This window comes from Staurois parvus, unplaced genomic scaffold (assembly GCF_062004578.1).
Source record: "Staurois parvus isolate SC_StPar_1 unplaced genomic scaffold, SC_StPar_1.0 ptg000009l, whole genome shotgun sequence".
Lineage (NCBI taxonomy): Eukaryota > Metazoa > Chordata > Amphibia > Anura > Ranidae > Staurois > Staurois parvus.
The window spans coordinates 3,052,354-3,196,532 of NW_028317805.1; the positions used below are offsets into that span (position 1 = coordinate 3,052,354).

Here is a 144,179-nt window from a genome sequence, read left to right on the forward strand (position 1 = left end):
GAAATTATATCTTTGTTACCTAAGCAGTCACTGTGAACAATTCTATTCTGTGCTCAGATCCTGTCTTCCTCCTTTATCAGAGCCTACATGTTCCTTTCTCAGAGCTGCCTACACACAGTGATTATTGCTGTCTAATTTTAGTTTTATGAGTAACTCCTACTGAAATGCCTGCTTTTTATAGAATTTAGAAAAATCAGCTACTTTAGTGTGCTGTCAAGGCTGTCACTTTTTCTGCAAGGTTTTTCACAACTGTTTTTTTTTTTTGCTCTTATTTTTCCCTTTTTTAAGATCTATCTCTAAAGCCTCATGCACACTTGAACTCAAAACACTGCTTTTACTGGCGTTTGAGCTCTTTTTTCTCTGCTTCTAAACTCCCCTCTATGTTAACCTATGTATCCATGCACACTATAGGAGTTTACTGGAGTTTAGAGGCAGAAAAAAACATCACTTGTGCCAAAGAAATACCAGACGCACATGAGGCTCAGTTCACACTAGCTTTGAAAGCAGGCATTTGAGGGGCGTTATTAACGCTCCTCAAACACTTATGAAAATGATACACATGGCAGCACAGAGTGCTGTTCACATTGAAGCGTTAGGGATGATGCCTGATGTCAAGTCAGGAGGATTTGAAGCCTTTAAACACCTCCCATTCAAGTCTATGATGACGCTCCTCAAACGCCTGGCAGGCTCCTGGATTAAGTTCATTATGGGCATTTGTGGTTCAGTTTTAACGCTTGTAAAACGGTTAAAAAATGACTCAAAACCACGTATAAGGCGTTTGGGGAGCATTTTTAACACTTGTAAAATGCCTGTCTAACGCTATAAGGGTGTTTGGGAGAAGCCAAGTGTGAACTAGTCCCTAGCTTCCCTGGCGGTATTCCCGGGTGTAGCTCGGGGTAAAGTTTCAGTGCCACAAGCGCTAACCCCGAGCTACACTCGGGCTTACCATGCAGCGCTGCTCCGGGATCTCTTCTTCTATTACTTTGTCCTTTGCTCCCGCGATGTCCCTCCTGCAGTGTCCCCTGTAATGTCCTCTGGCCAATGCTGGCATCTGTCTTCTGGGTTCCGTCCCCTGCGACGTTGGGACGTAAGGCGACGGAACTGCAGGAAATTTAAAATTGACAAAAAGTGACATTCACTAAATTCACTAAAATCACATAGTAAAACATTATCAAACCATTTCACATACATTTTGTCCCGAGTGCTTTGTCCTGTCCCTTGTCTGCATTTTTACTGTTCTTTCTGCCTGGAAACTGAGAAATGTCCATGGTGTCCAAAAAGCGTCCCTTTAGGTCAAAAGCGGTTTTAGACCAGCTAGAGAACAGCGATAGTAAATCAGAACCACTTGCAGAATTGAGTGATAATGATTCGTGGGGAAATTCGTCATCAGACACTGAAAAAGATTTTGCGACTTTGCTCAGTGATGTGCGAACTTGGCGCTATATTTCAAATTTCAATATTTTTGGTTTGATTATATTATTGAATTAAATTTATTATTATTATATTATTATTTTTTATTATTATTTTTTATGATTATTTATTAAATTATAATTTATGATTTCGTGTTTCAAATTTTATCATACCCGGGATGTTTACTAGACTCTTGTTCGGACAGATTTCAGTGAGTTATTCCTAAAAATTACAGGCCTACAATAAAAAAATACATATTTCCATGCAAAAAAATGTACCGCTTTGAGCACAGAAATATGGACATAATCAGACCGCTGTGGGTAAACTCATGTAAACGTATCTAAATGTGCGTTCACACTAGGCGCTTTCAGTGCTTGAGTATTTTTTATTTCAGTGGGCAGAATAATTCTGGCCAGTGAAATGAATAAACTCCCATGCTCTTGACACACCTAAACGCTCTTAGGGCTTGTTCACACTTGACTTCTTCCCAAACAGGGTTTGACAAGTGTTAGGTGTTTTACCAAAGTTAAAAACGCTCCCCAAACACCTATGAAAATGTAGATCTCTGGCCAAATTTTTTCATGTAGTTTTGTATAGGGGAACCTATTTTAAATGTGAGTAGCTATTTGTGGATATTTACAACATGCAAATAAAATATAAATAGATAGGTGCTACATTTGCCCAAACAATAAACTTCATATAGTGCAATAAATAAAGATTAGTACCACCTGAGGACTAACTGAATTTTGGTCCATGCAAAAATTTTTAGCCTACAACACCTGATGGTCCCAGAAGGTCTCACATCCAGGTGCTAACCAGGTCTGACCCTGCTTTGTTTCTGAGATCAGACAAGATCAGGGTGATGTGGCCATGAGTGGCTAAATGTGCTTATACCCAAAAGATATTGTAACCCCTCCGTATAGCAATTCAACCAATAGTGAACATGTGAAGTGAATAATAAAAAACATGAATATAATGACAACTCTTGTAATTGTCCCAAAATAGAGTAATAGAAGATTCCAAAAAGGGTAAAAAAAAAAAAAAAAATTGAAAAAAATAAAAAAAATATATATAAAAAATAAATGTGACTGTGATAATCACCGCATGTTCATAACCATGAAGTGTAGATGACTCACTCATCAGATCCTTTGACCCCAGTTATGGTGGTCAAATGCGCCTTTTTTTATATAGGGAAGCACTCGTTCTTGTTGGATTTTCCATTTTTCTCCCTCTAAATATCCATGGATTATAGCCAGATATAAGGGATTCCAATAGGTTTTCCAGTAATATACTTTAGGTTGCTTTTAGATATTCTTGTACAGGTGCTTGTAAACCAGTACCAGTGTTTAAGGCATATATGTTTTTATAGATGGCCGCTTTGCACTTCAAGCCTCGCTTTCACTTAGCTATTCCCGGACCTGGAAGTGACGTATGACGCTGTGGATATTGTTTATAATAAAGTTTGTGACATATTACACTATGGGGGTCTTCTTGCTCGCATTTTCTATGTGAGGGTCTGGAGGTGATAGAGGTCTGCGACCATTTCTGGAGCATGCCTATGAGTGTTTGTCAGTGCCATTAGATTTGACTTTTCACTCTTTGATTGCTATCGAGGACCAATTTCTTGGAATCATCTTTTGAGGTTCTTTATGCTTTGTGACTCCTTGCGGGTTGCATTTTGAAGGTGAGCGCGCACACTAGCAGGTGGAGGATATTTTGTATATTTTTGCTGTACTGGATGTTTCACGGTGTGCACTGAAGATTGATTGTGTTTTTTCCTGTGTCTTGGGACTGTCATTTTTTTGGGACTGAGTCACTTTATTTAATCAGTTTTTGGAACTGAAGCATGTTTATCAACATGATACACATCATCACTAGAGATGAGCGAATTATTCAAAAATTCGATTCGGCTGATTCGCTGAATTTGCGGGATAAATTCGATTCGATGCAAATTTATTCGCTGCGAATTTAACTTATTAAAAGGGTTTCTAGGCTTCAGAGAGCCTTTATATTAGTGCAGAACACTGTACCTTTAATTTAAATGCCCTTGGAGTCTGCTGGGGAAGAGAAATAATACTGTCAGTCAGTATGACATGCAGATGAGTGCCGTCGATCTTAGAATCACTGCACACTTCACTCATTTGGGCAGTCACGGGGCCAAAACCAGAGTGTGGAGCCACAGTGTGGCGGTGGAGGCAGCAGCAATGGGAGGCCATACAGCACCCTATGACAAAATGGAACCCACCAGCAGTGTGAGGAGACCTGAAAGTGGCACATGGCAGAGTGTGGCGATGGAGACAGCAGCAATGGGAGGCCGTACAGGGACCCATGACACACTCTGGACCTGGCAGCAGCATGAGGAGGCGGTACAGGGGCCCATGGCAGATTACAGGCCTGGCAGCAGCAATGGGAGGCCCGTAATCTGCCAGCACCCTATGACAAAATGGAACACACCAGCAGTGTGAGGAGACCTGAAAGTGGCACATGGCAGAGTGTGGCGATGGAGACAGCAGCAATGGGAGGCCGTACAGGGACCCATGACACACTCTGGACCTGGCAGCAGCATGAGGAGGCGGTACAGGGGCCCATGACAGATTACGGGCCTGGCAGCAGCATGAGGAGGCGGTACAGGGGCCCATGACAGAGTGGCGAAGCGTAAGCAGCTTAAATTGAAGGCCATACAGAGGCCTATGTTAAAAAGTCCCCCCAGCAGCAGTGTGGGGAGACGACTATCAAGAGTCCAATGGCAGAGTGACGGAGCAGAAGCAGCTTCAATTGAAGAAGAAGAGGATGAGGATGAAGAAGAAGAAGAAGAGGATGAGGATGAAGAAGAAGAAGAAGATGAGGATGAAGAAGAAGAAGAAGAGGATGAGGATGAAGAAGAAGAGGATGAAGAAGAAGAAGAAGAGGATGAGGAAGAAGAAGAAGAAGAAGAGGATGAGGATGAAGAAGAAGAAGAAGAAGAGGATGAAGAAGAAGAAGAAGAGGATGAGGATGAAGGAGAAGAAGAAGAAGAAGAGGATGAGGATGAGGAAGAAGAAGAAGAAGAAGAAGAAGAAGAAGAGGATGAGGATGAAGAAGAAGAAGAAGAAGAGGATGAGGAAGAAGAAGAAGAAGAAGAGGATGAGGATGATGAAGAAGAAGAAGAAGAAGAAGAGGATGAGGATGAAGAAGAAGAAGAAGAAGAAGATGAGGATGAAGAAGAAGAAGAAGAAGAAGAGGATGAGGATGAAGAAGAAGAGGATGAGGATGAGGAAGAAAAAGAAGAAGAGGATGAGGATGAAGAAGAAGAAGAAGAAGAGGATGAGGATGAGGAAGCAGAAGAAGATGAGGATGAAGAAGAAGAAGAAGAGGATGAGGATGAAGAAGAAGAAGAAGAAGAAGAAGAAGAGGATGAGGATGAAGAAGAAGATGAGGATGAAGAAGAAGAAGAAGAAGAAGAGGATGAGGATGAGGATGAAGAAGAAGAAGAAGAAGAAGAAGAAGAGGATGAGGAAGAAGAGGATGAGGATGAGGAAGAAGAAGAAGAGGATGAGGATGAAGAAGAAGAAGAAGATGAGGATGAAGAAGTGAAGAAGAAGAAGAGGAAGAAGAGGATGAGGACGAAGAAGAAGAAGAAGAGGATGAGGATGAAGAAGAAGAAGAAGAAGAGGATGAGGATGAAGAAGAAGAAGAAGAGGATGAGGATGAAGAAGAAGAAGAAGAAGAAGAAGAGGATGAGGATGAAGAAGAAGAAGAAGAAGAAGAGGATGAAGAAGAAGAAGAAGAAGAGGATGAGGTTGAGGATGAAGAAGAAGAAGAAGAAGAAGAAGAAGAGGATGAGGAAGAAGAAGAAGAAGAGGATGAGGATGAGGAAGAAGAAGAAGAAGAAGAAGAGGATGAGGATGAAGAAGAAGAAGAAGAAGAGGATGAAGATGAGGATGAAGAAGAAGAAGAAGAAGAAGAGGATGAGGAAGAAGAAGAAGAAGAAGAGGATGAGGATGAAGAAGAAGAAGAAGAGGATGAGGATGAAGAAGAAGAAGAAGAGGATGAGGATGAAGAAGAGGATGAGGATGAAGAAGAAGAAGAAGATGATGGTGAGGAAGAAGAAGAAGAAGAGGATAAGGATGATGAAGAAGAAGAAGAAGAAGAAGAGGATGAGGATGATGAAGAAGAAGCGGATGAAGAAGAAGAGGATGAGGATGAAGAAGAAGAGAATGAGGATGAAGAAGAGGATGAGGATGAAGAAGAAGAAGAGGATGAGGAAGAAGAAGAAGAAGAAGAAGAAGATGAGGATGAAGAAGAAGAAGAAGAAGAGGATGAGGATGAAGAAGAAGAAGTAGGATGAAAATAAGAAGAATTCCATTCCAGCAAAAAGTGTATCTGCAGAGAGCTCCGCTATTTCTGACAGTTCTCTGACAGTTCCTTCACATTTACAGCGGTTGAAACATTGTATCTATTTGTTTCCGAATAAAAACATCTGTATCCTAAATGGAAACAAATAGATACAATGTTTCAGCCGCTGTAAATGTGAAGGAACTGTCAGAGAACTGTCAGAAATAGCGGAGCTCTCTGCAGGGACACTTTTTGCCGGCTGTAGAAGGGATGAAAATCGGCCGATCGGGGAAAATTCGATTCGCGCATCCGAAGTTTGCTAATTTTTTGGATTCGGTGCGAATCGAATTTTTCCTAATATTCGAAACAAATTCCACTTCGCCAAGTTCGATTCGCTCATCTCTAATCATCACTATTACTATGTTCACTTTTGTCACCAGCACATTATAGCATTTTGTGCTGCTGTTATTGTTCTTTCTTCGCACCCATTCACATGTCCTTTGCATATGTTATGTTTACAGTTGGATGAGGGGCATATGCTTATTTATTTTATATTCAATTTTTGTTTTCATGGTTTATTGTTTATACACTAAGTAGTAGTGCAGCACCCTTTCCTTTTTCATTTGTTTTCACTATTTTGTAATATAGTTAGGTGTTTGAGGCCTTTTTTTGGGTTATTGCAGTCAGGGAGGTAGCACAGGAGGACCACCTTTACACTACCCCTGTTATAAGTCTTATCTTGGGGGGGGGAGCACAAATAGCTAGGAAAATAGACATGATCAATAGACCTTTTTACAAAAAGTAGATCTCTGGCCAAATTTTTTAAAGTAGTTTTTATTGGGGAAGGGTCACAACCTCTCTTAGATTTTGCTGGTGTTACATTTTAAGAGCTGTAGTCTTGGGGGGTGGGGTGCTTATGTTTGTAGGAGTGTTAAAGAGCCCATAGTGATCATCTATTGACCCTGTCAAATTCAGTATCTGTTTTGCAGACCTTAAAATCCACCCAATATGGATTTCTTAGACCTCATGCACACAGCAGAACAGGGGCCTTATATTTTGTAGATTATAAATACAAACTCCTGCACAACAGAATGACCCCCAAACAAAGGTATGAACTGCTGCTGTGCACTAGTGTAAAACACCAAATAATATAAACCACAATAAACAGCACAAAACAATACCCAAAACAAATTAATTACATAATAATAAAAATAAAAAATATATATAAAAATATTAAATTATAAGTGTCCAAAAAAATTAATATTTGAATAAAATTAAAAGTCCTTTTTCCCACATTCCAGAGTGTTTCAACAGACAAATGTTTTCCTCCTATGATATGTGCTTCCACCATCCACAAGTGCTGTAACCAACATAAATCGCACTCACCAGATATTGGTGAATAGTAGGACTTTTAGGGATCCTACACCCCCTCTACAGTCTCCAGACCTCCATTCTACCATACAGGGCTTAGATGATCCTTCCACTCACTTCCTGATATAGCCTTCCAAACCAGCTCCACAGTTGTGCAAAAGGAAAAAAGTATATATAGTGTAATATTGCTAATGACCATATATCATTAATTAATAATACCAGGCCACTCACATTTCACAAGTTCCATAAAAGCATTATTTATTAGCCTCCACCGGCCAAACAGAATAAGCATGACATCCAGGGACAGCTTCAGAAACCTCACAGCTTGAATTGCAGAGGATGACAGCACGTGTAACAACCAGATCAAAACATGGCCGCTTGGAACGCACAGCTCGCCATGCGTTCCACTCACCGGAAGTTGCACAAGATGTTCAGACGGCAGACCGGAAGTGCGTTGACGTGTTTCGCCCCTCCTACTGGCCGTTCTCAAGACACACACCTCCAGACTCCACCCTCTTAAATAGCAGTACAAAGACCATCCCCTCTTCTCCCATAGGTCAATTTCTTCTGTTAAATGTGATACCACGCTGTCATCCTATGCTTTCGTACCGTTGGATTCCTTTACACAAGTTATATCAAACATATAATATATAACACCTGCTCATTCCCCATCCTCCACTGTGAGCCAGAAACACCCCACAATATATACTTATATGCTCCTGAAGCTACTACCAATATATTTAGACCGATGAATCTTTATTATAATCAACTCCTAATAAAAAAGGTAAAAACTCAAAAAAATATATAGGAAAAAATAGGAAAATAAAAATAAAATAGAGAATAGATACAAAATAATAAACAAAAATAAAAATAAAAAATAACAAATAAAAAAATAATAAATATAAATAAACATAAAAATAAAAAAAGAAAATGAAAATGAAAATAAAATAAAAAAATATAAAAAAGAAAATAAAAAAATATAGGACCTATGTATAATAATCCAATCTAACTTAATCAATTGAGTTCGCATTCCGACTAGTTACCAATTAGACAGAAAACAATTATTGTCAATCTCTGCATTTAACCCTTTAGGCATCAATGTCCTCATTTGGTATATCCATTTGGTCTCATTTTGCGAAATATTTTTGACCATGTCTCCCCCCTCCATGGAACATCAATTCTGTCTATCCCACAGAATTTTAGACATTATTATGGCATAATCTGAAATGATGTGACAGGCTATGATACTTATATACTTTCTTTATATTCCTGATGTTATATTGTGTAGAGCCTGTGTAATCATATTCCTGGGACCTGCTGCTGCTTTAGAAGATGTGGCTCTATGCAGTTATGTTCCAGGGGGTGCATAAAGCATGAATATATGCTCCAAACTCAACACTATCAGCGCTCAGAACATACGTCGATCTGGGTGCTTTACACAACCTTTGGCGCACATCTGCAGCCATATCTTCTAAGTCATCCCAATGGGTGGCTGTACATGGCAGCTGTGTATCCCGGGAAATTGTTTATGTAGGCTCTGCAAGCTGTATGGCTATCTGCATGAAGCTTTAATCCTGGTTAACACGGTTTCTTTTATTTATTTTCTATAGCATATTTAAATGGATCATTTTTTTACCCTTTAAAGTACCGATCCAAAACATATTTCTTTTAAAGTGTTGGATAGTATGGAGAGAACTAGAACCGTAGTTGGGTTTTTACTGCTCCGTAGAGAGATTTCTCCTCACTTACTGCCGTGTTTCACATAACAGAACTCTAGAGCTAAAGTGATGAATTCCAAGTATGAAGGTCATAGAGAACTTTGTTATGCTTATAATCTTTGCATTGGATGTTAGCCACTTGACTTTTATGAGATGAGAAATTCCTAGATCACCTAATTGTGGAAGTGTATGTCATACTACACCAACTTTTACAAGCATGAAAAATAAATGTCTTTATACTGCTGAAAGTTAAACACCCCCTTTCAGTTTTCTCCAGTGAGAGACTTAGCTGTTTAATCATATCCATGACCTGAATGCAATTCAGTGTTGTAGGGCCAGCAAGGTTTTGCTATGTATTTTATGGACTGAATGTTTTAAGTAGTGTTTGCAAATAAAGTTTCTTAAAGAGGAGCTCCAATCTCCTACAAATATTGCAGCTGCTGACTTTTAATAAAAGGACACTTACCTGTCCAGGAATCCAGTGCTGTCCTCAACCGAGCCAATTCTTCAATCGGCATTGGGTCCAGGCACTGGCATCTTAACTAAGGGGAACCGGCAGTGAAGCCCTGTGGCTTCAGAGTTGGTTACCCCACTGTGTATGCTGTGTTGTTTACACACAGGTCTCTCCTCTGTCAGCTTTCCCCAACGATCGCCGAGTGCTGCCCGGTGATTTACATCTCTAGCTGCCAATAGCGCCCCCTACCTGGAAATGCAAATCACACACACATATATATATATATATATATATATATATGCATATATATATATATTGCTGCAGGGCTGCAGAAATACTGCTGCAGGGCTGCAGAAAGTCATATATATATATATATATATATATATGACTTACCTTGAAAGCCCTGCAGCAGTATTTCTGGTTTAACTACTTGCCCTCCGGAAGATATGCCTCCCCCCCCCTTCATGACCAGGCCATTTTTTGCTGTTCGGCACTGCGCTATTTCAACTGGTAATTGCATGGTCTTGCAATGCTGTACCCAAATTAAATTGATGTCCTTTTTTCACACAAATAGAGCTTTCTTTTGGTGGTATTTCATCACTTCTGTGGTTTTTACTTTTTGCGCTATAAACAAAAAAAGACCAAACATTTTGAAGTAAAAACAATATTTTTCACTTTTGATTATAAAAAATATCCAATAAACTCAATGTTAGTCGTACATTTAGGTCAAAATGTATTCTGCTACATATCTTTGGTAAAAAAAATCCCAATACATGTATATTAATTGGTTTGTGTGAAAGTTATAGCGTCTACAAACTATGGTATATCAATATGTGAATTTACACAGCTTTAACTTTCTGACTGCCTATCACTTTTCTTGAGGTGCTAAAATGCCAAGGCAGTACAGCCCCCCCCCCCCCCTCAAATGACCCCATTTTGGAAAGTAGATACCCCAAAGATTTTGCAGAGATGTATGTTGAGTCCCTGGAGCATTTTATTTTTTGCTGCATATTTTTTGAAAATTAAAATTTTTTTTTACACAAAGTTTTCACTCAAAATATATATATTGCTCATGCATACCATGGGTATATATGGAATGACACCCCAAAACACATTCTAATGCTTCTCCTGAGTATGGGGATACCCATGTGAGAGACTGTTTGGCAGCCTAGCTGCATACAGGCCCCCAAAATCCAATGTCTCCAGGCTTTCAAAGGGCATATTTTCTTATATCACTTTCTCACTACCTATCACAGTTTCGGAGGCTCTAAAATGCCAGGATGGTACAAGCCCCCCCAAATGACCCCTTTTTGGAAAGTAGACACTCCAAGAAATTTGATAAGAGGCATGCTGAGTATTTTACAGATATAATTTTTGTCACAGGGTTTTGAAAAAGAAAAAAAGAAAAGAAAAAAATACATTTTTGTTTTCTTTCTTCGTTTTCCAAAAACATGTGGCAACAAATTAGATCAGCAAAATACTCACCATGCCCCTTAGGAAATACCTTGGAGTGTCTACTTTCCAAAAAGGGGTCATTTGGAGGGGGGGAGGGGCGTCTTCTACTATCCTGGCATTTTAGGGCCAGCATTAGAAGCTTATGCCACATACCACCCACTCTTGAAGACCAAGACTTTTCTGACACTTTTTGTTCACATGAAAAAACATTTTTTTTGCTAGAAAATTACTATGAAACATTATATATATTTTTTTTAAAGCAGAGGCACTAGAGAATAAAACGGTGGGTGTTGAACTTAACTCATTCATGAACTGTCATGAATGAGTTAGGTTTTTGACAGCTCAAGATAGTGATCTGTGATTGGCTGGAGCTGGTCACATGGTATAAGGTGCTGTGATTTGCCCCTGTATCATGTGACAGCTGTGGGCCAATCACAGCTCACTAGGAAGAGAAGCAGAGCTGTTATGAATCAGTTTGATTCATAACAGCTTTGCTAACATTGTGATCATGTTATTGTATAGTGATCACATGATCAGCTGGTCCCGTTCACCGGGATTTTCATTTCGCTGTGCCTGCTGGACACAGCAGTCAAGGATGGGGAGCGCTGTGCGCCCACTTGGGAGCGCAGCGCCCCCCCCCCCCCCATGTTAGTATAGCCAGAGCGATGTACCCGTACGTCGCTTTGCCTGTAGCTGCCACCAATCTGCAGTACATTGTGGGTGGGCGGGCAGGAAGCGGTTAAAGAAGATGATTCTGATGTTTTTGGGAGGAAAGTTCCAGAGTTTCGGGGCATAATAGGAGAAGGCCCTGTCCCCAGTACAGTGTAGGTGGGTTTAAGGAAAACAGGGAAGACCAGTATTAGAGGAGCAAAGGTTACGAAGAGGGGAGTAGGGTGATAAAAGCTCAGACAGATAATGGGGTGCCAAGCTGAGCAGAGCTTTATAGGTGAACATGAGGATTTTGAATTCAAAGCAAAACCGAGCAGATAGCCAGTGCAAGGACTCAAGGACAGAAGTAATATGATCACTTGTACCTAGACTGCCAAATTATGGACACATTGTAATCTGTTTGTTGTGGATTTGGGTACCCCAGCAAGTAGAGCATTACAGAAATCAAATTGGGAGAACACAAATACATACTTTAATGTAACCTCTATAAAAACCAGATTAAGTACATAGTCACCAGAGTTGGGTTGGCAATCCATGATTTTCACTGGGGTCATCCAAGGCCATTTGTCACAGATCCTAAAACAAAATATGACTTCAGTTTTCAAATGTATGCCAAATTTAGATGGTGATTATGTTAAAAATAACTTATAACTTGTACAAAACTTTATAGTTACTTTGTCCAGTGTGGTTGTATACAAATCTGCAGACAGCATCTGGATATACAATGTGATAAATAGGGAATCTAGAGGCAGGCTGAAAGCAAATATTTGTAAAGGTTATCTGAGTGCATGACATTAAAGTGTTTATAACAACCAGGGAGAGTTAATATTTTACCAAGTTCAGCCAGGATATATTTCTGAAGTAAACACAATAAAAGTCACTCTGTTATGGTAAAAATATGTTTGTTGTACAAGCATCTTTTAAAGTAAAAGAAAATATTTAATCAATTATTTTTCCTTTTCTCATACAAATAGTCTGGGCTGCAAACCATGAATGCTGAAGACTTATCAGCAAATAATCAGATTTGAAAATGGAGCTTCAGTTAAATATAAGAGACACAAATGCAGCTAGACATTTATTCATAAATCATTACGTGTTTCTTTTTTAATGCAACTAGTTTAAAGTGTATTTCCACTTTTGTGGCGAAATTAAAATAACACACTTTATATTTGTTACATGCCACATTCACATAAATATTTAAAATTGTAGCTTACCTTGTTTAGATGCTCAATTCTGGAGCTTTTAGCAAGGAAAAATCCTAGGTTGTTTTCTTTGTTTGTGAGGGGGCTGGGCAGCTGTGCTTGCCATTACTAACCCTGTCTATGTTGTGCAGGTAAATCTTCATTATTAACTGTAACTGGATTTGAACACTGTCTGTCCTAACAAAGGGTTAAAGGTGTAGAGGCTGAGCTTCTTGCTTTGTACAGTGCCTTGAAAAAGCATTAATACCCATTGAAATTTTCTACATTTTATCATGTTACAACCAAAAACGTAAATGTATTTTATTGGGATTTTATGTGATAGACCAACACAAAGTGGTACATAATTGCGAAGTGGAAGGAAAATGATAAATGGTTTTCAAAATTTTTTACAAATAAATATCTGAAAAGTGTGGCGTGCATTTGTATTCAGACCCCCGGAGTCAATACTTTGTAGAACCACCTTCCGCTGCAATTATAGCTGCAAGTCTTTTTGGGGATGTCTCTACCAGCTTTGCAAAATAGCTCAAGCTCTGTCAGATTGGATGGAGAACGTCTGTGAACAACAATTTTCACGTCTTGCCACAGATTCTCAATTGGATTTAGGTCTGGACTTTGACTGGGCCATTCTAACACATGAATAAGCTTTGATCTAAACCATTCCATTGTAGCTCTGGCTGTATGTTTAGGGTCGTTGTACTGCTGGAAAGTGGACCTCCGCCCCAGTCTCAAGTCTTTTTCAGTCTCTAACAGGTTTTCTTCTAAGATTGCCCTGTATTTCGCTCCATCCATCTTCCCACCAACTCTGACCAGCTTCCCTGTCCCTGTTGAAGAAAAGCATCCCCACATGATGCTGCCACCACCATGTTTCATGGTGGGGATGATGTGTTCAGGGTGATGTGCAGTGTTAGTTTTCCATCACACATAGCATTTTGCTTTTAAGCTAAAAAGGTAAATTTTGGTCTCATCTGACCAGAGCAGGGGCGGACTGACAACTCATGGGGCCCCCGGGGCAATAGGGGATCATGGGGCCCCTGTGTCCTTGCCCACACTCAAAAAAAGCCTATAAAAAAGGTACCAGGGGCATTTCATGGGGCCCCCTACTGACCCCAGGCCCTCGGGCAGTGCCCGAGTGCTCGAATGGTCAGTCCGCCCCTGGACCAGAGCAACTTCTTCCACATGTTTTCTGTGTCCTCCACATGGCTTCTTGCAAACTGCAAATGGGACATCTTATGGCTTTCTTTCAACAATGGCTTTCTTCTTGCCACTCTTCCATAAAGGCCAGATTTGTGGACTGCACAACTAATAGTTGTCCTGTGGACAGATTCTCCCACCTGAGCTGTGGATCTCTGCAGCTCCTCCAGAGTTACCATGGGCCTCTTAGGTTCTTCTCTTATTAATGCTCTCCTTGCCCGGCCTGTCAGTTTAAGTGAACGGCCATGTCTTGGTAGGTTTGCAGTTGTGCCATACTCTTTCCATTTTCGGATGATGGATTGAACAGTGAGATGTTTAAATCTTGGGATATTTTTTTTATAACCTAACCTACTTTAAACTTCTCCACAATTTTATCCCTGACCTGTCTGGTGTGTTGGCCTTCATGATGCTGTTTGTTCACTAATGTTCTCTAACAAACCTCTTAGGGCTTCACAGAACAGCTGTATTTATACTGAGATTAAATCACATACAGGTGGACTCTATTTACTAATTAGGTGACTTCTGAAGGCAATTGGTTCCACTAGATTTTAGTTAGGGGTATCAGATTAAAGGGGGCTGAATACAAATGCACACCACACTTTTCAGATATTTATTTGAAAAAAATTTTGAAAACCATTTATCATTTTCCTTCCACTTTACAAGTCTGTCTATCACATAAAACCCCAATAAAATACATTTATGTTTTTAGTTGTAACATGACAAAATGTAGAAAATTTCAAGGGGTATGAATACTTTTTCAAGGCATTGTATGTGGTTTTAAATTAAATAAAAATGTGTTGCGCTGCTATTAACAAACAATATGAGTAAAAACAAATCTAAAGGCAAACTCAAACGTGACTAATATCCACACAAAAAAAAGATGAAAACGAATTCTTCAGAATTTCAAAAAGAGTGGAACATCTTCCTACTGGTGACTGCACCCAGAATCCCAGTGCTGCAAGTCCTCAATGTATGTGAATCCCCACAGTGAACATAAAAGTCCAGATGGACCCTCACCTTCTCACCTGGACCTGTATGTGTACACAGGTCAGATAAGCATCTCTCCTATAAGTGGGGGTAACACATAACTTGCTCCTCTGTGGGCAATCTTCCCCTTATGAATCACCGCTGAACCTTCCAATGATTTCAATACAGCTGGTTCTGTGGGTAAAGCTCGACAACCACAAAGAAGACCATAGTGCAGTATGCTTCTTTAAAATGGCATACAATTTATTAAAACATATACACTCACATGGTAACCAGTGTAAAAACGCAATAAAAACAATGACAGAAGCAATCAGTGAAGAGCAATATCCTGCATGTCAGATCGGCGTTAGAGTGCTGATGTCACCCAACTTCTCCCCATGCGTATCGTCATGCACCATGTGACTTCATCAGGGGTACTCATATTGTTCGTTGATAGCAGCGTGATACATATTTATTTCATTTATTTGTTCTTTTTATGAGAACCCACATAACACGTGTCTGCAGAAGCTCATTATTCAGCACTTTATTCAGCACATTGGCAGCACACAATTCCTTTTTGATTTACCATTGTATGTGGTTTTCCCTGTAATCCCAGTGCTAGAGATGACTGCTTTTGACTGTCACTTTCCTTTCAGACCCACCCTTACATTTGTGAGAAGGGTCAGTCGCTTGCTTTTGTCTACGTTTCATGTAATCCACTACTACCAGATTCTTTAAAATTGCCATATGAACTTCTGCTGTGGGTTCCAACCTTCTGTCAATTAACTGTACAGCCTCTTTCTTTCTCTAATAGACAAAAATAAACTTATGATCAGTAAAGCCTGAGATATCCATCCTGCACACTGAAATGGTTCAGGAACTGATGGAGCCGTGGGCAAGTATTTATCAGGTTTTATATTTCAGTTTTTGCTAAGGTGTACCTTAAATGCTAAGGATCGATTTATTTAAAAAAATAGAGCTTAGGCAGGGGCGGACTGACAACTCATGGGGCCCCCGGGCAATAGGGGATCATGGGGCCCCCGGGCAATAGGGGATCATGGGGCCCCTGTGTCCTTTCACAAACTCAAAAAAAACTATGAAAAAGGTACCAGTGGCATCTCATGGGGCCCCCTACTGACCCAGGCCCTCGGGCAGTGCCTGAGTTTCCAAATGGTCAGTCTGCCCCTGAGCTCAGGGTACTGTGGTGTTGAGGTGGTGGGATGTTTGATCCGTGGGAGGATTTTATGTTTTTTTGTTTTTGTCTTTGCCCAGATTTCTAAGGGCGGTCAGATCAGGTCCACTTGTCAGTTTTTCAGGCAGACCCGATTGAATGGTCCATTCACCCATATGGACAGACGGGTGTAAACGGACTTGTTTCTATTTACACCTGTGTACCTCCAGCCACCTATACAGCAGAGCAGACTTTGTCTCTGTCAGCTCTGTGGAAACTGAATGGACACTGATGTGTCATCTGTCTGCTCTGTGAGTGGATCCCCTGCTGATCAGGACATAGTCTGCCCCCTGTGAAAGGGGCCTAAGGGTCTATCCATAAAAGAAAAAATACAGCTCAGGGTTTCTAGTGGTGTGATGTTGAGGTGGCGGGACATTTGATCCATGGAAGGCTTTTTATGTGTTTTGCCCAGGTTCCCATAGGTTGGCATAAATACCTATAGGTGTTGGTGGAATGCTTCATCCATGAGCGGATTCCTCTAGCCCAGGCCATTAGAGCCTAACCACCAAAAAAAAAAAAATTTTTTGATGAGATCCCCTAGAAAGTGCTCAGACACGTAAAAACCTGAAGGCATGGGTGAAAAATGCCTATATATAAATTTCTAAGATCTGTCATCAAATGTGTACCCTGTTTGTAAAAAGAAGTACCTGCACAAAATGCTGGAATGTTTATGTCCTGAAGAAGTGGATTGGGTTGTCCCAACATGTAGACTGTGGGATATCCCAAATCACTGTGTCAGATAAATGTTTAGATTATTTTAGGTGGACAAAAGAGAAATACGAGACCCTCCCGTCCTTGTGGATGTTTTATGTGATGAGTTTTATGTTTTAGCAATACTAAAGTATGTATTTTATTGCTAATATGTTATGGTTTTATGTGTGTTGTCCAAACCTCCATTTTCAATTGATATTGAATATTTATGTTTTTAAAAAATTTACTGTTCAAATGTAATAAGCATTTGCAAAGCCATCACGCATAATCCCTGTATTTTGCTTAATATGTTTATTTCCTATGATCATCAGCTCTGTCTAGTGGTCATTATGCGGTATTTTCCTGAAATATCTCAATCAAGAAAATAACATGTTATGAACACTAGATGGAGCTGACAATCTTGGGAAAAAACATAATAGGCAAAACATGGGAATTATTTGTGATGGCTGTGCAAATGTGTAAACATTTGCATACTTCTTTGAGTGCTAACATACATAATATCAATGCTTTACAGTTAATACAAATGAGATCTATTTAAAGTTTGCTCTTATACTGTATATCTAAAACAGAAAGTCTCTAAGACCTAAACCTATGCATTCCTAAAAAGTAAAATTTACAAACACACTTTAAATGATACCTTTGCCCTTGACCTTGGTGTTCTACTGGCATACTACAGGGTTTCCAAGCAAATGAAAAGATACCAAGGAGGAAATTGCTCATAGAATAGCAGATCTGTAATCAAACATAGAAATAAACATCCTTCCTACTTCCACTTAAGTTGTTTGATTACATGCCAGTGAGAAGGCTGAACAAAGCAGACATGAAAGGCAACTGTCTGCTGAACGGAAGGAAATCAGTTTTTATTTCTGTCAGTTCTATATTCATGCTGTTGTCTGATACAGACTGAGGCTGTACAATACTGTCATTGAATTTCTTATACTACTGGTACATAAAGCCATGCCAGCTTGTAAAATGTTTTTATCATTTCTTGGGGGAGATAAATTGCTACAAACTGGAGCCTTACCTGTGCCTATGTTTTTTCACCCTAGCAAAGGTACATATGGGCAGTTTCACCATTAATATACTGTTTTCTGGTATGTTGATAAAAATACCCATCATTATGTTCACCTTTTGTACCATACTATATTTTGCTACTTTAATACCATAAAAATAATAATAGTTTTAATCCCAAATACTGATACCATAATAATAATTTACAGCATTAGTTTGTCTTTACCAAAAAACTGCCTTTGCAGGTAAGGGACACTTGTAGATAAAAACTGTGCATGGTGCAAACTTCCAGAGATGGTATCATCCCACTCTGCCGTGTTGCTAGGACATTGCTAAGACACCTCTAGCCGAATCAAATTCCCTTGCATGCGCTCTCTCTTCCCTGTCGCAGTAGCTCTGAGCTTAGCTGCTGTTTTGGAGGAGACAGTGGATCACGTATGTGTGAGCAATAATGGCTGGGAGAGTCTTAGCAACATCTTAGTAACAAGGCAGGGTGGGCTGATGCTATCTCTGGGAGTTTTTCAACCAGGCTTTGGGAGGTATACAAATGGCCTACCCCTATAGCAATGGGATTATGTAACTTTACTCAAAGCTGCACAGATTTTACAGACGCCCCTTACCTGCATAGGCAGTTTTTTGGTAAACGTGAACTAACCATACCATAAAAGTAATAGTAAGACCTTTTGCTACTTTAATACCTAACTACTTTGTTAATGCTGAACTCCAGGTAAACAAGTAAATGCATAGATGAAATACAGTATATACATATAACAGCTATTTTACCTTCCAAACAAATGTTTATTTCTGTCAATCCAGTTCTTCTGTCTGGAATGGCAGAGGACCTGATTTTTCTTTGCTGCAGTTGTGGCTGTAAAGTGGTTGTAAAGTTTAAAATGTTTATTTTTTTTTTTTATGAAAAATGTTATAGGTTTTGTAGGCTCCTCCTCTTCTGTGTGTGCCACCATTGGTGGCACATGTGCGGACATTGACACACACAATGCAGATCAGCCCTGCCTCCAGTCTCTCCACACTGGGTTTGTCTGACAGTGGCAGTAGACAGTGGTTCCCGCTGCTCTCAGCCAAGAGAGGAGAGAAGAACTGAAGCCTGGCAAAGCACTGGACCCATACAAACATGTGACTTTAGAACTACTTTAAGTTACATATAGAGCTATCCCAACCCTAACTTGTCACTGGACAGTAGAAGGGAAGCGGCAGACCCATAAGTTCATTGCTCAGTCACTCTTCTTCAGTCTGGCACCTTGTACTGATTTTTCCTTTGCTGTATAGGGGATTACAAGTAACCTATGCCAGGACAAATTTAGGTACTTAACTAATGCTTTAATATATTGAATTTTTTTTATAAAGGTTCAGATTTTTCTTTGTTAAAATAACAAACATGTCATACTTGTCTGCTCTGTGAGATGGTTTTGCACAGAGTAGGTCCATTCCTCCCCTTCTCAGGTCCCCTGTCAGTGCTCCTGGCTCCTCTCACCTCCTCCTGCCTGCTGAGTGCTCCCAGAGCAAGCTGCTTGCTCTCGAGCCACCTCTGTGTGTCTATAAAATACACAGACCGCAGCTTGGCTCTGCCTCCAACTCCCTCCTCACTGGCTGTGATTGACAGCAGCGGAAGCCATTGGCCAATGTCTCAGTCAATGAGGATTGAGAGACCCAGGAGAGCTTCTGCTCTTGTGTACATCACTGGATTGAGATCACGATCCCCCCTCCATGTTCAGGGCCTCCTCTGCCATTCCCTAAGTTCAGGGCTTCCTCTGCACCCCCCATAAATCCAGATCTTCCTCTGCAGCCCCCCGCTTCCTAATCCAGGTCCTTTGCCCCCTCCTCGGCACTCTCCCAGCAAGTCCAGGGCCTCCTCTGCAGCTCCTCCAAGTTCAAGGCTTCCTCTGCACCCCCCCTTCCTAATCTAGGTCCTTTGCCATGCCAACCCCATTTTTAAAGTCCAGGGCCTCCTCTGAACCCCCCCCCCCCCAGTTCAGGGCCTCCACTGCACTCCCCTTCTAGTCCATGGTGTTCTCTGCACTCCCCTATTAATCCAGGCCCTCCTCTGCACCCCAACACCTAATCCAGGGTCTTTGCCACACCAACCCTCCTTTTATAGTCCATGGCCACTTCTTCACCCCCCTCCAGCAGTCCAGAGCCTCCTTTGCAACCCCCCAGACAGTACCTTCTCTGCACACCCTCACCTTCCTAGTCCAGGGCCTTCTACACACAAACCCCCTTTCCTAAAAAATGCCTTTCAATTCAAGGCAGGTTCTCCCATGAAACTTTTTACTGCAGTCTGCAGCTGTGCGGTCTTACTTCGAAAAGGTATGGGCTGTGTAGGCACTGAGCAGGACTAGGAAGGAAGCTCGCAGTGCTGAAAAACTCCGCTCCTCCTGCTACCAGGGGTGCCACCAGGTACCGCTGCTCTAAGTGCCACGGCCATCCAATCAAGTATAAAGGACAAGTGGCGCACGCTGCAAATACCAGAGAAACAGGTAGGAGGGAAACCACACAGCGCACCATCACTGAATCACTCCACCCACCCGCCCCACAGAAAAGCATTCCTGAGGGACGCTTCAGCTATTGTTGCTATGTCTCTAAGCAATGGTAAGTGCTCCCCCAGCTTCCCCCTCAGTTTTAACCCTGAAGTGTACTTGCATAGGAACTTTGCAGAGCATCACTAGAGTGACTACCCTGCAGATGCTGTGCCAGCTGCCATCACAGACAAACAGCAGAGGCGTGCAATGCTGTATACAATTTTTATCATGACAGTATCACCTTGGGCTCATTCACATGGGAGGCAGCCCTTTTTGCCCCTCTGAAAAATGATCTGTGGTAGATTGGTTTTCAGAAGAGGGTGGTGGAGCAGCAGCTGCCAAGCATTCAGGAGGTGATGGTGCCATCTCCTGAAAGCCCCTCTTTTGACAGCCAAATTTGGATTTTGTATGTACTGTAAATATCGTACTGCAAGTGCAGGCTAATCCTTTGGCTTACAGTTGAAGTGTGGCCCCATTTGAACAGACTATTTCCTTTACATAAATATGTGGCCATTGTGTACATTGTAAACTCTGCAGTAGAATTAGCTGCATATAGTATGCGGGTGCTGTGTTCTGGTAGCAGTACGGGTGACTTCCTGCCTGCTTCCAGAACTAAATAGTGCAGTCCGAATGTATCGCTGCCATTTAGGAGAAGCTTTGTATTCTTATTAATGAATACAAGGCTTCCTCTGAATAGTTGAGGTGGAAATCTTGACATCATTACAGGGCTGCTTACTGTATATATCTAATGCTACTACAATATGTTACAGGGCACACAGTACATCAATATGTAAAGGAAATAGTTCATTTGGGCCAACTTGGCCCATACTAACTATTTAGGCCTCATTCATATGGGTGTACTTATCCATACACCTGTGCAAAGGGTATAGGTCATCAGTTTAGCATTACGGAGGAGGTCTTGTGCCAGAATGATTGCTCTCACTCTAGCGTGCATGGCGATATGTAACATGTATCGCAATCGATGTGTGTGTTTATGTTTGTACGTGCGTAAATGTGGGGGTAGGGGGGCTTCAAAATATATGGGGAAGATGTTACGTGCTTGGGTGTAACTTTATTTTTTTGCAATTCCTTTTTTTTTTACTTAGCTTTTTTGTTTTCATCACATAGGGGATACAAAGTCCCCTGTGTGATGATTTTTAGGTGACAGGTTCTCTTTTTTGAGACATGCAGGGTCTAAAAAACCCTGCATGTCTCCTCTGGTCTCCACTGGATGTTTTGCAATGCAGTGACAGCCGTGACCCAGAAGTGACATTATACACGCCGCCTTATGGGTCACAGAAAGAAGGGGAAGAGAGCGGACCTCCACTCACCGGGACCCGCCATAGGGCTCCCTGGGCCTTGGAAGCAGTTGGACTGCAGTGTTCATCAGCTTAGCATTTGTGCCATCCCATATGGAAGAAAAATATATTTGAAATATATTTTAAAAATGTTCTTCCCAAATATATTGCCATATATTTGAAATACTACAATTTTGCCCATATTCAATATATATATATATATACATATATATATATATATATATACATACATATATATATATATATACACACACACACACACATATATACATATACATACACACTGCATGTTGAAATGCGTTTTTATTACAAAATATATGAGAAATATTTTTAAAAATACATTTCAAATATACTGTATGCCTTTAAAAATACAAATCTGCATTCTTGGAATGCATTTACACATATATGTAAAAATATATGTTAAAAGGACTTTTTATATGTTAAAAAAATCTGAAGAATATATTTAAAAAAATATTTATTTTTAAAAATATCTATATTTTTTAAATATATTCTTTACATTTTTTTTTAACATATAAAAGTCATTTTAACATATATTTTTACATACATTTGTAAATGCATTCCGAAAATGTAGATTTGTATTTTTAAACACATACAGTAAATTTGAAATGTAATTTTAAAAATATTTATCATATATTTTGTAATAAAAACGCATTTCAACATCCAGTGTGTGTGTGTATATATATATATATATATATATATATATATATATATATATATGTATGTATGTATGTATGTATGTGTATGTATATGTGTGTGTGTATGTATATGTATATGTATATATATATATATATATTGAATATGACCAAAATTGTAGTAATTTCAAATATATGGCAATATATTTGGGAAGAATATTTTTAAAATATATTTCAAATATATTTTTCTTCTGTGTGGGATATCTTTGCAGATCAATGGATATGGTGTGAGCAAGCCCTAACAAGGTAGTGACTATGCCCAATCATGTCAATTTTCTGTATTCTGTGATAAAGTTGAATCTGCTTATCATTGGGTTGCTGTACTTTGTACACATTAACTGTACTTTCCCATTAAACAGTCCTGTAAGTATCTTTTTGCTGGAATTCATTCCAGTCTCTGACTAATGTGTACATAAAACAAATCTCATTAATGGCCAAAGATAACCTAGTCATTGTCCTTCACAGACAAAAAGATGGTGTTTTTTTTTCCCTTCTTTGTACAACTTTTCTCAGAAACCAGTAAAGGGAGTAACTGAGGATAACTGACATTACCCAGACTTTTCATAAACCAAAATATCCGCCTAATAACTGCTGTATGGTATTTGTCATGACTGAACATAAAACAGCCATATGCTAATATTAGCTACTTGTATATTTGATCTACGCTTGATCTGCATAATATAGTTTATCATCATTTAATCTGACCCTGCCAACAAATTCTGTTGGATTTAAAGCGAAATTGCTTTCCATAAATGACAGTCAATCATGTCTACCACTTTTGTAAGTGAAAAAAGTCACAAGCTGTCATTTTCCCTAATATATTGTATACTTAAAAACGGTCAGTGCCACAAAACTTCTGAATGTTGGCAGGCAATGCGTGTTTGTTCAACCAAACGCTGACATTGTGAGTGCACTAAGGGTTAAATGCACATGCAGTTTAGACAGCTCTGCAAGACACACTGGGAATATTTCCAGCACTGGAGACACTCAGCAGACAGCTATGTGTATCTAAAATTTCAAAACACAGCGATGACAGATTCTGCATTTTAGCACACTGTACTCGACTTTAAACACAGATCTGGACACAAACATATTCTTTTTACATGCCACAACATTCACTTTCAGATAATAGCTTTTTAGCTGCAAATAGATTTTTCTCTAAAGTGTAACTCCAGGCAAAACATGTTATTTCTGCATGTGTTGGGGCTGGAGATCTTCCATTACTCACTTCATGTTGGTGCAGGTCTAGACCCTGTGATAGGAAGTCTAGGGAAATCTCTCTAAGGGCTCTTTCACACTGGAAGTTGGGGGGCAGTAAAAAAGGGGGTTGAGCTGCAGTGTTATAGTCCCTTTGCTTGCTCACAGGAATTTTAATATTTCAGCCTGACAGGGCTGTACAAATGCCGTGGATGGGACAATTTTAACTCAGGCTGCAGAGTTTGACAGGTTAACAGCCTGTCCGACTAGCATATTGAATTCAGTGGGGCCGCACCACAACCATGAGGCAAATGTTTGGCTCGCAGTTGTGGAGTGGTCTTGCAAACTAATATTTAAAAAACAAAAAGTTAAAAAAGACAAAAAACAGGCATCAGGAGTCACAGGTAGTGCCTCCTGAATGCCTGCCAGCCACTACTGTACTGCCCTGTAAAAAGTGTTCCACCGCAGATTGCTTTCCAGAGGATAATAAGCATTATCACGCATCTGAAGGAGCCCTAATGGAGTCTCAGATAGCATACAAAACCAACAGGGGTTCTAATCCATCCCCACTCTAGCCAAAGCATCATGTAGCACATACACCCAAAGGAGCAGCTTGGTATGACCGATTCTCTGTTCTACTTTGACTCTGAACTGCGCCGTCCTCTCTGACACACCTCATTAGGTAGTAGGATGCTTCAGACACCTGTATAAGCTTAAGCATTAGTATCCTACCACCACTGTAATAACATATAGAAATAAACACCTGACTGCTTGTAAATACAGTAAGTAAAATTGTGCAATGCAAAATCAATGGCAGTGCACAAAAGCAATAAACATTATTTGAAACCATTTGAATGTAATGAACTAACAAAAAATATCAGGCTATAACATGGCAGATAATACAGATCACAGTGGTACTAAGCAAAATCTAATATCAGCAGCACTGGTAAATGCAGTGTAAACAGTGACCTGTATAAATACATGAACAGCAAAAACAGCAACAAACTTACAGCATCTTTTTGCAACAATTGATCAGACAGTGTCCCAAAGTTCACTCTGTTTATATCTTGCCAAGTATAGGTATGTGTTTATTGTGCCAGAAAGAAGTTCCCCTGAGAGGAGGTTACACAGTGCCTGGCATATGTCTTGTACACTTCAGTCTGCTAATGGTGGGGCTCAGTCTGTATGGTGGTGCACGGATTACCCCCTCTTTAAGGCTGCATGCAGTGATTTGCTTTGGGGCTGCTGGGGAAGAAAGGGGCAGTCTCCTGTTGTACTTAATTGTTAACAGTAAAGTAAACACAGCTGAATCCACTCACCAATCCTGGTGCACAGCAAACCTTGTAATGGACGATTCTCAGTCTGCAGTCCTCAGGAACACAATCCTTGTTGGCTCCTTGTAAAAAATCAGAATAATACAGAGGCAGTGTCTGTATACTGAGCTCAGCCATGCCAGCGTCTCTGTACCTGGCAACAATAAAAAAAGTTTTGACAATGCAGACAATTTAATACTCCTGTATATTGATTGCTTGAGGATGATTGCTGAAGAACAGAGCCTGTTCACTTCACACAGTTAATATATACAGTAAAGCTGTGGTTTTCTCAGTCAACCCATTACCCAAACAAAAAAAATCAGTTTTATTAAAATTTCCTTTGTACATGACACGTGACTTGCCTTATTTACTAAGCTCAGTGTCCATTTACTTTGCAAAGTGAGTGTTCACTTTGCTGAGTGAACAATTTCTAATCCTTAAAGTGGTCTGTTGAGTCAACCTCCCTGGTTTTCACACTCTGCGGAATTCTGAAAAGCCCCCCCCAACCTTTCTGCCCTCCCCCCACACACACACACTATTTCAATGTATCAGTGAATACAAAGCTTTCTGTAATTGGCTGAGTCAGAGGTTGTGACACCATCAACCCACCTCTCTTATTCAGCCAATCAAAGGAAGTTTTGTATTCATTTATAGAATACATTGCTTTCTATGAGTGGCTGAGCCCTGCTCAGACAGACTCTATTATGTTGTGGGTCTGAGACAGGAAGGTCTCGGCTCGCACCCATAACACAGCGCTGTATGTAACCTCAGCTACAAAGTTTATACAGCACATCCAGCAGCCTCAAATGTTAATGAGGGACATAGTTCATTTGGGCCAGCTTAGCCTAAACAAACTATGTAAAGTATACCAAAAGATGGATTTCACTTTAAGATTATATATGTTTTTCTTTATTTGTTATAGTTACACTAAAAAAAAAATACTATAAAGCTGAAACGGCTCACACACAAAGCTAGTCAGAAAACATTCATTCATTGTTCAACATAGCAAATTCCATATTTACTGCATTGGCAGTATACCAGTGGGTACCTACTGGATATACAGTATGATACTTGTCTACAGCAGTAGACCCTGCTATCCATTCAGTAACATCTATCCAAGAATATGAATCAAATGTGAAAGCGCCAACCCATAACGTGTGCTAAAATAAATGTGACAGTGTAACCACACTTGAAAGGAATGTGTATGAAGCTAGCTGCCCCTTTTAAGTGTACCCAACACTTATACACTATAAAATAATTTTATGTAAAAAAAGAAGGCACTATCCCTTTAAATCTATGTGTAACAAATGTATGTGCCCAAAAAAATATTTTTGTGTTGTATATAAAACCTTACAGTAAGTATCACATACTGTTAATTATATTAATAATAAGTGCCATATAAAATTATATCCCAACATATAAAATGTCCACATCTAAATTAGAGAAAAAGTCCAAAATCACCAAAATCTTGTGAAAGAAAAATGGTTGAAGGTGGCCAGTTCTTCTTCAGAAAATAACCCAACTGTGCTCCACCAAGTGATAAGCTGAAATGTCAACTCACCAAATTTATTATTATTATAATAGAGGATTTATATAGCGACAACAGTTTGCTCAGCGCTTTACAATATAAATCACCACAAAACCAGCCAGCGATCAGTATGGAAAAAATCCTGTCTGAAGAATTATCTTTTCTTCATAGGATACCAAAGCACTCCACACATGAATATTATGAATGGAAGATCCTCATCAGCTCAAGGATAAATAAGGAAAAAGTCCAAAAACAATGTAACATAGTGCAGTATTTTATTAAAAATGAGGAGAATAAAAAGTAAAGCTCACTATGCACTCACACGTAAAAAAAGAGGGGGCACCAACACAAACAGCACCCTAGGGGGATCCAGTCCCACACACCGACACTCGTATGTTCAGAGCCAGCGTGCGTTTCATAGACCAGATATGACGTAGGGGTGGAGACTGGAAATGACGTTAGCGACTCAAGCCTTAATGCATTTTGCGCATCATCAGGAAGTTACCATACTGGATATACAGTATATGATACTTGTCTACAGCAGTAAACCTTGCTATCCATTTAGTTACATCTATCCAAGAAACAGAACATGGGTTTGTTATACTAATGTGAAAAACCATCGAAGAATTCTGTACATCAATGTTTGTCTAGCATATTTCGCAATACCCCGGGAAAATCTGATACTTCAAGGCTTCTTCTAACACCTCTACATCAAGACCAAGGCTACCAAGGCCATCAACACTTCATTCAGTCTTCACAACAAGCAGAAAAATCCAAATGACTTTGAAAAGAAGGCAGACAGAAAAAGGCTTTGAACTCTAAGATGACAGATGAAAGCCTTTGTCCGGAGCCTCCAGGATGCTTGTAATTATTTTTTGTTCGCAAAAGCCTTTGTAGCAAAGAAGAGCATTCTGAAAGAAGATGTAGCTAAACTATAACATTTTTTTTTTACAGCAAAGCCTGGAAAAAGGCACAGAGAGGCAGAATTCTAAATAATTACTATTTATGGATATGCCTCTCTGAGAAATCTCTGTAATTACAAAATGCCAAAATAACATTTCAGCATCTTAAAATGAGCCTTTTAATTGTTCTGCTACCACATAAATGAACACATAGACATGCAATGCTTCATTTTTTAGGAGAGGTCTACCAGTCTGCAATGTGACAGAGCCACATGGCCTTGTTGTGTCACAAAAGAGGTTGGAGCTCTGAAGATAATTGTCACTTGGGCCAGATGAAGTCAGAGATGGGTGTGAAGAGATGGAAATGGGAAAAAAAATTACCACACGCAATGTAGTACATACTGTGCTTCACGCCTCCAAATGATATTCATAGTGATAAAATTAGTTTGCACAGAGAATGCCAGTCAGTTGCTGCTCTGAGAGGCTTAAATCGGTATAAAAGCCAAAACCAAAAAATTGTATATTGACACTTACCAATATGGTGGCTGCAATAGTTCTCATTTAGGATGATCTCTTTTCATTTTCATCTGGCCTGGTGATCTGGCCAGCAATACTGTCACTGTCTTAGAGTGTCTCCACTCTGGATGGAAGAGCAATGGAGGGACCCTGGTGTAGCAGTATTGTCAACCTGGGAAGAAGGTAATGTTAAACCGGAGTTCCACTCACCTAGTCAAAAAATAAAAGTCAGCAGCTACAAAAACTGTAGCTGGAATTTTAAAAAACAGCCACTCACCTGTCCCTTGGTCCCATGAGTGCCCTCCCCATAGCCCGTTTCTCAAGCTGTCTGGTGTTCCAGGTGTCGGCATCTTCAGTGTGGGCACCCGGCTGTGACAGATTGTGGCTTTACAGCCGGGTGCTCACTGCGCATATGCGAGTAGTGCTGCGCTTCCTGAATGGCCCCATAGTCTTCTGGGACCTGTCACGTGTCCCACAAGACTACGGGGAGGGAGGGAGTACAACTTCCGCTTCCAATCGCCAAGGTGATCGCAGCGGAAGTGGGAGTGGGTACCTGTCAAATTCGAGTACCTACTCCCCAAAGGTGCCAATCCTTAATGGGGAGTGGGGGACCAGTCTTTAAAGTGGAACTTCCCCTTTTGGGTGGAGCTCCGTTTTAAGCTACCAAGAAAGCTGTGCAGCCCTGGGTCTGAACATGCTTTTAAGTCCAGTATGGAATCTTTGGCTTCAGTGCTGCCTCCTTCCCCCCACCCCCTATGCCTCCTTGCAAAAAATTCACAAACCTGTTTCCAACAGGCACACTGACAGTTGTTGTGCGTCACATTTTCAAAGTGTGTCTACAACCCTATTTATGAATTCCAGTGTGTATTTATTGATATACAAGGTTGTGCAGTATTTTGGATAGTATAAGGCCTCATGCACACTTGAGCTCAAAAAAGCTGTAAAAGAAGCGTTTAAACTCTTTTTTTCTGCCTCTAAACTCCCCTCCGTGTTAGCCTATGAGTTCATGCACACGCCAAAATGCACCTCTATACATGGGTTGAGGGAAGCAGCAACTCATAAATAGTTGTTCTTTTATGCCCCCTCCCTTACACAATGTTACAGCTGTTTATGTCCCACACTTATTGGTTGCCTGTAAAAATTAAAAATAAAGAATTAAAAAAAAGAAAAGATTTCCCTTAACTTTCTGTCCCAGAGGCACAAAAGGAAGTAAGGGGAAAACTCCCCAATGCGAGAGGAAGCTCCCCTCCTAGACAGCATTAAAATATTTAAAGCCCAATTGAAGCCCCACAATTTTTTATTTCTTTATAGTTCTTTTCCCCAATTTGAGCGATTTTGTTTGCTTGGAAAAGCCATAGCTGAGTAACACCCATACCCCTGTTTATATTCTTTCTCACACAGACCTGTATTATGAAAAGGAAGAGGTCGGTGCTGATCATGAGTGCACTGTGTCTAACTCTGGTGCCTATTAGGCTGAATTCACACTGTGCAGTGACCAGCAATTTACGGGCTTGTAAAGTGTCAGTCACCACAAGGACACACAGAAAACAATTGTTCCATTCACACTGCAATGCAACCTGGAGCTGTGCTGTAGCGAGCTGCGATAAAATGCAGACATACAGCACTTTATCGCAGCACACCTTACAAGATTTCATGTCACTGTACAGCAGCGCAGTATGCTACTGTACAGTTACGTGAATCACGTGTTCAAATAAAGTTCATTGAAAAGAGGGAGCTTTATTATTTGCTGAATCATGCACCGCCCCTCCTACTGCAGCCAGAAAGGACAGCTACCAGAGAGGAAATTGTTGTGGTTTACTTCTCTGGCAGCTGTCTGTTCTGAATTAGTCCTTAGACTGCGCAGTCATATTTAGAACACCCATAAAGTATATATTGTTAGTAAAATATTTATTGTATTGCATATTAATTTTATGACTGCAATTCAAGTTCGAAAAAAAATGTATTTGCAGATTAGAGGTTCCTGTAGTTGGCTTGCTCAGCAGTGTAATTCCCAACTCTCTATAAAGTAGCACATTTCTCAGATACACACTGAGAAGCACAGTTCATTTTTTACCTTAAAGAGGCACAAACTAAAAGCTGCTGTAACCACAATCTAAATGATCAAATACTGTACTCGAAAAAATATTATAGTCAAAGCCAAGATTTTATTAAAGCCCAACTCCAAGCAAGTAAATAATTATCTCTTGGGGGGGGGGGGGGCACACTACAAGGGTTAATTGCTTGTTTATGCCTAGGAGAACAATAAAAGGAGATTTACTTAACTTTCTCCCGCCTCCCTGCAGCTTCTACATCCCCATGCTCCATCTGTCTAGGGTTCTGACAACATCAAAACCAGATCAGGGTCCATAGCCTTGTTCTAGATGTGAGGGACAGTTCAACGCTAGAGCATGGGGAAGCAATTATTGCCAGGGAAGCAGAGTAAAACTGCATTTTACTGCGTTCCAGTACAGTCCAGTGCAGGAAAAATGCAGCATGTTCTACTTTGTTTTCTGGAACTGACCGAACTGGTGTGAACTATGCCACTGGAAACCATGTAACCTAATTTACATGCGTAATTGATGCAGAAAAAAAATCGCACTGGACTGCAGGTGGTGTGAACTGGCCCTTCGTAAAACTCTCCCCTATACAAAGTGAGCAATAAATCCTTGCAGCCCTACTGCAAGGGATCTTTTTCTATCTGCCCAGAGTTGGACTTTAAAGGTAGACTCCATGAATAATTGGGATTGCATGCTTACATTGGTCCATCTTGACACAATGTAAGTATGTATACATATCATATCTGGTGGACCACAGAGGGAGAAGGAAATCCCTATAGTAGTTTTCATTACCACAGTAAAAGACACAATCTTTCTGTTCCTGTATGAGCAGTTTCCCCTCTGAACACTGATTACAGGGAGTTGCTCGTTTGGCACCATCACCATTCATGAAATGCCTTGTATATTTTTCAATGAACAAAGTAATTTTCTGATTGGATGAGATGGAGATTGTGACATCACCACTCTTCCTCTCCTGCTCATCTAATCAGAGAATGCCTTGCATTCATTGTAAAAATTAGAAGGCATTCTACGAATGGCACAGATGATTACTATATATCTGGGGGCTTGCTGGGGAAGTGGACAATCCCTTTAGTAGTTGTTGCTACTGCAGTAATATCTGCGATCTCCCGGGTACGGTGTCAAGCAGCTTTCCCTCTGCATAGTGATAACAGGGGCCACTTATTTGGCACTGACTTTTTTCAGTGACTATAAGGTGTTTTCTGATTGGATGAGGTGGAGATTGTGACATCACCACTTTTTTCTCCCTACCTCATCCACTCAGAGAATGCCTTGTATTCACTGTGAAAAATACAGCTCATTCTATAAATGGTGGCAGTGCTGAGCTAGCAACCCCATGCGGTCTGTGTTGAGTGGGGAAGCCACAGGACCTAGAAGATCACGGCTATCACTGTAGTAGCGATGACTACCACAGGGATTTCAAGCTTCCCCTGCGGTCCATCATTTATGAGATAAGCATGCAACATTGTGCCAATTATGGCAATTATGCATTCCAAATGATTCTTGGAGTTCAGCTTTAATTGTGCAATATTATAAAAATTGTGAAATCATCTGCTCATTATTTTTTATTAGAGTTTTCCCTGTGTAAACAAGATAAAGGCTATTCCATAGCAAAGGTTTCCTGTGCTGTTGCGGAAAGACGTTGCACATAATCATGCAATCATTGCATCTATCAGTTATAACATATGCTTTAGCACAAACTGCTTCCTTCTCAGACACAATGAAGAGTCTGGTGAATCAAAACATAGGTCACATTTCTCTGAAGTCCTCCAGCACACAGCACTGGTGCCAGAACTTAAACCACATCTGTCTGTGTGTGAAATATAAATGTCTCTTGTTAATGCCGGATTAGGGAAGGTGAAGTCTGCCTTTTTTCATGTAAGACAGTCCTCTTGTAGGAACATGTCCTTTAAAGGAAGTTACTTTCTATCTGTTATATTTGGACGTTCAGATGAAGTTATGATTATGGTTAGACTTTGCCAGGAAAGCATTTTCATTTGTAAGTGTTTCTCAGAAGACAGCCTATCACAATTTACAGTTAACAACCTATACTTAAAACTGATCTTTCTTTCCCACTACACCTAAACTATATTTTTATTTTTCTAAATCTATAAGGCTAGCCATACAGCAGATTCCTCCACCCATACTATACAGCACACATGGATAAATCGCCACTATTGTATTCTTACAGCCAGCTGTCAAAATACCTGAACACTGACTCAATCTAATTCTAGGCAGCCACTGTTCAGCCGACAATTTTCTGCCTGGCTTCTTTGATTTTTCAATCAAAGGATATTGGGTGAAAGGGTGTCGACAGGGCCACCCATGAAGCGAAATTCAGCTAGTTCATCAGGAACTGTATGAAATTTAAAAGCTTCAAATACCTAAAACTCACGTCACGTGGCTGGCTGGATCCCAATGCTTCTCTAATTTTGGTCTTAACTGTGGAAGGATCCAGAATATAGTGCCCTCTGCGCTTTCTGGTGACATGGGCACTGCCCATTGGCTGTCGGTGCAGTCCATCACAAGGTTTCCATGACTTCAGGAGTGACATCACATGAGGGGCAGACCTAAGACTGGTTGGCTGATTAATTGAAATTAACAATGAACATCACTAATGCAGGAGGCCCTCTGGATTAATATGTGGAAGGGTCCACATAATAATTCATTATTTTTTATTGTAGGAGGGTGCAGAATGCAGTGCCCGCTTTGCTTTTTGGTGGCATGGGCACTGCCCATTGACTGCCAGAGTCCATCACAGGGTCTCCAAGCCTTCAGGAGTGACGTCACATGAGGGGCAGACCTAAGACTGGTTGGCTGATTAATTGAAATTAACAATGAACATCACTAATGGAGGAAGCCCTCTGGATTACTATGTGGAAGGGTCCACATAATAATTCATTATTTTTTATTGTAGAAGGGTGCAGAATGCAGTGCCCGCTTTGATTTTTGGTGGCATGGGCACTGCCCATTGGCTGCCAGAGTCCATCACAGGATCTCCAAGCCTTCGGGAGTGATGTCCCATGAGGGGCAGGCACAAAATGAGTTGGTTGATTCATTGAAAGTGACAACAGACATCACTCATGGAGGAGGCCCTGTGGATTATTATGTGAAATGGATTCAGGTAAGGTTCTATAGGTTTTAGAGACTTGGACTGAGGCAGGCACAGTAGGAACTGTTTTTGCTTTCCAGAGTTATGCTTTAAAGTGGATACTCCAAGCAAACAGCCAAAAATGAAATTGAAATACATATGCATTTACTCTTTTACCTGCCAAACAATTCGTAATTCTTTACAGTTTTGTGGTTCTCATCTGCCACATTGCACAGTCAGAAAGATAATTTTACTTTACTGCTTTTTAACACTTCCCCACTTATTGAACAAAGGTACTGATGCTACATCTTTGTCAAATAAGCAGACTGGGGACATATAATGATAGTGAACCAGGTAATTAGGGTCTCAGTGCCTGGCTGTACAGTGTGGCAGGTATAAGTAGACCACAAGACTAGCTATACAAAATTACAAATTCTTGGCAAGTAAGCAACACACATAAGTATTTAAAGTTGGTGTTTTGCTGTTTGCATGAAGTCTTGCTTTGCACAGCCACAGAATATATATGAAGAGACTGTGTATGGCAGCTGCATCTTACATTTCTGACTATAAATACTGAAAGCAGTCAACTGTCTCAAGCAATAATCATTACGTTTCTTAGAAACCTCCTGCCACTGGAAAAAAAACTCCCATCCATACAATGCAGACAAGTGAATGGTTCTAATACACGTTTATTTGAACCTTCTACAAAATCAATCAAAAAGTCAATTTGCTTATGAAAAAAAAACCCTTTAGAAGGATATCTTTGAAGAGCCACAAAACACATCTGATTCCCCCTCAGCATACTGTATAGCACTCTATAAGGTAAAATGTAGCAGTTTCCAGATTTCCCTTTACATTTTAGTTATCTACACTACACCCTGAAGGAACTGATTTTCAATATTTCATTAATGAATGGTTATTAAACCAATTAACCATAGTCTCATTATATTGAACAAGCTGTCTTTTTTAAATTACTTGGTTGACCTAATTAAATCTGGCTTTCTACTAACAGATACAGTTAAGTGATTATAATTATTCTGCCTAATTATGTTACTTATCCTAATGATCAATGCCCTTCAGAAAAGGGTGCATAAAGAGATGTTAATTATCGATTTGTCCAAACATGAAACAAAGTTCTGCAAATCACCATATGACCCTTAAAATACGCATTCTTGAATCAAACCCTTACCCTCTCCGGCCACCTTTCATGATTTCATCTCATCACCCCTTCTTCAAAATTGCTAAACATTTATTTTTGTTTATTTATATTACCTTTTTTTTGGTGATTCTCTCCCTACTTCCTGAATCTCATCTAGGAGAGAATGAGGTTTCTCTTGTCCACAGCCCTCTGGGATACTGCATCATACATCCCAGGAGGCCTTAGTTTATTCTACTGTGCATGAGCCATCCCACGTTGTAAGAGAGGCTGGATTTCTTTACCTGGTACTTGCAGCCGGACCCCTGTTGACTGGCCAGAAGTCCATTTCCCATTATCCAGAGACTAGCTGCAGGAACCTGGAAGAGACATCCACCCCCCCATTGACGCAAAAGAAGAAGATGGCGGCACAGAAACAGGTGTGCTGCAGCAGTGAAGCAGAACCCTGAAGAACACTGCTGGATCACTGGGTGAGTGAATATGTTTTCGGTGGATTATTCAGCAAAAAAGATAAGGGGAAAATAGGGTGGATGGGGAGAGCGAGTTCCTTTTTAAGCCAACTATGCATGGATATTTTCAGGAAGCTCAAAAGATGGATTCCCATATCTTTGCATTTTCTCATTTTACAAGGTTTTGGATCTGCAATTTTTCTTGCTAAAGTGAAACTTCAGTTAGAAATGGAGAAGTTCTGCTGTTCCTACTCCTCCCCCTCTCCCCACTACTAATGCAAACTTTTATTTTTTTGGGGGGGTGGGGATTGGGGTACCTGTCAAAACTAGGTGCCCGCTCCCCAACCCCCACCCCCCCAAAAAAAGAAAAGTTTGCATTAGTAGTGGGGAGAGGGGGACGTAGCATATTATGTCTTTACCTTGCAGGGGACTTTTTTTTTTTTTTTTTAATGGACTCGGTTTACTACCACTTTAAATGCCTCAACAGCTCATCAGTTTAGAACCACATATAAATGAGGGATCTAGAGTTCTCTCTCATATGCTGCAATGTGTGTTGTGCAATCGTTTATTTATACACACAAGTTTGTGTTTGTATATATGCGCACGCAGGCCAATCATGCTTTTAATTCTTATTTATTGTATTTTTACATTACAAGCCCCTTATGTCAAAGCATTGTGCAGGTGATATGTTTTCTTTATTGAAACATCATGAATCTATTGGACCCCTAATATCTCCCCCCCTGCTCTCTGCTTCAGCTGATAAAGCACATGCTGTCCCTTGGTAAATTTTTTTTTAACTTGGCTGAAGCAGGAGAGACTGGCAATCACAGAGAATGGAGTCTGGCGGTGGGGGGGTTGGGTTGAGAGGGCGGCACACTGTCATTCCTATAAAGTTAAGCCTCTACACTGTCAATCCTTTACAGCCACCTAGATCACTTGTACTAAATCTCCTTCAGTCTGCTGCTAAATATAGAAACAATTTAAACAACTTAATGCTGGGTGTGCAGGACACGCCCAAAGAGCTAAAGTGGTTAATCACCCTTGGTTAAGGAGATCCATGGAATGTAAAGAATCGTATATGCAGAGAAACGTTGTCATGTTAGATTTGGTTCCCATGACAGACATTCATCTTCAAAAGACATAAGTACAAAGAACACTCTCATTTTCTGATGTTCTATTATTTCTGTTGTATGATGTTGTATAATGCTCTCTCTAAGTAAGGTAAAGTACATCTAAAAGCTTCTCTGGCAGTCTAAACAATCTCAAATCCAGTTAATATATGATGCATGAGTCTCATAAATTTAGAAAGAATATATTTCACCTTCGTTGAGTCAACCAAATCCACCTTCATTTGTGTCTCACACGTCTTCCCTTCCAGACGCTGCAGCTCACAGTGGGAGGGTTTCAATGGCAGGGTCTGTTCTGCTAATCCAGAAAGCTGTAGGAAGGGTAAGGTGGAGCCAGCTGCTGCTTGACAAACTACAGGCTTATAAATACGCATTGACAATGCTGATAACCACACCCCCTGACGCATCTTCCCATCCAATTGTATTACAAGCAGGCAAAACCTATATACCTGCAGGACAACGCTGTTCTAAATGTAGTAGAAGTGCAACAATATCATCCCTTATCACTGGAAGCAACATTAACCACTTTGCGCCAGCCGTACACATATATGCAGCCCTGTATATACAACTTACCGTGATGAGAGCATGCTCCAAGCATGCTCCCAGTATAGTAGCTGTCATAGTATAGTAGCTTGCCATCTTGTGTTTATTAACCAGAACAGCAGCCATGCAGCATAGGATCCGGAAGTTATCAGTGATTACTGTGGTAGTGATGCCTATTACAATGATTTCCAGCCTCCACGAAGATTGGCTACATATGGCTACTTATTCAACCTTGCCAACTTTGTAACTATGACAACAACTCCAAACATACCGCCAAAGTTGTTAAAAACTTAAAATACTTCAGTGTAAAGAAGAATAAGGAGTCCTGGAAGTGATGGTTTGGTCCCCGCAGAGCCCTGCTCTCACCATTATGGAGTCTGTCTGGGATTACATGAAGAGACAGAAGGATTTAAGGAAGCCTATATCCACAGAAGATCTGAGGTTAGTTCTCTAAGATGTTTGGAACACCCTACCTGCCGAGTTCCTTCAAAATCTGTGCAAGGGTGGTCACACCAAATATTGATTAGCTTTGGACTTCTATTCATTTACTTTCCATTTTGTTAATTGATAAAAACAAACTATGAACACTTCTGTTTTTGAAAGCATTCTTCATTTACAGCATTTTTTCACACCTGCCTAAGATGTTTGCAAAGTACTGTATGATACTGGATGAGGCCATAGTGACACTAGTTATTTGCAACATGGTACAAAAGTACAATACATGAAATTGGAAAATATGAAACGAGTACAAGGAAGTAAAAGTAAAAAAAGTTTATAATTTCCAATTTAATTCATGATATTAACCGCTTTCCCCCTGCCATATAGGAGACATACTGCTACAGGGCGGCAGGGGTGCACAAAATCACGTGTATATACATGATTTAGCATTTCCGGTTAGGGAGCTCGTGCATGCCGGTGATTCCCCGCTGGCACACGGCACTCACTGTGTATCACGGATGTGGGAGAGACGTGTATGTCAGCTCCAGCACACTGCTTTGTGAGACTCTGCATAGCAGAGCCATACAAAGTAGTGTACTTACAGTGCAAAGCACACACACAGCACACAGTTAATCCTTTGATCGCCCCAGATGTTAACACCTTCCTGCCCAGTGTGATTAGTACAGTGTCAGTGCTTTTTATTAGCACTGATCACTGTATTGGTGTCACTGGGGATGTCAGTGAAACCAAGTCAGTTCCCCCCCCAGTGTCAGAATGCCCACCGCAGTTCCGCTATAAGTCACTGATCACTGCCACTACTAGTAAAAAAAAAAATTCCACTATATATATCACCATCTGTAGACATTATAACGTTCACGTAAACCAATTAATTTACACATATTGGGATTTTGTTTAGCAAAGGCATACAGCAGAATACATTTTAGCCAAAATTTATGATGAAATTTGATTTTTTAAAATTTTTTACTGGACATGTTTAATAGCAAAAAGTCAAAAATATTGTTTTTTTTCTTCAAAATTGTTGGCCTTTTTTTTTTATAGAGTAAAAAATAAAAACTGCAGAGGTGATCAAATACCACCAAAAGAAAGCTCTATTTGTGGGGAATAAAGGGCAAAAATTTCATTTGAGTGCAGCGTTGCATGACCGCACATTTGTCAGTTAAAATAAAGCAGTGCCGTATTGCAAAAAATGGCCTGGTCAGGAAGGGGGGTAAATCCTCTGGAGGGCAAGTGGTTAAAGTAGAACTATAGGCAAAACTTTTTTTCATTTTGGATAGAGTAAGGGAGGGTTACAACCCCTGTAAGGTTTATCGCTTTGGGGAGATTTACTGTCACCTCCTGTATCACAGCCAAACAGGAAGTGAGGAAATTCCTACAAATTAAGGGAATCTTTTGGGGACCCCCAAGTCACCAGAACTAGTGTCTCCATTAGAAAATTTACCCTCTGTTTATTTTTTGGGAACAGCCCAAAATTTGGGATTTTCTTTTACTTTCATTTTGAATGATAACTGTAAACAGGAAAAACAGGAAAAATTCCTAATGGGAACACAGACAGGAGTAAAAAATGACAGGTGTTCTAATCCATCTCTACTCTATCCAAAACTAAAAAAAAAAAGTTTTGCTTGTAGTTATACTTTAATGGCTGGTTGAATTATAGTTTACAAAAATTGGGTGGGAGGCCTTCCATTGATAATACTATGGCACCATCCCCCAAAAAGATAGATGATAGAATAATTTCCATATTATCCCCCCCACCAAACAGAAGCGGGGAGACAATGGAAAATTGTGATTTTTAAGGAACTTTCCAACACGACAAAACAGGAATATAAATACTATTTTTATTATTCAGATTAATTTTTTGCATTTTTTTTTGTAATTCAGTATGTAAGAACATTCAATACCAGCTACAGTACAAACAAAGGATACTTGTGCTTCAACAGGACAAAACAGGAATATAAATACTATTTTTATTATTCAGATTAATTTTTTGCATTTTTTTTTGTAATTCAGTATGTAAGAACATTCAATACCAGCTACAGTACAAACAAAGGATACTTATGCTTCAAGTTGAGAAAAACGAAGAGCAGATGGATCGACGCCCTGAGAGAGCTTCCTCGGGATCTCTTCATTTTGCATGCTTTATAATATTGTAGCTGATATACAATACAATACATTAATACATACACAAAACTCAATGACATAAATGGGTGCAGACACTTAGAAGAAAAAACAAATTACAGTAACTCATAATATGCTTACCCATAATGAGAGAATGTAAAGAGTATCAAAGATATGCAGCCAGCCAGCAAATGATATTCACACAATGCAGATAGCATCAAAGATATCAAGGTTAGAAGAATGACATTGACTAGGCCAGTGCCCAGTTCACCTACAAGGCCTAGCAAACAAAGGCCTAGCAAACAAAAACTTAAAATTCACATACATAGCCTATATCTCCAAAATAAATATATGTGGTATGTGCAAAATAAATATACATTCAGAACACTCACTCTCATAAAAGAGCCAGCCAGTCAGCCAGCACATAAAGACAGAAGGATAGATGGATATGTGAGCAAAACCTACAGAAGAGAGCCTCTTTTGACTGTAAACAGTATGGTGTGCTGTAGAAAAGGACCATTCAACTGTGAACCAGTAAACAAACAAACCTATAATCAAGAAAAGATGCAAAAGATTGCAACCAAATGTTGATCAAGAAAAGATAAATTATATAGCATATTACCTGCAAAAAGAGAGATCTCCCCAAGCAGCCTGTCCACATACTTAGTATAAAGAACCAAAATGGCGGCTCTGCATGTCAAAGGTGTGCATCCACCCATTTAAAGTCCTAGGAGTGGCTCCGCCTCCGTCTGCCATCCTGTACATATAGCCTAAGCTGCAAAAGCCACAGTCTACTCGTGTAGGGACGTTTCCACACAAGTATGGCACGCTTCCGACATCAACCAGAAGTGATGTAAATACGCACCTCCAACATTAACTGAAAATGATGTCAATACCCCCATCACACCTCCAACCTAAAACAGCCCTGTCCTTAATTTGTATACAGTAGGTATAGCGTAAATGCCAGCACCCCTTTTGTTTTGTCGTCAGACCCCCCTCCCCCCCCCAAGCGGGTGACACTAGCTTTCCTTCTGGGATCAGTTTAGCCAATTTATTTATTTTTTTTCGTTTCTTTTTTCCCCCATCCATCTGGTTATCTCATAGTGATCTAGTACATGGAAATTATTGTTGTTATGAAATAACGGAAATTTGTTTTCAATACTTACTGTAATTTTCCTTTCCTGGCCTGTCCTCACGTCAGCACACTGTGGGTTAACTCCTCCTCTTGACCTCCCAGGACCACCTTCCCCTAGTTTATAAAAGAGGCCCAACCTTCCTCTCTATTCTATATTATAGCGGCAACAGGCCACTTAGGGAGGAAGAAAGTTGTGCTGATGTGAGGACAGGAAAGGAAAATTACGGTAAGTATTAAAAACAATTTTCCATTTTCCTGGCAGCCAGAACAATTTTCCGTTTTCAGTACACTGTGGCATATACTCTAGACAATTTAAGGTGAGAAAAGACAAAGCATAGATGCGACTCGAATTGCTGCTTCATTAAACTTTTAATTAGTTTGAAAAGGTGCTGAAACCACTGCTGCCCCAAATCTCGCTGAGCTGGTGGAGACTACGTCCAACTTATAGTGCCAGATGAAGGTCTCATATGCAGGAACTAGCTAGCTGTCCTGCGTATGTCCTTCATTTACACCTTCGTGACCGATACCCATGAGGCTGGTCGAATGAGGTCATACAATCTGCAGAGGAGCAAGGCCCTGTTTGTATGCAAGGCTGATCCCTTTGGTGATCCAGGTCGCTATGACTCTTGCTGACACAGTTTCCCTTCTCGGGGGGTTGAGAATCTTGTTCCCAGCCTATGGCCTCCTTTACAGCTATAATATAAGGGCCATTGAGTTGAAACTCAAATAAATGTTTTGGGAAATCTTCTGACTCCAATGATGACCCTGTAGATGAATCCAGTATCAAGGATGGACTGAGCCATTGCTCAGGTGGGCTGTTAGGTTTGGGTTCGCTTTTGGAGCCACTTGCCCACTAACTGTATACTCTCAGCTACTGCTTTGTGGATGTAGTCTTTGACTCTAAGTGCCTCCACATCCTGATCTGTGACTGCATCTTTAATGCATTTGGTACATAAAAGTGGAAGGGGCTGCACAGGCCCAGCATAGACCCTCTGAGGGTCGACCTGTCTTTACATGTTCCATCGCTGGACATTTACTGTAGTGGGAGAGTGGCTTCTCTGGTTGGAGTGGGGCTTGGAGTGCAGAGATATTGAACAATAGTGGGACTTCGACTATGTTTTCTTAGAGATTCTGCTCCTAAAAATACCAGGCAACACGTCAAATCTGTGTGCAGCACTCTTTTACACTCTAGTCCCCCATAGCCCCCTCCTACCTTTCTGCAGATCTTCGTGCCTCCTGTGGCTGTGGCGAGCTCATAACTACAAAAGAATAAAAAGAAAAGATAGGAAAGGCAGAACAGAAACCCTCTAGCTTCTTACTCTCCCTCATTTTTTTATGTGCTGCCCCTTTAAATCGTCTGCCATCTTACCTGACAGTTCTTGCAGACTCTCTTCAGTGTGGCAGCAGAGGGAGCTTCCAGATAAGAGGTAGCAAGTTAACAGTTCTTGCAGACTCTCTCCAGGTGGCAGCTGAGGGAGTTTTCCTATAAGAGATAGCAGGCTGGAAAAGAGTGATGTGAGAGACAGCAACAGATGGCACACAGAGGGCTGGGTAGCAGAAATCTACTGGTCTCCAGTTGCAGCCTTGACATTCGTCCCTGTTGCAGGCTTCTGGTTTTTGGCTTTGCCCGCTGCTGCTGTGCCACCCCGTGACATCAGCGCCGGAGCTAGAAAGAATGGCCAGTGTGGCCTCCAGAGAGAGGAGCCAGGAGAAAACCAACGGAAGTGAGTGCTCTGCCACAGCCGTATACGCCCCTATTATGATATTTAGGCATTCTACGCCTGCAGCCCCGGCAACCAGGGCATCCAGTGTTTACCTCTATCCTTCTGAACTTTCCAAATGTCAGGATAGGCTGAACCTGGGGGGGGAAAGGTTCGGTAGGTGGCTGCATCAGATCTGGTTCATGTGCAATATTTGTGGCCTGGTGACCAAAAAAACAAAATAGAACAGAGAGGAAGGGAGGGCCTCTTTTTTTTTTTCAAATAGATTTTTATTAGATTTTAGAACATTACAATAGAGAATGTCTAACAATAGACCAGAAAAGGATAACAGTTAGCATTAACATTAGTATGGTCCACATAGCATATGAAGATATATCTTACAGATGAAGATAAAAATAAGTCAGATAATACAAACAACAGCATCAATTACAGTGAACGTTTCCAGCAGAGTATGTTGCTACCAGGGAAAATCTCTCTCATGTGGAATAAGGATCATGTATCAAATTTATCAGATCAACTTAACCAAGGCTTCCATTGTTGCATGAATCTAGAAACCTTGTTGTTTCCTATAGCTAAGAGACGTTCATATTCAAAGTTTATTTTTAGAATCTGTATAGTCTCACAAGGGTTAGGTGTTTGTGAGATTTTCCAATTTCTAGTTATGGTGGATCTAGCTGCTAGTAGAATATGAGCGATAAATACATGAGAGAAGTGCGGTATATTGGAGATTCCGAGGTTTAACAGGGCAAGAGCAGGGTTAGGTTTCATACGTATCCCAGTAACTTCCAAGATAATTGCAAAGATCTTTTTCCAAAAGCTAGTGATAATTGCAAAGATCTTTTTCCAAAAGGTAGTGTACCTACAGACCCACAATCTCTCCAACACAGGGGGGAATGGAGTGAGCTAAATTTAGAAATTTGGTAAGGAGTATAGTACCAGCGTGTTATAATTTTCAAAGACATTTCCCAGTGATCTATACATAGTTACATGCTTAGTCTGACTGAAAAAAGACAAAAGTCCATCCAGTTCAACCATTAAGAAAAAAAAAAAAAAAGCTAGATGTTTTGTATAGGGACCTAATAGCAGATTTCCAACTGGAGAATTTCACCGACAGGTCAGACTCCCATTGGAGCATAGCTGAGTGTTTGACAAATTCTAGTTTTCCCTGTAAGAAATTATAAAACAAGGATGTTTATTTAGTGGGAGTTCTGGTGGTCATTAAGGTAGACCAAGTCTACCTTATCTGAAACCCAGCTAATTTTAGAGGGTATAAGTGCGTAAAGTATGGGTAATTTGATGATACTGATATCTCTCCTTTTCTGAGAACTGAAATTCATTCTTCACCATTTCCCAAGTCTTAAGTGCATTAGAGGTATAGAGATTAGATATTTCTCAAAGGCCTTTCCCTGACCACAGCTGTGGTGTGAAAAAATGGATAATAAACTCCATAAGTTTTAAAGGGAAAGGTAATGAAGAGATAGAAGCTGTAATATGGGAGTTAGTTAATAATTTTCTCCAGGCTAGCAGACTGCAGTGTATGGTGAGAGGGAAGGTACTCAGTTTCCAAGGTTTCCATCTATGAGAAAGAAGTGAGCAAGATGACTTCCAGGGACTAGCATAGATTCAAGTCTCACCCAAGGGCTGTCTGAGGTCTGGTGAAACCACTTTCTGATTTGATCTAAGTGAATAGCCGTGAAGTAGTCTACAAATTCAATAAAACCTGCTCCACCAGTATTTCGATGTCTATGGGCAATGGAGCTCGAGATTCTGGGTTTTTTGCCATCCCATAGGAAATGCTTGTAAAGTCTGGTTAGGGATGCTAAAATGTGGAGAGGAATTGTCAGCAGGAGGGTTATGAATACGTATAAAATCTGAGGTAAGATTCTCATTTTAAATGCAGCTGGTCTAGCCATCCATGACAAACTGAATGTACGCAATCGAGCCAATTCTTCTGAGATTACCTTTATTAAAGGTTCATAGTTCAATTTAATTAGGGTATGTAGATTAGAGGATAGTATAATACCAAGATAGGGAAACCCACTATCTTTCCAAATGTATGGTAGTCTGGATTGCAGTTGGAATTTTAGAGATTCAGAAGTGCCAATATTTAAAATGAGGGACTTAAAGTGGAGCTCCACCCAAAAGGGGAAGTTCCGCTTTAAGGACTGCTCCCCCGCTCCCTATTAAAGATTGGCACCTTTGGGGGGCGGGGGGGAGCAAGTACCCAAATTTGACAGGTACCCGCTCCCATTTCTGGTCTGATCGCCTAGGCGATCGAAAACGGAGGGTGTCCTCCCTCCCTTCCTGTAGTCTTTTGGGACACGTGACAGGTCCCAGAAGACTACAGGACCATTCATGAAGCGCAGCGCTACTCGCGCATGCGCAGTGGGTACCCGGCTGTGAAGCCGCAAGCTGTCACAGCCGGGTGCCCACACTGAAGAAGTCGGCCTCCAGGAATACAGAACGGCCGGTGAAACGGGCTGCGGGGAAGACACCGTTGGACCGAGGGACAAGTTAGTGGCTGTTTTTTAAAAGTCAGCAGCTACAGTTTTTGTAGCTGCTGACTTTTCTATTTTTTGACAGGTGAGTGGAACTCCACTTTAAAGAAAGTTACCTTATAGTAAGATACGGCACAAAATGATTCCAATACTTCATGCACAGAAGGGAGTGATTGGAGGGGGTTAGTCAATAATAGAATTATATCGTCAGCAAATAGCTGAATGGTATACTGTTGTTTTCCAATGTCTATGCCCGAGATATCTGGGTGCGATTGGTTCATTTCGGCTAGCGGTTCAATAAGTAAATTGAATATTATAATATATATTTAATTATATTTGTAATTAAAAATGTTTTTGATAACATTTCTGATATATACTTGCGCAGAGGGGTTGGGATACAGGGCATGGATAGCCTGATATATTAGGGAGGGCCTCTTTTTTATAACGTATGGAAAGGTGGTCCTGGGGGGGTCAGGAGGAGGAGTTAACCCACAGTGAGCTGACAGGAGAACATTCAGGAAAGATTGTTTATATCATTATTTGAATTTTGTATATGTATTCATTTATTGATCGTATTATATTATTTATCAGCTACAATATTATAAAATGAAGTGGTTCCTGAGGAAGCTCTCTCTGGGCGAAATGAGTAGATCCATCTGCTCTTCCTTTTTCTTGATCTGAAGCATACTGTATGTACCCTTTGTACTGTAGCTGGTATTAAATGGTTTTACATATTGAGTTACAATAATTGTTTTTAATCTGTATAATAAAAAGAGTTTTTATATTTATATTCCTGTTTTGCTGCGTTTGAGAGCACCTTAAATATCCCCATTTTCCATGGCCTCCCCCCTTCTTTTTTGGGGTTGGGATGTTATGGAAATGTTTCTATCAGGTTGAATAATAGTCATGGACTCGCATGTGAATGTTGTGTTAATGTTTCGGTGTAAAACTATAATAAAAATTATAACTTGTAAAAAAAAGTTTCTAATTTTCAATAAACTTAATCTGAATGTTGGTTTTTCGGAAAACAAATTTGTCTCTATGAAGTATGAAGAAGGTGGTGTGTGCTTCACATGTTCTACCGATGGAAAAATTACTATAAATCAACCATTCCCTTTAGACCCCCCTACTCCCCTCAATTCCTTTTAAGCCATATGACACTTGAATAACAGCTGAATCTGTCACATAATAAAAATTCTCATTACTTATAAAATGAAATATGAATGTTAGTACATGACAGATGAAAAAATGGGCTGATTTACTGCAGGAAAAGGCCTGAAGAAAGCCTTCATGATTCTGTTTCAATCCCAACTGGAATGGACAAGTAATCCTAGCATCATAATTGAGGCATTAGTGACAGTGGGTGCTGACAACTCAACCCCAGCTCTCTTCTGTGTTTTTTTTTTTTTTAATATCTGCCGCCAGATATTATAATCTTTACTCTGTGATGACAGACTTGGCTATCTAGCTATTCAGCTCTTACATTTTATCCTTCAATTTGTTTGTCATCTTCTTTCTGTAATGTACACGATGGCATCATGTGTTCAGATCAATCAATCTAAACTATGTAGGTACCTATCTGTGCATCCAATCTATGCCAAACCTTTACAGAATGGTGGAATATTATCTACAATAAGGAATAAAATGCCTCGTGTATGCTGTTCTAATATCCAGGCCAATGCACCTACTATGCCAATTGTTGTGTAGTTTGTAGTCTCAAGGCTTTATACAACCGCATGGCTAATAAAAATTAGAACACCCTAAATAACCACATTCCTACCGCGCTAAAGCCGAATGACGGCTACACGCGGTCGTCCCGTTCTGGGAGGGTGTCATATGACATGCCCATCAGTGTAGCATCATCAGTGCCTCCTCATCAATGCCCACCAGTGCCGCCTCATCAGTGCAGCCTCATCAATGCACACCAGTGAAGAACAAAAATTACCTGTTTGCAAAATTTTATAATAGAAACAAAGAAAACTTTTTAAAAAAAATTTCTCTCTTTTTTGTTTATAATGCAAAAAATAAAAATCCCAGTGGTGATTAAATACCACCAAAAGAAAGCTCTATTTGTGTGAAAAAAAGATACAAATTTCATAATGGTACAGTGTTGCATGGCCGCGCAATCATCATTCAAAGTGCAACACCGCTGAAAGCTGAAAATTGGCCTGGGCATGAGGTAAAAGTGCCCAGTAGGCAAGTGGATAAAGCAAGGTTAAGAATGAAATCTTCAATGCAATAGGCTCAATTCACTTATTGCTACATTTCAATGCATTTTGCATTTTCATCACTATGCATTAGTTATAAATAGAAAGAAATAAAAGTGAGCGCTATCCAATCAGCAGCTGAACACTCAAGGTAACCAAAAATAAAACCTTATCATGAACATAAAAATAGTAAAGTGCAGCACTACAATTAATAGTAGTACGATAAATTTCCCACATAAAAAGCAATATATATATACAGAAAATAGTAATAATAGTAATTGCGTAAAAGTTCAGGGTGAGTGACAGTCTATGTGGATTTAAGGTGCAAATTGATCATAAAATCCAGTGGTGGTGCTCCAAACAGTATGATAAAATTACACACTCACCAGATGCGTAATTTGAATACGCATTAAATGTAGCATCATAGGTCTCCTTAGTGGATATGTGTCTGGTCAGGGGTGTGGATAATCCTCCCTCAGGGTAATGGAGTTATAAGCCCAGCAAAGGGAAAGTGGATCCAAGTAGCCAGAGGTCCCTTTAAGGGATGAGTAGGTGAGGAGGCCTGCTTACAGAGAACTCCCTTCTCTGGATTCAAAGGATGGATGGATGACTGGATCAAAAACGGCTCTGTAAAAAAAGTGCTCCTCAAGGGAGACCATGAAGGGTGCCCATAGTGTAGTATTTAGAAATAATTTATTAAGGTCAAAAGCAGGTGTTTGCAAACATAAAAAAATCGATAAAACACAATATGACAGCAAGTACCCAAATTTGAGATGACTAACCCTCCAGAAACTAAGATGGCCGCCGGGCCTCCACGTGGCACCGGCAGAGTGACGTCACGATGTTCTGGCTCCTTCTAACGCGTTCGTGTGCACACACTTCTTCAGAGGCGGATAACATTAGTTAGTTACTTTTGTGTTTTAGGAATGTAAATGTATTTTTAAAGCTCAGTTCTGGGAGGTCTGAAAAATCCCCCATGTAGTGGGACTATGCCTGCACTTCATGAGTTAACTGCTCATTTAGTCTAGAGGAGAGTAAAAACACTTTGACTTACCTGATCCCCAGCAGACAGTGCTTCGACATGCTGCGATGGTGGACTGTCCCTCGGCATCATCACATCCAGTGCATGGATATGGACCCTGCATTGGTCTTGGTGGCATCAGCACCTGCACAGTATCCTTGTTTTCCCCTCTCTGTCAGAACTGGGGTCACATTAGCTGAGTGACAGAGAGAAAATGAGGAAGATCAGAAACAATAGTCTGTACTCATTTGCAAAGATGAAGGAATAAATCACCTGTAATGTTGGCTGGCTATGCGTGTGAATGCTCCTGCGATATTGAAAACTATTACTTTGCTTTTTTTACTTTTTAGAATGGGGTGTTCCGAGATTGTGCATAATTTTAAAGGGTGCCTGCTCTGAAAAAAGATGGAGAAGCACTGGTATAGAAAACTGCACTTTCCAGAGTGGGCCATTGAGCAGTGTTGGTGCAGTTTGGATGGGCTTTTTATTGCCCTGCATAATGTCCTGTCTAAACCTTTCTGATGGAGATTATATTCAAATGTTGTGATTTAGAGCTCATTTACATGTGTTTCACCCTCCAAAGAGCGATCCGCAAAGAAACACTTTTCAGAAGGCATTTGACAGGCAGTGATTCGCTTCCTTACCACTTGTTTTAACAGCTAAAAAGCTGCACCACCTCTGGTTGTAGGATGGCCTGTTACAGTAGAATGGGTTGCATTGTGAAAGGGGTATAATTCTTCCTACTCCACTATCCAAAGCAATGCTGCAGCAGTATTTGTGCACCCCCATTTGTTGCCATTGCAGCTTAAACGGGAAAGGGGGGCTCGGTAATGTTTTTACCATCCCCCCAACTGCAAGTGTAAACAGCCTAACAATATTTTAAAAGTTTTCTTCTGTTCATGAACAATACTAAAATGATATATAAAGCTATAAAAATTATAAAGTCATGAGAACTTATAATAGAGGGGACAAAATACAGGTGAAACTCGACAAATTAGAATATCGTGCAAAAGTTCATTAAGTGTTCTTGCATGGCAAGACCACTTACTGTTATCTCACATATATACCGTATATACTCGAGTATAAGCCGAATTTTTCAGCACATTTGTTGTGCTGAAAAACGGCCCCCTCGGCTTATACTCGAGTCAACGTCTGCAGATGTCTAGCAGGGGGCGCTGCTTCTAAAGCAGTGATTCTCAACCTGTGAGTCGCGACCCCTTTGGGGGTCGAACGACACTTTCACAGGGGTCGTCTAAGACCATCGGAAAACACATATTTCCGATTGCCTTAGGAACCGAGACACCGCTCCTCTATTCGTCTCCAGGTGTGGGTGGGATGACATGCCGTCCCTGTCATCTGGACACACCCCCGGGATCAATCCTCGCCGGTGATTGGCCGCCGGAACTGTAGCTCAGGAGAGGCACACAGGCGCCCAATCACCGGCGAGGAGGTGGAGCTTGGAGAGGAGGAGCCGAGCGGCACCGCGAAGATCGAGCGAGTGAAGAGGAGGAGAGCGGCCGGAGAAGGAAGACATCTGACCGGTAAGTGTGTACCATGGGAGAGGGAGGGAGCGAGCGAGCCCAGGCTGGAGCAGGGGTCAGCAAGGTAAGTATCATTGGTGTCAGTGGGAGGAATAGTGCCCAATCATTGGTGTCACTAATACCAACGATGGGGCACTATTCCTCCCCCCACTGACACCAACGATGGGGCACTATTCCTCCCCCCACTGACACCAACGATGGAGCACTATTCCTCCCCCCACTGACACCAACGATGGGGCACTATTCCTCCCCCCACTGACACCAACGATGGGGCACTATTCCTCCCCCCACTGACACCAACGATGGGGTACTATTCCTCCCCCCACTGACACCAACGATGGGGCACTATTCCTCCCCCCACTGACACCAACGATGGGGCACTATTCCTCCCCCCACTGACACCAACGATGGGGCACTATTCCTCCCCCCACTGACACCAACGATGGGGCACTATTCCTCCCCCCACTGACACCACCAGCTTATACTCGAGTCAATAGTTTTTCCCAGTTTTTTGTGGTAAAATTAGGTACCTCGGCTTATATTCGGGTCGGCTTATACTCGAGTATATACGGTACTTATTATTATAGCCAAATTTACCACCCTAACTCCTCCCACAGTTTTTACACTACATAGACAGTAATATACCGAAACGTGCGGATTGTTCACGATTGGTGTGCTATTACTTTGTGGAACGTTTCGCCGAATGGTTCATGAAATATCAGCGTTTTTGTGGTGAAATTGGTCCCATAGGAATGAATGTTCAAAACTAGAGTGGGAGCTGACAAAAGCTAGAGTGTGAGCTGAAAAATCAGGACATGATTTCTAAACTGCCATCACTCCCTCATTTTCAAGCCCACCTACACAAATCTTATATCAAAATGTTCAGCTATCCCTGCTGCCACTAAAAATCCACGGCTAAGCCATAGTCCTGATAGTTTTTACAATATGACCATTTGTTTGCCCATTGACATTCATTGAAACTCCACTCTAGCCACCTCAAATTTGAAGGGCAATTTTTAAACTGCGACTGTGCCTTCATTTTTAATATTCTCACAATATAAAGCTCTTCAGTGTAGCATTTATAATTTTTAAACTACAGCCGTTTGAAGATGGCAACCGCCAGTGAAGTGAGCAAGTTGGAGCAGTTTGTTTTTAACCGCACTTCTGTGCCCTTGCTGTAGAGTGAGTTACCATAGGAACCCAGGTGTGTGAGCAGGCAGCAGAGTGACAAGCTACTCCACCCAGTTACTCCGCCCACTCCAGTTGTAGACTACTGGTGGAGGCAAGAACACTTCACACAATTTCCACAGAAATTGTAGCTTTTCTAGTTTATTTCTGTAATGCAACTTAAAAGGTGAAACTAATATATGAGATAGACTCATTACATGCAAAGCAAGATAGTTCAAGCCGTGATTTGTCATCATTGTGATGATTATGGCTTACAGCTCACGAAAACCCCAAATCCACAATCTCAGAAAATTAGAATATTCCATGCAATCAATAAAACAAGGATTGTACACAGAACAATATTGGACTTCTGAAAAGTAGAAGCATGCATATGTACTCAGTACTTGGTTTGGGCCCCTTTTGCAGCAATTACTGCCTCAATGCGGCGTGGCATGGAAGCTATCAGCCTGTGGCACTGCTGAGGTGTTATGGAAGACCAGGATGCTTCAATAGCGGCCTTCAGCTCTTCTGCATTGTTCGGTCTCATGTCTCTCATCTTTCTCTTGGCAATGCCCCATAGATTCTCTATGGGGTTCAGGTCAGGCGAGTTTGCTGGCCAATCAAGCACAGTAATCCCACGGTCATTGAACCAGGTTTTGTTGCTTTTGGCAGTGTGGGCAGGTGCCAAGTCCTGCTGGAAAATGAAGTCAGCATCCCCATAAAGCTCGTCTGAGGAAGGAAGCATGAAGTGCTCCAAAATCTCCTGGTAGACGGCTGCGTTGACCCTGGACTTAACCACTTGCCTACCAGGCACTTATACCCCCTTATTTACCAGGCCAATTTTCAGCTTTCAGCGCTGCCGCACTTTGATTGACAATTGCGCGGTCATGCAACATTGTACCCATATGAAATTTTGATCATTTTTTTCTCACAAATAGAGCTTTCTTTTGGTGGTATTTAATCGCCACTGGGCGCTTTACTTTTTGCGCTATAAATAAAAAATTGCCAAAAATTTGAAAAAAAAAAAAGTTTCTTTGTTTCTATTATAAAATTTTTCAAACAGGTAATTTTTCTCCTTCACTGATGTGCGTTGATGAGGCAGCACTGATGGGCACTGATAGGCGGCACTGATGGGCACTGATAGGCAGCACTAAAGGGCACTGATAGGCAGTACTAATGAGGTGGCACGGATAGCCGGCACTGATAGACAGCACTAATGAGGTGTCACGGATAGGCGGCACTAATATGCAGCACTGATAGGCGGCACTGATAGGTGACACTAATGATGGGTACTGATAGACGGCACTGACTGGCATCACTGCTGGGCACTGACTGGCGGCACTGACTGGCACAACCGCTGGGCACTGACTGGTGGCACTGACTGGCAGCACTGCTGGGCTGCACTGGTGGGTGGCACTGGTGGGCAGCACTGGTGGGTGGGCACAGGTGGGTGGCACTGGTGGGCACAGGTGGGTGGGCACAGGTGGGTGGCACTGCTGGGCACAGGTAGGTGGCACTTCTGGGCACAGGTGTGTGAAATTGCAGAGTGGCACAGGTGGGTGCACTGCTGGGCACAGGTGGGTGCACTGCTGGGCACAGGTGGGCGGAGCTAGTGGGCGCACTGCAGGGCACAGGTGGGCAGAACTTGCGGGTGGCACTGCTGGGCACCGATCATCAGGGCACTGATCATCAGTGCCCTGATGATCGGTGCCGATCCCCGCTCTGACAACTGCCGGTTCTCGGCAGTACTTTTCTCACGATCTGACAGCGTGAGGAAAGTGCAGCCGAGAACCGGCACTTGCATTTCCCTCTGATCAGCGTGTCATTGGACACCGCTGATCAGGTGGTAAAAGGCCGCTGTGATTGGCCTTTTACCACATCACGTGATCAGCTGTGTCCATAGGACACAGCGATCACGGAGATCGCCGGGTGCGCGCCCCCTGAGAGCGCGTTCTGGGGGAACGTCATATGACGTCCACTCAGAACTGGCCGGCCGCAGTGCAGCCGTCATTCGGCTATCTGCGGTCGGCAACAAGTTAATGAAGCACAGTGGACCAACACCAGCAGATGACATGGCTCCCCAAATCAAGATTTGAAGACTGTCTGTGTGGAAGAATGGGCCAAAATCACACCTGAGCAATGTATATGACTAGTTTCTCCATACAGGAGGCGTCTTGAAGCTGTCATTACCAATAAAGGATTTTGAACGAAATATTAAATACATTTCAGTTAGCGTCTTCAATACTTTTTCTGTGTGTCATTCCATTTTATCACACATAACTTAATTTCTGAACGTATTTCTTTTGGTTTCTTTGTATGTATGGATTGCATGGGTTTTTACAAACACGTGGTGAAACTTTCATGTCAATAGCACCTTTAGAAATATATTTACTGAGAAAAATGGTGCCGTGTACAATACTTATTTTACCCGCTGTATCTGTAAATGAAAATAAAAATATATGGGAGCTTACATAAAAAAGGATGTTTACACTGCCAGCATAATCCATAATGTATTAAGGGCGTTAGAATTCATTCCAGTACAGCTCACCACATCCTGTTTGCAGTTTTCTTTGGCAGGCAAATGGTGACCCAGCTCATATTCTGACCCATATCTCTGCTGATAACACTTTTTTGGGTTTCTGCCATATGCATCAGATATATTAATGGAATCATGTTTTTATTGATATGGATGAATGTTAATAATATTTTGTTACTATATTAACCCTCACAGGATGTATATAAAGATGTAGTTCTGGATCTTAAAACATATAGATGCAGGCTAATTTAATGTTTAGCCCATTGGCAATGAGTAAGACAGCTAGAAATCCACCAAAATTGCAGGTATAATGGGGTCCAGGACTTTTTTTGGGGGGCAGGAACAGGGGGAATTCAGTTCTGGCACCTCCAGAAGTAAATTTATACAATGGTAAGGGGTGGTGGGGTTTAGTGGAAGGTCTATTGTTGCTGGCTGCTAGGGGGATCTATTGTTGTAGGGGGGTCTAGTGTTGCTGGTGGGGGTTCTGTTGTTACTGGGAGGGATCTGTTGTTGAGAGGGGTATTTTCTTTCAGGTGGGGGACCTTTTGTTGCTGGGAGGGATCTACTGTTGTGTGAGGAGTCTATTGTTGCTGGCTTCTGGAGGGTCTATTGATGCTGGCTTATGTGAAATCTGTTTTTTACTGGTGGGAGTATATTGTTACTGGTGAGAATCGTTTGTTGCTGGGGATTTTTTTTGTGGGGTCTGTTGTTGCTGTGGTGAACTATTGTTTCTGGATGGATCTATTGTTGCTGGCTGCAGGTGATCTATTTTGCAGCATTTCTTGTTATTATTGGGCAGCACAGTGGCTAAATGGTTAGCACTTCCGCCTGGCAGTACTAGGGTCGTTGGTTCAAATCCCAGCCACGGCACCACCTGCCTGGATTTTGTATGTTCTCCCTGTGCCTGCATGGGTTTTCCCCCAACACTCCAAAGACATGCTGGTAGGTTAATTGGAACCTGTCTAAATTGGCCCTAGTATGTGTATGTATGAATGTGAGTTAGGGACCTTGGATTGTACACTCCTTGAGGGTTAGGGACTGATATAAATGTACAATATATATGCAAAGTGCTGCATAAATTGACAGCACTATATAAGTACCTGAAATTAATAAAATAATTAACACATTCCAAGCAAATTACTTAGCACCACAAAATAATACTTCTGTATTTTCCAAAAGGGGTGGTAGTGGTAGGCGACTAGGGGTGAAACCAAGGGATGGTGCTAAGAGGGGAGTATTTTCACCTATTCTCTGATTTTAAAACAGCCCAGCTGAGATCATTTCATTTTATAGAAGGGTAGGTTTTAGCCTGGGTTCACATATATGCCGGTCAGTTTGCAGTGTGATTACAGCCCAGTCCAATGTGATTTCGTTCAGTGGTTCAGGTGCGATTCCAACGCGAATTGTTAAAGTGTATGAGACTGTAAATCGCAATTTAAAATCACGTAGGACTCTTTTTTCAAATCGCACTGTGGCCGGTCCGCACATATGTGAACGGGCTCCATAGAAAAGCCTTTTTGTTCTCATATCATCGGTGTGGTTCAAAATGCATCTGAATTTGCATATATGTGAGCCAAGGCTTAAAGAAGAACTCCGGGATAGTGCTAAAATCTGTACATTAGCCATGTTTTGATAGCTAAGCAAAACCACTAATGTGATTTTACAATGTGATTTTTTAAATGTAAGCTTTGTATAAAACTCACCATTTTAAAAAGCAGTGACATCCTTTTTTGCACAGTTTCTTGTTGAATCCCCGAGCTCTGGGAGGAGGGATCTCAGACGCAGTGATCTCACTTCCTGTTAGTGTTTGTCGCCTCTCACTGAGACTACAAATCCCATTGTGTCGAGATTTACAGTCTCAAGTGGGCGGGAACATAAGGCAGATCATAGTGTTCTGCTCGAAGAGCTCTGACACCGCCCACACACATCGCTGCACACTCTTCTCCTAATATCGCATTTTATGGGTGGGATTACTGTATATATTATCCCCGCAGTATCAGGCTTGGATGTTATGACATTTCTCTAACTCAGTGAGGTCATCAGAGGTGGAACAGCCGGGAGTCTCCCAGCCCAACAAACAGAGTTATGCAGCACTGTGGGTGGACCCGACCAGGCACTCTAAGACAGCAGGGTCCGCCCACTGAAGCAAGGTACTTACATCACCGCTTGCTTTACAATGAACTACAGAGGGGAGTATACAAGACCAGTGGCTTGGCAGTAAAAGGACATATCAGTCACCGGTCTTGTGAACAGGAAATGAGGACGGTGGAAGGCCTTTCATGCATTAAAGTATTCTGGATTTCTCAGGGACAACAGGACTATGGACATTGACATCAACAGTTTATTGAAAGGTATAGAAGCACCTGGATATTAATATAAAAATATTTTTTCCCAGAGTTCTGCTTTAAGGTCAAAATTGCACAATAAAGCCCTTCAACATTTAGCAGCGAATGGTTTAAGAATCTATCTATCTATTCAGTCGTATCCGACCCTTGGCTATTGCATGGACTGTCACTCGTAAGTGACTTTTTCCATGAATTCTCCTAGCAATTATTTTTTGCAGGGTAGGTTGCCAGGTCTTTACCCAACCCCTACCATGCAGGAAATCCTGCGTGGCCAGGGATGAAACTAGGACAATTTAGACAGGAGCCAATTAACCTACCAGCATGTCTTTGGAGTGTGGGAGGAAACCCAAGCGAACACAGGGAGAACATGCAAACTCCTTGCAGGAGACGCCATGGTTGGGAATTTAACCCATGACCCAATTACTGCAAGGAAGAAGTGCTAACCACTAAGCCACTGTGCCGCCCATGGTTTAAGTTTATAAAAAAAAAATGTTGAAGTTCGAAAAATTGCCATGTATTAAAGTAATAGTAACTATTCTTAAACCCCTTGACACCGACAGAACACAAATATGCGTCCCCACTGCACTGGAGCTTTTGCTGTGGAACTGCATATTTACGTATCTCCTTTGGTGCTGGGAGCGTGCCACTCACCAAGAGCACTACTAACGATCGGGACCCAGTACTTTGCTTCCGGGTCACCTCATTGCTGTGAAAGCCTCTGATTGGCTATCACAGCGATCAGTCGCTGCAAAGCCCGCCCCTGTGTTTTGTCTCTCTGAATGGAGGAGAGATACATTTTTTTTTTCATTGAAATTAGTATCAGTGTCAGTTAGTTTCCGTTTCAGTGTGTTTTAGGTAGGACAAAAAAAACAAAATACGCTCTATTGTTTATAGGCTGTACTACTGGTACAGACAACAAATAAAACATGTATGTGGTATCGCTGTGATGGTCGTGAGCAGGAGAGTTTAATTTGAATTGCTCTTTGGTGGTAGGTTATGGTAGTAACAATAAATATAGAGCTAAATTTATCTTGGGCCAGTTTTCCTTTGATAATAATAATTAAAAGTAAAAATGGGATATCCATAACCATTTACCAGCAAACGAAAGCCCAACTTATCCTGAAAAAAAAACAAGGTATAATCCACCTAGATGTACAGAATAGATGGGATGATATGTACAGTTTTACTAACACGTGTCAAAGTTGAAAAATTGTGCTTAGGCATTAGGATTTGTTCCACCCTTAGGCGTATCTCCTTTGGTACTGAGAGCTCGCCACTCACCGAGAGCTCTACTAACGATTTGGTCACCTGATCGCTGTAATAGCCTCTGATTACAGTTTTACTAACATGCATCAAAGTTGCAAAACTGTGCTTAGGCATTAGGATTTGTTTTACCCTTAGGCGTGAAGGGGTTAAAAATGTTCCCTCCTGTATAATTATATTTGTAGAATAAGGATCTAGTTTAATGTCACTATAAAGTTCTACTCCTCCGGCTTCATTCTCAATAATGTAAAATAAAATATATTAAACCCAGTATGATGGCTTCTAACAGCTGCCTCGTATTTGTGGTGTAGAGATTTTCTGTTGATGCCAGGGGCGGACTGACAACTCATGGGGCCTCCGGGCAATAGGGGATCATGGGGCCCCTGTGTCCTTGCCCAAACTCAAAAAAGCCTATGAAAAAGGTACCAGGGGCATCTCATGGGGCCCCCTTCTGACCCCGGGCCCTCGGGCAGTGCCCGAGTTTCCAAATGGTCAGTCCACCCCTGGTTGATGCTGATGAATGACCTTATCTTCCAGCATCTAACTAACCAAAGCTGAAAATCAAGTTGGACTGACTCTTTAAATCTTCTCTTCAACTTCTCTTCATTCAAATTATTTTTTTTTGTGTGTGCAGAAAACCATAATCACACACATGCACTGCAAATGCATGAGAAAAGATACAACAAGGTTTTATACTAAAAAAATCACAGTATGCAAGTGCTTGATTGAATCTCATCTTATCCAGCTATATGCTGCATAAGTACCATCACTTCTATAAAAGACAATTTCTGAATAAGTACCATCAGTTCTATAAAAGACAATTTCTGAATAAGTACCTTCAGTTCTATAAAAGACAATTTCCGAACAGCAGCTTCCTCCCAGATTCCATTCTTTCTGTGAAGCATGAAATATAATCAGCAGAAAAATACGGCATATAGAAAAGGACTAGTCTGAAAATGGATATCTAAGCCCCTTCAAGAAGCATGAGACTGATTTCAGAAATAACTTTTATGTTATTAATTTTGTTTTATTATGTTTTATGTTATTATGGGGTTTGAGTATGCACTGAATTTAGCGCAAACGCATCACCTTTTTGATGTTCCTGTCATACATGTGATGTAATTTTAATGCTTCAATAAAGATACCAAGGAGTGCAGCAATATTCCAGATTTGTGCATGTTACTGAATGTCGCAGACGGGCTGTGCCGCACCCTGGGTTGCAGCTCACAACACATGAGAGTTGGTCAGTCACCTGGAGCGGCAACATTGAAAAGAATGGGCTGCGACTTGTCATGTGACTTTGATGTCCAAAGTAGCAAGACAAGCCACACAGGTGTGAATGGAGCCTTAGCCTGGGTTCACACTGAATACAGTTATAACGTGACCTCCTTTCTCAACCGTGTTTTAGAGGCGTGACCACCTTTCTCAAACATCTCAGACGTTTAAGAAAGGAAGCCATGCCTCTGAAACGCATCACAAGACTTGGGCAACTCGTATAACGCTCCTCCACCCCACTGTTCCTGACAGTGCCAGTCTTTCTTCTCCTGGTGATTTCCTAGGAGAGCCGCACAGGGCAGCTGGTGGGGTGACTCAAGTACATACTATTCTTGGACAGCTGAATGGTAACATCACACAGGAGACACAACTGGTGCTGGGATCCATAGGTCCTTGTCGAGTTAAATCCAGACACATCTCGGCTTTCTGTGATTGTTTTGTGGATACAAGTTCCCATGTAGACCATGTGAGTGCAATATATTGGTTTTACGGCTGTTTAATAAAAGGTTTATTGCACTAGGTTGCGCTTCCCATTTTTTTGTGCTTTCATACAGATGTTTACAAGACCTTGTCCAGGCATTTTTACAAGGGATGGCTGAAATTACTTTTGCTTTGGCTGCTTTATGTCACTGATTCATGCATACTAATCAAGCTGGGAACCCGAGGCACAAGTGAAAATCTCCTTTGGTTCTTTTACCAAATTACTTATACTTTCTCTCTAGTAGTTACCCCATCAATTACCCAGATCAATTTTCCTCTTCCCCGCGGACAACACCTCCAGACACCAGCCTCAGCAATGATTTAGGCCCCAGCACAGGGATAGGGGCAACACAGGGCTCTACACTCCCCCAGGCACCAGCTCATCTGCCCAGGATCCAAGCTACATCCAAGCGCTGTACAGGCCAGGTCCGGGCCTTGTGAAGGCTGCGGCAGACCTCGTTGGCCGCAGTAGCCCTCAATCCTCCGTTCAGCCGCAGAGGTCCGCGGGGATCCCCGATACCAGTGGGATCCAAGTTGCCGGCTGTCGGGCTGGATACAGCGTAGGCCAGGTCTCGGGCCTCATGTAGGCCGCAATAGGCCGTGATCCGCCGGGACGTCAGGCGGGGACCAATCCGGTCCAAATCCTCTCGCCGGGCAGCAGTCGACATCTACAGGGGTCCCTGATGGGAGCGGGACCCCTCTAATCTAATCTAATCTAATGGAGGCAGATTCTGGGGAGAGGCAGCGGAGCTCTCTCTCCATACATCTGCTCCAATTGCCATTTTGGACACACCAATAGCTTAACACTTTCAACATGTATGTAATTATTAAAATAATTATATCTATTTTTTAAAGTACATAATTCTGTCTTTATATTATCTTTTTGTAATCCCATAAGAAAGCAGGATTTAAATTGGGAGAAAAAGAGCTGCTTTCCCAATGTGTAGTGCAGTAGAACCCAACTATATATCACTTACACCCAGGACCCTGCATTCACTATATATGGTCTCCCTCAGAACACAGAACATGGAAGTGCAATTATTTTAGAAAATATAAACTGCTAAACATCTTTTGTCATCAGCAGTTAGAGCAGTCTTGTGACTTCTATCAGTGTCCAGCAGAGCACATGTCAAAGCTTGTAGGAGGAGTTTTTTTCTGCTCTTGGAGGATGCAGAACACCTGACCTCTGTCTGAAAAGTGCAGGTTGGTCCTGTGCTGATTTGTCCTGTGCTGATCGCATGCACTCTCCCAAGAAAAAAAAAAAACCTCTCTGGCAATACATACCAAACTGAGCATGTGCAGAGCATTTCCACACGATGTGTCTTATCAGGAGATAAGAAGGGAGGGGGGGGGGATTGGAAGAAGGGGGGGATCGGATAAGTCAGGATCAAACAGCATTTTTTACACAATGCAGAGGATTACCCCCTAGGTTCCACAGTGAGTATAACAAGTATGCTTTACTGCACACACAGACTGATTTTGCTGTTATGGTTTTAGTAACACTTTAAAGGCATTGTACAATTTCAAATGTTTTTATTGTTTTAACTAGGTATGAATGTAGTCATATTCCCTGTGTTGTTTTTGCTCTATCTTATAATGGGGGGGGGGTAAAAAAAAGATTTTTTTTTTACTATTTTGGGCCAGTTTTCCTTTGATAATAATTAAAAAAAAAGGGATATCTATAAACAGTTACCAACAAACGAAAGCCCAACTTATCCTGAAAAAAACCCAACAAGGTATAATCCACCTATATGTACAGAATAGATGTGATGATATGTACAGTTTTACTAACATGTGTCAAAGTTGCTAAATATTTACTCGGATTTGCTCCTTTGATGTCCCTGGCTCCGGTGTCTTTCATCTGCCACACTGGTTGAGGGATTTTAAGATGTAAGGTTTTTTTTGTAATAAAGTACTATTGCTCTTATCTACACTGACCTGGCGCTCTGCCTGTCATTCTTTTGCATACAAATGATGTCATACATCCCAGGAATCTTCGGGAAGCGAGGAGGGTTTTTTTCAACTAAACACTCTTCTGCCTGCATGTCTAAGCTAAGGATAGATGAACTGAAGAAAGTAAATGCTACAAGAATAATCTGCCCTTACTCAAAATGGCCACAGCCAGAAATGCTAGGGGGTGTTTTTCAAAATGATTTGTCAGCAAAATAAAGCATGGAGACATGGATGGATGGGTGAGTTTGCTGTGAATATTAAAAATGAATAAAATAGCATTTTTTGTTTGAGGTGCTCAGGTGCTGTGCAGTTCTGCTTTATGTCTTATTGCAATACAAAAATGAGTTCCTGATCCATTATGTTCTAATCACAGGCTGAACTGGTTCTCCACCAAGCTAAATTGATTAAACTACAGAGGAGCTAAGCAAGGTCAGGGACCTGCCTATCCGGTCCAACAATCACAATTGTTTTAGTCAGGTAAGACAATTCAGACAAATGCATTTCAACTCTATACTTAGATTTTCTCCAGTTCCGCTTTAAGTATTAAGTGACAGTCTTCCAGTCAATTTGATTACCATGCTTAAGCATGCAAAGGCCTTGATTGAATCCAATGCCATTCTTGCTGTTTATAACTAAAATTGGAAAGAGGATATGTCACCATCCAAAGCACTGGAAGCAATGACTCATGTAATAATAGCATTCCAACAGCAATACAATTAAAAAGCTGTCTATACAGATATGAGAAAAATTGGGGGAAATGAATCAATCCATCTTTTAAATAAAAATGTGGTCTGCAAAAAGATCCTCCTCCAACCTGATAGAGCGATCAAAAAAATCAACAGATAATGTAATTCATTTTTATGTAATTCATAAAATGAACGGGCACCTAGGATAGGTTCACACTTGTGTGGGTGATTGCCACTGCGGGACCACACTTGTTCCTGCAGCCACAACCACCAGCACAGAAAAACGGGCTGCCACTCAGGAGATGCATGCGGGCGCCATTGATCCTAACGGCACCCATATGCACTGGAAATTACAGCAGCCCCTTCCCAGACTGGGACCTGCACATGCAGTTTCCCTGTGGGTTGCAGTTTCAAAAATGATGCAGGGACCTTTTCCCTGTGTTTTTAGGAGGCACGGCAGCCCATTCACATGAATGCGCTGCCATGGTGTCCATGCAAAACATAGTTTGCAGAGCTGCTAAAGTGTGAACCTAGTGCAGGGGTGGGCAAACTTTTTGACTTGAGGGCCGCAATGGGTTCATATATTGGACCCGGGGGCCGGACCAAGAGTAGATGAATGATGTGTATGTGTCATCCATAGTAAGTATAGTAATATTCCCCCATAGTAAGCATAGTAATTAATCCCCCATATAGTAATTCATCCCCCATATAGTAATTCATCCCCCATAGTAATTCATCCCCCATATAGTAATTCATCCCCCATAGTAATTCATCCCCCATATAGTAATTCATCCCCCATAGTAATTCATCCCCCATATAGTAATTCATCCCCCATAGTAATTCATCCCCCATATAGTAATTCATCCCCCCTATAGTAATTCATCCCCCCTATAGTAATTCAATTTACTTACCTTTGCTCTGCGCGTTCCTCTCGCCGTGTTCCCGCGCCGTTCCGGTCTTCAGGGCGGACTGTGAGAGGAGCCTAGCTCCCCTCACGTTCGTCACGCTGCCCCGCCTACACACATCCTGACAGCCATCCTGACAGTATCACGCTCCGCGGGCCGGATTAAAAGGTCCGCCGGGCCGTAGTTTGCCCATTGCTGACCTAGTGTAAAGGTCTTCTGACTTCTTCTGACAATTTTTACAATTATTGATATATTTACGAAAACACTCTCTTTTAATACACACTTGTGACCTTGGTTGAAGAAATTGAAACTTATGTAAAGCAGGGCAAATGAAAAATAAATTCTTGTGTATGCTTTATATAATTCAATGTATTGAACTAGCATAAGTACTTGAAAATATATTGCTAACAACCTTCTACACTTGGAATTTTGTTTGAAAATTTTGCTTTCGGAATGTTTTATTGTCTAACCGTTGGGGTCAAATCGATGTCTATTTTCAATCGTAGTACTAATTTGAAGAAGCAGGATGGAAAATATTTCTCAAATGAACTAAATTCTGTATGTGATAGGAAAGAAAAGAGAAGAGGCGCCTTCTAAGTGCAGTATAAAATACAATTTTAATAAGCCACAAATGTAAAAACTCACAAAATAGGGGTGGTAAATGAGCTCATCAGTTCGGCCGAACTTCCTCCTGTGTGACGTCATGTCCACCCGGCTTGCGGTGCATGCTGGTTACAGTCACTTCCAGTTCCAGTTGGGTGAGAGTTCCCGGGACTCCTGACTATCCACAGCGTTGTGGACCCCCTCCACCACCTACAGCAGCCATCACCCCACCGGATGGATCCCTGCAGGACATGGATGACAACTTTACAGCTAACTACACTGATGGGCTCATTTACCACCTCTATTTTGTGAGTTTTTACATTTGTGGCTTATTAAATCGTTTTTATACTGCACTTAGAAGGCGCTTCTCTTTTTTTTCCTAACATGTACATAGAGTTGGCTCACTCTGGGTTGGCTGCCACCTAAAGTGGTTACACAGTTAAGGACTTTATTGGGACTCGTGGACCTTTTGTACTTTTGTTCTACTATTTACTGGAGATTAGCCTTCAGTGCACTGGAGAATTCCTTACAATATTGCTAAATTCTGAATGTGACTTGCATTCAGTAGATTGCATGCATACCAAAATCTAACAGTAAAAGCGAATTAAATTTTTAAGTACTTTAAAATAACATTTGTCAAGTCTTTGTTGGCAATACATTGATGAGTTTTTTTTGTACAAATATTAATTTTAAAATCTAGCAGTGTATGGCCAACTTAAAGTGATACTAAACCCAGGACCCTGTATTCCCTCTATCTGGTCTTCCACAGTACACAGAACATGGAAATGCAATTATATTAGTAAATCTAAACTGCTAAATACCTTTTCTCATTAGCAGTTAGAGCATTTTTGTGACTTCTATCAGTGTCCAGCAGAGCACATGTTAAAGCTTGTAGGAGGAGTTTTCTTTCTGATCTAGGAGGATGCAGAATCTCTGACCTCTGTCTGGACAGTGCTGATTGCCCCTGTGTTTATCACATGCACTCTCCCAAAAAAAAACCCCTCTCTAGCAATACACACCAAACTGAGTATGTGCAGACTGCCTCTACACAATATGTCTTATCAGGAGATAAGAGGGGGGGGGGGATTGGAAGAAGGGGGGGGGTCAGATAAGTTAGGATCAAACACCATTTGTACACAATGCAGAGGATTAACCCCTTAGGTTCCACAGTGAGTATAACAGGCATTAATGAAATATAAAAAAAAAGGGGGCGATACAGAGGAAACCACTGTAACACCGCACAGGGGAATTAAGTATTTATTGTGTTAACTAACTCACCAAAAATCAAGGTGCGGATCACAGTACCCAAAGGACATTAGATAAAAAGACATATGGAGGAGAGCCCCCATAGAAAAGAAGGTACTCTCATGTGACCCAGGTAGTTTTAACAATACAAAAAACCTTTATTGATTCACATATTGCACATATGCACAAGCATGTACAAAAATTGAAAATAGTCTCCACCCATCACCATTAAAATATGACAATGCTGTCACTTAAAACTAAGAAAGCCAGGGTAAGATGTAAAATTGTAAGATTTCAATCCCCAAAATGGTATATCACAAGACTCACATTCACCTCCACAAAGTCATCCCATATGACCTGGTAAAGAAGATGTGTGGGGGCGGAGCACAGACATAGCAAAAAGGGGAATAACTGATCCTAAAGATATTAAGTCATGCATATAAATCAATGTTAGTATCAACTGAGATTATATAATTCTCATTCATGATTGTAATTGCAGAAATTCACTTAAATTAGGAACTCAAAAACCTAAAAGTCCTACCACCCTCATAAAGGTTGTGCTTTGAATAATTTCAGAGGGACAAGATACTAACTTGGAATCAATAGACTAAAGCAGGCCATACATGGGTCGAATTCCAAACAATTTTCCAATTGAAAATTGAAAACGTTGTTCATTCTGTAATCCCATGGTGCCACCAATGATTTAAAAAATCGGTCGTTTTTCACAAATTTTCTAACATTCCCGATAAACGAAATGGGGAGGAGCCACGAAAATCGGCCGGTGCCATTGTCCCACTAGCAGAGTGAAAATTGGTCGATTATTCTTAGGTCCGATTTTTGAACGAAAAATCATTCGGAAATTGACCCATGTATGGCCGGCCTACTAGATGTTCCGGGCAAACTAATCAGTAAGGAAAACGCTCTCTGGCTGATAGCTGTAGTCAATCATAAAATTAATTTGCAGGAGGAGGTCTGTGTGAAAGACATTATAAGTTAAAAAGACTCAGCATGGATGTTCACTCTGATTGTCTACAACTGAAATCATCAGTCCATCGCATCAGTGGATAGTTAAGCTGTATGGTGGGAGTGCAATCCACTCTCAGTGGCTCATCCAGCGGGGACCATCAGAGGGATCAGTTAGGTATAGTACATTGCTGCTGTCACTGCGGTCCTGGCATGATATGCAATAGGTCTCCACACTTCAGCCAAGGGAGGATCAACAATTATCCCATATCAAATGGCAAACATCCTCTGGAGACAGGTGATCCCACATGGACAGTCCAACACTGAAAGTGCAAATGACTCCAGAGCACTCCTTCAAGGTCAGTGCAAAATCAGACCTCCATGCATACAGACTAACCAAATCCTGTAGAGGGTTGGCAGGCTATACTGCTGTAGTTGGACATCAATACATGGTCCCAGGGCATCCTGTAGTAGAGTATAACAGGCATGCTTTACTGCATATACAGACTGATCTCACTGTTGTGGGTTTAGTAACACTTTACGTCATTGTTGGTCGTGTTGTGTAGTGTGGCTGATGAAGCTATAAAGAAAATGATTTAGGTAGGAAATAATGGAGATGGGAAAATGGAAAGCCCACCCAAAGGTGAAGTTCTGCTTTCAGGCCTCCTCCCCAGCTCCCATTTGTGAAATGGAGCTTTTGGGGGGGGAGTGAGTACCCGATTTTGACAGGTACCCGCTTCCACTTCTGGTCCGACCACCTAGGCGATCGGAAGCAGAAGCCCCCCCCCCCCCCCCCCCCATCTGGGACACATGACAAGTCCCAGAAGACTGCCAGACCATTGACAGTATGCAGCAATGCTTGTGCATGTGCAGTGGGCAAACGGTCACAGCCGAGAGCCCATAGTAAAGATGCTGGTGCAGGGGAGAGAGACATACAGGGTGAAAATGGCTGATCCAAGCACAGCACTGGAATGCAGGACAGGTGAGTAGCTGTTTTTTTAAAAGTCAGCAGCTACAGTTTTTATATGTAAAAACAAACCCCAGCGCACAGGAACACCCCTTAGGAAAGATATAATACAGTATATACACCAAGGTTATAGATTGCTGCTGCACATACTGTAGGTCAGGTAAACCAAAATTAAGAAAAAACACTAAACAGCGCAAATCACCACCTTAACTCAATAAATAAATTAATTGTACATAAAGACTTGTAAAATAAAATGTGATACAAATAAAAAGTGACAAAATTATCAATTATATATTAATGTGATATACATATTCCCACACACATATAATTTCATATTAAAGTGTCCAAAGTAACTAAATCCAAGAAAATGTCCTTTCTCCCAAGTGTCAGAAATAAAGCTTCCACCATCCACCAGTGAGATACAGTTTTTGTAGCTGTTGACCTGCATTTTTTATGTTGGAGACTGGAGCTTCACTTTAAATAAGTTAAGTGGCCAGAAAGACAAAAGGGGTACAGAAAGGAAAGAAGGGTGGAAGTAATTCCCATTCCTTGGCCTAGAAGGAACTCACATCAGACCAATAGGTAATAAGATGTTTTGGATGTTCATGCCAGGGTCTTGAATTTAGGGGAGCCCATGAATTTCATCCAAGGCATTCATAAGTGCATCATATGTATCATGGCATCGTGCAACTAACTGTTCCATTCTCATGTGACAAAACTTTTCTACCCAATCATTAATAGGTGGGGTAGTGGAGGTGTTCCAGTACCTAGGGATAATTGCTCTAGTAACACATAACAAAAAGGGAAATTATTACGAAAGGGAATAATTATATTTTAGGATTGTGCTACAGTACTAGATTTCATAGGAAGGTGGTTCTGCTTGTGAAACATATTGCAAATAGATTTAAAGTAGAGATGAGCACAATCATCCAGCTCAATTCAGAGTTCATACAGGACAGGGCCACTTTGCTTGACATAGATGACTGTGGATAATTAATGTACCTGTCACCCATGAGTAATACTTTGATGTACGTTTATAACTAACTAATTAAGGAAAATGCAGCTGTCGTAAGAATTACTGACCCAGCATTCTTCAAGCAGTTCTGCAACTTGATAACTGTAATAAAGGAAACAATAAGCACCATATCTGTAAATAAAAAAATGTTACAAATGTAATTTGTATGTTACATGTACTCGATGGTAACGTTACACCTGAGAAGATCTGTCACATAATGATATCACTTAACCTTGCAGTAAGTGGCACAATGATTAGCAAGTGTAAATTATTTTTTTAAATAACTCATGTATGCCTGTTTTTTGAGTTCTTGATTCCTGCTGTTGGTATGGCCCACTTTGTAAATTCTTCGGGAGAGATGTTACTTCTTTGTGTATTAGTGTCCTGACTTGCTTGGTATATGTTAGAAAAACCCACTTTACACATGGAAAGGTGTCCGTTTTCTTCTTTGAAAATTGCTCTATTAAGGTAGGACCCACTTTGTGAAGTTCTCTGGTCAGGAATGAGGCCTTTTCTTTAAAAATCAGAAATATTTTCTTATATGACCCACTTTCTGAACTTCTCAGGTGAGGAGTCAACTCTTTTCTTCACAATATAGAATCTAACCTTATATTGCCCGCTTTGTTGTGAACTCCTCTTCAAGGTATAAGTTCTTTTCTCTGTGCATTGCAGTCTGTTTCACTGGGAAATCTTGGTATGAGCTACTTTGTTCCTCTGAAGAAAATTTATCATACAGTATATACTGTGCAGGGATGTTGAATTTGTATCGCCCGAAGCCCAGGACATGTAGTCGGAACTCATTACACTGCAAGGTCTCTCCCCTACCTGCTAGTCCCTGGGGGCGGTGCTGGAGAGAGGCAGGGAGGGGAGGAGGAGATAAACAGCCCAATGGTAAAAATGAAATGTTTAGTTCGCCATAAAGCCCGTTTTGATTTTAAAAATCACAGACATTCCTAACAGCACCTCAGATTTAGATACGATTTTGGTTAAAATGTATATTTTTTTTCATCTGGACAAGTAGATTGTCATGTGGGACAAGTAGATTGGGTCCCCAATTTAATCCCTGGACAAGTAGTATTTTCAAAAATTTGCACACCCCTGCTTTGTGTGTATTTGTGTGTATGTATATATATATTGTGACAGTGTGAGGCTCTGTCGCTGTGGAAATGGGTTTGAGAAGGACACAGGCTCCAGCAAATGTTTTGCGAGCAGAGAAAGCTATGTTTTAAGCTTTCCCTGGATTTGGTAAGTCTGGATTGGGGCTGCAAGCTTGAAGGTACCAAAGAGTATTGGATGGGAGAGAGTCTTAAGTCTTGTGTTTAGGTTTTTTCGGAAGTTCTACAGGGTGTGTGTGTGTCCATGTGCACACACTCTTTATAAGGCAGATCTGAGCATAGCTCACAAGTGGTGGAGGTGGAATAACAGTTGCTATTGCTGCAAGTCTGAAGACAGAGCCCTGTCAAGAGAGCTGGAAGCTCCTGGTGGAGTCTACAACCCTTGTGAGGGGGATACTGGGAAGGTCTGGCCAACTATGAGAGTCTGGGAGACCAAGAGAAGCTGAGGAAGCTGCAGAGGCAAGTGAGTCCAAGGGGCTGGAGGGAATCCGTGAGTCTCTGGAGGAAGCAAGCTGAAGTACAGGGAAAACTCTGTCAAGAGACCATGTGGAGCCTGAACAGCAAGGAGCTGTTACCTAGACTGAGAGAGCCTGAATAGCCAGTGGTCTGGAAGACCAAGCCACGCAGAGGTACTGCTAACCAGAGAGCCAGGTGACTCTGCATTTTCACTGTGTATTATTTCAAGTGAAGTTGAAACCCCCTGCGTGGGAAACATTGCGTTGAAAGGACTTTTCAGTTACGGTTTAATAAAAGTGGGCTAATAGGCCCTTAAGTTTAGTTCCTGTCTATCGTGAACTCACTAAAAAATGCATCTACCATTGAGCTAAGCATCCCCCATATCAATATATACAGTGGGGATCGAAAGTTTGGGCACCCCAGCTAAAAATTTGTATTAATGTGCATAAAGAAGCCAAGGAAAGATGGAAAAATCTCCAAAAGACATTCTTATAATATGTCAACAAAAGTTAGATTTTATTTCCATCATTTACACTTTCAAAATAACCGAAAACAAAAAAATGGCGTCTGCAAAGGTTTGGGCACCCTGCAGAGTTAATCTCTTGTACTGCCCCCTTTGCCAAGTATCACAGCTTGTAAACGCTTTTTGTAGCCAGCCAAGAGTCTTTCAATTCTTGTTTGAGGTATCTTTGCCCATTCTTCCTTACAAAAGTCTTCCAGTTCTTTGAGATTTCTGGGCTGTCTGTCATGCACTGCTCTTTTAAGGTCTATCCATAGATTTTCAATTATGTTGAGGTCAGGAGATTGTGAAGGCCATGGCAAAACCTTCAGTTTACGCCTCTTGATGTAATCCCCCGTGGATTTCGAGGTGTGTTTAGGATCATTATCCATTTGTAGAAGCCATCCTCTCTTTAACTTCAACTTTTTCACAGATGGCATCAAGTTACCATCCAAAATTTGTTGAAATTTTATTGAATCCATTTTTCCTTCTACTCGTGAGATGTTCCCTGTGCCACTGGCTGCAACACAACCCCAAAGCATGATTGATCCAACCCCATGCTTAACAGTTGGACAGAGGTTCTTTTCATTAAATTCTGTGCCCCTTCTTCTCCAAACATACCTTTGCTCATTCCGGCCAAAAAGTTCAATTTTAACCTCATCGGTCCACAGAACTTGTTTCCAAAATGCATCAGGCTTGTCTATATGTTCATTTGCAAAGTTCAAACGATGATTTTTGTGGTGAGGATGTAGAAGAGGTTTTCTTCTGATGACTCTTCCATGAAGACCATATTTGTACAAGTATCTCTTTATAGTGGAATAGTGTACCACAACGCCAGTGTCTGCCAGATCTTTCTGGAGGGATCGTGCAGTCAAACGTGGGTTTTGAATTGTTTTTTTCACAATCCTGCGAGCTGTTCTGTCTGATATTTTTCTTGGTCTTCCAGATCTTGCTTTAACTTCCACTGTTCCTGATGACTGCCATTTCTTAATTACATTCCGAACAGAGGATATTGACATCTGAAAACGCTTTGCTATCTTCTTATAGCCTTCTCCAGCTTTGTGAGCGTCAACTATTTTCAGTTTCAGTTTTCTAGACAACTGCTTAGAAGAACCCATGGTGCTGATTGTTGGGGCAAGGTCAGATGAGTCTGGGCATTTAAAACCTTTGAGATTGACATCACCTGGTCTTCCCAGATGATGATTGAGAACAATCCATGACACTGGCAGGTCTCAGCTTTGCAAAGGGGGCAGTGCATGCTATAAATTCTGCAGGGTGCCCAAACTTTTGCAGACGCCATTTTTTTGTTTTCTGTTATTTTGAAAGTGTAAATGATGGAAATAAAATCTAACTTTTGTTGACATATTATAAGAATGTCTAATCTGTAATTTGATGCCTTTTGGAGATTTTTCCATCTTTCCTTGGCTTCTTTATGCACATTAATACAAATTTTTAGCTGGGGTGCCCAAACGTTCGATCCCCACTGTATATATATATATATACACAGTTGTGTTCAAAATAATAGCAGTGTGTTGAAAAAAGTGAATAAAGCTCAAAATCCTTCTAATAGCTTTCTTTTATTTCCATACACACAAATGTATTGGGAACACTACACATTCTATTCCAAATCAAAACATGAAGAAAAATATATCAAATTTGCATTGTTCCTCTAAAAAAAAATGAAGAAAAGTGAATATTAGACTGTTCAAAAAATAGCAGTGTTTGTATTCTTTACAAACTCAAACATTCACTATATAAACTGAAAAATGTTTGAAGATTTTGCTTTCCTTTGAATCACTTAATGAATATTTAGTTGTATAAGCACTGATTCTGAGAACTGCTGTACATCTGTGTTGCATGGAGTCAACCAACTTCTGGCACCTGTGAACAGGTATTCCAGCCCAGGATGATTGGACTACATTCCACAGATCTTCTCTATTTCTTGGTTTTGCCTCAGAAACTGCATTTGTGATGTCACCCCTCAAGCGGCAATTCCCCCCCCCCCCCAGTTTTCAAGATCTTCATTCTTCATTTTTTTTTATGACATTTTTCAAATTCAGTTTCATTCATTAAAATGGAACACATTTCGGTTGGTTTGCAGATCTCTGTCTGTAACATAATTATTAATACAGGTGCCTATATATCACTGTCAATTTATAGAGTGATTCACATATACATTCACATCAGTCCCTGCCCTCAAGTAGCTTACAATCTAAGGTCCCTGACTCACATACTAGGGCCAATATAGACATGATCCAATTAACCTACCAGCATGTCTTTTGAGTGTGGTAGGAAACCAGAGATAATCCACACAGGCACAGGGAGAACATGACAGGCAGGTAGTGTCATGGTTGGAAATTGAACCAGCAACACCAGTGCTGCTAGGTAGAAGTGCTAACCACTCAACCACCATACTGCCCCATATATAACATGGGAACCCTTTAATATCATTACACAGAGTGGTAGTATCTGACAGGAGATTGTCAGTTTTCCTGGACAAAAAAAAAATAACAAGAATATGCAAAGACCTAAAGTACCCAAGTGAACAAATGACTGCATCCCAAGAAATGAAGGTTGTGTCCTATGAGAACATTCTGAAGGTTGTGTTCTATGAGAACATTCTGAAACTGCTTTAAGATGAAGACATTGCATCACAACCTTGTACACTTCCTTTTCTACTTGAGCTATGACTTACAAGACATTAACATGACAGGCAGGACTAAACTGCTGTGGCTGGACACAAATTCTCTGTCATATTTAGTTACGATCATTGACAGGAACAGCAAGGTCATATTTCTGTTCCAACTGTGATGAAAGAAGGTGATGGGGGCAAACAAAACCTCAGATACCCACTAGTGTAATTTACATCAGATGCTATAAATATTGTAAAGTTGTATTTATTCACATGCTATCCAAAAGGAGGAGAGTTAACATTTATTACATAATAATCCAGATGAATAGCAGCTATAACAGCTACATTGTGTAGATCAGTATGCAGGACTAGTGTAGTGCAGGGTTTCTCATCCTTTTTAGGTATGGCACTCTATTTTAGTATTCCAAATCTCAAGGCACCTCAGTCTAAAATGGGGTTACCCATCACATCAGAATCCCCCTGTTGACATCATCCCCCCAGCTTCACATCAGAGTCCATAATCCCCCTCCACTTCCTAAACCTTTCCTATCAGATGTTTTACTCCCCCATCTTTCACATTAAAGTCCTCAGTTCTTTACCATTCACTTCTGATTCCTCCTGAGTCCTTCCTCCATCTTTTCACATCAGTTTTCCCCCTTCCTTTCACATCAAACTCCTCAGTGCCTCTTCAATCTTCACCACAGCATGGCATTGACATCATGGCAGTTGGCGGGAAGCAGAGCAGGTCCAAAAGAAGGTGGGCTTTTGTCCCATTGTGAATGCTGGAGCTGTGCTGAATGCCACCCATCCTGGATTAGTGTCATGTATTTTCATGGTGCTGGTGGACGGCCTTCCTACAAAATGGAAACACACAACACTGCAAGAATACCAAAATGTGCCACCCTTGACTACCCCAAACAGCACACCAAGGTGCCCCAAAGAAACACTGGTGTTGTGTTTAAAGCTAGTAGTCAAGCTCTACCTAGTTCAGTCTAAGGTTGGTAATGCAAATAAAGGTTTCTCTGGTTCAGATCACCCCATCCATGATAAACAGTGTAGATGGCAAAATATCCGCTGAAAATCAAGCTGAGTGTAAGGGATTTCTGGTGAGACGAATTGTGAATAGAATAATAATTCACAGAGTAAGTGAGCGCTTCAGACAAAATGATAAATAAATGGAATTCAAAATCAAAAGCAGCAGCTGAACACCAAAAAAGTACCATATAAACTTCCAAGGTGATCAAAATAAAACAAGGTGCAGCGCTAAAATGTAGTGTTTAAAACATATAAAAACATAAAAACATCTTTATGCCAAAACCCATAGAACAGCATAAAACAATTTTAAAGTGCAAATAAAATGTCACCTATTGGTGACTATAGGTGATTGGACACTAAACCAAAATGCAGTCTATGGTGTGATCTGGAAAGATCCCAAATGATCTTCAAGAAATCCAATAGCTGGATCCGTGGATGAGGTGATAAATATGTAAGGATTGCGCACTCACCAGATACGCAATCCCAATGCGCATTAAAAGCAGATACTTTCAGGACATCAAGGATCCTAATATGGGTCTGGTCAGATCTGGTCAAATGCCCCTCGCCGCTTGATAATGTCGCCACGTATGGAGATGGCCGCTCTGCAGATGTGAATGGCTCCCATCGGAGCTCAAAGAACAAAGGAGGCCAAATAGTGTAATATCCTTATGGCAAGGAGTATTTATTCCCCAAAAACAATACAGGCAGGAGCAAGAAAGATACTGACCATACAGGTAAAAAATGCAAATGGCCGCCGGGGCCCTCGTGGCGCCGGTCGGCGTGACGTCACACCTCTGTAGCCGCTCACTGACCCGTTTCGTGCGAGGGCACGTAGTCATAGGGGGTTAGCTTACAGTGGTGGACGTCTGTAACAAAGCTTAATACGGAAACTGGCACATGCGGCGTTACCGCGCGCCATTTTCCAAAGGACAAATGTCTCCATATCGGGCGCCATTTTCATGTAGCCCGCCGAATGGCGCATGCGCGAGCGCCATCAGTACGGAGTTCATACAGTGAACGGCATAACGAGGATCACCAGGGAAAGATACGTTGCCACGGAAACCATTATCCAGCGCAGACCGAGACACATTATCACTCCGATCTGCACAGATATGGACAATGATTCCCCTGACTCTGATTACTCTCCTGATTGATACTGGTTCCTGACTTCGGCTCTGCTCCTGACTTCGGCTTTGCTTCTGATTCTGTACCGTGCTGTCCGCCTGTTGATGACCCTGGCTATTCCTATGACATTGCTCCTGTCTCTTTCCCTGGCTACCTGCCTTGCTCTGGTGCACGCCTGGCGATCTACAAAACCCGCTCTGCTGGTTACTACTGTGCCTGAATCAGAAGATCATCAGTCTTCCAAGCTCATCATCTGCAAGAGCTGCAAACAACATCTACTGGCGCTCTTGTCCCCCTGGTCCCTAGACTCCCTCTGTTACAACTCCAGTGGGGTCAGGGCTAGTGACACAAGTGAGGCCGACCTCGTCATTTCAGTCTCTTATCAGGTATGTGACACTGAGCCATCTGTGCTCATGAACGCAATGCAAAAACGAAAGACCACTGCTCACCCATAAAGGACACTGGAGTCCACATTTATTGTATAAATCAACCATGAACATTGCAATGACAGTCTGCATCCAGGGCTAATCATTGGTGCATGAGTGATTACATGTGAGTGGCCACGATTAGCTGTGGGAGTTGTCAGCCTCACTTTGCTTTCAATGGGACTGCTGCCAGCAGCTAATCACCAGAAACCCTTGTGGGGTCTCCCACATGTAATCAATAATGGCCACATACCCCAAATGTGAAAGGGACCTAAATACATATTTTTTAAATGCAAACAGGGTAATTTGACACAGTAAGTCCCTGAGAGAGGAAAGGAGATGCAACAGATGTGCTGCAGTCAAGGGAGCATGCCAATAGGAGGAGAGAGCAGACAAATGAGCTCACCAGTGTACTGATTCTGCTTTCACTGTCCAGTCACAGGGAGGAGGTAATAAACAGAGCTGTAAGTGAAAGTGAAACTGCAACAAGCTGTAAACCACAGTCTGAAAAGCAGTCCTCCACAGATTGCTTTTTGAGGGTGCTAACATCGGCCAACCATGTGAAAGAAGCTGTACATGGCTATAACAAAAGATCTTATCAAATGTACTCTCAAAAAGCTGAAAACTATACATAAAATAAACAGGAATAGCACAAATCTATTTTAAGGCACTGTAAAGTAAATATTCAAACAGCAAACTGCTTTGCTATTTTATTTTGATAGCATTTACAGAAATGCACGCTGCTCTTTACTGAAGCACATGCTACGCTGAAAATACAATTTTAAATGGCCTTGAAGGGCGGATGTAAATGTTGTAAATCTGAATTTATCATCACTCTGTGTCTTGGTACATTGTTGAAGGCCATGACTCACAAGATTTATATAATTTATCATGTGTATGTTTACAAGGACAAGGCCTTATTGGAGCATGATGAGTCAGGCCCCAGTAAGGAAATCACATTTTACATAGCAGGGATGGCATGATTTTTATTCCAAATGAATGTGCATTAGGGCATCCTTAAAGCGGCAGTAAACCTCTACAAAAATAAATAGAACAATTGGGCCCCTGCAGGTTTAGGTCATAATGTACTAGCATGCACTACATACTAGCACATTATGACAGACTTACCTGACATGGAGCCCTCCAGCGCAACACTGTCTTGGCTCCCAGGAGCATCCATCTTCACCCGGTCTTCCTGCTGGTTTCATGGACTCTGGCTGTGTGAATGGCCAGGACGACAATTGGTTCACTTTTGCGCAAGCACATGGGAGCTCCAGCCTCGGCGCAGAGCTCTGAAGGTGCGGCACGGGTATGCTGTCCCTTCAGAGCGCATTTACTCGATGACGTTGCCAGCTGCATGCTGTGTGTATATCTCCTAAACAGTGCAAGTTCAAGAGATATTCATTGTACCTACAGGTAAGCCATATTATAGGCTTACCTGTAGGTACAAGTTAAAAAGTGGACTTTACACCCCCAAATGTTTTTCCATAGAAGCTGGTTGAAGAAAAAAAGTATTATAAGAAAACTGGAGGTTTTCCATATGGTGTTTTCCAGTCTGGTGTTAAAGGATAACTATGGACTCACTTTTTGTAAAGGTTCCCCAGTTCTGTAGGTGCCTCCTCCTTGGGTCATTTTATCTGCCTGTCATTGGGTCATTTTAGAGTGCCTGGAGATTGCCCTAAACCCTAGTTCTCTGTCAGGCACTCAGTGAGTATATGTACTGGTTGATAATTTCCCCACAACGTCTTTTAGGACTTCCTAATGGCAAATGAGGTCCATTATTGGCCAAGAAGCTGTGTATACTCAAATTGCCATACAAACACCAGGGGATACCTAGGTGCTTAGGAAATAAACTGACCTGGCTTTACGGCCCTGGAGTCAGCCGCCTGTTTTAACACACATTCACTTTAAGGAGGGTCTCCATTTAAAAGTAAAAATTCCTACACCTTTCTTTTGAGTTGATGAAATACCTGCACTGGAATCCCTAGAATGTGACGTTCAGTTTCCCGCAAATGATGGAGGAATGTTAAATGTCTTGTATGCACAAAAGCTGGATGTTTTGTAAAAAAGGCTTAATCTCTTGCTAAAACCTGTAAAAGGTTATGAAACATTTTTCTGGCAAGAAGTGCATCCAGGAACAAGATGTATATTTTTAGTAACTTTTTGAATTTCTTTGCTTATTTTCCATAAAAGCAACAGCTGAATCTTGATAGAGTCTGTGTAAAGGTTGTTTAACACTTATCTCCTCATTGTTTTTCTTGTCCTAAGGGACAGGTTATTTACAAAAACTGGAGAGTGCAAGATCTGGTGCCGCTCTGCATAGAAAACAATCAGCTTCCAGGTTCAATTGTCTAAGCTCAATTGAACAAGGTGAAGTTAGAAGCTGATTGGCTACCATGCACCACTGCACCAGATTCTGAGTGCTCCAATTTTAGTAAATCTCCCCCATGTCTTATTTACTAATGCTCTATTATAGTTCCTTCCATTCATTGTGCAGTAAATATTTCCATAGTAGTAAAAGGTTTTGTGGGGTTGGGACCAGGCATGGTAGAGTTTAATGCTCTAACTGGAAACCTACACTCATGGGCCACCTTATTAGGTACACCTGTTCAATTGCTTGGTAACACAAATTGCTAATCAGCCAATCACATGGCAGCAACTCAATGAATTTAGGCATCTAGGTGTGGTGAAGACGACTTTCTGAAGTTCAAACCGAGCATCAGAATAGGGAAGAAAAGGGATTTAGGTGATTTTGAACATGGCATGAATGTTGGTGCCAGATGGGCTGATCTGAGCATTTCAAAAACTGCTGGTCTACTGGGATTTTCACACACAACCATCTCTAGGGTTTACAGAGAATGGTCTAAAAAAGAGAAAATATCCAGTGAGCGGCAGTTGTGTGGATGAAAATGCCTTGTTGATGTGAGAGGTCAGAGGAGAATGGGCATTTTCAGATGCGACATTCAGGTGGTAGTGTCAGAATTTGGCGTAAACAACATTTAAGCATGGCTCCATCCTGCCTTGTATCATCAGCTCAGGCTGCTGGTTGGCAAGAGAGGAGACACAGAGACAGATGCCGTGGATGGAATAAATAATGATGAGACTATTGTGTTCCACGATCTTGTGAGTGTTTTTAACTGCATTGTTCATTAAAATTGCTGTACAGAGTGCGTGGCCGGCGGGATCGCATGTCCCGGCGATAGCTCCGCACACCCCTGGCGCCAATAACAGACCATACAAGGGCACAGTGCCAATACAGCTCCTGGGACTTCCCCCGGACCTAGACCGAACCTCGGGGCCCCCGAATCATGCCAGGGAAGATGGCAGGGTAGAGCCATGCAGGCTCTCAATTAATGATCCCTGCAGGGAAAGGAAAAACCAAGATGGCACCCAGCTCGGCGCCCGCGGCCCCTGCTACCTCCTCTGCTCTTCATAAAGCAGCACCACTCCCCCAGAGGGGGAAATTGGGCTCTTCACCGCTCACTGGCCAGGATTGGACCATGGCAGCTTCGCCGGCTAGGGTGAGTGACTCTCTGCAGCCCCCCCAGTCATCTTCCAGTCCCAGGCTTCGGCCTGTTCAATAGGCCACGATTCCTCTGCCTCCTCTCCACTGAGTAGTGAGATAGCGGCCATCTTCTCCAGCCAGAACAGCGTCCCAGAACCTGTAGATGACAGCCCCGCTCACTCGCCAGCAATTCCTCCAGATCCACCACAATACTCCAGTGATGCAACCTTAATAGCTCAGTTCGCTAATTTACTGCAATGCGAACTGGATAGAGCTACTCAAAATTGGTGGCTGACCTAAACAGGATTTTCAGGAATTGGGCCAACGCCTGGACAGTATCGAGTCTAAGGTTGATGCGACAGTCCATAGTGTATCCCAAAATTCCAATATGATTACTGACTTGCAAGATCGCTTAGAGGAAGCTTACTCTAAAATTGATGATTTAGAAAATCGGGCTAGGCGCTACAATTTCTGCATTCGAGGACTCCCTGAGTCAGTCAAAGAGCTCACTAGCTGCGCACAAACCCTCATGCGGTCTGCATTGCCCGATATCGATGTTCTTCACACTGAGATTGATCGAATTCATAGAGCATTGATCCCCCCTAGACAAGGTGGGCCTCCTAGGGATATCATCGTAAAGCCTCACTTTTTTCAGGTCAAGGAAGCGGTAATGAAGTATAGTAGGGAGACTCCGGACCTAGAGTTTGCGGAACATAAGATACAAATCTTTGCAGATGTCTCTCCGACCACCATCCAGAAATGGCGCTCTCTTAAGCCGCTGCTTTCCCACTTAGTGCAGAGGGATATCCGGTATCGATGGGCCTACCCTTTTCGCCTACAATTCACTTTTAACAGTAATTTTTTACTTGGAGGGATAGACCCGGCACCTTTTTGGCATGCAAATTGACTACCAGACATTCCCAGATGGCTCTCTCTAAACTCAGATTGGATAACGGAAACCTGGTAAGATCCTCCACAAATTTCATTCTTTTTACACTAAACTATATAGCTCGCCTCAGGGAGATGCTTCTTCATCTCTCGACACTTTTTTGAGCTTTGTTTCACTTCCCTCTCTCCAGGAAGCTCATAGGGAGTTGATGGAATGGCCTATCTCGTGCGAAGAAATTGGGAGTGCTATGAAATCCCTTGCCCCTCATAAAGCTACGGGACCAGATGGTCTTCCTCATAACTATTATAAAGTTTTTCCTGATATCCTGATTCCCCATATGGCTCTTTATTTTAATTATCTACGGGATGGGGGGCGGGTGCTCCCTGATGAAAACAAGGCATTCATCAGTGTCATCCCCAAACCCCTCAAGGACGCTTCTTTAGTTTCTAATTATCGGCCTGTCTCCCTAATTAATTGTGATTTAAAGATTTGTACTAAAATCCTGGCCTTACACCTCCATACATTTTTGGCTCTGTATATTGATGATGACCAGTCAGGATTCATAAGCGGTCGACAAACATCGGACCAAATTCGTCGGACTTTAGCCCTGCTGTCAGCAGTACAATCAAATTGGGACCAATCCTCAAGGAGGGAAATCCTATTGTTATCATTAGATATTCATAAAGTGTTTGACAGTCTATCTTGGGACTTCTTATTTCAGATGTTGGACAAGTTTGGATTTGGCCCTTATTTCACGATATTATTATGGGCCCTATATTCTAATCCATCAGCTCAAGTTTCCATTTACGGATATAAATCAGCCTCCCTTTCGATAGAGCAAGGAACTAGACAGGGATGTCCTCTTTCTCCGCTACTATTTGCTTTGGCAATGGAACCACTTGCAATTGCTATCCGCTCTGATCCCACCATCTCGGGCATCCGGTGCGGTCAATGGGACCATAAATGCACCCTATTTGCTGATGATGTCATTATGTATATATCTAATCCTCGAACTTCATTACCCGGTCTCCTCCACCTATTTCATCGTTTCTCTGAGGCCTCTGGTCTTGCGCTTAATTCCTCTAAAAGAATTGCCTTAAATATCTCGTTACCTGACTCGGAGGTCCATCACCTCCAGGACAATTTTGACTTCCAGTGGGCCTCTAGTTCTCTCCCCTATTTGGGGATTCACCTCACGAAATCTTTCTCAACGTTATATAAGACCAATTATCTCCCACTCTTCAAACGACTCAAATCTGACTTACTAGACTGGCATGATCTTCCACTTTCCTGGTTTGGTAGAATTAATTCTATTAAAATGACCTTTTAACCGAGACTATTGTATTATTTTAGGACGTTACCGATCATGGTTCCCAAACGGGAATTGTTATTATTGCAAGCAGCAGTCTTTAGAGTCATCTGGAGGGGAAAACGTCCTAGGGTTAACAGGTCAACCTTGTTTTCCCTAAAGGAGCATGGCGGTTTGGGACTTCCTAATCTCTTGGCCTATTTTCTAGCGGCTCAAATGGCACAGTTATCTTGCACTACGGCCAGGGGTTACGTCCCTCAGTGGGTTGGGATTGAGGCCTTATCTTGCCGTCCTTATGCTATTGGTGCTCTCATGTGGATTCCCAGTCGCTTGCGTCCTCCTATTCTGTGTCCTACGTTGTCCTATTCGTTAATAGTGTGGGATAGATGGCGAGCTCGCAAACCTTTCTTCTCTCCACATACCCCACTGGCTCCGGTATTTTGCAATCCCGAGTTTATTCCTGGCTTATCACCGTCGGTGTTAAAATGGTGGATGAATAAGGGTTTGCTGCATATCGGAGACTACCTGGATGGGCTTTGTCCTCGTTCTCTTCAGTGCTTTTTGACAAAGTATCAGATGCCCCCGGGGAATTGTTTCACTACTATCAACTTATCTTTTTTATCACTAGCAAACTCAAATTAATCTTAGAACCTTGCACACTCTCTCCTTTTAGAGGTCTCCTGTGGGGCAGCTGGGATGATGAGGGGTCGTTTGTCCATTCTCTGTGCTTCCCTTGTTGATCCACTCACTAAATTATCTTATATGACTCAATGGGAAGGGGATTTGAATAGCTCACTAGACCTGGATACTTGGCGGAAAGCGGCCCATACTTTAACAAAGATGTGGATTATTACGGTTCTTATCGAATCCAATTATAAAACGCTACTTTGTTGGTATCTGGTTCCTACACGCCTTGCTAAAATGTACCCTTCCATATCAGCTGGTTGCTTCCGACGCTGTGGACAAGAGGGCACTATGTTTCATATCTGGTGGAAATGTCCGGTAGTGAATAGGTTCTGGATCCGAATGTTTAATTTTATCTATTCAGTAACAGGAATTAATATTTGTAGATCACCGGAAGTGACCTTATTTCATTTGCTACCCGCTGATGTTCCCAAAAAATCGACTAAGTTAATTTTATACCTCTTACTGGCGGCACGCATTATCATAGCTAGAAGTTGGAGACAATCACTGATCCCGCTAGATGGGGTTAAACAAAAACCTAATTGGATAATGGTAAACGATAAACTTACAAGCATTGTCAATAATGATGTCTGTAGATTTGAGGTGACGTGGGAACCATGGATCAGTTATAAATCTATATCTTAAAAGTACTGCAGCTGACCCTCTCTCTCCTCTCCCCCTTTTGGTGTCCCCCCTTTTTTTTTTGTTCTGTGGGTTTTTTTTGTTGTTTTTGTTTTCTTTATTCTCAATTCCTTTTTTTCTTCTCCTGTATTGATTTGTATACTTTTGGGCATTTCTGTGGCATTGTCTATGTTCATTGATTGATGGAACGTTTGTTACATGGTGGAGATGGTGTTTTCTTTATATATCGCCAATGACTAATATTTTTTTTCCTGTGCTTATTTGTTCTATGAATATGATTGTGCACTCCATTGCACCATGTAGGTGGAAATTGTTGCTATTTTTTTGTATACCACTGTATACCAATTTTTCAATAAAAAAATTGAAGTATAAAATTGCTGTACATTACTACACTTAGAAGCGCCTTCTCACTTTCTTATGCTTATGACTTAAACCTGCAGGGGCAAATTTTTTTTTTTTATGGCAGTTTTTTACTGCTTTAAATGCAATTAGGTTGCTTCTCCAGATGCAGCGGATATAGTGAGTTATAATGTCATGTTTCATACCCTTTTCTACCCCCCAAAGATAACTGTTTTTTTTTTCTAATACCCAAAAAGTATGTGGACATTTTAAAGCAGCATATTAAAGCCTCATCATCCAACTAGGGTGTGTCTTTCATTTGTATGGACCTTTGGTATTTAGCTTATTGTTCTGCCTGTGGAACCAATGCTTGTTCTAGCAGCCTACAGGCGCTTGCTCAAGCCTACTCTGCAGCTCATCACCAAATTGGCTTACTGCTACACCTTGAATACCCTGAATAGCCCATGCTGTGAATATACCTGTACAGCAGATTAGTCACACACAGTTGAATGAACCAGCAGAGAGACACACTCCCTCCTGTTGTGTTTTTTTTTTTTTTGTAATGAGCAGGCAGTGCCAGGTTTTCTTATCAAAAAGCTCAACATTTCCTGCAAGCACCATGTCAATGAAGAACCCTGTATATTTGCACAATAAAGGTTTTATAAAAAATAAATCACTTTATTAACTTTTGAATAAAATGTTCAAAACTGTTCTCCACAATATATGCGAAAAATAATTTCAAGAACCTGTTGTTCCAGATGCTTATTCAGCACAAGTCTTGTAAGAGACAAGCTGTCGTATCTTCAAATGTGAGCTTTAATCAATGACTCACTGTTTATCTAGTTCTTAAAATCTGCTCATGCATCATTTTTAAATGGGAGGAAACTTTGTCGTGATCATACTCACCCTGCTTCTACGTTTAAGAGTTTTGTAATGTATTGAAAAGGTCTACATCTTACTGTGCACTGATCATAACTTTTTCTTGAAAAACACCAATATTCTTAGTAAAGAAGAGAGGCTAAAATAATTAATTGCCAACTGAAATGCTTTGTTAGATTCAGCACCTGTGAAACAAAAGTATTAGAATTCCTAACTTATTCTAAAGTGAAGCTGCCCATAGATGGATCAAAATTCAGCCAGTACAGCAGGGATCAGCCAAATTCGATCCACCTATAGCAATTCCTCTTAAACAGATGTTTTAGTGATCAACTTCTGTTGGATTTGGAAAACTTTTGTCAGTCAGCAGGCTGCAGCCACTGATCAGTGTATTTGGACACACTATCCGGATACAATAGCACAGCGGGTAGGATTCCTCCATCCTCCTCGCATGTGTAGATGGGGGAATCCATTAGTTTTTTATTTTCAGCCTGGCTGAAAAACATGAGCCATCCATAGCCAGCCTGACTCTATCATGAGAGCTCTATGGGGACTGCCATTGCACTCCTCCTTCTGAAATGCTAGATGCCTTGCTTTGTCTGACTTGAGTACTTTTCAGCCACAGACCCAGAACAAGCATGTTGTAAATGAGGGTTACAGAATAGGTTAGGAGCCATTGGCTCCTGCTGCTTTCAATCAAATCATATGATGAGGGATTGGGGGTGAGGCTGAACCCTGCTGTGTGTAGCTATGGATGCAGGCAGAGGGGCTTGGGAGTAAGCCCACACGAGTTCCCTCATAGGAATCAAATTTCTATGGGGGCACTCCCCAAAGAGGAAGAGCCAGTAGCGCTAATGGGGAACCCTAGAGGAGGAGGATCAGGGCAGCTCTATGGAACCATTGCACAGAGTGGGTATGTATAATATGTTTTTTTATTAAAAAAATCAAAAATACAGAATCACTTTAACTTTTCTTATTTGCTCCCTTTTTCATCTGTTAAAGATACAATTAAAATATTTTACTATATGTACTAGATAGGTGCTAATCCTACCAGAAATTCTCCCAAGACTCTGCAATATTATCTCAAACAAAGCTATCAGGAAGGGTGTTACGGCTATAGAAATTCTGTCTTCAATGTTATGGATAGGGGAGGTGTTCTATAGTGCCAACACTTATGAGTGTCTGCTCCTCCATAGATGCAGTACTGTGAGTGAGCATTGTTACCCCAGGGCAGAAATTGTGTTACTAGTAGGTTTACCAGGTACAAAATAAATGGAAAGAAACTGAAAAAAGAAAACTAATGCAGTGATCACATCTAAGAACTGGTAAGCTATATTCTGTAAAACACCAATAAACCTTTGGATAGAGAGAAAACAGGTGGCACACACACCTAGTGCATTATCCAAGGTTTATTGTAGGAGTGAAAGAATAATAAAAACATACTCACAGACGAAGCATGTATCTAAAAAGCATAGAAAAATGACAATGGCCACAACGGCAGGCAAGGTGTTCTACTGTCAGTGCGGTCAAATGGCTGACGCGTTTCGGGGACAAATCCCTTTCCTCAGAGCTGATGACCAACCTGTATGAAGGTCAAGTAGTAAATAACCATGGCTAGATGCCTTGGGAGCAAAGCTCCACCTCCTCTACTTGTTATAAGATGAGGGGTTGGAGGGGGTTATTTAAAGTGCAATCTTTTGTAGTTTTTATAAACGCATATACATACATATATACACATGCATATACACACATACAAAGATACATACATGCACTAAGAGACAAAGCATTGGTTATGTACTATTTGACCTCCATACAGGTTGGTCATCAGCTCTGAGGAAAGGGATTCGTCCCCGAAACGCGTCAGTATTTGACCGCACTGACAGTGAGAACACCTTGCCTGCCATTGTGGCCATTGTAATTTTTCTATGCTTTTTAGATACATGTTTCGTCTGTGAGTATGTTTTTTTTATTCTTTCACTCCTACAATAAACCTTGGATAATGCACTAAGTGTGTGCGCCACCTGTTTTCTCTCTATCCAGTGGCTGATTTCCCCGTCTGAGGAGGGCTGCACCCCTGAAGCATTTCCTTTGGTTGTCGCTGTCCTGGTACCCTTGGCTTCCCTTTTGGCTATGCATAGCCTGAGGCGCTGGAGAGTACATACGATAACCAATAAACCTTTGCTCTTAGATTTAGATACACTTTAATCACTTGCGTGTTTATCCATAAAACATGTACTGTTCATAGAGCTGGCCATACACTTACATATTTTTACCATGTGGCCTGCAGGCTGAACAAAAAAGTCTAACCGATTCTTCTATCCATGCTTCACAGCGCAGATGGATGAATCTACCACTGTAGCTAGTATATTTTTTCAGCTGTTCGTATTAGCTGCCAGAATACCCAACCATCAACTACATCTGACTGGATGCAGCTGCTGTTTGTCTAACAATTATTTGCCAGACTTCTTCCATTTTTCAATCATAGGTTATCAGCTGGGAAGCAGTCATCAGGGCCACCCACTGAGCAAATTTCAGCCAATTCATCAGGAAGGTATGGCCAGCTTAATACTTGATAACAGGTTTGAAAAACACTGCCCTACTGTAATCTGCTGTGAAATATGCTATAAAAATTAAATCTATATTGATTGAAGCCATGTTCCCTTACTGTTTGCCTGTACACTCTGTTGGTGTAAAGAAAAATACACAAAGTTATTGCTTGTGATTTATGGTAGTTTTTTAATTTAGTTTTAGATCAAATTTGCACAGAGAAACTCTGGTAGGCTGGTACAGTATGATGAATGTAAGTGGCGTATGCGCCCTCAAAACACACAGTTGCTCTTTTTACTAGTCACCATGTCATTTTACATGCCTAGTTGCCCGTTGCCATTCCTTCATATGCCACAGATCTGGATTCTTCCCAAAACTGGGATAAGCAAAAGCCTTTTGGAGTTGAAACTCATGAGATGATGCCAAGGATCGTGTCAGTGTAATCATTCAAGGAAATGGAGAAAGCAAGGTTTGTCCTGTAAACAGTGGCCATATTCACTGTGATAGAATGTAAACTGTGTCATTAGATGTCCTGTGGTACACCCAAACACGTGCTCAGCCTGGCTCATTATCAAAGTCACAAATAGCAAATGGAAAGTTTCTTGCTGTTGCTAGCGACTGGTATTAGCAGTATTTATATTGAGGCAATGTGCTGACCTCACAGTACTACTATATAATTAAATGAAATGTCTTCACTGTGTAAAGGACCTGTATACATATAATATTTCACAAACATCTTTTATAGAAGAACTTTGAATATCATTTACATCACTAGTTTTGTAAAATAATTTGTACTCTAATGGGAGGGCTGATACTTTGCTATATTCTATAGATTACCTGTGGAGTAATACCAAGGCATAATAATATAGTCAGCCGTATACAATCAGCCTTGCCCAGCCTCAAATGGATGAAAAAATAGGTTGTACTCAGTTAAACAGGAAACATTAAGAAGACAAACGTATGGGTACCTTTTTACATAATCAGATATCTAATCTTTCCTTACTTCTCGGTTACATCCTTGACCTCCACCCCTGCTACCTTCTCCCTTCTTCTCCATCCTTCCTATTTACTTCTTCTTTAATTTCTCCCTCCTAATCTACCTACTTATTAAGCTGCATCCCCTCCCCTCCTGCCCCTTCCATGGTAGTCAAAGTGTCCCCCCCTTGTTCCGTACTTCACACCTCTGGAACCCATACATCAACACTCATCTCAATCCATCTTTTCATAGTAATCCCTTGTAAAACCAAGTTTTAGTATTTACATTTCTTGTTCACCAAGACCAGGGGCGGACTGACAACTGGCAATAGGGGATCATGGGGCCCCTGTGTCCGTGCCCAAACTCAAAAAAGCCTATGAAAAAGGTACCAGGGGCATCTCATGAGGCCCCCTACTGACCAAGACGACATCTCCAGTGCTCAGAGACCTAGATCTGGAGCAGGTGGATAAATTGACCTCCGTAAACCACGTCCACCAAGTGATCAAAGGTTGTGCAGCCCTTAAGTAAGGCTGCAGAAGCCTGAACAAAACATGCAATGGCGCCCTCTGATTAGGCCCCTCCTACACGCTGATGGAACCATGTTATGAAAGCTGGTGGTGAACAAGAAGTGCAAATAAGAACAAAAGAGCGCACCAACCTTGCACATTACCTTATTTTAATAAAATCTTTGTATTGCTGAGGTAATGTGCAAGGTTGGTGCGCTCTTTATATAAATAATAATTGTGGTAACACACTCATGCGGACATTGATAAGACCAGTCCATTAGGCCTCAACCAGAAGACAGTATCTTCTCTCCAGCCAGTGATACTGATCAGTTCCCACCTGTCCCAGCACTAGACTATAGAGTTAAATGAGGTTAACAGTGCAGAATGCTACATGTCTTCCACCCATTCTCCAGCACAGCCCACTTGTCATGCTCCAACCCATAGGCATGGAAAGCTGTGCTATTCTCTTGCAAGGTCTTGCATCCTCCGTGGTCCAGGTTCTGTCCATAGAAAAGCTCTGTACTGCAGTGGTCCCAAGATAGGGACCCACCACTGAGAAGAACACAGCTAGGCACACAGGCCACTACTATTCCCATCCCGGACTGGCTGCTTTTCCTTCTATACCACAGTATTACATGAATTTGTTCATCACTTTTACTCATTTACACTCCTTCCTCTTTTTAAATACAGTACACTGCAAAGGCACACATGAACTCATCTTCAATAAGGGACCAGATCAGACATTGCAGAATAAGAGCGTTTACTTGGGTACCATTCATGAAATCAGTTCATGAATGTTATTAGTTTCACATCAAAGATGCCTTCCACACACTCCTTAGTTACTGCAAATGACTTATCAGTTAATGGTTACAATAAAATACAAAAGGAATTCCACTGAAGTAGAATATTGGACATGAGCATGGATTGTAGTAATGGTATTGGCTATGACAATGATATTGGCATTGACTGACTGTGGTATTGGATGTGACAATGGTGCACGTATCTTTGGCTCAAACACTTCCCATGCATTTTGTTGCCTATATACGCTCATAACGGAAGTGATCTTACCTCTGGCTGTTGTAGCACTGCTCATATTTAACCCCACTGTTGGCACACCTATATATGCAATGACTACAATCAGGGTTGATGTTAGAAACCATGGGGCCCCATACAGCCAACCTGACAGGGCCCCTCTTCCTAAAAAAACACAGTTTACTATACTACAGTTATGAATGAACACAGTGAGTGATCAGTTCCGATCACTCATTGTGTTCATTCAGGAAAGGAAGGGCCGGTAAATTTGACATGAAGGATCCTATTGTGTTCCTGCAGTTGCCAGTGGAATGGAGAGGAGGGAAGCACTTTGGGGGCACACAGGGGTGCCTGGGCAGCAGGGAGAAACATATGTTGCAGAGGGAGGGTGGTGGATGCGGCAGGGAGCAGTTACTGGAGTCGATCCCCTGTATGGCTTTCTCTTCAGCAGTTAAAAGCCAGGGGGAGGGAGAGAAGAAGAAGCCAGCTTTCAGCTGCTAAGAGGAAACTATACAGGGGATCTGTTCTAGTAAATGCCCACCTGCCCTGCTGTGGAGATCACCCTTCCTGGCCACATCCAATTCACCTAGCTGCCTGGGCCCCATACAGGAGGACCACTGGTACCCCCTTATCCACGGCCCTGACTACAATAGCATCTGCCAACAAGAAGCACATCGCATTACATCATACCCACTCATTATACAGCCAAAATTCAATATTTTCTGAGATGCCTTTCCTCGAAAACTGCTTTTGCTGGCTAGAAGAATTGGGTCACAATTTCCCTTGTGTTCAGACAGGGATTTTTTTTCACTGGTAAATTTTCAAAAATCTTTTCACTTTGAAGATTTTCTTTCTTGTCCCCCCTTCTCACACTTCGTATCAAACTTTGTAATTAGTTCTGTCTATATGATGGACTCTAAATCTGATCATACAATATTGTTATGATCCGCCAGGTGGTGCCTCAGGCTGCCAACTGACAGACCTACTCAGAGCGTGGGGTCTAAGCCCGGGCTGTGCTTTCACCAGAGCCCCTGATGGTGGGGATGGACTTGAAACAGTCCCGGGCCAGGTCACGACCTCCGAGCAGGCCCGCCAGTGGCTGAGGAGACCCTTGGGGACAGGTACCGGGAGAGCCAGATATGAAGAGGATGGCGGCCCCAGCAGGGTAGTAACGGATCGTGGGCCCATGAGGGTAAGCGGGGTACAGAATCGGTAGGCGAGAGTAGTCGGGTCACATGCAGGGTCAGCAGGGAAGTCAATCCGTAGAATGGTCAGGGCAATCCGGGTCAAACGCAGGAGCAGGCAGAATAGTCAGGACAATCCGGGTCAAACGCAGGAGCAGGCAGAGTAGTCAGGACAATCCGGGTCAAACGCAGGAGCAGGCAGAATAGTCAGGGTCAATCAGGGTCACAAGATAGGTGCAGGAACTCAGGATCACAGGAAGACCTTGCGGCAATCTGTGACAGTGCAGGGCATCTTTAAATAGTGCGCCCTGCACTGTCATTGGCCGGCTAGGACGCGCCCCCGGCTGTCATTGGACGCCTGAGGCGCGCCCGCGGCTCCTACTGCGCATGCGCGGCGTCCTGTCAGCCGCGGCTCGCCGGGACCTAGTGCCTGTGTCCCGGCGCGATCCGCCGCCACTGCGCATGCGCGAGGGACGGAGCCGCGATCGCGGACCATGGAGCCGTGGTCCCTGACAAATATGATTGTACAGTCTAGAGTACTTTAGATCTTCTGGTGACTGTATAGCACAAGAAACTTTTGTATTGGTGTTATTAAGACTTGGATGGAGTCTTTTCAAATAGAATGTAACATGTCTGAGCCAGGGGCGGACTGACAACTCATGGGGCCCCCGGGCAACAGGGGATTATGGGGCCCCTGTGTCCTTGCCCAAACTCAAAAAAGCCTATGAAAAAGGTACCTGGGGCATCTCATGGGGCCCCCTACTGATCCCGGGCCCTTGGGGAGTGCCCGAGTTTCCAAATGGTCAGTCCGCCCCTGGTCTGAGTAGCTTACCAGAACATAACCTTTGGCAATAGAAACCTCATGTATGGAAAGTTATTTTAAAAATATTATATTGGTCTAGAATGGTGCCCTTCCTTGGTTTTTAAAATGATCCTAACATCCAAAAGCATCAAATATGTATAATGAGAAAGTTGGCCTCTTAATTATGGATTTTCTGACAAGCTGTTCCTTTGGCATCTATCCCTTAAAAATCAGGTCAATCTCTTTTAGCAGACAAGAGGATCTTTGTATTCTAAAACTTTCTTATTTCTTATGCATAGAGTGTCCAGAGACCTCCGACTGGAACAACGCATCAGACAGCATATCCAAGCCATGCAGGAGAGGAAGAGAAACCCCAAGCATTCCATACCGGATGAGATGGAGGCAGCCAGGAAGCAATTAGAGATGGTAAGTTACTTTTAATTTTACCAGAACGGGTGACGCAACTTACTGGAATGTACTGTACATTTACTAATAACTGTGTAAAGGAAATGAAACAGCTAATATATTGCCGATTATCATGGATAAATGGGCAACTTTACCCAGATTCCTAGTTTTTGTTGGAGTTGGGCTGTGTTTGATACCCCGCTGAGATTTTACTGTTGTTTGTTCACATACCCACTAAACTGTTCTCCAATGCTCATGGGTTTGCAATGGCATTCTGACAGGAGGAGAGAGCATAGTTTCAAAGAGGTAACTTAATCAGTGTGCTGCTTCTCTTCTCACTGTCCAGTCACAGTCTGGGGGAGGGACAAGACCTTTATGTGTTACTGAACTGCAGAAGAGAAAAAAATCGCGCCACCTTTCCTGTTAGGCCTTTGCTATGTGACAAAACTGTTTAACTATCAAGATTGAATGGACTGAAAACACAAATCTGTGGGCAGGTAAAACCGTTCTCATATATGTATTTTATCTGTGTATTTAGCTGTTTGCCTGGAGTTCAGCTTTAAGGTAGATCTAACATCTACACATTTAACTACACATTTTTAACTACACATGTAACCCCTGCTACCCAAACTTCTTACATGCTAATAACATTTTTCGTTCTGACTTCCAGGCTTTTCCAATCATTGCTTCTAGAATTTGGAAAGTTAGGGGCATCGTGGCTGGTAGTGGTAAAAAAAAAAAAGTAGACTTAAGTGACGGGTAACTCAGGAAAATAAACCATCATCTATTCTAAACTATCTGGCCAATACCTATTTTATTAGCTTCATCTGCTTGTAATAGTCCTGCCATGAATGGTACTGACAGGATCATTTACATTTAGTTGGCTTTTTTAGCTGTAGCGCTATACCCAGAGGTGCCACTGAATTGTATTGTAATTTCTCTGCACACCTGAAAATGACACACCTCACTCACCCAGCATTTACTGACACACCTTGAGTTATTTCAAAGGTCTATTCAAAAAGAAGAGAGGATTAGCAAGTGTACTTATTCAATAAGACAATAACATGATTCTGAGATATATAGTTAAACACCTTTCTGAATAACCGTAATTAACAAAACGGAACTGCATTTACCTAGCAACCGTATATAAAGATAGTACTCACTTTCTATAACAGTCCCAGTTTTATCCCACTGGCCGGTGATTGATGAAAAAGAAAACCATTGTCTGGCAAAGTTGGAACCCTTGAAGAAAGCACAACAGTTCTCAGCAGACAACAGATTAACCACTTTCCCTTCTGAGGATTTACCCCCCTACCTGACCAGGCCATTTTTTTGAATTATGGCGCTGCGTTACTTTAACTGATAATTGTGCGGTCATGCAATGCTGCACCCAAATTAACAAATAAATTTATGTCCTTTTTTTCCCCACGAATTGATCTTTCTTTCGGTGGTATTTGATCGCCTATGCGTTTTTTAAATTTTTTTGCGCTATAAAAAAAAAGACCGACAATTTTGAGAAAAAAATTTAGGGCAAAATTTATTCTGCTATATATCCCAATACGTGTAAATTAATTAGTTTATGTGAAAGTTATGAGGTTTACAAATTGCGGTATAGATACTGGAATTTTTTTTTAAATTTTTACTAGTAATGGCAGTGATCATTGAACTATAGCGGCACTGTGGCAGGCATTCTGACACTGGAGGGAACTGACTTGGCGTCACTGACATCCCCAGTGACACCAATACAGTGATCAGTGCTAAATAAAAGCATTGACACTGTACTAAGGGCACTGGGGAGGAAGGGGTTAACATGAGGGGCGATCAAAGGCTTAACTGTGTGCTGGGAGTGTTTTACTAGGGGGCTGTGTCTGTGCTTCACCGTAAGCTCACTGCTTTAGATGGCTGTGCTGTGCACAGCCATCCAAAGCAGTGTGCCCGAGCTGACAGGGAGGAGAACTGTTAGTAAACAAAACAGTTCTCCTCCCCATCGAAGATCGTCGAAAATCACCGGGTGCCAGCGAGTAATCACAGGCTATGAAAGCTGCGCGCGCCCCCTACCCAGAAATGCAAAATCACATATATACATATATGTGATTTTGCGCACCCGTGCCACCCTGTAGCAGTATATCTGCCAGGGGAGGACTGACCATTTGGAAACTCGGGCACTGCTCGAGGGCCCGGGGTCAGTAGGGGGCCCCATGAGATGCCCCTGGTACCTTTTTTCATAGGCTTTTTTGAGTTTGGGCAAGGACACAGGGGCCCCATGATCCCCTATTGCCCGGGGGCCCCATGAGTTGTCAGGACATCAGGAAAGTAAGTATTTGATAGGAAATTTTCCGTTTTCCTGACAGACTCCATGGCAGCATACGTATGGGAAATAACTAGCCATACACACACGGGTGGGCAGTTACTCAAACAAAGACTTTAATTTGCCCCATTAACTGACAAGACATTCAAACCAAGCTTAACAGAGGATAAGGAAGAAGGCTGTACACAGTAATGAGACATAAAAGTGTTGACTGAGGACCATGAGGCCGCCCTGCAGATTATCTAAGGGGTGACATGCCGGGAAGCCTCCCAGGATGTAGCCACACGTCTGGCTGAGTGTGCAGTCGCTGGTTACGGAGGCGCCAAGCCCTTAGCTCTGTAGGCGATTTGGATTGCCTGGACAATCCAGGCTGCAATTGACCTAAGAGAATTGGCCTGGTCTCCTTTGCTCTTCACATGGAAAAGGATGAATAGACAGTCTGACCTACAGAAGGATGCTGTGACCTGCAAGTACAGCTTTAACCACTTGCCCTCCTGAGGATTTACCCCCCTTCCTGACCAGGCCATTTTTTGCATTATGGCGCTGTGTTACTTAACCTGGCAATTGCACGCTCATGCAACACTGCACCCAAATGAAATTTACGTCCTTTTTTTTCCCATGAATTGAGCTTTCTTTTGGTGGTATTTGATATTTGGTGTATATTTGGTATTTGGTGTATTTTATATTTTTTACGCTATAAAAAAAAGAGCTACAATTTTGAGAAATAAACTATATTTTGGACTTTTTGCTATTAAACATATCCAGTAAAAAAAAATTTAAAAGTAAGATTTTGGCATAAATTTAGGCCAAAATGTATTCTGCTACATGTCTTTGCAAAAAAGAATCCCAATAAGTGTAAATTAATTGGTTTATGTGAAAGTTAGTGTTTACAAATGGCGGTATATATACTGGGATTTTTTTTTTTTTTTGCCAGTAATTGCAGCAATCAGCAACTAATAGCAGGACTGCGATGGACATTCTGACACTGGGGGGAACTGACTTGGTGTCACTGACATCCCCAGTGTAAGCAAACAGTTCTCCTCCCTGTTGGAGATCCTTGGTAATTACCGGGTACTGTTGAGTAATCATTGGCTGGGACCTGGTGATTGATAGCTGTGGCTGTAAATAGCGGCGCGGGTAGGGCACGCGCACGCCTCGTGCACGCCCCCTGCCAGGAGATGCAAAATTACGTATATATGCATGATTTTGCACACCCGCACCGCCCTGCAGCAGTATTTTTGCTATAGGGCAGTCGGGGAACGGTTAACGTCTCACCCACATCCAGGGGGGTGAACGTCATTGACTCAAGAGGCTCTAAACATTTAGAATTAGAACCTAGCATAGGAATGAGGACCACTCAATCCAGGAAGAATGTAAAATATGGTTCTTTGAAGCTAAGATTCATGATTTCAGAGACTCTATTTGCTTCTGCTCTGAGCCTCCAAAGAAACCTGAAATTGACAGGGACCTGTGCGAAACCTCCACTGATCTGTCAGAGCATCCACCCTGAAGGCCTGGGGACAGCGATTCCTGGTGTACTACATCTCCAGTTTGCTGTTGCAAGGGGAGTCAAATAGGTCAACTTCTGGACTGATCCCAAGGGTCAGTATCCACTTGAAGACTTCTATGTTGAGAGACCACTCATTGTTGTCTAATTGAACCCTGGATAGGGATTTCTGGATGTATACTGCCGATATATTGGACAGGTTTCTCTGAGCCCAAGTCATGATGGGCTCTATTTCCCACAAGATGGACAGGCTATGGGTCCTGCCCTGTCTTCTTATGTAGGACACTGCTGTCGTATCAGGAGGACTGACTTCCCCTGTGCTAGGTGCTGAAAGGCCCATAGAGCACAGAATGCCGCTCGCAATTCCAGGACATTCAGCCCCAACCTGTGGGAGGGAAAACTCCATCTGCCCTGAGCTATCTCTGACTCGCAGAGAGTGCCCCATCTGGAGTTGCTGGCATCCATTGTGATTGTGACCCTGAAGATGTGGGCAATCCAGTGGCAACTGGAAGGGACACATTCTCTACTGTGCCCACTTCACCATCAACGCTGCGGACACCATGGTGCCAATGATTTTCAGGCATTGGAGGGCCCAAAGATGTGAGGACAGGGCAGGTAGTATTCAGCTCCGGATCACTGGAATCTTCTCCAAGGGCAGGGAGATGGTGATCATGTCGAAATGAGCCCCGAGTAATATTTAAGACTGCGTGGGCTCCAGCTGGCTCTTCTCCGTGTTCAACAACCACCCAAACTTGAGGGGTCAAGATGACATGAGCCCTGTGCTGTAGCAGCTGTTCTCTGTCCTGGGATAGTAGGAGCAGGTAGTCTAGGGAATGGTTCAGGTGAATGCCTCTGGTTCTGATCAGGGCCACAAACGCCAACAAGACTTTTGAAAACACACAATGCGATGTGGAGAGCCCAAAGGGAAGACATACGAACTGGAGATGCTGTTGGTCCACAGCAAACTGGAGGAACCTCTGAAAATCTTTTGCAATGGGCACATGAAAGTAGGCATCCTTCAGATCTATAGACAGGAGAAAGTTGCCTGGTTGAATTGCTTGTTGAATTGTGAACAGCGTCTTCATCTTGAAATTTTGAGTTCCTGATAAAGGAGTTTAGATGGGTAAGATCTATGACAGGCCTCCAAGCCCCGTTTCTTTTCTGGACCACAAAAAGGAGCGAATACATGCCCTGAAATTCTTTGCCCTCTGGAAGTGGCACAACAGCACCCTGTGCCAGTAGAGAGTCCATGTAGGACAGTAGGATTTGTCTCCTTTTTCCAGAATGTTGAAGGGCCTTAGGGATGAACTTGAGATGAGAAGGGCTCTTGAACGCCCAAGCATGTCCTAAAGATACAGTGCTGAAGTCCCGGATTAAAGTCTCCCAGACATGCCGATAATGGTGAAGGCATGCCCTCACCTGGCCTGCCTGAGAGGGTCCAATTGCAAAAGGAGTTTGTAGCCTCATGACCTCCAGAGGTCAAGCCCTTGAAGGACTCTTTAAAAGATGACCGACTTCTCCAGCTTCTCTTGAATTCACAGCCTGGCTTTTAGAGGCGTCCCTCTTTCCGAGCATTGACTTCTGGACTGAGCCCTCTTCTGGCCTAGTAGACACCGATCCTGCGGCAGGAAACCGGACCGTCCAGACTATAGTGCTGTCCAGTCTGTTCCAAACAAGAAGGAACCCTCAATAGGAATTTTGCATCATGCCTGCTTAGAGGCCAGATCGGTCAAAAAGGCCAAAGCCACAATGCACATTTGGCTGTAACTGAGGACAGCATAACCAAAGCCAGCAGACGGGTAAGGTCGATTGAGGCCTCCCCCAGAAAGGCAGATGGCAATGGCTGCTCCCGCATGGCTGAATTCCTGACCACCTCTTCCAGAACTTCTCTGAGAGCAGCATCCACGTCATACGACCAAACTTCTATAGATTTGAATAAGGCCGCTAGGGCAAGCACTGGCTTGCAAGCCATCCCTGCCAGAGTGTAGATTCGTTTGAGATCAGAATTGATTCTCCTTTCCAGGTTGTCCTTAAAGGACATTGAATCCTTGAGAGGGAGGGTAACATGCTTAGCTAGTCTCATCAAGGCTGCATTCACCAGAGGGGCTGATTCTAAATATTTGAAGTCTTCTGATTTGAATGGATAGAACTTGGTTGACTTTTTCAGCAAGGAGGTCCTCCTATTGACATTGCTCCACTCCTCAGTGAAAATTTCCCCAAGTTCCTATAAGAACAGAAAGTTTGGATGGTATGTTTTTAGATGCTTTAATACTTTTAGGAGGAGACTCCACAGCTTGTTCCCACTTCAGGGCCTCTTTAACTGCCTTAAGGGTGAGACCGAGGCCCACACATGGATCCTCACCTTCTGCCTCACTGTCTGAATCTCCAGCTGACAGGTGACTAGGCTGAGAATGTTCCACTCCCTCTTGGGGGTCTTTGGGAAGGGAGCACACCCCGACCAATGGGCTGCGGGAACGACTAGTTCCTATTTCTTTCAGGGACTTTTGACCCACCCGCCTAACCAAAGCCTCTACCTGTTGGTTGGCACTTTCTCTCTCGCCGGTCACAAAACAGGAGTCACATAATGACTTGTCCTCAGGAACCTGAGTTTCGCACCCCCAGCACATTTTCCTACCGGAGTGGCGCGAGTGTCGCTTGACGTGATGCCTGGAGGAGGAACGAAGACTTCTCCTAGGATGCCTGGAGCTGGAAGGAGACCTTTGGTGTCTGGATCTAGAGGAAGAGTGATGGTTTCAAGACCTGGAAGCACTTCCGTCATCCCGTATAATAATAAGTATGTATATAAAAAAACATTAAATTAAAGTTCTTGCCTGCCCCAACACATTGATATAGAAGGAAAGGCAAAAGCTGTAATTTAATTGTTGAGCCATGCCACGAAGGATTACTGTCTCCTCCCACAAAAAATTAGAAAATATTTCCCTCTCTGCCCCAGCACCAGCTGCTGACCTGATGGGGCATGGGGAACTTTTATTTAATTGCCAGGTGTCAAGGCCCATGGGATTACTGTGCATGTGCCCAAAGGTACTTTCTGCTCCTGGGCCCCCTTGCCTCATTTTCACCTGATCATAGCAAATTGCATAGTTCGCTTGGCCCTAATATACACTATATTGCAAAAGTTTTGGGACGCCTGCCTTTACATGCACATGAACTTTAATGGCATCCCAATCTTATTCCATAGGATTCAATATTGAGTTGGCTTAACCTTTGCAGCTATAACAGCTTCAACTCTTGTGGGAAGGCTGTCCACAAGGTTTAGGAGTGTGTCTATGGGAATGTTTGACCATTCTTCCAGAAGCGCATTTGTGAGGTCAGGTACTGATGTTGGACGAGAAGCCCTGGCTTGCAGTCTCTGCTCTACTTCATCCCAAAGGTGTTCTGTCGGGTTGAGGTTGGGACTCTATGCAGGCCACTCCAGTTCCTCCACCCCAAACTTGCTCATCCATGTCTTTATGGACCTTGCTTTGTGCACTGGTGCACAGTCATGTTGGAACAGTAAGGGGCCATCCTCTAACTGTTCCCACAAAGTTGGGAGCATGAAATTGTCCAAAATGTCTTGGTATGCTGACACCTTAAGTGTTCCCTTCACTGGAACTAAGGGGTCAAGCCCAACCCCTGAAAAACAACTGTACACCATAATTCCCTGTCAACCAAACTTTATACATGGCACAATGTCTCCTGACAACCGCCAAACCCAGACACATCCATCAGATTGCCAGACAGAGAAGTGTGATTCATCACTCCAGAGAACATGTCTCCACTGCTGTAGAGTCCAGTGGAGGCCTGCTTTACACCACTGCGTCCGACGCTTTGCATTGCACTTGCTGATGTAAGGCTTAGATGCAGCTGCTCAGCCATGGAAAGCCATTCCATGAAGCTCTTTACGCAATGTTGTTGTGCAAATCTGAAGGACACAAAGAATTTGGAGGTCTTTAGCTATTGACTCTGCAGGCAGTTGGCATCTTCTGTACACTACAACTACATGTGCTGAACCCGCTCTGTCGTTTTACGTGGCCTGCCACTTTGTGGCGGAATTGCTGTTGTTTCCAGTTGCTTCCAGTTTGCAATAATACCACTAACAATTGACCGTGGAATATTTATTAGCAAAGAAATTTCACAGATGGACTTATTGCACAGATTGCAACATATCACAGTACCACGCTTGAATACACTGAACTCCTGAGAGTGACCCATTCTTTCACAAATGTTTGTAGAAGCAGTCTGCATGCCTAGGTACTTGATTTTAAACACCTGTGGCCATGGAGGTGATTTCAACACCTGAATCCAATGATTTGAAGGGGTGTCCCAAAACTTTTGGCAATATAGTGTATATGTATTTATAAATTTATTAGTCCTGCATATATAAAACCAGGGAGAGTGGGTGCTGAGAAATGTCTGATCTAGCGCTGCATGCTTGCTGTTGGTGGCCAAAAAGTGTGGGTTGATCTGCAACCACCTACTCTTAAAGTGGAATTCCAGATTCCTAACACCTATGCTATCTAACCTGTATAGTACCCTGCTTTAGTCAGGCTAAATTTGGTTTAATAACAATCTATTTTCTAGGTCTGGCCAGATTTCCCTAAACTTGGTGGTTGATTGTTTCTGTCTTTCTTTGGAAGAAGCTTTCAGAGATAGAGTAGGAGGGTCAGCAACTGAAGTTATGAATATTTATCTGACCTCAGACAATCCCTGGGAGGGGGCACCTAGAAGGTGGCTGGGGAGAAGATAAGTGTTTGGGAGGCCTGTTCAGCAGGACTATTCTCCTGGGGCTACTGCCCCTGGGAGGCAGCCGTGTACTGAAGAGCTGTTGTTAAGCCTCAGCATGTGCTGGTTGAGGGCCTGGAATAACCTGGACTGAAGGATATTTGCTAAAGGGCATTATCTGTGGAAGCTGGGTTGGAGATTGTCTTTTTCTCTTGCTGAAGAATGTTGCATGGAAGCTGGGTGGCTGACAGCTGTCCTTGGACATTGTGAGTAGGACCTTGATCAGAGATTGCTGTGAAGACTGGAGCTGCTCTAACACAGTCTCAGATTAGAAGCCTGCCCCCTCTATCTCCAGTAAAAGCTGCTTCTAAAGGATTTGTGCTTGAGAATCTCTCCTTCTGTACCCGTTTTGTGTTTTGGAGTATGATGTACCCTCATCCTTCTCTCCTGTTTTAAGCATTGCAATAAATCTACAAAAAGACATCCCCTAGAGTGACTTTGTATGGTTGGTGTGCTTGCAACTGGTGTCTGAGCCTGGCAGCCTCCAAACAAGTAGAGGGAGACTTGGGTGAGCGCTGCACCTGTGTAAGAAAGAGATAAATACTAAACTATTTTCAGGCCATGGTAGTCCATTTGATCTCTCCTGTGTCAGCTACAGGGGAGAGGGAAACGGTAAGGAGAGAGTGCTCCGACAGTAGCTATTAATGCCTGGGAGTGGTGACATCACCCATAGACTTCAGTGGTCCATCCGTTGCTGAAGCTTCCTCCTCTTCCTTGAAGACATGCTGCCTAAAAATAAGTAAGTATAAAAATCTTTCTTACACAGGTTAGTTAGCATACGTGTTAGGAAGGGGGGAAGGGATGGTTTTAGGGCTAGTTAGGGGGAAGCTGAAATAATGGCAATCTGAAAATATTAATGCAGATGATTTTCTGTTTGCAGACTCGATAAATGAGGGCCAATGGCAGTATTTATCGTATAAGCAAGTAACACTATAAGGAATGCTGCCACAGTACTTCACTGCTGTGACAGCCCTCTGTTGCTGGTTGTGCTAGGGGCCAGTGTGGTGTGCGATTCAGCGCATCACACCTCTCCTTTTTTTTTTTTTTTTTTTGTTATTTGAAATATACAAAACATTCATTTCATTCATGGCTACCTACATGAGTGTGATGTGGCATCTACTCAAGGCCTTTTAGGACTCTTTATACTCATAGCCACTAATCTGATTTTAATGAGAATCTATATTGGTTTTGTTCATTTTTTTCTCTTTTATTGTTAGGCCAAACAAAAAGTTAAAAACATTTGTCAGCCTGTTCAAAAAAACCCTTCTGTTTTATTGACCTCAATAGCTCAAGTGTGAATGAACAGATAGCTTGATAATTCAAAGCAGTAATTCATTTCAGTCCAAAGTCTCATTCACTCAAAGCAGTGTCTCAAGATTGACTTAAAACAGACGTTTGCTGTGGTATCTCCTTGGAAAACCCATGGGGCTCTGTGAATTTTTTATCATATATTAAATGTTTATTTGTAAAACAAATGTTGTTTGCATACAGTTCAGAGTGAGGCCAGCTGTGGGCATTCTCCTCTCTTGTGACGTAGTACCACATAACTAAGCATTTCATTTACCAACAAGTGATTTTCTGATATTCAAAAATGACTACAATGTAGGTTTCATAGATTTCAACTAGAGCAATTAGAGCACTAATGCACTGGGCATCCTATCACATGACTGTAATGTATTATTCATGCTAACTGGGAATTTACAGTAGTTTCTTTGTATGACTTTCGTTTTATTGCTACACATCAGATGCAAATGAGACTATAGCTTGTCCTAACTAGATTACTGTAATGTTTTGTGTCAGTAGTAGAGTATTGTACTATGTAAGCTATTGATTATTGCAGAATGTTGAAATTTAAAGTGATTCAAAAGTCCAGGTTTTTTTTTTTAATCTTAGAGCATTCTGTGCATTAAAATAGAACCAAAGGCAAAACTTTTTTTTTTTCATTGTGGATAAAGTAAGGGAGGGTTATAACCCCTGTCAGATTTTTTTTTTGCCATCTGTGTCCCATTGGGTAGATTTCCCTTCACTTCCTGCCCCATAGCCAAAACATGAAGTGAAAGGAAATTCCTCAATTAAGGGAATCCAAACTAGTGTCCCCATTGGAAGATTTCCTCTCTTACTATTCTGGTGACAACCCAAAATATGGGGTTTTCATTTACTTTTACTTTCACTTTAGATGATAATGGTAAACAGGACAGTGCTGTCCCCACCAGCAGCCCCGCTCTACTTTCTTCCTGCATTCACAGGAAAATAAAATGCATTTTGTTCTAAGGGTTGTAAAATTATAACTGATAATTTGAGTTTTTTTCCAAAAACATTTATTACAGCTTCCATAATACAGCACTTGTAGAGCATGTTGGACTTCCAAATAAGAAAGCTCAGCACTAGTCATGTACTTCTTGAGTGCTTTGCAGATCTGGACAATGGAGGGAGTGGTATTCATTTAGCTCTGCTTAAGTAAAATCTAATATCCTGCTGTTCAGGTCATGATACAAAATGTTCAATGCCTAGGTGGCTACCTTTTGCCTCTCCCCTGCTACATGCTGGTTGGAAGCTGTAGATATGAAGTAACTTTGTGTTAGATATGAAATAACTTTTGAAATTATTTAAAACTGGCAAAAGTTTTATTTCTGAGTTCTCAAAATAAAATGTATCTTAAAAACAGAAAATAGATATACACGTTTATTCAGGCCTGTGGGATTAATTGATGTGTCTGTATTATAATTGCTAAGGATATTGTTTCTACCTTTGACATGTTTTGAACCTTGCTATAAATCCCTTTGGAAAAAGGCTAGAAAAATAATATATTTATTACTGATTATTTTGTGTATTACCTGGTTCAAGTGAAAAAGATATGCCTCTGGAAAAAAAATGCTTTACCACCTTAACAGTAATTTCCCTTTGGGAATTGATAAAGTATTCTAAATCTGAAGTAGAAATTTCTCAACAAACACCTCACCAAAAGGAAAACCTCAAAACATCCGTGCAATGGCAAATTAAAATAGGACTTTATTTTTTTTTTTTAGAGTTGAAGCAACAAGTTATATATGTTGAAGGCTGAAATGTTTTGTGTTAATTTATAACTATATGTGTTAATGTATAATTACAGGAAACTCTATGTTGGGATCTTTTTGCTATGTAAATGATTCACAGCTGTGTGTGTGTGTGTATGTGTGTGTGTATATATATATATATATATATATATATATATATATATATATATATATGAATAAAAAATGTTTCTAATAAAGAGGTAAATATATGTATTCTTATTTAATACAGGGGTTGGACAAAATAATGGAAACACCAGGTGAAAGAACAAAATTGTTACCTGATATAGTATTGGACTTCTTTTGGCATCCAAGACGTCCTGATTTCTCCTGGGAATGAACAAATATAATTCTTGGATGGTGGATAATATAATCTGATACCACTCTTCATGCAAAAATCAGAGGCGAAAAATGAGCCTGAACTTTATTCTCCAAAATTGACCAAAGTGGCTTTTTTGATATTCAGGTCTGGTGACTGCTGCGCCCAGGGAAGGTGCAAGACTTCATCTGCACACTCATCAAACCATGATTTGACAACACGAGCTGTGTGAATCGGAGCATTATTGTCTTGGTAAATGCCGCTGTCTGTGAGAATAAATGTCTACACCATGGGTGCACATGATTGGCCAAGATTTGTACATAGTCGCAGGCAGGGACTCTACCTTTCAGGCCTGCAGAATACCAAGATATGGCTGCCCAAAGCATGATTACGCCACCACCATGCTTTACCATTGGCACAATACAGTCCTGGTCGTAAGCTTGGGACGGTGTTTGCCACATGTAAACATGTCATCGGACCATATTACAGTCTTTCATTGATTGGTAGTCCACAATTTATGGGTGTTGCACCACTCTCTCCTCCTCTGAGCATTAATATCTCTCATTAGTGGTTTGACAATTGCAGCTCACATGTGAATGCTTTGCTTATGGAGTTCCCTCTGCACAAATTTTGTGGATGCAGGCTTTGGATGACTGAGATTGAGCTCTGCAGTCACTTTTGCAGCAGTTGTTTTCTTATTCCGGGTCACAGTCCTGCACAGTGTCCTTTTATCTCTTTTGGTCAGTTGACCTTAAAGACCACATTTACTGTATGTTTATCAGATGCAGTGACATATTTACCAGGAGGCATATAATGCTTTTGTCTTGGACAGAAATTTTCAGGTGTGCAGCGGGGGGTTGCTGATATTGGTGAGTAGCACGGGGGTGAATTATGCTGCTGATGGGGGGGGGGGTCGCCAAATTCTTGTGTTGCCTAGGGCAGCACAAGAAATGAATACACCACTGATTAGATGTAATTTTCCCAGAAATAGTATATGCCATCAGAACTTTTGATACTCTACCTCGTGACACAGCAAATAAATTGGCAACTTCAGACACAGAGGCACCAGCTAAGCGGACACCAACAATTTGCCCTCTTTGAAGCTCAGTAAGCTCTGACATGACTTCATATTGCTAGCAGCGCATGCATTGAATGATGAAACTGATGCTTCCCACCTGTTAGATAAGTGTCTCATTACACAGAGTAACCAAAAGAATGGTATATCACTTCCCCCTTTAACGCGAAACATGTTGTCACTTTCATACATGTAAATCATATAGTTATTCTATATTTTTGTCCAACCCCTGTATATCTGGAATCAGCTTTTAATTATTAATAACATAATGCATGTACTGGAATCATGCAATTTTGCCTGTGATTTCAGAATCACAGCAAAATGTGTGACGTGCTTACAGTGCCATTATATCTTAATGGCTCCCCAAACACAGTGTGATTTTGCCAGTATTGTCTTGCGAAAAAAACAGGAAGGTTGCTGAAATACATGCAATGCCAAACACGCCTGGCTCAGGGTCAAAATTTGGTACATGAACGTCTTTGGTGCATTTTTGAATCCCAGATGGAAGCCCACTCAACATGAATGTTGGCGCCACAAAAATGTGGCATAAAATTGCGAGGCTGCAGCATCACTCAGCTGTGAACAGGGCCTAACACCAACAACAGAGCAATCACATGACTGCTGATTGCTCAATTCTTAGTCTGCTCCAAGAGTGAGTGATTCTCAGTCCCTGCTCAGCGTTCATTGGAGAGCTAGGCTAGGGAGAAGATGGGCATGGCTGACTCGGCTCCCAGCCAGATGCTGCAAGGCAGAGCTAGCTGTCAGTCAGGCAGTGGGGAGGATCCCTACAGCATTGTCAAGATACTTCCTAAGCCTGGCACAGCTCTGCCACTATCAGCTGATAGCAGGCAACAGCCTGCTATAAGCTGACTTTGGGTCACAAGAGTACGTGAGTAAATGTACTCTTGTGACCAGGGGCGGACTGACCATTTGGAAACTCTGGCACTGCCCGAGGGCCTGGGGTCAGTAGGGGGCCCCATGAGATACCCCTGGCACCTTTTTCATAGGCTTTTTTGAATTTGGGCAAGGACACAGGGGCCCCATGATCCCCTATTGCCCAGGGGCCCCATGAGTTGTCAGTCTGCTCCTGCTTGTGACACACAAGAGAACCATAGTCAAAAAATGCCCTGGATAATTTTTCTTTCTAAATGGGGTTATTTATTCATTAAAAAAACCTCCCCAAAAATTGTGTTGCAATTTTTTAAAAACACGTGTGTTGATGCACCACTGGTCTCTTTGAGGCATTTGGGAGTCGGGAGAGACTGGCAACTCATCTGTCACCTACACAGGAAATCCCCCAGTTTCTGGTGGATGGGCACTATAGTGTCCTACAGCATTTAGGCACAAGCACAGAAATCTGCCACTTGAGCACAAATACGCTGAAAGCTTGTAACAAACTGCCTCCTGGGATATCTGTGACATAGCAATCCCAGGAGACAGCAGGGCCTGACCTAGGCTGGAAACCTAGAAGTGCTGCCCTGCAAAACGGTAAAAAAACAGAATAAAAATGTTTAGAATTTGTGTAAGAGAGAGGGGGCAGGGACAAACTAAGAAATTGTTGCTTAGGCGAGTTAAGTTTGACTCTATTACTCACAAGGGATATAAATACACTTTATGTGCACCAAATGCCTCTTCAAATCGAGATATTAGAGTAGCAGTGACTTCTACAGTGTACTGCACATAATCAATACAGAGAGCAGAGCTGTGGGTAGGACCCAGCAGTGCCCCCTCACCTTAGGCAGAAAACTGCAGGAGGGGGTGTTAAAGTCCCATGTCTGTAAGTAACCTTGATAGTCTCATTGAGGAAACATCAATTGGGTTCACTCTCTACAGCAGCCTTTCTCAACCTTTTCAACACGGAGGAACCCTTGAAGTAATTTTCCAGCCTCAGGGTCCCTTCTAATAATTACTATATCTACAGCTGGTAGTGCTTCAGTGTGAGGATCAGCGGGAAGAATGCTCTTTACATTTGTGATCATTGGGAAGAATCCCCTCTTACAGAAAACAAAAAAAGATCATTGGTGTCAGTTGTTGCTCATCTGAGAGGCAGAAGATGTTCATTGTTCAAGGAACCCCTAGCAGTTCCACAGAACCCTGTTTGAGAAAGGCTGCACTGAAGGCTACACCGTGGTGCTCACATGAAAAGGGGTAAATTAGGGAAAAAGAGTATTTCATTTGGTCCCTTGAAAAATTTAACACTTATGACCTATGAGTCCTGTGAGTTAGAAAGTATACTGTGACTATGATTCATGAAATCCAGTGTGTCTATGGTGATAAGTCACCTGTTAAGCAAGTCCTACAGCTGCAATGCGGACAGAATATTAGAACAATGTCTCATGCAGAAAGGTGTGACACAGGAACTACAGCAAAAACCCATTGACATTGCTCATTGTTCTGAAAAAAAAATAGTTTGAAAGTGATATCTAACATTTATTGCAATGTAATAAACAGTACATTTTCAAGTTAAAAAGGACAGTTGCTACTGTTTGAAATGAGTTAGCGTTAAAGCCCATTTCCGGCCCAAAACAAGTTTTTCCATGCCTAGGGGCTGTGTCTGCACTGTATGGGATGATTGCTTGTTTTTGTCTAGGGGACAGCAGATACACTTATCTAATTCTCCTATCATCCCAGCACAAAACTGGTGTGGCACACAGCTTTCCAGCGGTCTTAAGTTGTAGATTGTTCCTTAGTTACATAGATAGCCTGGCTGAAAAAAGACAAACGTCTATCCAGTTCAACCATTAAAGAAAAAAAGTTTTAATCCTACACCCACAGTTGATCCAGAAGAAAGCAAAAACCCCCAGCAAAGCATGATCCAAATTTGCTCCTGCTGGGAAAAAAAATTCCTTCCTGATCCCCCGAGAGGCAATCGGATATTCCCTGGATCAACTTTACCCATTAATCTTAGTATCCAGTTATATTCTGTGTATCTAAGAAACAATCCAGGCCTTTTTTAAAGCAATCCACTGAGCTGGCCAGAACCAACAATTGAGGGAGTCTTTTCCACATTTTCACAGCTTTCACAGTGCAGAAACCTTTCCGTATTTGGAGATTAAATAACATTTCCTCCAGACATAATGAGTGCCCCCTTGTCCTCTGTGATGACCTCAGGGTGAATAGCTCTACACCGAGTTCACTACATGAACCACTGATGTATTTATACATGTTGATCATATCCCCCCTTAATCTCCTCTTCTCAAGAGAGAATAAATTCAGTTCCTCTAATCTTTCCTCATAGCTGATCTCCTCCATGCCTCTTATCAGTTTGGTTGCCCTTCTCTGTACTTTCTCCAGTTCCCCAGTGTTCTTTTTGTGAATTGGTGCCCAAAACTGAACTACATATTCCAGATGAGGTTTTACTAATGATTTGTACCGGGGTAATATGATATCTCTCTCTCTGGAGTCTATACCTCTTTTAATACAAGAGAGGATTTTGCTCGCTTTAGAAACTTCAGCTTGGCATTAAATGCCATTATTAAGCTTGTGATCTACCAGAACCCCCAGATCCTTCTCCACCATTGATTCCCCCAGTTGTACTCCCCCTAGTATGTATGATGCATGCATATTCTTAGCCCCCAAATGCAGAACCTTACATTTAGCAACATTAAGCCTCATTTGCCACATAGTTGCCCAATTAAACAGTGCATTGAGGTCGGTTTGTAAGTTGAAAACAGTCTATCAACCGAGGGGGAGCGCTGTCTTTCATTGGAACAAAGCATTGTGTAGTTATAAGCTTTCTCCTCACCCCTAGACAAAAGAGGCAGTTGACCAATGCAGTGCAGGCAGAGCCCAACTGTTTTGGAAAACATTTTTTTGCCTGGAGTTGGGCTTCAACCTGGCAGAAGATTTCCACATCATTTTTCTTACTATTTGCTGCACACCAGACTGATAATTTGGAATTGCTTACAGAATCATCTGTGATTTCTGAAGGATTTAGGGTTCACTCAGACTGTTGCAGTGTGCCACTTTACATGTGTTAATATGCAGTATTTTGCATGTTAACCTGCATTAATTTATGGCAGCACTTTCATTTGGAATGGAAGCCTGTGGTTCACAACCATGCAACGCGCTAAAGTGGAAGTGCATTGACACCACCCTTTGCAGCTATCTAATATGAGAGCTGGTCTTAGCTAAGGGATAATAAAGTGTTTTGGTAGGTTCAAGTCAGCAAATGTAACTGATGCGTAGGAAAGTAAGTAACAAAATTGAAGAAACAATCTTGTGGCAAGTGAACAGCAGCCAAAAAGTGTTTCTTGATCAATAAAACTGATTTGCAGACTATTGAATCTCAGTGAAGACATCTGAAATTTATTGTAAAGGAAAAATGTTATACTTTTAATTTGAAACAATATATTACATTTTCATTCTTAAAAAATGCAACATATTACTTTCAAAGAATCTGATCAATAACAAATTTGTTGTAGCATGCCAACCTCACTTTTTTGTAATCACTGTTACAATATTCAGGTCATATTGCAACCATGTGACTCATTCAACAGGTGACTTACTGTATCTGATTGATTTGTTTTTTTATGAAGGGAGTGTCAGTGAATGTGTTGTGGTGTGAACAAGTTCTAGTGTCTGAACTTAAAGTAAATGTAAACCCAAACAATGAACTTCTCTTTTGATCTGTAAAATATACCTTGGAAAGTGTGTTGTTATATCTAGTTGTGGGCGGTGCCCAGACAGGGAGAGAGCATTCTCTAGTGCCCTCAGGGGTGGGCTGAGGATGTTAATGCAAATGGCATTTAAGGCAGCACTCTTATCTTAAAAGCGACACTTTTCCACACAGATAACATTACCTCCTTGTATTCTGCGGCCCAACTTCTGTAACACTTTGCATTGTACCCTAAGGGCAACAGTTACTCATTATACTTCATAACAATTCTCTTTTGATTGTACAGGATTTCTGAGCTGGTGCTGTGGAGCTTGATGCAAATGCCACAAACCCAGTTCCCTGTCACTTCATGCCAGTGACATTGATTCATATGATGCACTTGAATCCTAGGAAGCTCAACTTTCTAAGTATAAAAGATCAGAGCGCTTGTGGCGAATGTCCAAAATAACAAACAGTAATGTTCATAACCAGCAGACAATATAAAACAGTTTAATGGAGCAATAAAAGCAAGAATCACCATAAGGATGTATCCATGAAAGGATGTCATACAAGGATCAGTGCAAACCATAGACTGAAGGAATGATGGGAGCGGCTTAGTGTGTTGTAGGCATGGCAATGGAGAGCCTGGATGGTGAGCTCAATGAGTGGAAGGTGAAGGAGCCACAATTGATGGTATACAGGTGACCAAGGTCAGCGGTCTGAGAGAGACCCCACAGGAGGGGAGAGAGGAGCAGGATGGACCTCCTCGGGTTGCCGGAGATCGCACACCGGAAGTGATGTACTGTATGTAACCTGTGCTTATTTTCTCCAAGGCTTTACTCATCTTCTGTGACATACAGGGTGGGTCCCTAGGATGCCCCGTGCTATGTGTCTGACGCAATATTGGGGTTCCTAGCGCTAGGGAAAGAGCCTAAGCACCAAAGCTTCTTCACTACCAAGAATTTCTGTCACCTATGCCAAGTCACACCACTTCCTGACTGGCTGGTTACTTATGTGCACGAAACTAGTTTTGTATTCATTGGCAATGTCAACATAGCCTCCTTTGAATGGCTCCACTGCACATTTGTACTCTTTTCTATCGTGTCTTGTCCCCAGCTGTAAACCCTGTTCTGAGACACAACAAGCATGCATGCACCCCCCTAAGATTATCCTGAAGTGATGTCAGACCAGGCAAAGATATACTGTGTATTAAAAAAGTTCTTTACTGAAGTTATTTAAGTATAACAAATGAACAGTTCAACATAAATTTTTCCAAAACATATTCCTCTACAAGAGCCCCTTGGTCCCCATTAGTTATTCTCCTGGTGCCCCTGTACCATGAGGTAGTCATATCTTGAATAGGCATGAAAGTCCTTTCATGGGTTCCCACAAAGGGTGGTTAAGTGGCCCTGGAATGGGTTCCCACAAAGGGTGGTTAAGTGGCAAGTAATGAATCACATCCTTAGCAGCACACTCATTGCTTAGACAGAGTAATCTGGAACTGAAATTGGTTCTAAAGCATAAACATTTTTACCTTAATGCATTCCCTGCATTAAGATAAAAAATGTTTAAGCATCAGTATCTCCCCCTAACCCCCCTTTATACTTACACCCTCACTCGATCCAGTGTTATGCCTGTCTATAGCGGTTCTGTCTTCTCTCCCCATTACCACAGGCTTTGCTGAGGCAGTGGAAGTCATTGGCTCCTGCGGCTGTCAGTCAAATCCTGCAAATAGGAAGGGGGGTCAGGGTTGAGCTGCTCTGTTTGTCTCTATGGATTCAGGGAGCACGGCTTGATATCAAGCTCGCAGGTATGCAACAACAGGAAGTGGTTTCCTATGCTAGCACACCGGCAAGCAGAAGAGCCAAGCGCTGGTGGTAGATCCCAGAAGAGGAAGATCAAGGCCACTTTGTGCAATTCTGTTGCACAGAGCAGGTAAGCATAACCTGTTTTATTTAACAAAAAAAATAATACTTTACAACCACTTGAACCTCCAGCTGAACTACTAATAGCAGCACCCCGAAGAGGTAGTTCCCTTTCTTTTTATGTGTTTGCCTCAGCAGAGGGTGGTATCAGAAAAACCTGCCAACAATGTTAACCCTTACTTCTTACGGAGTACCACCTCAGCAGGGCAACACAACCAAACAGTATAATACAGGCGTACCTCGGCTTACGAATTTAATGCGTTCTGCTGGACTTTTCGTATTGCAAACAATTCGTAAACTGAAAAGCGATTTCCCATAGGAATGCATTGAAAACCAATTAATCCATTCCAGAGGTCAGAAAAAAGTAAAAAAAAGTCTTTTATCTGTTCAAAACTCTTTATAAAGTGCACTTTAAAGGCATAAATACTGTACAGGGACATGATTAAAAAAAAATTCATAAATGCACTGAAAACCAATTAATCCGTTCCGGAGGTCAGAAAAAAGTAAAAAAAAAAAGTCTTATCTGTTCAAAACTCTTTATAAAGTGCACTTTAAAGGCATATTACTGTACAGGGACATGATTAAAAAAAATTTGTAAATGCATTGAAAACCAATTAATCCGTTCATATTGTGAAAAAAATTTGTAAACCGAGGCCTTATTTTGAATGGATTTTTATTCGTAAACCGAAAATTACGTTAAACGAAGCGTTCGTAAACCGAGGTATGCCTGTACATTCAAATACCAGGATAGAAGTTTAACCCACATACTGTATATTAATTTGGAAACAATTAAATTGTTTAACAAAACATAAAACAATGTACATCTACCTACTTACATCACATGTTTATTAAGTTCAAAAAACACCGATTGATCCTGTCCAAAATTTAAAGCTGTCCTGTGAACTCTGTGTTATTTTAAGGAATCCTCCTGTAACAAGCGTACACACAGAGATGGACACGGTTCAACCATTTTGGCTTCAACCTCCATCTTGGCAAAGGGGTTAACCATCCTGACAAACATATTTCCCCCTCATTCTCCCCTTCCCTCTCTGAGAGTCACAGCAACATTTGGCCAGTGTGTATGTGTGTTAGGAGTGTCACAGGAGGCCAGGGCCCAGCAGGGGGCTAGGAGCTATAAAGTCCCCAAGGGAGCTGGGGCCTAGCTGTCCAAAGAACCTGTGCAATGTAACACCTCGTATAAAATAAGACAAGCTTTCCCAGGAGTTCAAAGAACATTCCCAGGAAACATGACCAGATAACCTTTGTTAAAATCCATTTTTCCCCTATGTCTTATATCTTGGAATATGAGAGACTTGCATAAAAACCGGACATAGTGTCAGATTGGCTAAGAGAAGACGAACAATTTGATAGGTCACTCGCCTTGTCTCGAATACATAGGAAAGCCGAAAAGTAGATCTTGTGAACCGTTCAGTGTATAATTTCATAATTCATATCTAATCAATCCTCAGACGTGTCTGCATAATAATCTACCCTATGAGTTAGGAAAGATTTTGGCTTTAGTTTAGGTCCATGCCTAGACCTCCACGCCCTAAACGGGGTATTGGCCCTTGACTTCAGAGACACCCCCTGCTGGGGAAGTACAAATTGGGCCGTGCCCTTTCGCTCTGAAACTTGGATCTGCTAACCCAGGACTTTGGCAAGTACCTTAACCCTTTAACCTCTCTCTGATATCTCTTTGCTGTGCTGTTGGTCTCTGTATATTTATATATATATCTTAGTTACATCTTTGTCTATAAATAATTTTATTGCACCGGTTTGACCTTTTAGTAATAAATCTTTCCTTCTGAAAGTGTTGAACTGTTTCTATAGCTCCTAATTGCAATTTATGAATTCCTGCCTCTAAAAGAGACGCTACTGTGTTTGTTTAACCCTCTGTATAATCGGCCTGCGGTGACCGTTTTATACAGACGATTATCTCAACCATTATAGTGTTATAGCTGATATCGCCAAGTTTCCTCTTTCTCTGTACAAAAAGGAGGTGGTGGCAGTGTGAAGGGTAATTGCATAATTAACCTAAACCAGTAACAATCGCATTCAGGCTGCTGGTGCTTCAATTGTGGTCCAATTAGCTGGAAAATCGTTGTGCAGGGTGCAGCTGAGTGTGGCATTGTTACGCATGCGACGGTTTTAGATTGCTTAGTACTTCAGTCACAAGTTTGGTGAGAAGGGCTGGTGTCTGACGCCGCGCCCATCACATATTGGTGACAGCGATCGTGGGATCGTCGCATATTGGTGGCAGCGATCACGCGTTCATGACACCTCCCAGAATGTATCTTGTGTTACAGAACAATTAGTGCCAATGCTGTGGAGATGGGGAGACTAGGGAACATTTAGTAGTAGTCGAACAACAAACCACTGGGCATGGCTTTGGGCATTTCCATACTTGCAGGGTCTTAGCCAAGAAATAAGACTTGGGGAAATTAGAGAATATTGCAGAAATGTACTGCATATCTATTAGGTACAATTCACACATTGGTACCCTGAAGTGTTGTGTTATTGCATGTGCATTTATGTGCATTAAGGGAACAATTTAAATGAATAGGGTTGCCGAAACACCAGAACAGACAGAAAAAGTTTTTTTTTTTCAACGCAACTCACCACAATGTAATGTGTGTTAACACACTGTTAAGGAGAGGTGTGATTTGCTCCAAAGTGAACAGATAAAGCTGCCCTAGGCAACACAAAAATCATTTGCTCCAAAGGAAACCGACCAACACCAACACCCCTTCCCCCCACTCGGGAGAACCTTCCTCAACCCCCCCCCCCCAGCAATAGAGGGACACTCATCTTCAAAGCTCCAGACTTCCCTGGGAACGATAATCAGGCTCTACATACACCATCAAGCAGCCCAAAGCCTCTCTTGGATCCCACCTGGTTCCTATGGCACGCATGCCCCTTCTTTCATCCCTACTTCTGGGGGGAGGTGCTGCCCCCCTGAAAAATGCCTCCCTAGGCAAGTGCCTTGCTTGGCTTGTGGTAAATACACCCCTGCTTGAAACAGAGCTTGAAATATGGAGCCCAGAAAGACAGATTACACAATAAAAAATATGCATGTATGGTCTGACATCAAATGTTCGCTCTAGTTTATTCAGTAATGTATAAATTAGGATAATGTGCACATTTCAGTGAAAAATAGCAACTTACTATCTTTCTGACACTTCCCTGCAGATCCTAGTTATCTCCTTACACAAATGAATCTAATTTTGACTGTACAAAGTGTAACCTACAGCAGTGTAAAGAAAATAAAAAAGTTCTGGTAACATAGCATGCGTGTGATGACACATTCAGACACATCTATGATAATGAACTCAAGTTCACACACTTACGCGTATCCTGTTATTGAAGTTCCCTAGAATGTGCTATGACATCTAGTGATAAGTCTTTCCAAAGTTTCCTGTTTGTTTTAATATTTTCCAACTTTTCATATTGAACAAATATGATAAACTCTTATTAAATGTAATGGGTTTCAGTTCTGTGTTATTGCAAATGTGGATGTAGCCAAAATATGTAATTTTGTTTGAGATAACAACATTTTTCAATAACGAGCCAGAGAAATATTAGTGTGCGCAATATACTGCCTGTTGGTTTCCAGGTATAGTTTGTGTTGCAAAAACCCCATTCTTTGCCAGCTTGGGAATACATAAACTTCTTATTTGGTCTTTGCCATCTTCATTCTTATATTTACATGTAGCACACCCCTCAAAGAGCCGCTGGTGATTCGAGCCTATTTCCTCCCCTTAGAACACATAAAGCCAAGCCCACAGCATTTTAAGCAGTCTTTCTCTCACTCAAGAATCAGTCTAGGGGTTTCTTTTTTTTTGTTTTTATTAGGGAACGGTGAACTTGGATGGGGATAGGGAGCATGGGATACCCCGTAACTGTAGAACTTAAACAAACTTGAGGAATGTTAACTTTCTGGCTGCTCTTGCATAACACTTGAACTTGTACAGCAACTTGTACAACGCTGGCTGCACTTGTACAACACCCAATGGTATTTCATCCCTGCTTGGCTGTACTTGCACAACATCTGGCTGTACTCTCCCAGCAAAATCCCACAGAATGCTGCCTGTGACCTGTCATCACCCTCACTCTTGTAGCACTGGAGAATTACCACAGGATCATCTGTTGCTCCCTGCCGATATCCATCAGGCTCTTTCTCTGAAGGAGATGGAGATTCACTCAGCCTCTGGACAACGTGGGCTCTCTCCCACAGCTTCCTTCCTAGTTCTCCCCCTGTGAGCTTTCTCCTGATCCCTGGGGTTCCTGAGATGTTCTGAAATTGGGTCTACAGCTAAGCCTAGTTGGAACCTTGGTGTCTTCAGGCTGACTTGGATTCAGGATTTTGTCCTGGAGAGCAAGGCCCCTCAACTGGACCATGGAATGATGCCCTAAACCAACATACTGCAGACTCCCCTGCTACTCATGCTTCAGACTATTTATGGGCTCTTCCACACCTTCTAGGCACACCATGCCAGGGATTGGCTGAAGTCTCATAAACATTCAGGCTGCAGCCTCTGCACTTACTCCCACTATGTTCTAGAAATCTCTAGAATACAGAGGGAAGTAACAGAGCAGCACCTGTGAAAACCTGAGCAGCCCTAACCAATCAACCCCTGCTCCACAGATTACAGTGGAGCCAAACTAAATTTACCTGGCAGCCTAATCTAAACCTGTGTGAGTGCTACATCCATTTCTATGATTAGTATATGGCTCTGTGTTGTTCTGGGCTACCTGCATGCGTACCATCAGATATATTTTTACTTTAGAGCACCCCCAGGATCACGTGAAACACTTGGTTGTGTTTTGTTTGAGCAGACCACAAATCTTATCACAATTGTATGAAAATCTGGGAAGCTTAGATGTTCAAAATGTAGCCTTCAAGCTTGCTCTTACCTGTACTTTATTGTCCTTGAATACATCACAGCCAGTTATATATATTGATACCCCTAGGAACAGTTTGATATAATTGTTTATTGATCTAATGTACCAGTTAGTGTATTCAGTTTCTCAAAGATATGATTCTTTCGTCAAAACAGTAGTTATATTGAAAAGTCTTATCTTTATGTGTATATACAGCATCAAGCTAACCATAGAGATGACATTTGCCCATCCCAGATGTTTTTGGCCAGATTGGGTAACAATTTCATGCATAAGGACCTCTGGTCTTGTGTTTTGGTGACCCCTGTCAGGGCGGACAACTGATTGGGCAGATAAGAAAACCTGTTCTGATTACTATTATTCCTTTCTAAAACAATCAGCATGGGCATGTCTGTGAGGACCACTGCTCACCCCCTCTCTTCTCTATTCACATAAACAAAGTAATTATTAGTGCTTATGGTAGCACTAACTAATCCTGGAGCCTGAAGTGGCTGGATGCATGTCTGATCGCCCTCATAAATCTTTAGGTGGAGGGTGTTTCAAGCAGTAAGAGTAGGAACATTCAGACTTAATTTAGACAGTTTTATTGACTTGCTCGGTAGCTTAAAAATCCCTTCATTCCTAAACCAGCTGGAAAACTTAATTTTTACTTAGTAGTTAGGCAACAAAATATTTCACTTCATCTCCATGTTTTCCTGCTTCTATCAAAGGTGCTGAGTGAACTTGTTAATTTTAAAAAATAAACATCCTTAATAAAGCTTGGTAATGAAGATTAAAGAGCCGATGAATTGTGCATTTCATAATGTATCTTCGGCCAGTCATTCTCCTAAACTGGAGTGCACCAGATACAGTAGTAGAGGGAACTGTGTGTGGATCCCATAATTCCGGAATTGGGGTAAACAATGTTCAGACATGTTTTATTCATTTTCCCAGCCATTTTGTTCCCCAAAACACATGATAGGGGCTGTCATTAATTGCTTTATAGACACTGGATTGTCTTCTGGTCCAGGCAAAAGATTCTGATGTGGGAGACCTTCAGAACAAGTACTAGAAAAACCTACACCCCCTTTTCATTTAGTTTCACTTTGTAACTGGAACCCGGTGTAGGTGCCCGATGTATTTCTCCAGATTGGACACTAGGTCCCCCAATAGTTAGTCTTGAGAGAAGGCTTAGGAACACATTGTAATGTGAAGATGGTATCCTAAGTAAGTTGCTGCAGGCCCTCAGAGTAGTGGCATGTGTTCAAACCTTTCAGAGAGTCTATAATTTGAACTCTTCTTTCTCCTAACCTCAGGATGAAGCTATGGGACAGACTACTTAGTGGGCGCTGGTTAGGCTAGCCTGGAAGGGTGTGTTCTGTGCTCATGTATTGTCAAGCTCCAAGGGGTACCAAGAGTTCCAAGGGATACCCTGTAAAGGGCCTCATGTCTAAAGTGCCCTGGTAGGTCTAGGGGACCATTCCATGTTCAAGTAGAAATAGGTTAACCACTTCCCGACTGCCCTATAGCAGAATTACTGCTACAGGACTGCACAGGTGCGCAAAATCATTTATATATATGTAGGGGGCGCTTGTGCCCTACCCGTGCCACCATTCGTGGCTGTCAATTGCCGGGTCCCAGCCGGTGATTATTCACTGGTGCCCGGTGATTGCTGAGCATCTCCGACGGGGAGGAGAACTGTTTGTAAATAAAACAATTCTCCTCCCTGTCAGCTCGTGCACACTGCTTTGGATGGCTGTGCTCTCTAGGGACAACATTGCATGACCGCGCAATTGTCAGTTAAAGTAACACAGTGCCGCAACACAAAAAATGGCGTGGTCAGGAAGGGGGGTAAATCCTCAGGAGAGCAAGTGGTTAAAGAGTACACATGCTTCCACTTGGTTAGTTGTACATACAGCACAGCAGATGGTTCCTGTTATATTACATGACTTTACATGATTACATGGCTCAGCAACACCTATGATCTCACCTCTGTTCAGTGAGAGCACCCTTACTGACCACAGAGACAGTCTAATTGGATGGAATTGCAGCTGGTAGAGTTTAACCATGAAGTCAGGGAAAATTAAAGTGTATGTAAAATAATTTTTTAAGTTTTGGATATAGATTGGATTGAACCTCTACCAAGGTTTTATTTCTGTCTGTCAATAAATATATTTTATTTAAATACAAGCCATTATGGGAGGTAATGATCATTATAGCTTAATGAACGGAGCCTTTCGAATTGATCTATTTCAAATGTCTGAACATATTTAAAGCCACTCTAAAGATCTGTCACTTAAATTGTTTATCTAAAGGTTTGTATAAAAGACATATAGGACATTAATTGCATGGAAAATAGACTTTCATATATAAAGAAAGTATAGAAGGAGGTTCTTTATAGTAACAATGGTAAAAGAGACCCTGTGACCAACTTCAAAAAATTGCAGACGATAACAAAGAAAAATCAAACACTTTGAAGGATAAGTTCACCTTTAGGGGCATGTTACATGTCACCCCCATATTTAGGGGGGGATCTTCTCCACGCACCTGCTGTCACAATTATGTGGCTGTGAGGGGCTACGACCACATGGCTGTGTCATTCATTCACAGCTTCCTGTGAATAAATAGGCAATAAGTACCATCATCCACTGCAACTGACGGTTTGCAGTTCTCAATGAACTGTGAGGGCGCTGGTGAGTGCTCTCATAGTTCATTGATTCTTCCTGCCATTCAGTAACTGCCTGCCCATTTGGAAGGTACAGGCAGACAGTTTACCAAGGGTCTGCAGGATCTTGGCATTTCACCAATCTGCTGATCACAAGGGCAATTCTTTACAGGCTACAATGTAAAAAAAAAAATAATGAATGCATATTTTACCTACAAAAAGATGTGTATTTATTATTTTTTACAAAAGGTGAACTTAGCCTTTAAAGACTTACTTGCAAATTTATTTTTTTTCTATAAAAATCATTAGTATGGTGCTTTTGAACTTGCTAGAAAATTTGACTACACCAGGGGAATCGATTCCCTAGCACAGCCCTCTCCCTCCTTGCATGTCATTCTCCTCCTCTGGGAGTGTCTAATAACTCTCTATGCGGGCCCAGCTCCTCTGCTCCTCCCCTAACCTTTCTACATAACCTTTTACATATCTGCCAGAGGAGGAGCAAACCCGAATACTGTAGAGTGTAATTTGAGTGACAGCTGTGAGGCTGCTGAAAACGGTGGCACCCAGTAGCAGTCGTAGGGCTTTATATCTCTACACAAAAGAGGCTTTTATGGGAAAATAACATGCATGAATGCATTAAATTCACATACAATCTTATGGGAATAATTTTGTTGAAATGAATGCTCTGGCAACAAAGTCTCTGTGAACTTTTGATTGCTCTGCTAAGCATTCATGGACACTTGATGTTTTTACAGCGGCTGTTTTTGGCTTTTGACGTTTTTTTACAGCTAGTAAACTCCCCAGCATTTTATCCTCTGTGTCCATGTACACATATATTGTAATCAACATTTTTTGGCTGGGATGTTTTTTGGCTGGAAAAAAAAACCCAGGACTAGTGGGTTTCTAGAGAAGTTTTTTAGCTGTAAAAACGCTCTAACGCTCAAAAACGCGGTTAAACGCTAATGCAAAAACGTTAAAAAAATCAAGTTTTTATTGTGACTTTACGCAGCTAACGTTACCAGCATTATCAAAATGCCCAGGGTGCACGAGGGCTCAAGATTAGTTTTTGGCAATTTGCTAAAATGCACAGTATCTGAACTCTTAGTAAGATTAATTTGGCATTTTTGATCTAGCAAGCCAGTCCAACTGTTGTGGGTCCAGGAAGAATTTTATTTTTCCCCTGAGTAGCAAACATGGCTATTTGGGTCTTTGCTTTGCTTTCCTTTGGACCTAAAATACTAGACATTGTTAAAAGTTAAATTTGTGTTTTCCACGTAAATAACTATTTTACCATATCTTTGCTTCGATCAGTGCGGCTTTGTAGTTCTGTACATAACTCCTATAAACAGGCATATGTGGGTGCATTTAAAGTATTTTTTTTTTGTGTGTGTATGGTTGGGTTGTTTACTGAAAACAAACTACCCAACTGAAAGATTTTGCTTCCTGGTCTTTTTAAGGCTCATACACATTCTTTAGAGGTTATTCAGCAAACCAGCATTATCCACTCACCTGCTTATCATACGAGTGGGAGTGGCTGTATTAGCTTTTCTTTGGTAAATCACTCTATTGATATGCAATCTCTTTAGACTGGAGCAGATATCAGCAAAGGTCACTTATGATTTTTCCAGAACAACAAAATGACCATTTAACATTGTGTCTGAATATCTTTTAACATTCTAAATATAGTGTATGCAATATATTAGACCCTAAAGTGTATCTAAACCAAAAAACAAAAATGTAATTGTGACGGAGCGTAGGCAGGACAGAACACACAAAGAAGATGGTAAACACACAAAAGCTTTATTAAACTATGGAAGGCACTCACTCAGGGGATGACGGTAGCGTCCAGGTACCAAAAAGGGGAAGAGAGGGGAGGAGCCAAAAAGAATTGTAATCCGGCCCACGATAGGGCGCTTCCGGTAGCGATGGCCCAAGCACTTAGGGGGCAGTCCAGGTAGCTATAAACCGGGCACGCAATGGGGCAGTTCAGGCAAGGGTAATCTGAGCATACAATAGGGGCAGTCCAGGGCACTCCACAACATGCGGCTTCTAGGGACAGTCGCGGTAAGCAGCTTGCGGACACTCAGCAGCAGGTGGCTTCAAGGGATACTCACGGTAAGCGGCTTGCGGACACTCAGCAGCCGGCGGCTTCTAGGGACACTCACAGTAAGTGGCTTGCAGACACTCAGCAGCAGGTGGCTTCTAGGAACACTCACAGTAAGCGGCTTGAAGACACTCAGCAGCAGGCGACATCTAGGGACACTCATGGTAGCAGGCTCACAGAGACTCAGTGGGGTCCTCGCTGTGGGGTCTGACCTCAGTACAGCCTTCACACAGCTCTCTAGGGACAACAGCAGGCTCACGTGGACTCAGCGGGATCTTGGCTGTGGGGTCTGACCTCAGCACAACCTTCACACAGCTCTCTAGGGACAACAGCAGGCTCACGTGGACTCAGCGGGATCTTGGCTGTGGGGTCTGACCTCAGCACAGCCTTCACACAGCTCTCTAGGGACAACAGCAGGCTCACGTGGACTCAGCGGGATCTTGGCTGTGGGGTCTGACCTCAGCACAGCCTTCACACAGCTGTCAAGGGACAACAGCAGGCTCACGGGGACTCAGGGGGATCTTGGCTGCAGGGTCTGACCTCAGCACAGCTCTCTAGGGACAACAGCAGGTTCAAGGACTGTCCAGGCAGGGAAAAGTAAGGGGGGGGAATCCACGGACAGTCCAGGCAGGGGAAACGGGAGTATGGACACTCACAGTTCTGACAGGGGTTCTTTCTGGCTCCCAGCGGCTGGCAACAGGCTGTGGGGGTCTGGCCACAGCTCAGACCCCACACAGCACCCTGTCCTGAGCGGGGGACGAACAGGCAGCTTGGGTCCTGCTCGGGTCTTTTTACGCCTGAGCAGGATGCTTCCCGGTTGCCCCGGCAATGGCCGGCCCAGCGTCGTATTGCTGGGGCAACGAGGCACGCCCCCCTTACTGGGGCCACACTTCAGGGAGCGCGGCCTTTGTCTCCGGCAGATGTAGAGCGCGGGAAGCCTCATGCCCGCGCTGCGCCCTCCGGGGGGGGGGACTCGCGGAGACACCTTGGTGGTCTGCGCGGGGGATTCTTGGTGGGGGGGTCTGAGAGGTGCTAACCGCACCACAGGGGGCGTTTCCTCCCGTCCTGCACAGCCCTTTGATGTAGGCTGGCAGGACGCGAGGAAGAAGTGACGAGATACGGCAGAGGGACAGCAGGCAAAAGGGGTGTGGGGGAGGCACGGGCACTCCATGACAGTAATATATTGCAGCTTACCAGTCCATAAATGTAGTGGCTGCATTGGTTTTCTTTTTTAGACTTTTTTTTTTATTTTCACCTCGTGATCCGGCGAGTAACACCTCCTGTCGTAGGTGTCTCCAGTCTGAATGGAGAAGCAATGAAGGCACAACCTGGACAGCAGCATTATCAGTCTGGGGAGAAGTTAGATATTAGGTAGTGTTAGATGCACCAGCAGATTTAGATAGACAGGGTCTCCAAACTTTTCAGTACAAGAAATATATATTTTACAAATATTTGTGGGCAAAAAAAAATCTCAGATTTCTGCCGTTATATCAGGATCCCCATTTGAGTTCCTACTTACATCAGGTTCCTCATTAGAGTCTCTCCCTACATCAGAGCCCCCCTTAAATCAGGGTCCCCACCAGAGTCCCCCCCTTATATTAGGGTCCCCATCAGAGTCCCCCTTTACATCAGGATCCTCATCAGAGTCTCTCCCTATATCAGAGTCCCCCTTACATCAGGATTCCTATCAAGAGCCCCCTTACATCAGAATCTTCATCAGAGTCTCTCCCTATATCAGAGCCCCCCTTACATCAGGGTCCCCACCAGAGTCCCACTTATATCAGGGTCCTTATCAGAGTCCCCCCTTACATCAGGGTCCCCATCAGAGTCCCCCTTTACATCAGGGTCCTCATCAGCATCCACCTTTACATCAGAGTCTCCAGTTACATCATAAGTGGGTGATGGTAGGTAGCCTCTGGTGACCTTATACCTCGATCAGTGCACATTTAGGATATGCCTCTGACCCTAGCAGGGGGCCGAAAGAAATCTTGTAGTGCGCAGTTACAGCAAGTTTTTTGGGATAAAGGTTTTACATAAATTATAAAAGCTGACCATTGTAAGCAGTTTAAGGGCTGAGACAAACCATTTCACACTGATGAGGGTCAGTGTTAAATGGTTTGTCTCAGCCCTTAACCGTTTCAATACCGTGCAATTTTACACCTTCCTGCCCAGGCCAATTTTCAGGTTTCAGCGCTCTCACACTTTGAATGACAATTGCGTTGTCATACAACATTGTACCCAAACTAAAATTTTATCATTTTCTTCACACAACTAGAGCTTTCTTTTGGTGGTATTTAATCACCGCTGGGGTTTTTATTTTTTGCTAAATTAACAAAAAAAGACCAAAACTTTTGAAAAAAAACCACATTTTTCTTTGTTTCTGTTATAAAAGTTTACAAATAAATAATTGTTCTTCATAAATTTAGGCCGAGATGTATTCTGCTACATGTCTTTGGTGAAAATAACCCAAATTAGGATGTATTTTTTAGTTTGTAGGAAAGTTATAGAGTTCACAAACTATGGTATAGATGTGAATATTGATCAATCCTGAAGTACTGACAGCCAATCTAATTTCTTCAGGTCCAAGAATGTCAGAACAGTACAGATATCCCCAAATGACCCCTTTTTGCAGAGTAGACAGTCCGACGTACTTCATAAGAGGCATGGCGAGTTTTTTGAAGTTGTATTTTTTTGTCATAATTTTTCGGAAAATTAAAAAATTAAAAAAATTATTTTCACTATTTTTTTTTACATACTGTCACCAGTGCAGTACAGCATCATCATATAACTGGCATGGCGGTGAACAGGGACACTGACTGGTGACAGTATGAAAAAAAAAATATATATATATATATTTTTTTTATTTTTTATTATATTTAATTTTTTATTACATTTTTTTTATTTTTTTTTCATATTTTACTATGACCAAAGTAGTACAATGTTACCATAGTAACATTGTACTACTTTGGGGAAGTGATCAGTATTTTTTTTTTTTTTTTTTTTTTTTACACAATTTGCTTATAGCAAAGAATTACTTTGCTATAAGCAAGCATTTACCTGAATGAAATCGATTCATTCAGCTTTTTTTTTTTTTTTTGTGCTTAGCTGTGATTTGGTCACAGCTAATCACATGACATGTGCATGTGATTAGCTGTGACCATTCACAGCTAGGCACTAGTATACAATGGATGGCATCATGAATGAAGCCATCCATTGTATACAACTGTCATGTGAACTGCTGTGATTGGTCACAGCAGGTCACATGGTACCAGCAACGGGAGCCGGTACTCAGATCTGTCATCGGCCGTGTCCGAGGTGCACGGCCCGTGACAGATCGCACTGCTGCGCCGCTCTGCATTAGCGCAAACGGCGCATGTGCGGGAGCATGCCAAATGGCGTGTACCCGGAACGGAGAGACACTTCTGAAGCCGCCAAACGGCCATTGGCCGGGCGGCTAATGGTTAACCACTTGCCCTCCTGAGGATTTACCCCCCTTAATGACCAGGCCTCTTTTTACTACTCGGCGCTGCACTAATTCAACTGATAATTGCGCGGTCATGCAATGCTGCGCCCAAACAAAATTTATGTCCTTTTTTCACACAAATAGAGCTTTCTTTCGGGGGTATTTGATCACCTGTGCGCTTTTTATTTTTCACGCAATAAACAAAAAAAGACCAAAAATTTTGAAGAAAAATGATATTTTTTACTTTCAGCTATAAAAAATATATAGTAAACTCAAAGTTGGTTATAAATTTAGGCCAAAATGTATTCTGCTCCATGTTTTTGGTAAAATAAATCCCAATAAGTGTATATTAATTGCTTTGTGTGAAAGTTATAGCGTCTACAAACTATGGTATAGATACTGCAATTTACGCAATTTTTTTGCTATACGCGCTGCACTAATTTAACGCACAATTGCGCGGTCATGCAATACGGTACATAAATGAAATTTATGTCCTTTTTTTCACACAAATAGAGCTTTCTTTCGGTGGTATTTGATCACCTTTTTTTTTTTTTTTTTTGCGCTATAAAAAAAATGTCTGACAATTTTGAGAAAAAAAAACAATATTTTGTACTTTTTGCTATAAAACGTGCAGTAAAAAAAATTTAAAAATCAAATTTCGTCATAAATTTTGGCCAAAATGCATTCTGCGACATGTCTTTGCTAAAAAAACCCCAATACATGTAAATTAATTGGTTTACGTGAACGTTATAGCGATTTACAAATGGCGGGAAAGATACTCGGATTTTTAATTTTTTTTTATACTAACAATGGCGGTGATCAGCAACTTATGGCGGCGATCAGCGACTTATGGCAGGACTGCGGGACTGCGGCGGACATTCTGACACTGGGGGGGAACTGACCTGGGGTCACTGACATCCCCAGTGACACCAATACAGTGATCAGTGCAAAAAAAAACCACTGACACTGTACTAATGGCACTGGGGAGGAAGGGATTAACTTTTTTTTGCACTGAAAGGGTTAACTGTGTGAGATGAGTGTTTTGCTAGGGGGCGGGGGTGTTTACTGCACGGAGACACACAGATCGGGACAGAGAAACTCTTTTCTCCTGGTCTGCTTGTCAGGAACTGTCAGGGAAGTGACAGAAAGCATAGCTACTACAGCCCTGCTCTCTGTCACTGATTACCGCCGATCACCGGGACAAAGCTGATAACAACTGGCTGTGACCCGGCGACTGACACCCACGGCTGAGATCGGCGGTGAAGGTAGGGCGGCGGCGCGCCTCGCGCGCGCCCCCTACCTGTTTTGCAACAGTACGTTTTAAAACGTGCTTTTGCCCAGCTGTGCTGCCCTGCTACCGTTTTCATACAGTGGCTGGGCGGCAAGTGGTTAAACTGTCACTTTTGCTAGACAGTTTGGTCTGTTAAAGGCGGATGAAAAAACACACTTGCTGGCCATATCGTAATAAAGGAAAAAAATCTAAAAGAAAGCTAATGCTTTCCCTACATTTAAGAAATGGTAAACTGAAAGATATACAGTTTTTGCTTTTGGGTTTAGTTATACTTTAAGGCCATAAAGGTCAACAGCAATATGGTACAGTGAGTATGCAGAACAACAAGACATGGAAAAAATTAAAGGATAAGTTCACCTTTAGGACAAAAATAAGAAATGCACATTTTTTTGCAGGTAAAAAAATGTGTATTTATTCTTTTTGTCCAAAGGAGCCTGTAAAGCATTGCACTAGCGATCAGTAGATCGTTGATATCATGCTGGTCTCCTGCCAACCTCTCAGAATATCTGCTAGCCATACGGGATATACAGTGCATCCAGAGAGTATTCACAGCGCTTAACTTTTGCCACATTTTGTTATGTTACAGCCTTATTCCAAAATGGATTAAATTCATTTTTTCCTCATCATTCTACAAACAATACCCCATAATGACAATGTGAAATAAGTTCATTTTGAAATCTTTGCAATTTATTAAAAATAAAAAACGACAAAAAACCCATGTACATAAGTATTCACAGCCTTTGCCATGACACTCAAAATTGAGCTCTGGTGCATCCTGTTCCCACTGATCATCCTTGAGATGTTTCCACAACTTGATTGGAGTCCACCTGTGGGAAATTCAGTTGATTGGATATGATTAGGAAAGGCATAAACCTGTCTATATAAGGTCCCACAGTTAACAGTGTATGTCAGAGAACAAACCAAGCCATGAAGTCCAAGGAATTGTCCGTAAACCTCCGAGACAGGATTGTATCAAGGCACAGATCTTGGGAAGCGTACAGAAAAAATTCTGCAGCATTGAAGGTCCCAATGAGCACAGTGGCTTCCATCATCCATAAATGGAAGAAGTTTGGAACCACCAGGATTCTTCCTAGTGAGGACCACCTGGCCAAAATGAGCGATCAAGGGAGAAGGGCCCTAGAAAGGAAGGTAACCAAGCACCCGATGGTCACTCTGAAAGAGCTCCAGTGTTTCTCTGTAGAGAGAGGAGAACCTTCCAGAAGAACAACCATCTCTGCAGCACTCCACCAATCAGGCCTGTATGGTAGAGTGGCCAGACGGAAGCCACTCCTCAGTAAAAGGCAAATGGCATCCTGTCTGGAGTTTGCCAAAAGGCACCTGAGGGACTCTCAGACCATGAGAAACAAAACTCTCTGGTCTGATGAAACAAGGACTCTTTGGCCTGAATGTCAAGCGTCATGTCTGGAGGAAACCAGAACCGCTCACCACCTGGCCAATACCATCCCTACAGTGAAGCATAGTGGTGGTAGCATCATGCTGTGAGGATGTATTTCAGCGGCAGGAACTAGGAGACTAGTCAGGATTGAAGGAAAGATGAATGCAGCAATGTACAGAGACATCCTTGATGAAAATCTGTTCCAGAGCGCTCTGGACCTTAGACTGGGGCAACAGTTCATCTTTCAACAGGACAACGACCCTATGCACACAGCCCACATAACAAAGGAGTGGCTATGGGCCAACTCTGTGAATGTCCTGGAGTGGGCCAGCCAGAGCCCAGACTTGAACCTGATTGAACATTTCTGGAAAGATCTGAAAATGGCTGTGCACCGACGCTCCCCATCCAACCTGATGGAGCTTGAGAGGTACTGCAAAGAAGAATGGGAGAAATTGCCCAAACATAGGTGTGCCAAGCTTGTAGCATCATACTCAAAACGACTTGAGGCTGTAATTGGTGCTAAAGGTGCTTCAACAAAGTACTGAGCGAAGCCTGTGAATACCTATGTACATGTGGTTTTTTATTTATTTTTTTATTTTTAATAAATTGCAAAGATTTCAAAATGAACTTCTTTCACATTGTCATTATGGGGTATTGTGTGTAGAATGTTGTGGGAAAAAAATGAATTTAATCCATTTTGGAATAAAGCTGTAACATAACAAAATGTGGCAAAAGTTAAGAGCTGTGAATACTTTCTGGATGCACTGTACGTCCAAGCAGATATTCAGACAGGAAGCTTGAATGAAAACTACATTGAAAACTACAAGCTGACAGCCGCTAAGGCTGGCCATACATTATACAATTTTCTTGAGATTTTTGGTAAATCTAAAGGAAATTGGAAAGAAAATTGTATAGCCAGTCTTAGGCTGCCGGGACTTGCAGGCACTCATTCACAGAACTCTGTGAATGAGTTTCGCGGCTGTATGGGCAGAGCCCCACATGGCTATGCTGTTTTCAAATCTGACAGGTAGTATGGGGAAACTTCTCCCCGTATTATCTGTCAGAAGGAGTGCGGGCGGCAATTGAAACTTGTTACATGTTCCATCCTAAAAATGAGTGGAACATGTTCCAAAGATGAACGTATCCTTTAAATATAGCCCTACCTAAAAAGCTCACGCAACCAGTAACAAATATAGGTATGCACTGTAATTAATAAGGAGAACACATATACCCCTAGTTCCTGAGATCCTGCAAAGTTCATAAACTAAGAATCATGTCCAAGCAACAAGTGAAAACATTCAGAGAGCTTCCAAGTCAGTCTAGGAAGCTGTTCTAAATGTAGAAAGTGTATGCAATTCACCATTAATTTAATACTAAGTACTGCAGCCAGATTCATCATTCACAGTGGTTGTGGATGGGTCTGCATCCTCTTGCCATGTTCTTTGCTATAAAATGTTGCTTGCTGTGAAGACTAGAATTTAAAACCTGGAAACGCACAGCCCTTCACAGGCTTTAAATTTGGGGCAAATATCAAGATAAAGTTAGCAAGGCAGCTAGCTCAACAAGGTGAATACGAAGTTAAAAATCAGAGCCACTGTGGAAGGAATATAAGCCACTAGAAATAGATACACATAAGGAACAGTGGAGAGTAGCATGAAAAAGTTGGCCATACAGTAGTTGAATTTAGTTAAAAATGTTCATTTTCAGAAACTTCCAATGGTTAATGGGATCAAATCAAAGATTGTTTTTGACCATAGCGGTGAGAGGGTTCAAAGGAGAAGGATGGAAATTGTTTCTTGATTGAACAAAATTCTGTCTTTGAATGTGGTTTCCATTCTGGAAAAAGACACAAAACATTCTGGACTTCTAGTCAACTAGCAGGTCTCAACATAAGTTTAAAGTGGTTGTAAACCCTTACCTATACCCAGTGAAGTGACTGAGCTAAGGTTATACACAGAGATTAAACAAATCCTCCTACATATGTTGTACCTTTTTATTTGTAGCCAGGGGCGGACTGACAACTCATCAGGCCCCTGGGCAATAGGGGATCATGGGGCCCCTGTGTCCTTGCTCAAACTCAAAAAAGCCTATGAAAAAGGTACCAGGGGCATCTCTTGGGGCCTCCTACTGACCCCAGGCCCTCGGGCAGTGCCCGAGTTTCCAAATGGTCAGTCCGCCCCTGTTTGTGGCCATTTGTCCTGTACATCCTTGTAAAACTCAAGATGAAAAGGATTTTTTCGCAGACTCACAAACAGGGGACCGGAAGCTGCAATAACACACTATACAAGAGCTCTGAAAGTTGATTGGAGGGAAAGGACACACCCCCTTCACACAGCACCCAGGAACAGAGCTGAGGCTGTCAATCAGCTGATGCTTCCTCCCCTGTCACCTTTTTAGCTGTTAGTGTCAGGAAAACTTTTCAGAAGTGATTCATGTCGATAACAGAGGAACTAAGCACCAGAGAGAAATGACATTTAGTGCTTTAGGGAGAGGCATGTAAACATTATAGAAATATGTGCTTTGTTCAGATTTCATGTCTGAGGTTTACAACCACTTTAAGGCCTTTCAAATACAATTATATGACTCATTGTCAAGATCAAATGTTTTGATGAATGATTTTTCAGAATTTCCATACTAAGATACCAACAAAATTCTACTGGCGTATGGCCTGCCTACCTAGTTGTTAGTAGTACCTAGTAGTTTGCTATCTACACAATATGCAAAGCCTAGTAGTGACTCCACTGCACAGAGTTAAACTGATGTCGGGAAAAGGCTTGGCATAGGCAGAAAACATTATAGAATACTAGGCAGACAGCAGGCACTGCTAACAAGGTAATAAGCCCAAAACCAAAAATGTAATATAGTGTAGCTTACCAATTGTGGTAGCTGCATTAGATTTTGTTTAGGCTTTCTTCCCTCTTTTTTCACCTGGTGATCTGGCCAATAACACACCTGTATTAGAGTGCCTCCACTCTGGATGAAGGAGCACAAGGGGAACCTTTGAACAGCAGCAGTCTGGGGGGAGGGGATTGTTAGATGTGCTAGCAGATTTAGATATACTAACAAATTGAAGCTAAACTCCAGCTAACACTTTATAAACAGTAACAGCACCAGTTTTTTTTTTTTTTAGGAATAAAGGATTTACATTAATAAATAAAAGCTGATTGTTGGTAAATGGTTTGTCTCATCTCTGTAACTGTTACGTCTGGGAGAGAGCTTGTTCTTTTGAAAAACAACAGACTTACTGACCAGATCACCAGCCTAAAAAAGAAAACGAATGCAGCCACCACATCTAAGAATTGGTAAGCCGCAATATAATGTTTGCTTTTGGGTTGAGTACTGCCTCTAAAAAAAGTAATCGGATGCCAGAATTAATTTTTCTTGGTGTTCTACTACTCTATGTAACACAGCGTTTTTCAACCACTGTGCCGCGGCACACTTGTGTGCCGTGAGATATTGTCTGGTGTGCCGTGGGAAAAATTGCAATTTCATCCGTAACATGTGGCCTCGGCTCACAAATAGACCAATCATTAGAACAGCAATGGGCAAACTACGGCCCGGCGGACCTTTTAATCTGGCCCGCAGAGCGTGATACTGTCAGGATGATCTGTCCCCCTCGACGATTCTGTGCATGTGCCGGAGATCGCCGATCGGCTGCTAATGCCTGAAACTGGCACATGCGCAGATACGTCGAGGGGGACAGATCCTCATAGGAGACAGATTTTCATGCTACACCGGAACGGCGAGAGGAATGCGCGGAGCAAAGGTAAGTGAATTGACACAGGGGGGGCTTGGGGACTTAATATGGGGGATGAATTACTATGGGGGATGAATTACTATATGGGGGATGAATTACTATATGGGGGATGAATTACTATATGGGGGATTAATTACTATGGGGGATGAATTACTATATGGGGGATTAATTACTACGGGGGATGAATTACTACGGGGGATGAATTACTATATGGGGGATGAATTACTATGGGGGATGAATTACTATGGGGGATGAATTACTATATGGGGGATTAATTACTATGGGGGATGAATTACTATGGGGGATGAATTACTATGGGGGATGAATTACTATATGGGGGATTAATTACGATGCTTACTATGGGGGAATATTACTATACTTACTATGGATGACACATACACATCATTCATCTACTCTTGGTCTGGCCCCCGGGTCCAATATATGAACCCATTGCGGCCCTCAAGTCAAAAAGTTTTTCAATAAATTTTTTTAACATTTTCTAATGGTGGTGTGCCTCGTGATTTTTTTCATGAAAAAAGTGTGCCTTTGCACAAAAAAGGTTGAAAAACACTGATGTAACAGATGAAGAAAAAGAAAACTCCATGACTAAAAAGACTTGAGGGTAATGTTCATACCAGGGGTGGACTGACAGCTCATGGGGCCCCTGGGCAATAGGGGATCATGGGGCCCCTGTGTCCTTGCCCAAACAAAAAAGTCTATAAAAAAGGTACCAGGGGCATCTCATGGGGCCCCCTACTGACCCCGGGCCCTCGGGCAGTGCCTGAGTTTCCAAATGGTCAGTCCGCCCCTGGTTCATACATTATATAACTTCCCATATGAAATGTATGCATATATTCTTAAGTTTAAATCCATCCCAGACATGGATATTATTTGATTCATGGATGTCACCCTTCCTACGTGCTTTGTCCAAAAGGAAGTTTCTACGCCCTCCAAAGAATTATATTATTATGTTTTATTAATAACTCGCCTGTTTGTCTAGTATGGGGCTGTTGACTTTTTATATCATCTGCTAGAAGACTGCTTGCCAGTAATTGCCGTTAACATTTGTTATCATGAAAAGGGAGTGTAAAAAGATTTATTTTTTGCTTTATTTAGAAACTTGTGCAATCCCATATAAGGATTCCTATTCCCAAATTGTGCAGCTAATGATGGTGGTTGGGTAACTTGACCCAACCTATCATGGATTAAGGCTGCTCAGTGCCTCCTCTAGTCTCCTGAGAATATCTTGTAATTGGCAAAACATAGTTGTTGTCAGGTTTGAGAAGTCTTACACAAAGGTATCCTTCAATCGTAGTGACGTTTATAGTTTTAGTACTTTTTATGTTGCTGGATTAAAGAAAGTCATAAGGTGGACTGGGGTTGTATCAACTCAAGTGCTGAACCTTTTGGTACTCAGGCTTGTGAATAACAATTTGAAATTTTAAAAAGCATAATACTAATGCAAAATTCTTCTAAGACCTGATATTTGCAACTGTGAGACCTGTTTGTAGCTGGGAAATTATGTCATAGCACATTATGATATTATCTTGCAGGGGGAAATAGTTTTTTCTTTTTTACTACCGCTTTAAGTAGACATGTCACTTACCTGGGCAATACAGAATGAACATAAAGGAGTTGATCTACTAAAACTGGAGAGTGAAAAATAAGGTGCGGTTGTGCATAGTAGCCAATCAGCTTCTAACTTTATGTAATACAAAACATAAGAAAAGGTTACCTTCAGTTAAACTATGAATATGTATGTAACCAATAGATCTACAGATACAGACAGCTACATTTATGCAAATGTTGACTTTTTAAGGAAAGGTCAAGCCTGGATCTGCCTCCTCCCACCTGCCAAGCTTAAAGCGGAGTTCCACTGCAAAATATAAAATTCAGCAGCTACAAAAACTGTAGCTGCTGACTTTTAAAAAACACCTGTCCCTCAATCCTGCGGTGTCCTCCCTGCAGCCTGTTTCATTGGTCATCCGGTGTTCCCGGCACCGGCATCTTCTGTGTGGGTGCCCAGCTCTGCCAGCTTGCGGCATCACATCTGGGTGCCCAGTGCGCATGTGCAAGTAGTGATGCCCTTTCTGAATGGTCCCGTAGTATAAGACTAGACGGAGGGGAAGGACAACTTCTGCTACTGATCACCTAGGTGATTGCAGCGGAAGTGGGAGCGGGTACCTGTCAATTTTGGGTACCCGCTCTCCCCATGCTCCCCAAAGGTGCCAATGGGGAGCAGAGGTCTAGTCTTTAAAGTGGAACTTTTGGGTGGAGATCCACTTTAACTGTTAGTGAGGCCAACTATATTATCCAAATATTGTGAACTGTGAACATCAAGAATTTCAGAGCAAGCAGCACTGTAAACTGTAAACTTAAAAATACAATAAAATACAGAGCATTCAAAGCACACATACTCATAGCACTGTATTGGAACCTTTGGGGAGCGTAAAAGCAAAGAATAGTGTAGATGAAAGCTAAAACTATACTATGTTAAAGGATAAGTTCACCTTTGGGAACATGTTACATGTTCCACCTGTTTTTAGGGTGGAACATGTAACATGTTCCGGATCCTGCAGCTGCCACCTGCTCCCCCCCCCCTCCCCATGACAGAAGTATAGGGAGAAGTTCCCCGTACTAACTGTCACTTTTCAAAAACAGTCCTCTGTGAATGAATGGATTGCAAGTCCCGGCAGCCTTAGTGGCTGTCGGCTTGTAGCCCTCAAGGAACTGCCACGGAGCTGTGAGCACTGTGGTAGTTCATTGAGTCTTCTTGTCAGCAAATATCAGCTTGTCCATATAGGATATACAAGCAAGCACATACACTGAAAGTGTGCAGGAGACCTGCATGGCATCAGCAATCTGTTGATCACTGGTGTAACGGTTTACAGGCTCCTAACACAAAAAATAATAAATACATTTTTTTACCTGCAAAAAAATGTGCATTTATTATTTTTTGTGGAAAGGTGAACTTATCCTTGAATTGTTTTTTGCAGTTAAGATAACTATTATACAAGTGTTTAAAAGTTTCCAAACACTCTGACCTGGGTTTCCCCTTCTGTGGCATCCTCAGGAGATGTAAGGGAGGATACCACACAATGCTACATTTGTTGTTAAAACTCATTTTTCACTCCATTACTCATTATTAACCTTTTATTAAACATATATAACACTATGTCATAGAATGTATGCAGTGAAGGACAAATTTAACTTTAGCAAGAATTATTAAGATCTGTATATAACTGTCTATACCTTTTTGGATCCTTTGTATCTACTAATCCAGCCTTTCTCAGCCTGTGTTCCTTGGAACCCTATGGTTTCTCCAGAGGTTGCTAGGGGTTCCTTAAAGAATGAGCAATTTTTACCTCTCAAATAAGTTACTATTGGCATGAATCTCTTTAGCTATCTGTAAGAGAAATTCTTCCCATTTACTGCAAATGTAAGGAGCGTTCTTCCCACTGACCACAATACTAATGTACTATGATAGGGCAGCACAGTGGCTAAATGGTTAGCACTTCCACCTGGCAGTACTAGGGTCATCGGTTCAAATCCCAACCACAGCACCACCTGTCTGGAGTTTGCATGTTCTCCCTGTGCCTGTGTGGGTTTCCTCTGGGTACTCCGGTTTCCTCCCATACTCCAAAGACATGCTGGTAGGTGGATTGGCTCCTCTCTAAATTGGCCCTAGTATGTGTATGTATGAATGTGAGTTAGGGACCTTAGATTGTACGCCCCTTGAGGGTTAGGGACAGATGTGAATGTACAATATATATGTAAAGCACTGCGTAAATTGACGGCGCTATATAAATACTTCAAATAAATAATGAACTATAGTTAAAATAATCATTAGCAGCCAGAAAATTATTTCAAGAGTTCATTGGTGCTAAAAAGGTTGAGAAAGGCTGTACCAATCATGTTGACGTAGGGTTTTGCTAGAAGGTACTCATATGGATTTTTTTCACCATATGCCTATGTGTTTGAATTTTCTATAAACCAACAGAAATGAATTACAAAGGTGATTTATAACTACAGTAAAGAGAGGATAAGATGCTGCTCAAGTGACCCACTGCTTAGGTAGTGTAAATGTATGTGACCTCAGCCAACACCATGCCAGCCACGGCCCTTGCCGGGGGGGGGGGGGGGGGTTCGGTCACACCGGTGGGCGAGTTGAAATGCATCAGAGGGTTTTGCTGGAGTGGTGTTGGCTGAGGCCACATACACGTACATTACCTAAGCACTGGGTTGGATGAGCTGCTACTTAACCTTTCTTTCATATTGGACCCATGCTTCTGGGTGGTACATAGCTGCTTGCTCTTTTAATTACATGACTGGCAGGGAAATCCTTTACCTTCCAGCTTGGAGTGGCACCTCAAGTCTCGTGCATATCACTGTTATAACTATAGTAGGTGCATAAAGTACTACAGCTCGGGGATCTATAAGATCATCAGACCCTCATACGACTGCTGCTACAATTCTTTACCATGTTCACTCTTTGGTATACTCAGACATCATTCTGCATGGAGTCAAGCAAAGGTTCTCAATTCTGTCCACAGGCCTCCCCAACAGTGCATGTTTTTAGACGTGCTCACAAGACAACAGGCAAATTTAGCTAGGGAACATGTTTCAATCATTGCATAAAATCATTAGAATTCCTATGAGGAAAACCACAAAGTACACACTGTTGCTGAAAGTCAATATCGGTGCTTCCAATAGGCAAACTAGGCAGCTGCCTAGGGCACACTGCCACCTAGGGGAGCTTTTGCGCAGCACAGGAGGGCACTCTGTGTGGGATGCTGCCATGAATGATCCTTCAGCTGAGGGGAGGTGCGGCAGAGGAGAGGAAGGACAGAGGAAGATGCTGGGTGTCTGGGGCCAGTGTAGCAGCTGAGCTGCCGTTCCTTCCAATGTTCCTCTCAGACTCAGTCCCTTACTGCAAGCTGCCTGGTGGCTGCTAATCACTATGGAGTGCCAGCCCTTCTCTTCCCATTCATCAGCAGAAGCATAGCTGCGTCTGCAGAGGAAGGTAATGTCTGACTCTGATGTCTCGTGTCTGTGTGAGTATGACCCGGCCGGTCATCATATGTGCAATGTGTCAGTGAGTGATGACATCATCATGATCCAACAGCCTGCTCTTTCTAATGCCTGCTGATCTGTGTCATTGTTGGTGGTGGTGTGTTGTGTTGGATCTGTCACTGTGTGGGATCGCTCAGTTCAGGTGTTCTCTGTGTGTGTGGGCTGGGCTGCCTGCTATCACAGCATTTTATCTTTCCCGATTGCCTGGGGAATTCCAGCCTGGGATCTGTCAGAGTGTGGATCCATCATCCTCCACTCACTGCAACTGTCACCCTGCCACTGCCAGCCACAGAAACAGTCCATCCATCACTGATTTTGTCTTTAATATTGGTGCTGGTGGCATCTCATAGCACTTATTTTTGCATATGAAAAGAAACTTAGCAGTTTCATGTTGATTTAATATTTTGTACTGTTTTTAAAAAAATAAAAAAATTTTGGGGTGGGGGACAAGTAGCTAGTCTTGCCTAGGGCGCAAAATAGTCTAGCATTGGCCCTGCTTAAAATGATTGTAAAGGTATTTTCTTTTAAATAACAAATATGTCATACTGACCTGCTCTGTGCAATGGTTTTGCAGAGAAAAGCCCAGATCCTCCTCTTTTCAGGTCCTCCACCAGCACTCCTTCCCCTTCCCCACTTGCTATGGGGCTACTCATGCGTGCTCACTCCTGAGCTAGGTCTGTGTGTCGACACACAGAGAGCGCAGCTTGGCCCACCCCTGCTCCCTCTTCACTAGCAGTGATTGACAGCAGTGGGAGCCAATGAAAAGGGAGACAGCCACTGCTCTCATGCACATCACTGGATCAAGATTGGGCTCAAGTAAATATTTGGAGGGGGGGGGGGGGGGTGCTGCACACTGAAGATTTATTACCTTCATGCAGAGAATGGATGAAGGTAAAAAAACTCTCAGCCTTCAGAACCACTTTAAACACGGGGACAGGTTTGACACATGCAGTAAAGTAGTATTGAGCTGTCATTTGCACCCTACTTTCTGTTCTGCTTACCGGGTAACTTGTAGGTTTGTTACAAATATATAATCCCTTGTATCAAAAGGCAGAATTGTACTGTTGAAGGCCATTGTTTGATACATGAGGAGGCCTCTATCGGAGGAATAACTAAAAACCAAAGGATCCTGGTGTAAATGTTTAAAAATTAAACTGTGGGTACTCCTAGCTAAGTAAAAAATCACATCCTGTCATTGTCAGCGCCATTTTTTCTATATTGTCAGGACTTAATGTACATGATCTTTACAACCAAGTTAAAAATAGCATTTCAGTGGAAGCCTACCTTCTACTTATTATTTCATCTCTTGTTTATGGAAAGTAACTGCGTTTTCAGCCAAAATGCTGCCATGGACTATAATTAGAGTCTCCACTTAGCTTAATAAAACAGAGAGAAACGCATAATGGCCTTACCATGCAGGATGGCTGAAAGAGACATCGAAGCAGCAGTCATTACACTTCCATTAGGTGAAGCCTATCTATGCTCAGTGTTTAGGATATGATAAAATGTAATGGAAAAGCACAGTCTAAAATGCTCTTACACTTCTAAGTACTCAATTATAGCCACACTGAATTGTACCTACACCTCCATGAACCAGCCAAGATTTTGAAAAGGCCACACAAGGCTTAGCTGAAACCATATGCAACTCTGCGAGAAGGAATTTGTAAGATCCAGAGGTGAATCATCTACACGGCAAACTGGCCTTTATATTAAGAGAAAAAGCCCTGTTTGTACACCATATGGAAAGCCATTGCGTGAGTTAAAAATGCATCGTGACAATTTATAAAGACATGTAGACATTTTTTTATTGCGGTTTTCTTGTTCACCTGCAGGAGATTTGTCCATCCACCCTGTAAAGTGTGGCCAGCCTAAGATTCATCTTAGATGTCACATACAGTGCTGTATTTCTGATGAATGCCTATGGATTTCTAGGCAGGAATCTTGATCAGCAATTGAGTAACCTAATTTGAAACCGCAGGCACAGAAATATGTGTAGGGAGTTTATTATGCAACAGTGGATACATAATAAGTGATTACATAGCAAAATAAAAGAGCTAACAAATAACACCACACAGATAACAGAAATAAAGGCAAACAATAATGAACAATCAAGCTACAAAAAGCTAGAATCAACATATCTGCAAGGTTATTCACTCAACCATATACAGGGTGCAGGATGGACTAATGCAGGCCATAGCTGGGTCGTTTATCGATCGAATTTTCGTCCGCACAAAAAATCGGCCGATATTCACGCCGTTAGTGGGGCCAGCCTGTCGGACATTTTTCGCGGATATTCTTGTTTAGTTTTATTGGTCATGCTGGAAAATCTGCGAAAAACAGCCATTTTTCATGGATATTGATGGCAGCATTGGCAACGGGGCCGACCGACTTTTCGTTTATCAGCTGAAATTTCTGCCGATAAATGGCCTGTCTATGGCCTGCCTAATGCGGGACTTGGAATGGGACAAGCAAAGGATCAGAAGGAGAAAAGACAATGAAATTTGGCCAGATGCTGAGATTCAGGATCAAAGTATAACAGGAGGCTAGAGATGCACAACATGCAGTCTGAATGCTGGGGAGCTTGACTCAGGAAAAGGTTGGGATATAAGAACCTCAGCCATGCTCAGGTGGTAACTAGTGCAGTAACCGTTACTACAAGGAAACGCTACTTGGTACTGGTGACACTAGATCAGTGGTGTCCAAACTGTGGCCAGATGCAGCCCTTTGCTTGCCTTTATCTGGCCCTTAAGGCATTATTATTACGACTGACACCGACAATGGAGCAGAATTCCTGCCACTGACACTAACAATGGGGCACTATTCCTTTCACCAATACCAACCATGGGGCATAATTCCTTTCACTGACACCAACACGGGGGGCACTATTCTTCCCACTGACACCAACGATGGGCACTATGCCTCCCACTGGCACCAATGATGAGGCACTATTTCACCCACTAACACCAACTATTTCTCCTCCTAATATCAAAGCTTGGGGCATTGTTTAGTCCCACTGGGCACAGTCCCCCTAGAGTCTGAAGGACAGGAAACTGGCCTTTTGTTTAGAAAGTTTAGAGAACCCTGCATTAGATCCTAAATTGTCCCAATGCTTCCTGAGATGCATGACATGACTGTCCCCGGAGACTTTGGGCAGCTGGGGGCGTCATTCTTGCCTAGGTGATAAAAGTGAAAACGTGGGCTTCACTCCAGAGGAAGGAGGGAGCAGTATTCTTCAAGAAGAAAAGAGTAAAGGTCCACTTTACCAATTATCAAAAGTCACAAAAACATTTTTGCATTTTGCATGGAGAAGGAAAGGTCTTCTGTCTGGTTTATATTGCTAGATCCCTGATAGGTAGATTTCCCATCGCCAAAAATAGGTGCACACCAAAACCAGATGTGAGGGGGAAAGAAGGCCTTTCCCTAAAGAAGTCATGTGAGAAGTGACGCAACGCATCGTGCAGAGTCGGGTGATGTCACTTCTGGCTTGAGATTGAAACCGGTTGTTAGAGGTAAACCACTCTATATATATAGTACATTTACATCAATCCCTAACCCTCAAGGGGTGTACAATCTAAGGTCCCTAACTCACATTCATACATACACATACTAGGACCAATTTAGACAGGATCCAATTAACCTTCCAGCGTGTTTTTGGGCTGTGGGAGGAAACTGGAGTACCCAGAGGAAACCCATGCAGGCACAGGGAAAACATGCAAACTCCAGGCAGGTGGTGCTGTGGTTGGGATTCAAACCAATGACCTTAGTGCTGCAAGGTGTAAGTGCTAACCATTTAGCCACTGTGCTATCCCAACATTTTGATAAAAATAATACATTATTGGCGAATTTCCCTTTCCTCTCCTGAAAACAATATTTTTAGCCACTGTGGACATACAGTACTTTGACCTCTTAAAGGGACCATCACGCTTATTTTCTTGGACCAGGAGTACACTTCCATGGAGGAGAGCCCATACTGATGGGTTTCAAGCTCATATGACCTATATTTTTTAAGGGTCTAGTTGGAAGGTTAGTGTGTATTCTGTATGGTGGTGGAGCACTGTCCTGTTGGATGTGATTGTACACAAGCAAGACACTATGTTGAATTAACTGTTAAGCACCAGTTGGACTTTGTTTCTGATTGGGACTTTTTTGTCACTTTTTACTGTGTGTTTATTATTCATGTTATTTATATCAGCGATATTTGATTCCTCATAAAGATTATTCTACTATATAATACTTATATATTTTTTATTAATTTGATTTTGTCTATCTTGTTTTGGTGGATTGTTAATAAAGACTTACAGTATTTTTAAGGTACTCATACAATATACTTCTTTTTTGTGATATCTGCTCACTTGAGTGATGTACCATGAGTTTATTAGACGGACTATTCATGATTTTTATTGAAGTGATTTTTATATTATCACTGCATAGTTCACATGGCAAATAGGAGCAGCACAACACTTATTTTGTTTTATGTTTTCATTTGATGTGGGAACACATTAGGGTATATGCAGCAGCTCTGGATTGGTGGGTCTAGGTCAGGGGTCTGCAACCTTTAAGACATAAAGAGCCACTTGGACCCGTTTCCGAGAGGGAAAAAAAGACTGGGAGCCGCAAAACCATTGCAACATTTAAAACAAATCCGACGCTGCATATATTGCAAAAAGCGCTCTGGTCATGAAGGGGGTTTAAGGGCCCAGTAAGCAAAGGGTTAATCAGGGCCACAGTGTATCGTCATAATCACAATCATAGCCTTAGGTCAGTGGTGGGCAACCTTTTTTTTCAACTGAGCCAAATCTCGCCAAAACCACGATTGAAATTTATTTTGAGAGCCACATTTTTAAAACTGAAAATACATCCCCCATATAGTAATTCATCTCCCATAGTAATTCATCCCCCATATAGTAATTCATCCCCCATAGTAGTTCATCCCCCATATAGTAATTCATCCCCCATAGTAGTTCATCCCCCATAGTAGTTCATCCCCCATATAGTAATTCATCCCCCATATAGTAATTCATCCCCCATATAGTAATTCATCCCCCATAGTAATTCATCCCCCATATAGTAATTCATCCCCCATAGTAATTCATCCCCCATATAGTAATTCATCCCCCATATAGTAATTCATCCCCCATATAGTAATTCATCCCCCATATAGTAATTCATCCCCCCTTTAGTAATTCATTCCCCATATTAATTCATCCCCCATATTAATTCATCCCCCATATTAAGTCCCCAAGTCCCCCCTGTGTCAATTCACTTACCTTTGCTCCTCGCGTTCCTCTCGCCCTGTTCCCGCGCCGTTCCGGTGTAGCATGAAAATCTGTCTCCTATGAGGTGCTGTCCCCCTCGACGTGTCTGCGCATGTGCCAGTTTCAGGCAGTAGCAGCCGATCGGCGATCTCCGACACATGCGCAGATACGTCGAGGGGGACAGATCCTCATAGGAGACAGATTTTCATGCTACACCGGTCTTCAGGGCGGACTGTGAGAGGAGCCTAGCGGGAGCCTAGCTCCGCAGGCCGGATTAAAAGGTCTGCCGGGCCGTAGTTTGCCCATTGCTGCCCTATTGCCTGTCACCTGGTGGGCAGTGTGCTCCGGAGCCGCAGCCAAGGTGAAAAAGAGCCGCATGCGGCTCTGGAGCCGCGGGTTGCAGACACCCGGTCTAGGTACTGTCTGACATAATCAAGGCAGCGCATGAGTTTTCTTTGTATCTTACATTTATGTAAAAATATTCACACCTGGAACTTTTCCTTAGTGATAATGCTTGAATTTTAAATTTGCCTGTGCCATTACTTACATCATGTTCATAGATACACCTGACCTCTGGTTATATTATTATGTTACTAATCTCTGTAAACAGAAGCTGATATTTATGGTCCTTTTAAAGCAGACTGAGACATGAGATTGCTGCTTTCCACCTATAGAATGAAACAGCAGAGGAGCCTATATTTCTTCGTACACACTGGGTACTGTCACAGCCATTATTTCATGGTAGTAAAACATATGTCCAGCTGCTCTGCAGGATTTATCATTCAGAGTCTTGTCAATGGCAGGATAAATCAGTCATCAGGCTACAAACATGCTGTTTCAACATAAAGGATTGTGGACATAGTAATCCTAGCTACTTTAAACCATATTTTTTTTAAGTTATAAAAAAATACATTTTGAACATTTACACAAACACTGAAATGTAAGGCCTCATGCACACAGGGCGTTTTTGCAGCCACTTTTAGGGGCATCAGACGTTTTTTTTTTACTGCTGCCAAACGGCCCTCCATATTATCCTATGTGTCCATGCACACACAGAATTTTAGAAGCTTTTAGTAGCAGTAGCATTCACCAGCAGGAAAAAAAAACCCCAGGGCCAGTGTGTCCAAGAACAGTAGTGTTTTGGCAGAAAAAATGCTTGACACGGCTAAACGCTAAACGTGTTTAGTGCTTGAGCGTTAATTCATTTTAATGGCCAGAATAAATTATTATTCTGGCTAATTAAATTAATTAACGCCCAAAAGCTTGATGCTTGTAAATGTGCTGAAACCAGGGGTGGACTGACCATTCGAGGACTCGGCACTGCCTGAGGGCCCGGGGTCAGTAGGGGGCCCCATGAGATGCCGCTGGTACCGTTCATTGGCTTTTTCATAGATTTTTTAAGTGTGGGTGAGGACATAGGGGCCCCATGATCCCCTATTGCCCGGGGGCCCCATGAGTTGTCAGTCCCCCCTGGCTGAAACGCTTGTAAAAACATTAGATACTTTTACAAGCGTCAGGCATTTTTTCTGCAAAAACGCAGCTACCAGGAGGACAGCTTCTAGGAGAGTTTTTTTTCAAAGTCCTGTGTGCATGAGGCCTAAAGGGGAATTCTAGCTTAAAGTGATACTAAAGTTTCAGATGTTTTGTTTTAAAAATAACAAACGTGTCATACTTACTTGCTCTGTGCAATGGTTTTGCACAGAGCAGCCCTTACCAGGGGCGGACTGACCATTCGAGCACTCGGGCACTGCCGAGGGCCCGGGGTCAGTAGGGGGGCCCCATGAAATGCCCCTGGTACCTTTTTTATAGGCCTTTTTGAGTGTGGGCAAGGACACAGGGGCCCCATGATCCCCTATTGCCCAGGGGCCCCATGAGTTGTCAGTCCGCCCCTGGCCCTTACCCTACTCTTCTGGGGTCCCCGGATGGCGCTCCTGGCCCATCCCCTCTGCTGAGTGCCCCCAGAGCAAGCTGCTTGCTTTGGGGGCACTCGTGTGTGCTCACTCCCGAGCCGCCTCTGTGTGTCTATAAGACACAGAGAGCATCGTGTGGCCTCACCCCCTCCCTCCTCACTGGCTGTAATTGACAACAAAGGGAGCCTATGGCCCCCAATTCTGTCTCTGAGCCTATAAAGAGGGAGATTTGGCTGTGCCTCCACCTAGGACAGGGCCTCTGCGAACAGAGGGGATTCTCTACCTGGGAAATTGACCAGAAAGTAATTGAAAGCAGAAGAACTATTGGAACCAGCATATACCATTAACCATAAGTATATAGATGCACTCCAGTATGGAAAAAATACAAGCTTTATATAAGAAAAGATTAATAATAGTACATACATCCAATGTACAAACAGATATTACCAGCAAAGGGCCCAACCAAGAGTCCTGGTGGAATTTATTTATTTCAGATACTTATATAGCGCAGTCAATTTATGCAGCACTTTACATATATATTGTGCATTCACATTAGTCCTTAACCCTCAAGGGGCGTACAATCTACGGTCCCTAACTTACATTCATCCATACACATACTAGGGCCAATTTAGACAGGATTAACCTACCAGCATGTCTTTGGAGTGTGGGAGGAAACCAGAGTACCAAGAGGAAACCCATGCAGGCACAGTGAGAACATGAAAACTCCAGGCAGGTGGTGCCGTGGTTGGGATTCAAACCAATGACCCTAGTACTGCCAGGTGGAAATGCAAACAATTTAGCCACTGTGCTGCAAAGTCCAGTTGCAGGGGACTCTGAGACTGAAGATCAGCAGTGATGGGAATATCTTTCAACTGTTAGTGAGCAGAAATACAACTATGTGAGCAGAAATAGAAATTCCACCATGAGGTCACCACTCACTTTTACCAACGCTGACCACAACTTATTTGATAGTATTTTTTTTCAGTATGATCACATTTTTACATAATTTTAACCCCTTGGTGCTGATGTCACACAAATATGTGGCCTCACAGAATGCCTTTTTTTCCTGGGGCCCCATATTTGCGTATCTGGTATAATTCACCTGGATGTACACAGTATTTGTGATATGTACGGTTTTACTAACAGATGTCAAAGTTGCAAAATTTTACTTAGGCATCAATATTTATATTAATTAGACATAAAGTGATCAATTACTACAAACCTTAACTGTGACTCCGTGATGTGATTACTAATATTCTGTATAGACCAGCCTCTCTCAGCTGAGGGGCCACCCGGGTTTATCAGACTTATTATCAAACAACGGAACCCCTGATGATAGTATAACACACATACCTGGAGTCATGAAAGTAGTCTTTCTTCTGTGGTGCCTCACGTGTGCTTGGAGTGCAGTGATTGCATGCTCACAGCATGGAGACCAAGGCACTATTCCTCCCACTGACACCAACAATGGGGCACTATTTCTCCCACTGACACCAAAGATGAGGCACTATTCCTTCTACTGACACCAACGATGAGGCACTGTTCCTTCCACTGACACCAACGATGGGGCACTGTTTCTCCCACTGATACCAATGATGGGGCACTGTTCCTTCCACTGACACCAATAGTGTGGCACTGTTCCTTCCACTGACACCAACAGTGGGGCACTGTTCCTTCCACTGACACCAACAGTGGGGCACTGTTCCTCCCACTGACACCAACGATGGGGCACTATTCCTCCCACTGACACCAACAGTGGGGCACTGTTCCTTCCACTGACACCAACGATAGGGCACTATTCCTTCCACTGACACTGACCCGCACATGCACTTATGACATATTCCTTTAATGCAGAACTCCTCCTACTTCCTGTTAAAACCAGGGCTGTGGAGTCGGAGTCGGAGGAAATTTTGGGTACCTGGAGTCGGAAAACAATGCTCCGAAGTACAAAAACTGAGGAGTCGGAAGTACAAAAAACTGAGGAGTCGGAGTCAGAACATTTATCTACCGACTCCACAGCCCTGGTTAAAACTACAGGACAGGAAGTGAGGGGAACTCACCCTAATAAGGTACAGATAGCTTGTGGTTGAGGCAGGGATTTTAACCCTTTCCTACTCTATCCAAAATGAAACACAAAAAGTTTTTGTCCTCTTGTGTGTTGTGTTTTATTTCACGGGTCTCCAAAGTAAGGCCCCTGGGCTACATTTTACCTAGCCTGAGGCTAGGGGGGCCACACACATAATGGCAAAGTGAAAACAGAATTTTAGAAATGCCTGTAAATTTATTAAAAAGAAAAAACTGAAATATCATGTGTACTTAAGTATTCAGACCCTTTACTAGTACTTTAATGAAGCACCTTTAGCAGCAATTACAGCCTCGAGTCGTGTTGGGTATGACGCCACAAGCTTTGCACACCTGGATTGGGGGATTTTCTGCCAGTCTTCTCTTCAAATCCTGCAGTCAGGTTGGATGGGGCTGTCAGTGGACAGCTATTTTTCTAGAGATGTTTAATAGGGTCCAAGTCAAGCCTCTAGGACGGGTGTCGGCAACCCGCGGCTCCAGAGCCGCATGCGGCTCTTTTTCACCTTTGCTGCGGCTCCGGAGCACACTGCCCACCAGGTGACAGGCAATAGGGTTGCCGTAGCTCAGTGGTCGGCAAGCCGCGGCTCTTTTAACCTCCCTGGCGGTTTTCCCGAGTGTAGCTCGTGGTAGAATTTCTATACCACGAGCTACACTCAGGCTTACCATGCGGCGCTGCTCTGGGGGTCCCTGCAGCACTTACCTTGTCCTTCGTTCCCGCGATGTGTCCCCTGCAGCGTCCCCGGCCATCTCCTCCGGCCGATGCCGGCATCCGGCTTCTGTGTTCCGGTCCCCGTGACGTCGGGACGTACGGGCGCCGCAGGCGGCGGGAAATTTAAAAAATTTAAAAAATGTCTTTTTTTTTTTTTCAATTTTCAATAGTAAAACATTGCTGTTTCATCCCATTTCACATACATATTGTCCCTAGTGCTTTGTCCTGTGCCCTGCCTGCATTTTGTCTGTTCTTTCTGCCTGGAAAGTCCATGGCGTCCAAAAAGCGTCCCTTTAGGTCAAAAGCGGTTTTAGACCGGCTAGAGAACAGCGATAGTAAATCAGAACCACTTGCAGAATTGAGTGATAATGATTTGTGGGGAAATTTTCCTAAAAATTACAGCCTACAATAAAAAACTATTTCCATGCGAAAAAATGGTACCGCTTTCAGCACAAAAAATCGGAAGGAATCATACCGCTAGGGAGGTTAATGCAGCTCTTCTGTGTGCCGGGCGCCCGCTCCCCTCCCTCCTCTCGGGCGGCCGCCCCAAAAGTCAGGACTCTGCAGCTAGCCTAGCAATGGGCAAACTACGGCCCGGCGGACCTTATAATCCGGCCCGCGGAGCGTGGCAAACATTGGCTTTCAGGATGTAGGCGGGGCAGCGTGACGAACTCCTCTCCTCTCACAGTCCGCCCTGAAGACCAGAACTGCGCGGGAACACGGCGAGAGGAACGCGCGGAGTACAGGTAAGTGAATTGACGCAATATGGGAATGAATTACT

The 144,179-nt window shown here is 42.2% G+C and overlaps 1 long non-coding RNA gene across 1 annotated transcript; it reads left to right on the forward strand.

Annotated features, from left to right (window-relative positions):
- Nucleotides 1-41,475: 41,475 nt before the first annotated feature.
- LOC149474224 (uncharacterized) lies at nt 41,476-101,516 on the forward strand. Its single transcript, XR_016311649.1, has 4 exons — nt 41,476-41,602; nt 60,259-60,362; nt 89,147-89,273; nt 101,132-101,516. It is a non-coding gene; the product is annotated as an uncharacterized LOC149474224 (long non-coding RNA).
- Nucleotides 101,517-144,179: the final 42,663 nt, after the last annotated feature.